Here is a 144,179-nt window from a genome sequence, read left to right on the forward strand (position 1 = left end):
TATAGGGTGTTGATGCCATTAGACCACCCCCCTTCTCATTACAGAGATGCACATCACCTAATATGCTTAATTGGTAGTAGGCTTTCGAGCCTATACAGCTTGGAGTAAGACAACATGCATAAAGAGGATGATGTGGTCAAAATACTCATTTGCCTAATAATTCTGCACTCCCTGTACAGTTCTATCAATCTTATCATAGACTTTGTGATTCAAATTTAAGATGAATAAGTGAAATTACAGTATGAAGATCATGACGAAACCGGAGGAAGATGAAGAGAAAAAGATGCCTAAGAGATATTAGATTAGTTCCTAAATGTATTTAATTGGTATTCAATCACAGTTTACCATATCAAATAGTATACTGGGCACTCACACTATAGGTAGAACCGTAAATAGAATGGCAACTGTCTTATTAATTAAATTAATGGATTTATTAGTAGCTTGCCGTTAATAATGATAAAATACAATAATGAAATACAATACAATACAATATACTGGGCTAATTAAAGGTCAATGGGATACATTGGTATAAAATACACATTAATCTGCAAATATCTAAAAAGTAAATAGATTATAATTACACAATAATATAGAATAAATGATCAAGAATCAGGAAGTTTGTATAACAATAAGCTGGGGGTCTTGGATCAAACGCGTTTCGGGGCTTCACATTGATCACTGAGGAAGGGGCAATGTGAAGCCCCGAAACGCGTTTGATCCAAGACCCCCAGCTTATTGTTATACGAACTCTTGTTGCACCCAGCATTGAAATTCTCCTAGGTTGACGCTAAAAAACCGGAACATCTTCTAAGAGGACCTGCCACGCTGATTCATTAGGAGCTCGAACCTCCCAAAGCTAGAGAACGAGCATATCTCTATCCTGTGATCGCACATTAGAGCAGCGTGGAAGCAGGCAAACCTAGGCTTGGAGGACATCGGCTCTTTAAACATACGGAGCGATGCCCAGAGCCCTTTAAAACCGGTGGCGGGGATAACCTAAGAAGAAGCATTGGCTGACACAGAGAACCGGAATTACAGCAGTGAAACCCATACCTGCAATCATCGAACAGTGAGTAGAAGCGGGACGCCGCATTAAACTCTCACTGTAGCATAACATTGCTCTACACTGTAGCATTGGACTTTGGATTTTCGGAGACTTTGTCCCAGTATTTATTCATTATTTCCTTGGCCAGAATTAGACCTTTTTTAGGAAATATCATCAGATACTACTGCAGCCGCTTATTATCAATTTCCTGATTCTTGATCATTTATTCTATATTATTGTGTAATTATAATCTATTTACTTTTTAGATATTTGCAGATTAATGTGTATTTTATACCAATGTATCCCATTGACCTTTAATTAGCCCAGTATATTGTATTGTATTGTATTTCATTATTGTATTTTATCATTATTAACGGCAAGCTACTAATAAATCCATTAAAGGGATTCTGTCACCTCCCCTCAGCCAAAAAACGATTTAAAAGCAGCCATGCAGCACAGCTTACCTGGATTAGGCTGTGCTCTTTTATCTTGAAATCCGTCCAGCAGTTACTTCAAAAAACGACTTTGATCAATAAGGAAATGCGTCCTGAAGGTGCCCAGAGGGGCGTTTTTTTCTTCTTAGAGAGCCCAGTACCGCCCCTCTTACAGTGCCCAGCCCGCCTTCCTTGTATTTTCTAACCGCCGCCCCCAGCCTGCCACAGCCTCCCCTCCCTCTCCTCCCCCTCCCTCACGCCGAACGAAGTCTCGCACAGGCGCAGTACCCACTGAGGGCTGCGCCTGTGCGATCATCAGGAGACTGAGGGCGGCAGCTTCATCTTCATCACTGGGCATGCGCCGAGCCCAGTGACGTCCGATGCTCGCTCTTCCCTCAGTCAGCAGGGAAGAGCGAGCATCGGACGTCACTGGGCTCGGCGCATGCCCAGTGACGAGGATGAAGCTGCCGCCCTCAGTCTCCTGATGATCGCACAGGCGCAGCCCTCAGTGGGTACTGCGCCTGTGCGAGACTTCGTTCGGCGTGAGGGAGGGGGAGGAGAGGGAGGGGAGGCTGTGGCAGGCTGGGGGCGGCGGTTAGAAAGTACTAGGAAGGCGGGCTGGGCACTGAAAGAGGGGCGGTACTGGGCTCACTAGGAAGAAAAAAACGCCCCTCTGGGCACCTTCAGGACGCATTTCCTTATTGATCAAAGTCGTTTTTTGAAGTAACTGCTGGACGGATTTCAAGATAAAACAGCACAGCCTAATCCAGGTAAGCTGTGCTGCATGGCTGCTTTTAAATCGTTTTTTGGCTGAGGGGAGGTGACAGAATCCCTTTAATTAAATTAATAAGACAGTTGCCATTCTATTTACGGTTCTACCTATAGTGTGAGTGCCCAGTATACTATTTGACATTGTTTTACTTGTAAAGGAGGGGCGAATCCTTTTTACTGTGAGCACCTCCCTCTGTGACTTCACTCACTCCTGTGCGTCTCATTAACAGTACAGTTTACCATATGTTCAGCAAATATTGTTGTTGAGAAAGCAAATATATCGAGGCTCACCCGTATCCAGTCTATGATTAAGGTGCTCTGTTTTTTGATTCACCTTATCATCAGAAATGAACAGATAATTGTATATAGTAAAAACAGGCACTCACCAAATGACATAAATGGTATAATATGCTATTTATTAGATATAATTATATGAAATGTAATTTTAAATATTTTGGATACACTCAATATTTGTATAAATAGATGATACTCGTAATAAGAACAGAATATATTCAGATTAAAATCAAGGTACCCTGTAGACCCCTAGCTAGTAATTATATAAAATGGGCAATTAATAATTTGACCTAGTGATGAAAACAGCTTCTAAATATGCTTAAAGGGTGCCAGTTAATAAATATATATATAAATTGATACAATAGTGCAAGTTAGTAAATGTATTGATATCAAAACCTGTGAAATATAAATTGATACAATGATGATATGGTGAAATAAAACAATGTGGTCAAATATGAAAAGTCTTGATAAAACACATATAATAGTGCTCAAAAAATGTGTTGTGCTCCCAAGAATATTGGTCAAAAAAGTATGTTACTCCACCAACTATAGTTCAATCATTTAGTCCCAAAAATGTGATCCAAGTACTCTCAAGGAATGTCCCAGAAAAAAGGAAAAAAGGGAAAAACTGTGTCCCAAATCGTGTAATCACAAACTGGTATCAATACTAGGATAGTAGGATAGAAAATGCCGGTTATATTTAAGTTCAAAGGTATTTTTGTAATAGGGCTGGCGTCTGGGGCGTCCCCCTGATGCACTGCCTCTTACCTCCCCGAACGTTCTGTGGTCGGCTAATATGGCTCTGAGATGTCCAGTAGATTTCAGACTTCAGGCTGTGTTGTCCGCAAGCTTCGGCGTCCCACGTGATCCTATTACAGCCCTATTACAAAAATACCTTTGAACTTAAATATAAGCAGCATTTTCTATCCTACTATCCTAGTATTGATACCTTTGATACCAGTTTGTGATTACACGATTTGGGACACATTTTTTCCCTTTTTCCTTTTTTCTGGGACATTCCTTGAGAGTACTTGGATCACATTTTTGGGACTAAATGATTGAACTATAGTTGGTGGAGTAACATACTTTTTTGACCAATATTCTTGGGAGCACAACACATTTTTTGAGCACTATTATATGTGTTTTATCAAGACTTTTCATATTTGACCACATTGTTTTATTTCACCATATCATCATTGTATCAATTTATATTTCACAGGTTTTGATATCGATACATTTACTAACTTGCACTATTGTATCAATTTATATATATATTTATTAACTGGCACCCTTTAAGCATATTTAGAAGCTGTTTTCATCACTAGGTTAAATGATCAATTGCCCTTTTTTATATAATTACTAGCTAGGGGTCTACAGGGTACCTTGATTTTAATCTGAATATATTCTGTTCTTATTAAGAGTATCATCTATTTATACAAATATTCACTGTATCCAAAATATTTTTTAATTTCATATAATTATATCTAATAAATAGCATATTATACCATTTATGTCATTTGGTGAGTGCCTGTTTTTACTATATAAAAATATTGTGGTTGTGTTGTCAAATAAATAATTGATGGACAATTAATTTATAAGGAAGAAAAGAATGAAGAGTCCAAGATAATTGTAAAATTTGATGTTGTGGGTTCAAAAAGATTGTCTCACCCCCAAGAGGGGAAATGTTAAATAATATGTGATATAATATTAATTGGTATTTAATATAAAGGATGTATCACACTACACACTAACACCATCTATAGTGATACACAAGGGTGATGGGAGGTCTGTATGGGAATGTCAAGACCTATATTTGAAGTCTCCATATATGACCATGTATAAGCCTGTATGCCTGTATCTATGGTATAAATGACTGACCGGGACAGATGGGGGGGGGGGGGGTGTTATCACTCCCATGTCTGTTGGGGGTTGTTATTTGCTGGCTAGAGATGAAGACATATGGAGCCTAAAGATTCCTAACCTTCAACAATGATACTTCTAGGACATTAAGACTTTTCCTAACCTATTTCTGTAAGTAATCAACTCGTATGAAGACTGAAAATAAATCACATTATTCATTTTTTTTATATAACTCTTTTTGAATCCTGGTGATTAGTCCTCCGGATGTCCTTACTCCAGATAACGCATACATTAGATTTGGAGAGGATTACCAAATCAGGTTGATATATTTTTCATACATAAATATTTGACATTTGGAGACATACTACAACGTTGAATAAGGTACACCCCAGGAGCTCAGCATCCCCTTTGAATGGGGTATACACCAATATCTCAGCCTTTCCTTTGAATGGCGCACACCCCAGTATCTGAACCTCCCCTTTTGAATGGGGTACAATCAGTATCTCAGCTTCCCATTTGAATGGGGTACAATCAGTATCTCTGCCTCCTTTTTGAATGGGGTACACCCCTGTATCTCAGCCTCCCCTTTGAATGGGGCACATCCCAGTATCTCAGCCTCCCCTTTGAATAGGGTATACTCAGAATCTCAGCCTCCCCTTTGAATGGGGCAGACCCCAGTATCTCAGCCACCATACCTTACCAATGGTTCCAGCTCTCGATGATCCACCAGACTGAACTCTGCAATGAAGTAGTAGAAGTGTTTGTAGCAGGTGTTGACATGAGCTTCCGCCCCCACACTGAGGATACCATCAAAATGATGGATGTAGACGTGGACAAATACCCGGAATAACCGTGTCAGGATCTTGGTGCAGACTTGCTGGAAGTTCTTTGGGAAAGGAATCCCTGCAATATGGAGACATATTGGTAGTTCAGCAATCTGTCCTGTATCATCCTTCTGCTCTTCCTGTAATGGACAGTAGCTCTGCAGGCACTGACTGTGGAGCCTGTGATAGACTTTATAAACAGCAGCCAATCGGATGAGGACAAGCTGCAGCCTGAGCCAATGATGAGACAGGAGGCGTGTCTCAGAATACCCTAGGCTCCCTTGCTTTCGCCATCCATTGGACACTGCAAGTAGTCCCAGATAGCAGTTCCGCCCTACTGGAGCTACCTACCCTACCGAGGCTGGGCGCAAAATGTATATAGATATAGTGGCCCAGCCGCCTTGGTCTATAGATTTATGTGCACTGTTATCAGACTGCCCCCCAGTCTGTGGTTGAGTGAATTGTAGTAAATAGATATTAACAGGCACTCATTCATCCAAGAATGTTCCAAGGACAATAAATGTCAAAAAGGAATATTTATTAAATCAACATGTAATTAAAGTCATATATGTATTAAAATAAACTAAAATTTCTAAAATTATATTTAAAAATTGGAGAATCACGCAGGTGATAGTGTGTCACTCGGTCTGGCCCAGAAATTGCGAGGTGCAGGTGGTAGGATCTGAGGCAGACAGAGACACACACCGTTAACTGTGTGTACACCAATACAATCCACAAGGGTCCTTGCTGAATACATAAAATAATTTTCTGTTGAAAAATAAATCCCCCCTAAAACAAATAAAACCCACAACTATAAATGCCACTCAAAAACCGTATCTTATAATTTCATTAGACCGTAATAATATATAAATATTCAATTCTTACATGTGATAATAATAATATGGCTACTCAAAGTTCATTCCTGGATCAGCAAACTTGATTAGATAGAAAAGTCATTGTGCATGATTGTATAGATGAATTAAACACGTGATTGTTGATAGGAATGTGCAGTTTCATTCATAAAGCTCAATGTATGATAATGCCACGTGTTCTGCAAAGTGTTAGTCGGGGAGAGCTGTGCTGAAGAAGGGAAAGATAGTGTAGGGAGTGAAATATATATTTTTTTAAGTTAAAAAACTTGTCAGAGACCCAAAAGTCCTATTAATGACTATTGTGTGTAATAGCAGCAATATCTATTTTTAGCGCATCCTGCGCTAAATAGCATGCAATAGTTAGGCTGCTGCAGACAGTGACATTATCTGCGCTACATCCCCTGTGTAACGTGTGCACATCCCAAAAATATCTGTGACATCCAGTGTACTTTTTCCATAGACTGTCCGCTGCAGACAATGACATTACCTGGGGTACATCTCCTGTGTGACATTTCCACATCCCAAATACCTGTGACATTCCCATTAATTTTTTATTAGCCGCTGGTGACAGCATTGACATTATCTGCGGTATTTCTCCTGTGTGACGTTTCCACATCCCAAATACCTTTCGTAATTGTTTTTTTACGCAAACACTTACAAATCCTCCGCTACTGTACGTATGACATACTTTCAAGCATATATAACATTTAATATGAAGAAGGCGAGCAGTAAGGGACGGGGCAGTGGCCGTGATGCTGCTCGCAGAGGCCGTGGCCCTGTGCCTGCTGCCAGAGCACAAGAAAAACAATCATCCACGATACCTAGCTTCATGTCCCAGTTTGCAGGGCGGCGCAGGACAACACTCTCGAAGTCAGACCAGTGCGACCAGGTGGTCGTTTGGATTGCAGCAGATAATGCTTACAGTCGGTTAAGCACCACCCTGTCTTCTACCACGTCTGGTCTCAGTAGCCAAGAGTCTGCTAAACACAATCCTCACCCTGATCCTCCTTCCTCCCACCACGGAGAGTCTTGCCAAACAAGTTATCCCACCCAGGATAGTTCGAGGAGCTATATTCAGCGCCATTCCTTAATTTGGGCCTCTCGACAAGCCCGCTTGAAAAAGGACATGGGATCTAGTGGCCTGATTCCCAAACTCTTGAGCATCCACAGTCACAAATAGATGACAGTGGGGAATGGCAATTACTGTTTCACGAGGTAGATGATGATGATGACGAGACACAGTTGTCAATAAGTCAACGGCAATTAGTGTCTCAAGAGGTTGATGATGAGGATGAGACACAGTTGTCAATAACTGAGGTTGTTGTTAGGTCAACAAGTCAGGAGGATGATCAGAGTGAGGAAGTGGTAGAGGAGGTGGTGGACGATGAAGTCACTGACCCAACCTGGGAAGGTGGCAAGCCAAGCGAGGACAGCAGTACAGAGGGGGAGGGATCCGCAGCACCGCAACAGGCTGGAGGAAGGGGGGTGGGAAAATGGAGAAGGCAGGCCACAGCAAACAGGCCTGCAACTGTTCCCCGGAGAACACCCTTGTGGAAATCTCAGTTGCCATGGGGTAGGTGTTCCACAGTCTGGCGCTTTTTTGAGGAAAATGCGGACAACAAAAGAATCGTATTTGCAATCCATGCCGTACCAAAATGATCCGCCACATGGCATCAAAGCACCATAATAGGTGGGCCGAACGCCTGGGTCCACAATCTGTGTCTGCGGGTCACAGCATAGCACTCTTCCCCTGTGTTATGTGCTGGCCAATCCCGTCTAAGATGCAGGCCCGGATGCCTCCCACCCTGCACTTGGACCTTCACAAGCACCATCAGCAACCACATCTACTTTCGTATCCCAGCGCAGAGTACAAATGTCCTTAGCCCAGGCATTTGAATGCAAGCGCAAATACCCAGCCATCCACCCACAGGCCATAGCACTAAATGCCCAACTTTGCAAATTACTGGCCCTGGAAATGTTGCCATTTAGGCTTGTGAAGACTTATGTCGGCGGCCGCCCCTCGTTACGCAGTCCCCAGCTGTCACTATTTTTCAAGGTGTGCAGTGCCTGCCTTACACCAGCATGTGTCCTGTAACATCACCCATGCCCTAACCAACGCAATTACTGGGAAGGTCCACTTAACCACGGACACATGGACAAGTGCATTCGGCCAGGGACGCTACATTTCCCTGACGGCACACTGGGTGAACGTTGGAGGCTGGGAGTGAATCGTACCCTGGGATGGCACAGGTACTACCGACGCCAAGGATTGCGGGCCCTACTTCCATCAGGGTTTCCGTCAGCACCTACGTTAGTAGCTCCAACTCCCACTTCTTCGCCTCCTCCACTTCCACCTCAGAATTATCCTCTTGCAGCACCAGTCAGTCAGTCATCAATTGGTAGCTGGAAGCAGTGTAGCACTGCTGTGGGGAAGCGGCAACAGGCCGTGCTGAAGCTGATCTGCTTAGGTAACAAACAGCACACCGCCGCAGAGCTGTGGCAGGGGATAAGAGACCAGACTGAGCTGTGGCTCTCGCCACTCAACCTAGAACCAGGCATGGCTGTGTCTGATAATGGCCGTAACTTGGTGGCAGCTTTGGAGCTCGGCAAGCTCACACACATCCCATGCCTTGCCCACATTTTCAACTTTCTCAAAACCTACCCCAATTTGCCTGTGCTACTGGTGAAGGTGCGCCGCATGTGCCCATTTCCTCAAGTCATCGACAGCTTCCGCCAATCTGTCAACACTGCAGCAGCGCTTACAATTGCCAGCTCACTAACTGTTGTGCGACGTGAGCACGCGCTGGAACTCCACGTTCCACATGTTGGCCAGGCTTTGTGAGCAGCAGAAGGCAGTAGTGGAATACCAGCTGCAAGGTGGTGATTGACTTTTCAGTCAGCTCTGGCTCTTCACAAGCGAGGAGTGGGCATGGATGTCTGACCTGTGTGAGGTTTTAAGAAACTTTGAGGAATCAACGCAGATTGTGAGCGGCGATAACGCTATTATCAATGTAACCATCCCACTGCTGTGTCTACTCAAACGCTCGCTGCTCCCAATTAAGCCGGACACTTTGCATGTGGAAGAGGTAGAAATGGTGGAAGACATTACACAGGGTGATAGCCAGACCACCCTCAGTTCGTTTTCTCAGCGTGAATTGGACGACGAAGAGGAGGAGCAGGAGACGGTTGCCTCCAGTACAGAGGGTAGTACCCATGGAAGTTTAATTCCATCTGTTCAGCGTGGGTGGGAGGAAGAGGATGAGGAGATTGAGAGTCATCCTCCTGATGATGACAGCAAAGTCTTGCCTGTTGGTACTCTGGCACACATGGCTGACTTCATGTTAGGCTGCCTGTCCCGTGACCCTCGCGTTATACGCATTTTGGCCAACACCGATTGGTTGTTTACTTTTCTCGACCCCCCGCTACAAAGAGAACTTCTCATCTCTCATTCCTGTGGTGGAGAGGACGAGCAAAATGGTGCAATACCAGAAGGTCCTTGTGGAAAAATTGCTCCAGAAATTTCCAGCTGACAACGCTGGCGGCAGAGTCCGTACTACCTTGGAAAACCGAGGAGGGGAGACGAGAAGAACACAAGCAGTTCCAACAGAGGCAAGACAACACTCTCTAAGGCCTGGGACAGTCTCATGACACCCCACCAGCACCCTCACCCTGATGCGCGGCCTAGTGTCACAAGGAGGCAAAAATTTGGGAACATGGTAAAGGAGTACATAGCAGACAGTGTCAGCATCCTCAATGATCCCTCTGTGCTTTACAACTACTGGGTGTCCAAGCTGGACATGTGGCACAAACTGGCTCTCTACGCCTTGGAGGTGCTGGCCAGTCCTGCTGCCAGCGTTTTGTCTGAGGGGGTATTTAGTAGTCCTGGGGGAATAATAACTGATAAGCGCATCTGCCTGTCAACTGAAAATGCTGACAGGTTGACTCTTATAAAAATGAACAAGGCCTGGATTGACCATGACTTCTCGACTCCACCAGAGGAAAGCAGCTGAACATAAAGGCACTTTACATGTGTTGTTTATAATGTACTGATGACACTGTATTCCCATGCACCTCTTCCACCACAAACAAGGGTATATGGTTCAATCTTCCTTTTCTCGTCCTCCTCCTCTTCCATCATATCAATATGCTTATTAGTCTGCCCTCGCTCCTAATGTTGTAGAGGGTCAGCTCACCTGCAGGCCCTCGCATGTAATGTTTTAGAGGGTGAGCTCACCAGCAGGCCCTCACCTACAATATTTTAGAGGGTCAGTTCACCTGCAGGCCGTCGCATATAATGATTAAGAGGGTCAGCTCACCAGCAGGCCTTCACCTACAATCTTTTAGAGGGTCAGCTCACCAGCAGACCCTCGCATATAATGTTTTAGAGGGTCAGCTCACTAGCAGGCCCTCAACCATAATGTTTTACAGAGTCAGCTCACCAGCAGGCCCTCACCTACAAGTTTTTAGAAGGTGAGCTCACCAGCAGGCCCTCGCATATAGTGTTTTTGACGGTCATCTCACCAGCAGGCCCTCAACCATAATGTTTTACAGGGTCAGCTCACCAGCAGGCCCTCGCCCATAATTTTTTCAATGGTCAGCTGAGCAGCAGGCACTCGCCCATAATTTTTTTGATTCTCAGATAAGCAGCAGGCCCTCGCCAGTAATGTTTTAGAGGGTCACCAGCAGGTCCTTGCTCCTAATATTTTTGAGGGTCAACAGTAGGCTATCAATCATAATTTTTCAAGGGTGTATGATGCCCTCTTTTATGTGTAACAAAGGGTGTATTGAGTGCCAGTTCCTTGTAATTTTTGGCAGCCCTTTCTCTTAGTTCATAGGCTTTATGAGTGTAGGAGTCCCACTACCTGAACAATTGTACCACAATGTGAATGAGGCCCTCTTGCTTGTAATTTTTGGCCGCACTTGCACTTTATATACAAGTAAATATACAGGAAAGAATGTTTCCTAACAATTTTCCCTTTACAATCGATTTTATCTTCGGTTTTGTGCGTATTATTGTCAGTCTGTAAAAGTGGCGTACTACTCGGACAACATCGTTCCCATCAGCGACCTGGGAGTCCAAGATGCATTTAGACATCCTCCACATGCTGTTCCTGAACCATTTTGGTGGTGTTTCCATCAATTTCTGCCTTTTTACTATGACCCAGACGCCCCCCCCTTCAGAGCAGGGATTGCCTGGTTTAATGCTCGGGTTCTCCCATTGACTTCCATTATAGTCGGGTGATTGGTGGAGCACCTGAGCATCCCGAAGTGTTCTGCCTGAGCCTCCGAGCACTATGGTGCTTGATCAACACTAGACCTATACTTTTGTCATCTAAAACATGGTGCCAATATGTATTTATTGATTTTTCAATCCCTTATATTGACTGTTAAAAGGTAGAACTATTCTTAGGGTGTCCTCCTTATTTTTCTCCTTTATTTTTTCCATACAGAAAGATTCCCTTTCCATGGATCTCACCTTATTTAAAGATATACTAATAACTTTTGGGGGTTAGTCTTTTACTAGGAATTGTTCACTCAATTATTGTACCTCCTTCTCAAATTGTTCTTCTGTCGTGCAATTTCTTTTGTCTCCTAAATTGGCTAGTTGGTATGTTGATAAGCCATCTCGGTAAGTGACAGCTAGAGAACAGAATATAATTCACAATACAAATACAATTCACTCAACCACAGACTGGGGGGCAGTCTGATAACAGTGCACCTAAGTCTATAGACCAAGGCGGCTGGGCCACTATATCTATATACATAGTTTTATTTCATTAACCCCCTATAGTGTTGCTCCACAATTTGGTATTATGGACATCTAGAATTGCATCAAGGACAAATGTAAAAAAGTGGAAATGTATACGTTTGAAAAAATGGATCCGATTAATATGCTGAATGGATCTAGATCAAAGGTTGATATATTCAAAGATCTAGAGAACCTGTTACATAAACAACTTAGACAAAAAATGGGAAATTAAATCACTTAACCAATATGTAGAAATGGGAATGATACCCAAGGGCCTAATGCTGGTGAACAATCCGGCACAGGACCTTATAAATGAAGAATTCAATAGAGAATGGAGTACCTTTCTAAATAAACAGTCTACTACATTAGTACAAATGATAATCAAAAGGACAACTCAGATTCTGGAAGAAACAATAAGTCAAATTGGTAAAATCAAAGAGATAGTGGATTCCCACAAAATTATTAATATAATGAATGCCAACAACATATTTGTAAAGGATTAGATAAACAGGAGCAAGAAATCATTAGTAAAATAAAACTAAAAAACTCAGATATAATAATCAACAAGATAATAATAAAGGCAAAGAGGATAGTGAGGAAACACAATCAGAGATTATGGCTGGTAAAGAAACCGATAAAACCAAAAATCAAAATAAAACAAAAACACAATATAATATTCCAGTAACTAATCGATTTGAACCACTCGCCAATCAGCATTTTTTAGAAAAGACACCACCACATCACTGATTAAGAAATTGGCAAACACAACCACAGTCAATGGAGAAAAGACACCAAAGAAAAACTTCACCAGTACACAGGTGCAACTTGAGACACAGACATCACGAGCAGAGATATGTGAGGAACACATCACCGACACGGACACAAAGGTCTACACACACAAGATACACAACACTATTGGAAGGAAACTCACCAATGGGAGAGGAATCAACATCACAAGATACTTCACAGAAACGACAATACAAAAGGACACGTAGAGGGGACGAGGGAGAAACATTCAGAAGACACCGGACAAGTTATTAAATGAAGATGTATTGATTAATCTGAGTAGAATGAATTTAACTGATTTGCAAAATAAACTGTTGAATAAAAGTTTTAAATTTTCACCTACTGTAGGCATGGATACGTGTAATGTGTATATTGGAATAGAGACATTTAAAACAAAACTTTGTTTGAAAAAAATATTATTTCAAAAATCCAATAAAAAAAATAATGTTGATTCTCCCAAATATATACATACAAAAATCCCAAAAGTACCCAAAACAAGAAATTGGGCAGGAAATAGCGACATTTCGAAAATGTGTAGAGTCAGATATTAGGAAATTAGGAAATAGAAATATGAAAAATAATTTTAAACAATTACAGAAATCCGAAAATATTACAATAAGACTTGCGGACGAAGGAGGAGCTATTGTTATTTTAGATTAAGACGACTATGATAGGGAATGTATTAGACAAGTGTCAGATAGGGATACATATAGATCCCTAAGAAGCAATCCAATACAAGACTATCTGAAAGAATTGATTAAATATTGAGAAAAAGGATAAGATAAAGGTATATTACTAGAACAAGAATACACATATATAACGAAAACACAACAGAGAATACCAATATTTCACCGCTTCACAAAAATTCGAGAAACCCACCTGGAAGACCTATCATCTCTGGTATAGGATCCATTTCATCAAACCTATCCCAATATATAGATAGGATGTTACAACCTAATGATCTGTCACTTACCAGTAGGAGGAGCGTCCGGCCGGACACAGACATCGCAGCTCGCAGGTAAGTATGATGCTTCTACAAATTGCTAAGTAACCATGGCAACCGGGACTGCAGTAGCGTCCCGGGTTGCCATGGTTACCGATCGGAGCCCCAGCGATTAAACTGGGACTCCGATTGGTACTCTCCACTGCCACCAATGATAGGGGGGGAGATTTTAATTAGGAGGGGGAGGGAGGGGAGAGGGCCCACTGGCCACCAACGAGTTAACTACAGGGGAGGGAGGGGGGGGGGCTGGCCACCAACGAGTTAACTACAGGGGAGGGAGGGGGGGCCCACTGGCTACCAATGAGTTAACTACAGGGGAGGGAGGGATGGGGGGCCCACTGGCTACCAATGAGTTAACTACAGGGGAGGGAGGGGGGCCCACTAGCTACAAATGAGTTAACTACAGGGGAGGGAGGGGGGGCCCACTGGCTACCAATGAGTTAACTACAGGGGGGGGAGGGAGGGGGGGGCCACTGGCTACCAATGAGTTAACTACAGGGGAGGGAGGGGGGGCCCACTGGCCACCAATGAGTTAACTACAGGGGAGGGAGGGGGGGCCCACTGGCCACCAATGAGTTAACTACAGGGGAGGGAGGGGGCCGGCCGCACTGGCCTCCAATGAGTTAAAAACAGGGGGGGGTCTGCCCCCTGCTACCTGGCAGCACCTGCCAGGCAGCAGGGGGCAGTCATGTACACAGTTTTTTTGTATATTCTAACCTGAAGCGTCCCCATCACCATGGGAACACCTCTGTGTTAGAATATACTGTCGGATCTGAGTTTCACGATCTAGCTAATATCCGACAGTTTATTCTAACATAGAGGCGCTTCAAGTTAAAATATACCATCGGATTGGAGAAAACTCTGATCCGATGCTATAAAAGGGACTCCAGACTTTACATTGAAAGTCAATGGGGACGGATCCGTTTGCAATTGCACCATATTGTGTCAACGTCAAACGGATCCGTCCCCATTGACTTGCATTGTAATTCAGGACGGATCCGTTTGGCTCCCCACTGCCAGGGGGACACCAAAATGACATTTTTTTCATGTCCGTGGATCCTCCAAAAATCAAGGAAAACCCACGGACGAAAAAACTATCACGGACCTACGGACCCCGTTTTTGCGGACCGTGAAAAAATACTGTCGTGTGCATGAGGCCTAAGACCATTAAATATGTATAATAGGAAACAATGTACATGTTTTTTGGAGGGAAGGAAGTTAAATAATTTAATCTGTATAGGAAGCACATCAAAAACACACAAAACACACGTGCGTTTTTTACGTAGATGCGTTTTTTGTGTATAGATGCATTTTTGATATATGACATTTAATAGAGGTCCTCCAATGGGTTTATAACATCCAATATATGGCTAGTACATTTGTTTCATATATAAAACATAAAGCAAAATAAGCTGTAAAGGTCAGCCAGTTGAGGAATAAAATTGTGCCAACCATATATTGTTGAGCCGTTTGGAGTTTTGTATATCTCTCCCCCTAATTGTTTTAGTCTATTGCCATAAAATATGAGGGAGTAAATGGGAACTTCAAATGTAACCTATATGCTCATGTGTATGTTGATTGATATATCTATATGAAAATCCATTCCAGCTTTTAGTAAACTCTAAGAGAGGAATTTGTTCCACCCACATCTTTTGGGTATAAATAACAGGAATATGGGGATTGTGAATAGAAACCACTGAGGAAGGAGCTTGTTGCTCTGAAACGCGTTTGTTACCTTAAGCAATCCAAAAAAGACCTCTGACTGTAGCTAAGACCTGTCCTAGGTTGCTAATACAGCTTATATGTTTATACAGCTAGACATGCCAATAACCTTAATACAGTTCCTACGTTTATGTGTTAAAGACAAAAGCAGAGTTATTTACTGTGACTTCATGTTTGGATGTTATATAACAGTTATATATATTGTGGTCACAGAAGCAGAAAAGATAATATGCCTTTAAGATTCATTATATAATGTGAGGTAAGCTCAATGACACAGCAGAAACAACAGAACGCATAGAGTTAAAATGTTGTGTTTGGGCAGGAGTCTAGACCAATCACAGCCAGCCTCAAACACAGCAGGAGTCTTGGCCAATCACAGCCAGCCTCACAAACAGCAGGTGTCTTGGCCAATCACAGCCAGCCTCACACACAGCTTGAAATCCCGCCTAGCAGGTGCTGCTGGAATCATTATACACCAGAGGAGAGAAGCTGAACAGACATTCACTCCAATAAGAGCTGTGTTTTATGGGAGCAGAGAGGCCAAAATATGTATTTAAAACAGTTATATAATGTTCCTACTGTTAATATAGTGATTAGAACTGTAAACTGAACCTGTTATATCTGTGTTTACTTACAGTTCCACCAATTGCAAACTAGAAATACCATACAATTGCAAACATTCAAATTCCATATTGCAATCCAAATTGCATACGACCATAGCAGATCATACTCAACCAATCTGCAAATAGTTACTGCTAACTGCATACTGCAAATTGCGAGCAAATTCAGCAAGTGAACTATTAGTTAGACCTCAGCTATACCTCTCAGAGATCATAAAGTGCTTAAATAAGTGAGAGTTCAGAAACTGAAGAGAGAAATATAACCACCATTTTATGTTGAATGACAAGATTGAACAGTTGAACCACCATCTTATGCATACCGCCATTAAAAAAAAATAATATCTTTTCAACACGTGTTATGTACATGGACTATCGGAGCGGAGGCCGCAGTGTACCATGACGGATCCGTCTTGAGCACCATTGAAAGTCAATGAAGGACGGATCAGTTTTTTATTGTGCCAGATTGTGTCATAGTTTGGCACAGTTTTGTCAGATGGACACCAAAACGCTGCAAGCAGCGTTTTCGTGTCCGTCTCCAAAGCGGAATGGAGATGGAACGGGGGCAAACGGAGGCAAACGGAGGCAAACTGATGCATTCTGAGAGGATCCTTTTCCATTCAAAATGCATTAGGGCAAAACTGATCCATTTTGGACGCTGAGCCCTGAACGGATCTCACAAACGGAAAGCCAAAACACCAGTGTGAAAGTAGCCTCATAGTAACATAGTAACATAGTACATAAGGCCGAAAAAAGACATTTGTCCATCCAGTTCGGCCTGTTATCCCGCAAGTTGATCCAGAGGAAGACTCCTCTCTAGTAGCTGTAGCCTGTAATATTATTACACTCCAGAAATACATCCAGGCCCCTCCTGAGCTCCTTTATTGTACTCACCATCACCACCTCCTCAGGCAGAGAGTCCATAGTCTCACTGCTCTTACCGTAAAGAGTCCATAGTCTCACTGCTCTTACAGTATAGAGTCCATAGTCTCACTGCTCTTACAGTAAAGAGTCCATAGTCACACTGCTCTTACAGTATAGAGTCCATAGTCTCACTGCTCTTACAGTATAGAGTCCATAGTCTCACTGCTCTTACAGTAAAGAGTCCATAGTCTCACTGCTCTTACAGTAAAGAGTCCATAGTCTCACTGCTCTTACCGTAAAGAGTCCATAGTCTCACTGCTCTTACAGTATAGAGTCCATAGTCTCACTGCTCTTACAGTAAAGAGTCCATAGTCACACTGCTCTTACAGTATAGAGTCCATAGTCTCACTGCTCTTACAGTATAGAGTCCATAGTCTCACCGCTCTTACAGTACAGAGTCCATAGTCTCACTGCTCTTACAGTAAAGAGTCCATAGTCTCACTGCTCTTACAGTAAAGAGTCCATAGTCTCACTGCTCTTACAGTAAAGAGTCCATAGTCTCACTGCTCTTACAGTAAAGAGTCCATAGTCTCACTGCTCTTACAGTACAGAGTCCATAGTCTCACTGCTCTTACAGTAAAGAGTCCATAGTCTCACCGCTCTTACAGTAAAGAGTCCATAGTCTCACTGCTCTTACAGTAAAGAGTCCATAGTCTCACTGCTCTTACAGTAAAGAGTCCATAGTCTCACTGCTCTTACAGTAAAGAGTCCATAGTCTCACTGCTCTTACAGTATAGAGTCCATAGTCTCACTGCTCTTACAGTATAGAGTCCATAGTCTCACCGCTCTTACAGTATAGAGTCCATAGTCTCACTGCTCTTACAGTAAAGAGTCCATAGTCTCACTGCTCTTACAGTATAGAGTCCATAGTCTCACTGCTCTTACAGTACAGAGTCCATAGTCTCACTGCTCTTACAGTATAGAGTCCATAGTCTCACTGCTCTTACAGTAAAGAGTCCATAGTCTCACTGCTCTTACAGTACAGAGTCCATAGTCTCACTGCTCTTACAGTATAGAGTCCATAGTCTCACTGCTCTTACAGTAAAGAGGCCATAGTCTCACTGCTCTAACAGTATAGAGTCCATAGTCTCACTGCTCTTACAGTACAGAGTCCATAGTCTCACTGCTCTTACAGTATAGAGTCCATAGTCTCACTGCTCTTACAGTAAAGAGTCCATAGTCTCACTGCTCTTACAGTACAGAGTCCATAGTCTCACTGCTCTTACAGTAAAGAGTCCATAGTCTCACTGCTCTTACAGTAAAGAGGCCATAGTCTCACTGCTTACAGTAAGAGTCCATAGTCTCACTGCTCTTACAGTAAGAGTCCATAGTCTCACTGCTCTTACAGTATAGAGTCCATAGTCTCACTGCTCTTACAGTAAGAGTCCATAGTCTCACTGCTCTTACAGTAAAGAGTCCATAGTCTCTCACGCTCTTACAGTAAGAGTCCATAGTCTCACTGCTCTTACAGTAAAGAGTCCATAGTCTCACTGCTCTTACAGTAAGAGTCCATAGTCTCACTGCTCTTACAGTAAGAGTCCATAGTCTCACTGCTCTTACAGTATAGAGTCCATAGTCTCACTGCTCTTACAGTAGAGTCCATAGTCTCACTGCTCTTACAGTAAGAGTCCATAGTCTCACTGCTCTTACATAGAGTCCATAGTCTCACTGCTCTTACAGTAAGAGTCCATAGTCTCACTGCTCTTACAGTAAGAGTCCATAGTCTCACTGCTCTTACAGTAAAGAGTCCATAGTCTCACTGCTCTTACAGTAAGAGTCCATAGTCTCACTGCTCTTACAGTAGAGAGCCCATAGTCTCACCGCTCTTACAGTACAGAGTCCATAGTCTCACTGCTCTTACAGTACAGAGTCCATAGTCTCACTGCTCTTACAGTATAAGAGTCCATAGTCTCACTGCTCTTACAGTATAGAGTCCATAGTCTCACGCTCTTACAGTAAAGAGTCCATAGTCTCACTGCTCTTACAGTAAGAGTCCATAGTCTCACTGCTCTTACAGTAAAGAGTCCATAGTCTCACTGCTCTTACAGTAAAGAGTCCATAGTCTCACTGCTCTTACGTAAAGAGTCCATAGTCTCACCGCTCTTACAGTAAAGAGTCCATAGTCTCACTGCTCTTACAGTAAAGAGTCCATAGTCTCACTGCTCTTACAGTATAAGAGTCCATAGTCTCACTGCTCTTACAGTATAGAGTCCATAGTCTCACTGCTCTTACAGTATAGAGTCCATAGTCTCACTGCTCTTACAGTAAAGAGTCCATAGTCTCACTGCTCTTACAGTAAAGAGTCCATAGTCTCACCTGCTCTTAACAGTATAGAGTCCATAGTCTCACTGCTCTTACAGTATCAGAGTCCATAGTCTCACTGCTCTTACAGTAAAGAGTCCATTACAGTAAGAGTCCATAGTCTCACTGCTCTTACAGTATAGAGTCCATAGTCTCACTGCTCTTACAGTATAGAGTCCATAGTCTCACTGCTCTTACAGTATAAGAGTCCATAGTCTCACTGCTCTTACAGTAAAGAGGCCATAGTCTCATGCTCTAACAGTAAAGAGGCCATAGTCTCACCGCTCTTACTGTAAAGAGTCCACTAGTCTCACTGCTCTTACAGTATAGAGTCCATAGTCTCCCTGCTCTTACAGTAAAGAGTCCATAGTCTCACTGCTCTTACAGTACAGAGCCATAGTCTCCCGCTCTTACAGTACTAGAGTCCCTATCTCCTCCTTACAGTATAGAGTCCATAGTCTCACTGCTCTTACAGTATAGAGTCCATAGTCTCACTGCTCTTACAGTATAAGAGTCCATAGTCTCACTGCTCTTACAGTATAGAGGTCCATAGTCTCACTAGCCTTCTCTACAGTAAAGAGTCCATAGTCTCACTGCTCTTACAGTATAGAGTCCATAGTCTCACTGCTCTTACAGTAAAGAGTCCATAGTCTCACTGCTCTTACAGTATAGAGTCCATAGTCTCCCTGCTCTTACAGTACAGAGTCCATAGTCTCACTGCTCTTACAGTATAGAGTCCATAGTCTCCCTGCTCTTACAGTAAAGAGTCCATAGTCTCACTGCTCTTACAGTAAAGAGTCCATAGTCTCACTGCTCTACAGATAAGAGTCCATAGTCTCACTGCTCTTACAGTAAAGAGTCCATAGTCTCACTGCTCTTACAGTAAAGAGTCCATAGTTTCACTGCTCTTACAGTATAGAGTCCATAGTCTCACTGCTCTTACAGATAAGAGTCCATAGTCTCACTGCTCTTACAGTAAAGAGTCCATAGTCTCACTGCTCTTACAGTATAGAGTCCATAGTCTCACCGCTCTTACAGTACAGAGTCCATAGTCTCACTGCTCTTACAGTAGAGTCCAGTCACGTCTCACTGCTCTTACAGTAAAGAGTCCATAGTCTCACTGCTCTTACAGTATAGAGCCCATAGTCTCACCGCTCTTACAGTACAGAGTCCATAGTCTCACTGCTCTTACAGTACAGAGTCCATAGTCTCACTGCTCTTACAGTATAGAGTCCATAGTCTCACTGCTCTTACAGTATAGAGTCCATAGTCTCACTGCTCTTACAGTATACAGTCCATAGTCTCACTGCTCTTACAGTAAAGAGTCCATAGTCTCACTGCTCTTACCGTAAAGAATCCTTTTCTATGTTTGTGTAGAAACCTTCTTTCCTCCAGACGCAGAGGATGTCCCCTCGTCATAGTCACAGTCCTGGGACTAAATAGCTGATGGGAGTGATCTCTGTACTGACCCCTGATATATTTATACATAGTAATTAGATCTCCCCTCAGTCGTCTTATAACCCTAATTTTGATAATCTTTCAGGGTACTGTAGTTGCCCCATTCCAGTTATTACTTTAGATGCCCTCCTCTGGACCTTCTCCAGCTCTGCTATGTCTGCCTTGTTTACAGGAGCCCAGAACTGTACACAGTCCTCCATGTGTGGTCTGACTAGTGATGTGTAAAGTGGTAGGACTATGTTCTCATCACCGCCATCTATGCCCCTTCTGATGCAACCCATTATCTTGTTGGCCTTGGCAGCAGCTGCCTGACACTGGTTTTTGCAGCTTAGTTTGCTGTTTATTAAAATTCCTAGATCTTTTTCCATGTCAGTGTTACCGAGTGTTTTACCATTTAGTATGTACGGGTGACTTGCATTTTTCCTTCCCATGTGCATAACTTTACATTTGTCAGTGTTAAACCCCATCTGCCACTTATCTGCCCAAACCTCCAATCTATCCAGATCCCTCTGTAGTAGCATACTGTCCTCTGTAGTATATATACAGTATACTGTCCTCTGTAGTATATATACAGTATACTGTCCTCTGTAGTATATATACAGTATACTGTCCTCATCAGTGTAAATTACTTTACACAGTTTAGTGTCATCTGCGAAAATTGATACTTTACTGTGCAAGCCTTCTACAAGATCATTAATAAATATATTGAAGAGAATAGGGCCCAATACTGACCCCTGAGGTACCCCACTAGTGACAGTGACCCAATCTGAGTGTGTACCGTTAATAACCACCCTCTGTTTTCTATCACTGAGCCAGTTACTTACCCACATACAGATGTTTTCTCCCAGTCCGAGCATTCTCATTTTATATACTAACCTTTTATGTGGTACAGTGTCAAATATGAAGAAAAGTTTGTAAAGTTAGTAAAAAAGTTATTTCAAGCATTTGGTGTGCTCTTTAAACCTACCTCTCAGAGAGATCATAAAGTGCTTAAATAACTTAAAGTGAGAGTACAGAAACTGAAGAGAGAAATATATCCACCATTTTATGTTGAATGACAAGATTGAACAGTTGAACCACCATCTTATGCATACCGCTATTTTGTGATATCTTTACAACACGTGTTTTGTACATGGACTATCTGCTGCGGAGGCGGCAGTGTTATATATGAAGAAAAGTTGAAGTTAATAAAGAAGTTATTTCAAGCATTTGGTGTGCTCTTTAAACCTACTGTTTCCATAGGACGGCGCTAGAGGAATTACAGAGTAACAGAGTGCTAGAAAAGACTTCATTGTGCTAAAAAAAAAAAAAAAACGATTTACAAGTGCAGGGAAAGGATATTCAAGGTGCAGGGAAAGGATAGGGAAGAATCATTCCACAGCATTTATGTAGAAAAGGGTTCAGTAGGGCAGGTTACAGCCTGGGTATTAGGAGCAATCCTATTACACCTTGCTGCACTGACTGGGGATCCAAATTGTCATTATACAGCTCTGTAATTCCAGCAAACCATTCTTGTTATTAGGGTGCAAGTGCTGTGTGATGCCGGCATTAACAGGGTTTATTACAAGGAAATATTTCTAGGTCTTATTTGCCCTTGTGTGGTGCAGTTATATGTTCTAAAGCATTTTTTGGCTTGTATTAGTGGGGGAAAAAGGGCTTATTAGCCGTTGTGTGGTGAAGTGCGAAAATTACAGCCCTTTTTGCCATACATTAGTAGCACAATTTTTTTTTTATTTGCTGTTCAGCAGTGCAGTTATATGTTCTAAAGCCTTTTGTGGAGTGTATTAGTGGCAAAAGAAAAATATATTTGCTGTTCAGCGGTGCAGTTAAAGGTTCTAAGGCCCTTTTTGTCGTGTATTTGTCACGACCATGACTCCTTGGGAGCCGCATGCAGTTGCCCGCGGTTTGGGGCATTTAGTTGCGTGCCTCAAGTGCGGTTGCCGCGGACAACAGGTATGCGTGCGGTTGTCCTTGGCAACGTGTGTTTGTGTGCACTTCCCTTGTCTGGTGTGCACGGGGGATATTGTGTGCACTTCCCCTTTGAGTTGGTGTTTTCCCTTCCCTGGTGTTGGAAGGGTTAACTTCCTTCCTAGTGTGTGTGTGCACTGGGTGTGTCTGACTATTGGGTGTGGCTTCTTGGCCCTATAAAGCCTCAGTGGAAGGCAGTAGTCAGAGAGGGTGCTTCAGCCATGCTTGCTGTAGACATCCTCCTGGTTATTTAACAACTGCCAGTGGGGGCCACCCTTCTGGTCATAAAACTATGTTACACGGTGTTATGAAGGTGTGTGTGGGGTTTCCTTATTATTGCAGCTTATGGTCCTGGGTTCCTGTGTGATGTCTGGTGTGTGCTGTGTTCGTTTGTGTTCTGAACAGCAGCACTTGCACATGGGTTCCAGGTTTTGTTGTCTGTGGCAGGTGAGTGTTGTGTTGGTTGCATTTGCCTGTCACTGCCATAAGTTGTTTCTGTTCCCCTTGTAGCTTGGCCACTTTAGACTCTTGTTTCTCCGTGTCCAGGAGGAATGGGCTGTCTACCCAGCTCTCAGTTCAGGGAACGGCGGAGGGTCAGTAGGGATCCGAGGTTCCTGAGCATGGGCCCTCCTACCTTTAAGGGCGGCTCATGCAGCTAGGAGTCAGGGTCAGATTAGGGAAGCGCTAGGAGGTGACCTGCTCCCTAATTCTGTGGTTCTGGCCAAGTAGCAACCTTACCATCACCTGGCACCGCATGGCTGAGGGTTTTCCCCATCCCCAGCCGTGACAGTATGACCAGAAAGGCTCCTCACCTGGTTTCCCTCGAAAGAGGGTGAAGCATGCATCGCCATAGGCTGATGGGGTGCATGCGCGTTCTCCGGAGGGAGAGCGTTATGGGGTTCACCGTTAACGGCACGGTTGGTGGCTTATTCCCCGCCACCTTGCTAACCGTGTCCGTGTTGGTGACCCCTCGTCCCTCTCAGGGTTCCTATCTCTGGTCGTCTGCTGGCAGCATTCCTTTGGTGTTCCGGCGTTGTGCTGGTTGGGGAGTGGCTGCTGGCAGCGACCTGGAGTGGGAGCGTTTACTGAGTCGGACGCAGTGTCCAGTGTCCCTCCTCCAGACTGCTTTGGTGGCTGGCTGCCTGGGACCGAGGTGTCGGTCCAGGTATGTTGGCGGCAGTTCTGGAGAGGGATACGGGTACCTGTCTGGCAGTGCCTCCAATTGTTCTTTCCTTCAGTCTGCTTTGGTGCCTGACGACCTGGGACCGTTGTGTCGGTCCAGGTTTGTTGGCGGCAGTTCTGGAGGGAGACACTGGTGGTTATCAGGCATTGCCCCTCTCCCCCTCCCTGTTGTTTGGTCCCACCAGCCTTCCTTTTCGGTTGGGGGGGGGCTTTGAGGGGTGGGAGTGTCACGACCCTTGGTCATGGTCGTGACTCCTTGGGAGCTGCATGCAGTTGCCCGCGGTTTGGTGTTGTGTCAACCGCAGCTGGGGGCATTTAGTTGTGTGCCTCAAGTGCGGTTGCCGCGGACAACAGGTATGCGTGCGGTTGCCCTTGGCAACGTGTGTTTGTGTGCACTTCCCTTGTCTGGTGTGCACGGGGGATATTGTGTGCACTTCCCCTTTGAGTTGGTGTTTTCCCTTCCCTGGTGTTGGAAGGGTTAACTTCCTTCCTAGTGTGTGTGTGCACTGGGTGTGTCTGACTGTTGGGTGTGGCTTCTTGGCCCTATACAGCCTCAGTGGAAGGCAGTAGTCAGAGAGGGTGCTTCAGCCATGCTTGCTGGAGACAGCCTCCTGGTTATTTACCAACTGCCAGTGGGGGCCACCCTTCTGGTCATAAAACTACAGGGAGTGCAGAATTATTAGGCAAATGAGTATTTTGACCACATCATCCTCTTTATGCATGTTGTCTTACTCCAAGCTGTATAGGCTCGAAAGCCTACTACCAATTAAGCATATTAGGTGATGTGCATCTCTGTAATGAGAAGGGGTGTGGTCTAATGACATCAACACCCTATATCAGGTGTGCATAATTATTAGGCAACTTCCTTTCCTTTGGCAAAATGGGTCAAAAGAAGGACTTGACAGGCTCAGAAAAGTCAAAAATAGTGAGATATCTTGCAGAGGGATGCAGCACTCTTAAAATTGCAAAGCTTCTGAAGCGTGATCATCGAACAATCAAGCGTTTCATTCAAAATAGTCAACAGGGTCGCAAGAAGCGTGTGGAAAAACCAAGGCGCAAAATAACTGCCCATGAACTGAGAAAAGTCAAGCGTGCAGCTGCCAAGATGCCACTTGCCACCAGTTTGGCCGTATTTCAGAGCTGCAACATCACTGGAGTGCCCAAAAGCACAAGGTGTGCAATACTCAGAGACATGGCCAAGGTAAGAAAGGCTGAAAGACGACCACCACTGAACAAGACACACAAGCTGAAACGTCAAGACTGGGCCAAGAAATATCTCAAGACTGATTTTTCTAAGGTTTTATGGACTGATGAAATGAGAGTGAGTCTTGATGGGCCAGATGGATGGGCCCGTGGCTGGATTGGTAAAGGGCAGAGAGCTCCAGTCCGACTCAGACGCCAGCAAGGTGGAGGTGGAGTACTGGTTTGGGCTGGTATCATCAAAGATGAGCTTGTGGGGCCTTTTCGGGTTGAGGATGGAGTCAAGCTCAACTCCCAGTCCTACTGCCAGTTTCTGGAAGACACCTTCTTCAAGCAGTGGTACAGGAAGAAGTCTGCATCCTTCAAGAAAAACATGATTTTCATGCAGGACAATGCTCCATCACACGCGTCCAAGTACTCCACAGCGTGGCTGGCAAGAAAGGGTATAAAAGAAGAAAATCTAATGACATGGCCTCCTTGTTCACCTGATCTGAACCCCATTGAGAACCTGTGGTCCATCATCAAATGTGAGATTTACAAGGAGGGAAAACAGTCCACCTCTCTGAACAGTGTCTGGGAGGCTGTGGTTGCTGCTGCACGCAATGTGGATGGTGAACAGATCAAAACACTGACAGAATCCATGGATGGCAGGCTTTTGAGTGTCCTTGCAAAGAAAGGTGGCTATATTGGTCACTGATTTGTTTTTGTTTTGTTTTTGAATGTCAGAAATGTATATTTGTGAATGTTGAGATGTTATATTGGTTTCACTGGTAAAAATAAATAATTGAAATGGGTATATATTTGTTTTTTGTTAAGTTGCCTAATAATTATGCACAGTAATAGCCACCTGCACACACAGATATCCCTCTAAAATAGCTAAAACTAAAAACAAACTAAAAACTACTTCCAAAAATATTCAGCTTTGATATTAATGAGTTTTTTGGGTTCATTGAGAACATGGTTGTTGTTCAATAATAAAATGAATCCTCAAAAATACAACTTGCCTAATAATTCTGCACTCCCTGTATGTTACACGGTGTTATGAAGGTGTGTGTGGGGTTTCCTTATTATTGCAGCTTGTGGTCCTGGGTTCCTGTGTGATGTCTGGTGTGTGCTGTGTTCGTTTGTGTTCTGAACAGCAGCACTTGCACATGGGTTCCAGGCTTGGCCACTTTAGACTCCTGTTTCTCTGTGTACCTAGCTCTCAGTTCAGGGAACGACGGAGGGTCAGTAGGGATCCGAGGTTCCTGAGCATGGGCCCTCCTACCTTATTAATTTTATTTTATTTTTTTGGTCTGCAAGGTGGGGGGCGGGGGGGGGGGGGGGTATGGCGGGGGGGTTTTGGGGAAGATCCAATTAGTCCGGCTTCTTTTTTGTACGCAATGTATTAGTGCAGAATGTGAAGTCATAATGGAGCATTGAAGTATCTTTTAGAAATGTTGGGGGTTGGCAGGACTCACCGGCATCAGATATTGGTTAATTTTTGACCTATCTAAAATATTGAGTAATACTCGGGTGAGGGTTCAGGGCTCGGGATCTTGGGGGGTCCGGGCATCGGGTGCGACCCGGGATGCGGCTTTTCCTCTTGGACGTGAGTTTTAACTACGGGCAGTGATCTGACACGGGTGTGGTTTGGGTCCCATCATTTGTCTTTTCTTAATGAACTGGAGTCGGTGTATGTTTTTCTCCTTAACTGCCGGAGATTGTTGAGTGACATTTTGACTCGTGTCCTCTTTCCACGAGACACCGTGGTAAACCTATGCGAGCTATGCTTAAACAGGGCATCAATATTTCATCTAACTATACGGGGATGAGGCAGGAAATCCTGTGAGTGGGCTTTATACCACTGGGATAGAAGACTGCTGGACCCCCCTCTGTTTTCCTTCGGTTTTACAGAAGTGTGCGATCAAAGATCGCTGTGAGCCTGCCCCGCACGGTGTATGTGAGCACCAGAGGATTCGCCACACGGGTGCTGATCCTGTCGGTGGTGCCTACTTATGTCTGAGGGAGGCCGTATGAGGTGTGTGTTCGCTGCTTGGTGGGCCGCCCGGGCCTCGGGCTTCTGTTCCCTCCCAGTACAGAGACAATAATATTAAATAAAGATGTCTTTCTTTATCTGCATCGCTAAAGCTCTTGATGCCGGGTGGGCCCTGCTTTCTTCCCAGGTAGTGAGATCTTTATTTGATTTAGCTAATATGCATATAATTATGGGTACCTTCATGAAATTATATTTAACCATGGTTAAAAAACCAGAACTGACGGACTTTTGGATTTTATAGTACTGTAAATGGAATATTGGTATGTATTTTTTGTATGATAATTAAAAAATAAAAGTTTATAAAAAAAATAAAAAAAAGGGCAGCTCATGCAGCTAGGAGTCAGGGTCAGATTAGGGAAGCGCTAGGAGGTGACCTGCTCCCTAATTCTGTGGTTCTGGCCAAGTAGCAACCTTACCATCACCTGGCACTGCACGGTTGAGGGTTTTCCCCATCCCCAGCCGTGACAGTATTAGTGGCAAAAGAAAAAAATATTTTCCGTTCAGCGGTGCAGTTTTATGTTCTAAAGCCCTATTTATCATGTATTAGTGGCAAAAGAAATATATATTTGCTGTTCAGCGGTGCAGTTACATGTTCTAAATCCTTTTGTGGAGTGTATAAGTGGAAAAAGGAAGAAAAAAATTTCCGTTCAGCGGTGCAGTTATATGTTCTAAAGTGTTTTGTAGAGTGTATAAGTGGAAAAAAAACAAGGGCATATTTGCCATTCAGAGGTGCAGTTATATGTTCTAAAGCATTTTTTGGCTTGTATTAGTAGGAAAAAAGGGCTTATTAGCTGCTGTGTGGTAAAGTGCGAAAATTACAGCCCTTTTTGGCGTATATTTGTAGCACAAAAAAAAGTTTTAAAGCCCTTTTTGTCGTCTATTAGCGGCAAAAGAAAAATATATTTGCCGTTAAGCGGTGCAGTTATATGTTCTAAAGCCCTTGTTGTTGTGCATTAGTGGCACATTTTTTTTTTTTTGCTGTTCAGCGGGGGAGTTATATGTTCTAAAGTCCTTTTTGTTGTGTATTAGTGGCAAAAGAAAAATATATTTGCCGTTCAGCGGTGCAGTTATATGTTCTAAATCCTGTTGTGGAATGTATAAGTGGGAAAAGAAAAAAAAAATATTCTGTTCAGTTATATGTTCTAAAGCCCTTTTTGTCGTGTATTAGTGGCAAAAAATATATATATTTTTGTTGTTAACCACTTAAGGACCAGAGGTTTATACCCCCCCTAGTGACCTGGCCCTTTTTTACAAAACGGTTTATTGCTCGGTCATGCAACTTGGCACCCAAATTAATTTTACCTCCTTTTCCTCTCACAAATACATCTTTCTTTTGGTGGTATTTGATTGCTGCTGAGAGTTTTTTTTTTCTGATTAATCAAAATAGACCGCAATTTTCTTTAAAAAAGTGTATTTTTAACTTTTTCTGGTAAAATTGTTAAAATATTATTACATTTCTATACAAGTTTGTGTCAGAATTTATTGTACTACATGTCTTTGATAAAAAAATATCCTATAAGTGTATATATATTGGTTTGCGCAAAAGTTATAGCGTTTACAAACTATGGTACAAAAATGTGAATTTCCGCATTTTGAAGCAGCTCTGACTTCCTGAGCACCTGTCATGTTTCTTGAGGTGCTAGAATGCCAGGATAGTAAAAATACCCCCCAAATGACCCCATTTTGGAATGAAGACATCCCAAAGTATTCGCAGAGGGGCATGGCGACTTCATGTATGATTTCATTATTTTTTTTACAAGTTAGCGGAAAATGACACTTTCTGAGGAAAAAAAATTAATAATAAAGTTTCAATTTCTGCTAACTTCTGGCAAAAATGATAAAAAAATCTCCCATGGACTCACTATTCCCCTCAGTGAATACCTTGGGGTGTCTACTTTCCGAAATTGGGTCATTTGTGGGGTGTGTTTACTGTTCTGGCATTTTGGGCGGGGCTAAATAGTGAGCAACCCTGTAAAGCCTAAAGGTACTTTAGGATTTCACAGGGCATTTTTACGCATTTGGATTCCAAACTACTTCTCACGCTTTAGGGCCCCTAAAATGCCAGGGCAGTATAAATACCCCACAAGTGACCCCATTTTGGAAAGAAGACACCCCAAGGTATTCCGTGAGGGGCATGGCGAGTTCATAGAAGTTTTTTTTTGGCACAAGTTAGCGGAAAATGATTTTATTTTATTTTTTTCTTACAAAGTCTCATATTCCACTAACTTGTGACAAAAAATTTAATCTTACATGAACTCTCCATGCCATGGTATTTATACTGCCCTGGCATTTTAGGGGCCCTAAAGTGTGAGAAGAAGTCTACAATCCAAATGTCTAAAAATGCCCTCCTGAAAGGTACTCCTGAAAGGTACTCATTGGAATTTTGGCCCCTTTGCGCACCTAGGCTGCAAAAAAGTGTCACACATGTGGTATCGCCGTACTCAAGAGAAGTAGGGCAATGTGTTTTGGGGTGTATTTTCACAAATAGCCATCCTGTGTGTGAGAAATATCTCTGTAAATGACAACTTTTTCCATTTTTTTTTATACAAAGTTGTCAATTTATAGAGATATTTCTCTCACCCAGCATGGGTATTTGTAAAAATACACCCCAAAACACATTGCCCTACTTCTTCTGAGTACGGCGATACCACATGTGTGCTACTTTTTTGCAGCCAAGATGCGCAAAGGGGCCCAAATTCCAATGAGTACCTTTAGGATTTGACAGGGCATTTTTACGCACTTGGATTCCGTGAGGGGTACGGTGAGTTCATGTAAGATTTTATTTTTTGTCACAAGTTAGTGGAATATGAGACTTTGTAGGTAAAAAAAATAAAATAACAATTTCCGCTAACTTGTGCCCAAAAAAAAAATCTTCTATGAACTCGCCATGCTCCTCAAAAGTGATCTTTATAGCGCCGCAGCGATTTTAGTGTTTTTGCAGTGATCAGAAAAAAATAATTCTGTCACTGCGGTGGGGCGGACTGAACGCAAGTGTGCGCACAAGATCAGGCCTGATCGGGCGAACACTGCGTTTTTTATAGAGCCTAAGGTGACTCTAATGTACTGATATAGATCTGATTGCGATCAGTCTTGATCACTTACAGATACTATATAGTACTAGTGCTGATTAGCGACAGCGATGACGCTAATCAGCGACTGCGGTGCGGTGGGCTGGGCGCTAACTACCTAACAAGTAGCTAACTAACTGGCGGTGATGAGGGACCCTTAGGCCCCATTCACACGTCCGCAATTCTGTTCCACATTTTGCGGAACGGAATTGCGGACCCATTAATTTCTATGGGGACAGACTTTGTCCCGCTCGGATCCGGAATTGCGGATCTGCACTTCCGGGTCCGCACTTTCGTTCCGCAAAAATATAAAACATGTCCTATTGTTGTCCGCAATATAGTTCTATATAGTTCTGGCGATGTGCAGATCTGCAAAATGTGGAAAGCACATTGCCGGTGTCCGTGTTTTGCGGATCGGATCCGCAAATCACATACAGACGTCTGAATGGAGCCTTACAGGGGGGTGATCAATGACGGGGGTGATCAGGGAGTCTATATGGGGTGATCAGGGGTTAATAAGTGACAGGGGGGGTTAGTGTAGTGTGGTGCTTGGTGCTACTTATTACAGAGCTGCCTGTGTCCTCTGGTGGTCGATCCAAGCAAAAGGGACACCAGAGGACCAGGTAGCAGGTATATCAGACGCTGTTATCAAAACAGCGTCTAATATACCTTTCTGATGTTAAAAAAATCGCATCTACAGCCTGCCAGCGAATGATCATCGCTGGCAGGCTGTAGTTTAACTTCTCAGCTGCGCGTCGCTGTGACCGCGCGTGCCTTCACGCTAAATCTCGGCTCTCACAAGATGACGCCAATAGGCGTCGCTGAGCCTGAGACTGCCGCCGCCCGGACGCCTATTGGCGTTACGTGTGCGGCAAGTGGTTAAGCGGTGCAGTTATATGTTCTAAAGCCCTTTTTGTCGTGTATTAGTGGCAAAAGAAAAATATATTTGCCATTCAGCAGTGCAGTTATATGTTCTAAAGCCCCTTTTTTGCGTGTATTAGTGGCACAAAAAAAGTATTTGCCGTTGTGTGCTGAAGTGAGAAAATTACAGCTCTTTTTGGCGTATATTAGTGGAAAAAAGGACTTATTAGCCGTTGTGTGGTGAAGTGAGAAAATTGCAGACTTTTTTGGTGTTTTTTTATTTTCTTTTTATTTAGTTGATCTAACAGTATGTCAGACAGAGAAGTGCCAGGCCCTGCACAGAGGAGTGACAGAGGCCTAAATGTTTCTGACACAGGTCGCAGCAGAGTAAGGGGCTGTGGCAGCAGGGGTCGTGTCGTGACCAGCAACCCAGCGGTTCTTGAATGGTTGACTCAATCTTTGACTTTGTCGCAAGTGACATCAGACACCCCCAGCAAAGAGTCAGCGGGTTCGTCAGACACAACCCTTAGTTGGCATGGCCCGGGAGCAGGGCCTGTGCCCTCACTTGTCCTCAACCTGCCTCTGTCCTTTTTTTGTTCCCTCAGCCAGAGAAGTATTGTATATACAGTGAGGACGAGCTACTAGAGGACAGTCAGCAGCTACTGGCAAGCCAAGATGTGGAGGAGACATCCGCAGCTTCCTCCGCTAGGCAGGTAAGTAGTGATGAGGAGAGTGGCGTGGGAGCTGGTGTTGTGAGCGGTCAGGCTCCTGACCCAGAGACGGTTGAGAAAGACATCAGTGACATGCAGAGACTACTCAATAATGATGATGTAGCCAATCGCAATTGGGAGCCGGGTGACAAAGGGGCTTCATCATCATCTGCAGAAGAGGGTGGCAGCTTGCCCGTGAGGCAGCGGCAGAGCCAGCAAGTCGCCAGAGTGGTAGGGAGTCAGCAGTGTGAGGTCGGTAGCCAAAAGTGCCCGGGGTAGACCACACACTTCGCAGGAGCCTACCTGCGCGGAAAGTAGTGGTGCATGGGTTAACAGAAGCAGTAGCGGTAGCAGTCAGTCAGTACGTAGTGTTGGGGGTAAAATCGCCTACTCGGCAGTGTGACAGTTTTTTGTTAACATGGCCATATGTAGAATCTGTGGGCAGAAGGTGAAGCGTGGCCATGGTGCCAATGTTGGCACCACGGCCATGCGTCAACATATCCAGTGTCACCAAAAAGTGGCCTGGGAGAACCGTGGCTCCAATGTGGTGGTCCAGCCTGCCAAAGCAACCGCTGCATCACCCAGTGGCATGCACTAGGTTTCAGGCAGTCAAGGCTCTACCACCTCAGCCGAAAGGAGCTGTCTGTCCTTCCCATCTGCTGGTCCTGATGCTCCTGCTCCTCCTGTCAGTCATTCCGTGAGCAATCGATCACCGAAGCGATTGCCAAGAGACAACAGTATGCGTGCACTCATCCAACGGAGCAGAAGCTGAACGTGCTCCTGTCCAAGTTGCTGGTGCTGCAGTCCCTCTCTTTCCAAGTGGTGGACTCTGCAGTCTGCACCTTTCAGAGAACTGATGGCTTGTGTCGAGCCGAGGTGGAGAGTCCCAAGTCGTCATTTATTTGCCAAAAAGGCAGTACCTGCCCTGCACACACATGTAGAACAGAAGGTGGGCCAGTTCTTGAGCTGGTCAGTGTCTGCCAAAGTGCACGGCAGCGCCGATGTGTGGAGCTGTAACTACGGTCAGGGACAATACATGTCCTTTACGGCCCACTGGGTGAATGTGGTTTCTGCACAGCCACAGCAGGAACTTGGCCAGGTGGCGCCGCTTCCGCCTCCACGTTGTGATGCCTTTGTTCCTGCGACAATGTTTTCCTCTGCGTCCTCATCCTCCATCGTGTCCTCAGCCTCCACTGCAGGGACAAGTCACAGTGCCCCTCCAGCATACCACATGTGCAGGGCACATGTGCAGGGCACGGCAGTGTCACGCTGTTCTGCACCTCATTTGCCTGGGCGAACGTAGTCACACAGGGGAGGAACTGCTCCGTGTCTTTCATCAAGAAATGAAATCCTAGCTTTCTCCGCAACAACTCAAAATCTGAACCATGGTGACCGACAACGGGAAGAACATGGTGCCAGCGCTGCGTCAAGGAGGGCTGAGCCATGCGCCCTGCATGGTACACTTGTTCAATCTGGTTGTCAAGCGGTTCCTGAAGTTTTCCACCCATCTGCAAGACATCCTGAAAATGGACAGGAAACTTTGCATGCACTTCAGCCATTCGTAAACCACAAAGCACACCCTCCTTGAGCTGCAGTGGCAGAACGGCATCCCTCAACATAGGCTGATATGCAAAGTTTCCACCCATTGGAATTCCACCCTCCATATGTTGGACCGAATATACGAACAGAGAAACGCCATAAAAGATTTCTTGATGATCCATGCGGATAGGAGTACTCCCCTGTGCAACTTCGATGTCAGCCAGTGGCAGCTCATGCGTGACACCTGCTGTTTGCTCAGGCCCTTTGAGGAGGCCACATTATTTGTCAGCCGCCAGGACTATGGGATGAACAACGTCATTCCACTGCTTCATGTCTTGGAACAGATGCTGGTAAATCTGGCTGGTCAGGGGATGGAGACGTGGCGCCTACATCTCAAGGCCACATGAGCCCTGTGGGGGCTGAACTGGAGGAGAAGGACATTGGAGCACAAGCAATGTGTAGCGAAAGGGGTGGTTTACTCACAAGTGACAGGAGAGGAGGAGCAGGAGCAGCCAGAGGAGCTACAGGGCGATGAGGAAGATAAGGCATAGGACCCAGACACACCGTGGCAGTATGCAGTGGAGATGAAGGCAGTGAGTCCCTCCGATTCACTTGCACAAATGGCCCAATGCATGCTCACCTGCTTGCGTAGTGACAGACGATCTGTCACCATTCGGCAGAGGGATGACTACTGGCTCTCCACCTTGTTGGGGGCCTTTTTTTTACACGCGCTGAGAGGGAGGGTTAACTGAACTACTATAGAGACATCCTATGTAGTCAGTTGGCAGCTGCCTATCTGCTCCATCGTCCATCCTCTCGCAGGTCTGACCAGGGGGGCCCTCTGCGCTCACGTTCCATGGCTGCTGTGTCAGGGTGGGGTGGTAGAAGCAGTACCAGCTCCATCAGCAGCAACTTAAGACTAGAGTCCCTGATAAGCATCTTTCTTCACCCGCCTAGTGAAGAAACTACTCACCAGCAGCAGCTAGACCTGGAGAAGGACATGAACCAGCAGGTGGTGCCATACTTGGACAGCACTCTGCCACCCCACATTGAAGATCCGCTGGACTACTACTGAGCAGTCAAACTGGATTTGTGGCTGCAACTAGCAGAGTTTGCCCTAGAAAGGATGGCCTGCCCGGCCAGTAGTGTGGTATCAGAGCGGGTGTTTAGTGCGGCGGGGGCTATAGTTACCCCAAGAGGAACTCACCTGTCCACCCAAAATGTGGAGATACTGACTTTTGTCAAGATGAATCAGGCGTGGATCAGCCAGGATTTCCACCCACCAATGCCTGATGCATTAAACTAGATCATCCATGGTGTGCCCTGTGAAAGGCCCTCACCAGGCGGCTAGCACTAACATCAGAAGCCGGAATCCACATTCTTTCCTCGGGACCGTATCCCTTCCAGTGCACTAGGTACTGGAGGGAACCCCGCAGAACACGTGAGTCGAGAATCCTAGAGATCTCAAACTCTAAATTGCCATCCACCAGGACAGGAGGAGGTGGCAATGGAGATGGTTCCACAGGTTCCACATATGGTAACCAATGAGGATGTATCAGAGAACATTACAGCAATATGAGGATAAACTCCGCTCTCTTTCTTTAGCTGCGTCCGAAGTGATAACAGCTGAGTGACAATGTTCTTCTTATATTAATTATATCATTCTATTGTATTTGCTCATTATTGTCCTTATTTTCTATATTCACTCTTTGTTTCTTACCCCCTCCTGAATTAACTTGTGTTTTTATTCCTCTTTTTTCATCTTTCTTACTTAACACGTGTCCTAATTTTCCTTTCCGACATTGGTTGACTGGACGGACATTGTTAATCTGCTGTGTAGAAAGATTTTTACCTCACAGGTTTCCTCATAATTTACTCTCTGTGGACATTAGTGACTGCTCTCTCTATATATATAGCTTAATTCTGCCTTTGAATACCTCACCTGAGGAAGATACTTTTGATATATGCACATATATTATATTATTTTACCGGTATTTAATTATCTACCCTTACAGGCCTCACTATAAACTGTGAATTTCTGTTATTACAGTGCCCTCATATAAATATATATATATACAGTACAGACCAAAAGTTTGGACACACCTTCTCATTCAAAGAGTTTTCTTTATTTCCATGACTATGAAAATTGTAGATTCACACTGAAGGCATCAAAACTATGAATTAACACATGTGGAATTATATACATAACAAAAAAGTGTGAAACAACTGAAAATATGTCATATTCCAGGTTCTTCAAAGTAGCCGCCTTTTGCTTTGATTACTGCTTTGCACACTCTTGGCATTCTCTTGATGAGCTTCAGGAGGTAGTCACCTGAAATGGTCTTCACTTCACAGGTGTGCCCTGTCAGGTGTAATAAGTGGGATTTCTTGCCTTATAAATGGGGTTGGGACCATCAGTTGCGTTGTGGAGATGTCAGGTGGATACACAGCTGATAGTCCTACTGAATAGACTGTTAGAATTTGTATTATGGCAAGAAAAAAGCAGCTAAGTAAAGAAAAACGAGTGGCCATCATTACTTTAAGAAATGAAGGTCAGTCCGAAAAATTTAGAAAACTTTGAAAGTGTCCCCAAGTGCAGTCACAAAAACCATCAAGCGCTACAAAGAAACTGGCTCACATCCGGACCGCCCCAGGAAAGGAAGACCAAGAGTCACCTCTGCTGCGGAGGATAAGTCCATCCGAGTCACCAGCCTCAGAAATCGCAGGTTACCAGCAGCTCAGATTAGAGACCAGGTCAATGCCACACAGAGTTCTAGCAGCAGACACATCTCTAGAACAACTGTTAGGAGGAGACTGTGTGAATCAGGCCTTCATGGTAGAAGATCTGCTAGGAAACCACTGCTAAGGACAGGCAACAAGCAGAAGAGACTTGTTTGGGCTAAAGAACACAAGGAATGGACATTAGACCAGTGGAAATCTGTGCTTTGGTCTGATGAGTCCAAATTTGAGATCTTTGGTTCCAACCACCGTGTCTTTGTGTGACGCAGAAAAGGTGAACGGATGGACTCTACATGCCTGGTTCCCACCGTGAAGATGGAGGAGGAGGTGTGATGGTGTGGGGGTGCTTTGCTGGTGACACTGTTGGGGATTTATTCAAAATTGAAGGCATACTGAACCAGCATGGCTACCACAGCATCTTGCCGCGGCATGCTATTCCATCCGGTTTGCGTTTAGTTGGACCATCATTTATTTTACAACAGGACAATGACCCCAAACACACCTCCAGGCTGTGTAAGGGCTATCTGACCATGAAGGAGAGTGATGGGGTGCTGCGCCAGATGACCTGGCCTCCACAGTCACCGGACCTGAACCCAATCCAGATGGTTTGGGGTGAGCTGGACCGCAGAGTGAAGGCAAAAGGGCCAACAAGTGCTAAGCATCTCTGGGAACTCCTTCAAGACTGTTGGAAGACCATTTCAGGTGACTACCTCTGGAAGCTCATCAAGAGAATGCCAAGAGTGTGCAAAGCAGTAATCAAAGCAAAAGGTGGCTACTTTGAAGAACCTAGAATATGACATATTTTCAGTTATTTCACACTTTTCTGTTATGTATATAATTCCACATGTGTTAATTCATAGTTTTGATGCCTTCAGTGCGAATCTACAATTGTCATAGTCATGAAAATAAAGAAAACTCTTTGAATGAGAAGGTGCGTCCAAACTTTTGGTCTGTACTGTATATACTTTACAAATGACGAGACAGCACTTCCAGCTTTAGGTGACAGGGTCAAGACCCCAAAACTTTAATCCCAGCAACGTTTCGGCCTACTCAATAAGGCCTTTATCAAGCTACACAACAGTGCCTACAACTGGGTATATATACCCACAATTCAGTACATACCAAATACAGTTAGTGAATACACATGTTATCAATCTGGTCACATGATCTACAACTGCATCATCACATGACACTCTGTGTCTAGTATACATTCGTATTAAATCCATATAAAAGGTACAAAAGTTATAAAATACATTACAAGTGATCTTACATCAGTGTTATAAAATATACACTCCAGTTCATATATATATATTACAATTTGATGTACAAAATTAGTGTCCCTTGCGTGCAAAGTCCAAAGGGTAAGTACGGTGCAGACGTGCTCGGTGCATCAAGGGTTAAAATTCATTATTCGGGATGCAGCTGCATCATATCAGAAGTTAAAAACAGTGGAGCTTACCGCCAATGGACCCGCCGAGTCAGCCAGCGCTGGCGTCCCTCCCTCTGCACCGTGCATGCGTCGGGCCAGACGTCTCTCACCCACCTCCCGACGCCGCCGCGCACATACGCACACTCCATAAAACGCACCGTCACCCAATGGAGCGCATCGCAAGCGCAGCAGCGGAGGGGGGAGGGCAAGACCATGTGACACGGACGCAGTAGCGCCGCATCAGGGGGCGTGTTTAGTGACCATGGAAACAGGCGGACCGTGACGGATGTGTTCTGGGAGGAGTTACGTGGTGCACAATATGTTCATTGATATCTGCATGGTACTTTACATTGAGTAAGACGTTGGTGTCTATGAATGCCATGGTACTGGCCACAAACCTGGATGCTAGTCGGTATATGAATGGCACACCACGTTTAGGTGCATGCAGATGGGAAGGGTTTGTCCCATCAGAGCTGCACGGTTTTGTCTTGTGGTGTGGTGGAGGGCCGGTGGGGAGGCTATGGTCGCCCATGGTTGTCCAGCCGGGTGTTGACTGGCGCCGCCCCCCCGGCCTCCCCAACACACTAAGGATAAGGATTATATAGTGTCATGTACTTTTGTGCACTGTGTGCCTGTCCGGACACTTCCGCCATTGGCCGCACTGGGATACACATCCCACGTTTCCATGGTCACTAAACACGCCCCCCGATGCGGCGCTACTGCGTCCGTGTCACATGGTCTTGCCCTCCCCCCTCCGCTGCTGCGCTTGCGATGCGCTCCATTGGGTGACGGTGTGTTCCATGGAGTGTGCATATGTGCGCGGTGGCGTCGGGAGGTGGGTGAGAGACGTCTGGCCCGACGCATGCGCGGTGCAGAGGGCGAGACGCCAGCGCTGGCTGACTCGGCGGGTCCATTGGCGGTAAGCTCCACTGTTTTTAACTTCTGATATGATGCAGCTGCATCATGAATAATGAATTTTAACCCTTAATGCACCGAGCACGTCTGCACCGTACTTACCCTTTGGACTTTGCACGCAAGGGACACTAATTTTGTACATCAAATTGTAATATATATATATGAACTGGAGTGTATATTTTATAACACTGATGTAAGATCACTTGTAATGTATTTTATAACTTTTGTACCTTTTATATGGATTTAATACGAATGTATACTAGACACAGAGTGTCATGTGATGATGCAGTTGTAGATCATGTGACCAGACTGATAACATGTGTATTCACTAACTGTATTTGGTATGTACTGAATTGTGGGTATATATACCCAGTTGTAAGCACTGTTGTGTAGCTTGATAAAGGCCTCATTGAGTAGGCCGAAACGTTGCTGGGATTAAAGTTTTGGGGTCTTCACCCTGTCACCTAAAGCTGGAAGTGCTGCCTCGTCATTTGTAAAGTATATATCGTGGAGGAGAAGCCGACCTCTGTGAGGAGTTGCACCCAGTGCACAAGGTCTGACTGCGCTACTGCGATATTTGTGATTTTATATATATAAAGAAACGTTTGGCAGCACCAATTCACACCATATGAGACGGGTGCTATGTCCAGGGAATTCACTGCTTACCCTAGCATACAGTCGGAAAAGGACAGCAACTCCAATAGTACCAAAATGATTATTTATTGGGCCACAGTGGCACAGTGAGGCGACGTTTCGGCTCAAAATCCAGAGCCTTTCTCAAGCATCAAAACACAAGTGAGAGTGCACATTATAAATAGGTGTACATAATTATATTTGCAATTTACAACAAGATAATATGAACTAACTTAATACAAAATATAAATATAAGTGGCACCAATATATATCAGCTGCTTCAAATATCTTTAATCACATTAAATAAAAACAAGGAGGAGCAAGAGGGATCGATGGTGACATACCACAGCGTCAGCGTGTATCCACATCTCCGCAATGGCCACAGTTGGCGTCTAACCCGATGGAATGCGCAGGCGTCGAGATCCGTCCCGGCAAAATCGCGTCATGCTACGCCTAATGTCGACGTCCCACGTCACAACCTGCGCCGCGGAATACACAATGTCCATTGCTTTCCAGTGCGCATGCTCACAGTACTGTGACCGCAGACACGCCATGTTTAGCACTGGACGGGTTGCCCATAGTTGATTAATACATATACTATGTGGCTAACTGGAGGCAAAACAAGGGAACCACGCATCCCTGTCAAGGGGTCATGGTAACCCTACAATGGGCGTGCAATATGCGCCAGATCGGCACCCCCGTATCGATCGTGCAGCAAGTGCCGCCTCAATAACGCCTCCTGAAAATGCCACAAACAGGGTTCTCCTTATAGGTATATATTATATAAATAAAAGGTATGTGGGATCTGTCGGAACACAGCCCGACCCCAACACGCAATTCAATCTAGGTATAACCAAATTATGGACAGAGTCAGATGTGGAACACGGTGTATCTCAATGTGGCAGGACAGCATCGTCATTCCGTTGCTCCTCTTCTTGTATTGACTAATCATCTAGAATATAAGATGAGAAAAATATTTTGAGAAATAAATAAAATTGTAGGTTAGATCTTATAGTGACATTTGTGTTTTATTAATACCTACAACCAAACGAAAGCCGAATAACAGATAGTACATAACATCACAGGGCAAACCACCCCTTCGTGTACAAACCCCTAGATTAAAATCCACATTGAGACCATTAGGTCTCAATGTATTCAACGTGTGTATCCAAAATAGCTCTTTCCTCTTCAATAATAAACTCCTATTACCTCCTCGTCTGGGCAAAGGAATGTGGTCTATAATCCAGCATTTTAGTTGGTGTTCTGTATGGTTCATCTCCACAAAGTGTTTAGGGACGGGTAAATCCCGACGTTTTTTTCTAATAGTGGAGCGGTGATTGTTTAATCTAGTTTTTAGATCAGTAGACGTCTCACCTACATACAGTAGTTTACAGGGGCAACTCAAAACGTAGATCACAAAATTCGAAATGCAAGTGAGATAAAAAGAAATTGAATATCTCACATTGGTCATCGGGTGTATAAAAGTTTTTCCTTTACAAATATGTTTACAATTGACACAACTGAGACACGGGAAACATCCCATGCTCCGTTGTGTCAATGTTGTCTGTGTCAAACCAGGTCCAGGACCTATATCAGCATGAACTAGTTGGTCACGTAAATTTCTGGATCTTTTATAGGAGAACAGTGGAGGAGATTTAAATTCAGGTACTTGGCTAAGGCAACCCCCTAAGAAACCCCAATGTTTGATAATGATACGATTGATCATACCACTATGTTCCGTGTATTTTGTAATGAAGAGGATCCTATTGTGGGGACCCTTCCTCTCCCTTCTTACTAATGTGTCATCTCTATCCATATCTTGGACACGGTCTACTTGGGATAGTAGCAACTCGGGAGGGTAGCCTCTGTGTCGGAATTTTTCAACCATGGTTTCCAGTGATTTCTCCAATACACCAGGGTCAGAGATAATCCTTTTGGCCCTGAGGAACTGGGAAAAAGGGAGGTGCTTTACCATGTTCCGCGGATGGCTACTCTGAAAATGTAAGAGAGTGTTTTTGTCAGTGGGTTTAGTGAATAGCCTAGTTTGTAACCGACCTTCATGATACATGACAGTAGTATCCAGGAATTGGATTTCAGTATTGGAGTATGTAGGAGTAAATTGTAACTCTTCATTAATGCCATTCAGATAACCTTGGAACTCTGTTGAGGGAAGTGTCATATTTAAATATATATGTATATATGCCTTGACATATATACATATATATTAGCCCTTGTCTATGGGCTCCTCCAGGTGGGATCTGTGGATATGCACAGAGATGTATGTAGGCCCCTTGGCGACATGCATCTCTGTGTATATGTATTAATGGAAGTAATGTTTTTGCCCGGTGGGTATGTGTATATTTATGGATGTGCCCCAAACATCCATGAATATGCACGTATATGTGGGCATACCTTATGTTATATAGATATATAGATATGTGTATATATATGTGTATGGATGTGCCCCAAGCATCCATACACATATAGTATAAGACAAAATGTGCCCCCCCCCTCCTCCTGCATCCCTGCAGGGGATGAGGAAGGTCACCAGATGGCTGGACAATCATGTCCAGCCTCTGGTGACCTCAAAAGGCATAGGATCAATAGAGATCCGATGCCTTTTGGTATTTAACTATCCCCAGCTGCTGGGGATAGTTAACATAACAGAGAGAGGGAAACAAACATCCCTCCCTCTGTTATCTGCATACCTCCGGCGCGATAATCATCGCACCGCAAGGTATGCAGAGACACTACAGGCGGAGGATCAAAGGAATCCTCCGCCTGGAAGCGCGCTCTGGGAGGCGTGGGCCGGCGCGGTGACGTCATATCACCGCGCCGGCCCACGTGTTCGGGCCGGCGGCGCGCATGCGCGCCGCGGGACGGGCTGCCTCGGGAGCGAGCGCTGCTGGACTTAAATAGTCCGGCAGCGCTACGCTGAGGTAGTCCGGACCACCACCCCGCAGGAGAGAGGATCATCCCTGGACGAAACGAGCCCCCCTGGATAACGAGCAGAAGGCACTAAGTATCACCCCCATATCTACCCTGCTAATTACCCCCATATCTACCCTGCTAATTACCCCCATATCTACCCTGCTATTCACCCCCATAGCTACCCTGATATTTAACCCTATATCACCCCCATATCTACCCTGCTACCTTCCTATATAATCTACCCTATACCACCAACGACCTATCACCCTCCTATCCACCCTGCCCTCATACCTTCCCCAGTTGTATACCCTCACCCCCTGCACCCATTGTTAAACCCTATAACCCTTACATTGTTTTACCCTAGTCCCTGCCTTGATACCCTTACTGTGCCTACTACCCCTGATTAACCCCTGGTGGTAATCCCCAGTCCCTGTTACCCTATCTGGAATAAACCCCTATATTGTGGTATCCCTGATTAACCCTGTTCACCCCTATTACAGTTTGTGGTTTGCTTACACCCCTGTAAGACCACCATTAACCCTCGTCGTACCCCATAGGGATAGTATAGAACTAGGTGGGTGGGCTGTTAATGTACTTGGATGTGTGAATTGTATAGATAGTTTATGGGTGGAATTGGGAATGTGTAGTGTAGTTTAGGATTTTATTTGTAGTACTGTATATTACACAGTGTGTACGTCTATAGGTATATATATTTATATCCATTGATACATAAATATATATAGATATAACGTATTGTTAGACTTGTATAATTGGAGTGTGTAATAAATATTCCTTATTGTTCATAATACAGTGTATGGTGTTTTTAGTAGTCGTCGCCGTAGTATAGTGTTAGTAAGGCGCTTGCAGTTAGCTTAGAGATTAGTGTAAGGCAAAATATAGTCAAAGCATCGTATTGTTGTTTTTATAAAGGTATAAATAGGCGGAGTCATCAATAGACGGCTCCTCCTATTTATGAATATTAATTATCGATATTTGCATAAATATTGGTGATTAATATTCCCCTTTAACAAACTCCAATAATTCAGAGCAGTTACCAGTCTTTATGAGGAAGATGTCGTCGATGTATCTCCACCACCTCAGAATTTTGTTGCTGTGGTGGGATACATGGACGACATCTTCCTCAAAACACCTCATAAAAATATTGGCGTACGTGGGGGCCACATGGGACCCCATCGCCACACCCCTGATTTGTTTATAGAATATATCCTGGAGCAGAAAATAATTCTGTCTCAGGATAATATTCAAAAGGTCAATCACAAAATCACATGTTTCAGCAGTCAGGGATTCCAACATACGTCTAACCGCTCCGATACCAAGATCATGGTCGATTGACGTATATAAGGACGTCACATCAAATGACGCCAGAATGATGTTCTCTGTAACCCCACATTCAACATTCCTTAATTTGCACAAGAAATCAGTAGTGTCCTGAATATTGGACTCCGCCCCACTAGCATAGTTATGTAGGAGTTTGTCTAAAAAAATAGAGATGTTACTAAAGATAGAGTCTGAACCCGATACTATTGGATGACCTGGAGGGTCGACCAATGATTTATGTACCTTAGCGAGTACATAAAGTACCGGTGTAACCGGATGACTAACAGTACAGAACTCAGCGAGATCACTGTCAATGATGCCAGCTATAACTGCATTGTTTAAGCATTTTTGGATAGCTCTGGCAATCTCAAATTTTGGATCAGTCTGAAGTGCTAGATACACTTCAGTATCGCCCAGCTGGCGTCTGATCTCCGCGATGTACTTGGCGGTATCCAGAACGACAATCCCTCCCCCCTTATCTGCGGGTTTCACAGTAAGGAGGGGGTCATTTCTCAACTGTTCAATCGCCTCAATCTCAAGTCGGGTGAGATTGGGGTTCTTTAACATATTAGTGTTACACGATTGTTTATATTGCAACACTTCAGATTTCACAGCAGTTATATACGCATCAATGGCAGACTCGCCAACCACAGGGGCAAAATTACTCTTAAGATGCAAACCAAGACCTCCCAGCGTAAGCTCGCTCTGCTGGGCTGTGTTGGTTCGCATCCTATCACAAAACCATGCTTTTAGTTTGATCCTGCGAAAAAAAGCAGACAGATCCACATCTAAATCAAATGCATTCAGTGGGGTCGAAGGACAAAAGGTAAGTCCCCTATTCAGGACACTTACTTGTATGGGGGTAAGCATTTTGGTAAGCATTTTGGATGATTAGGCGTAGCATGACGCGATTTTGCCGGGACGGATCTCGACGCCTGCGCATTCCATCGGGTTAGACGCCAACTGTGGCCATTGCGGAGATGTGGATACACGCTGACGCTGTGGTATGTCACCATCGATCCCTCTTGCTCCTCCTTGTTTTTATTTAATGTGATTAAAGATATTTGAAGCAGCTGATATATATTGGTGCCACTTATATTTATATTTTGTATTAAGTTAGTTCATATTATCTTGTTGTAAATTGCAAATATAATTATGTATCACTGGATTTGTCCTTACATGTTGTCACTTTTGCAATTATTATGCATGGATCCATCTATTGATTTGTACACTAATTGTGACTATTGATTATTGTTATTTCTTAATTATGTACACCTATTTATAATGTGCACTCTCACTTGTGTTTTGATGCTTGAGAAAGGCTCTGGATTTTGAGCCGAAACGTCGCCTCACTGTGCCACTGTGGCCCAATAAATAATCATTTTGGTACTATTGGAGTTGCTGTCCTTTTCCGACTATAGATATATATATATATTCTGGTCATGTCTGCCCCAAATCAAGACAAGGATACAGACTTCAGACTTTGTGTCAGTGGACCAAATCCAAAATTTCATTGACCAGTCTGTGTCACGCTCTGTACAGGAGGCAGTGCGCTCAGCTATGTCATCTGTACAAGAGACAATTTCCAGGTTGGTCACTAGGGCGATTGCCTAGTCGGCGCCTCCTAAATCTCCTCAGGCTACACTACAAACTCCATCTGAGGTGTTTTGGTCGGCGACTGACTCCACAACCAATTTGGCAAAAGTTTTTTTTTTTTTAATCACATAAACCTGCCCTCAAACGGCATTTAAGGAATAACGACCATACTGTCAACACACAAACTAAGTCTGCTCATACCGGGAAAGGTCAAGCAATTCATGACGACTCTTGGCTATCGTGCAGTACCCATACTGATGCTTATGCTATGCATCCAAGACCCTCCGTCTGTGAGGACGATACAAATAGACGGGCTCGGACCGCTGTTAAAAGACTTAAACCAGACTCATATATGAAGTCTTCGGACAGGTCTTCTCTAGATCAGTCCGATATTTCAGACAGAGTCCTTAATTTTAGATGGCACAGGGACTCCTTACTTCGACCCCTGCTTAATTAAGCATCCCCGTTCCGGAGAGTGGGTCCCCAATCCACAGGTCCAACTGTTTATTTCCCTATCGATCAAAAAAGGGCTAGATCGTGCCTCTAGAAACAAATTAAGGGCTGAATGCCCGCGACCTACATTACCGGGAAACGAGGCTGCTACTCCCGACATAGATAGTATCCTTATAAAGTACCTGTTAAAATCGGAAAAAAACAACAAGAAGGGGATAGACCACTCGTTTCAAGTGTGTCAAGATAAGCTCCTGGATGTTTTAGGACCTCTTACCAGAATACTTGACTTGACTGAAGAGGCAAAAGTCTCTGGAACTGCTATTGATAGATACCTACCATAAAAGGTTGGTCTCAAAGAGCCATGGTACTATTAGGCAACGGTACTATTAGGCAACGCTAATGCCACTCTCTGTGCAGAACGACGCCATTCAGTGCTGATTCACTTAGACCCGCAACTGTCTCAATTAGCTACCTCAGAACTAAATCTTCCCACAGACGTCTCTCTCTTCGGTGAACCGTTCATAAAATAAATAAATAAATATGTGGGATTATTTTCCTCTCTGGACCGGGCACAGACCAATTTAAAGGAAGTATTTCAGAACAAGGTTTTTACCCATGGCGGAAAAGGAATTAGGAGCCACTTTCCGAGCTGGACATACCAAAATTATAGAAACAGAGGTTCCTACCAACCTATCGGGGACGATCCTGACGTGGCCGAGGACAACGTGGTTTCACACATCCGAGAGAATCTGGCGGTAAGTCCACACTCCCTTCATTCTTCTCTCATACCCCTAGGAGGCAGACTCCGACATTTTACCAATCATTGGGCTTTGATTTCTGCAGACTGCTGGATCCTCAATACGGTCCAGGGCTTCCAAATAGACTTTGTGACCTGTCCAATACAATCACACCTTCCTCATCACATACAATTTTTGACCTAAGATCGACTATTAATAGACCTAGAAATCAAGGAATTATGTTTCAAACAGGCAATAATTAAAGTTCCCTCCCATTCTTCCGGGTTTCTGAGCAACCTGGTTCTGGTCAAGAAGAAAGACGGCGGATTTCGCCCAGTAATAAACGTACGTCTATTGAACAATTTCATACAATACAGACACTTCAAAATGGAAGGGATTCACTTACTTCGCGACCTTTTATAAAAAAAAAAAATATTGGTTGGTAAAAATAGACCTAAGGGATGCCTACCTGACGGTACCAGTCCATCCTTCTTCTCAGCCATTTCTCCAATTTGTTTGAGAAGGTCAGAGATGATAGTTTACCTGCCTCCCATTCTGCCTTTCTTCAGGTTCCCCTCTCGTCAGACGCGAGAGAAGAACTTCTCTGGTAGCTCCAACAAGTTTAAGAGTGGAACGGGAAGACGATCTTCAACTACGTTCCAGACCTTGTCATAGAGTCGGATGCCAGTCTTTCTGCCTGGGGAGCCAGATGCGGATCCAATTCCACAGGAGGCAAATGGTCTCTTTCGGAACCTTTTTTTACACATCAACTGCTTAGAACTTCTAGCCGGGTTCTTTGCTTTCAAGAGCTTTGCAGCCAACAGGTCTCATTGTTGTATACTCCTCCGGATGGACAACAATTCTGCCGTCCAATACATCAACCACCTGAGCGGCACGAGATCAGAAATGCTGGCTAGTATCGCAAAAGAATTTTGCCACTTTTGTCTGATCAGGAATGTTGTCCTCAAGGCGGAGTATCTTCCAGGTTTATCCAAATCCATAGTGGATTGGAATTCACGGTATCTCATAGATGCGAGTGATTGGCATTGAATCCGGCTATTTTCCATATCCTCAATACTCTTTGGGGGCCTCTTCACCTAGATCTATTTGCTTCTCGCCTCAACCGACAATTACCCAGGTTCTTCAGTTGGCGTCCTGAACCCGAAACTTCGGGAGTGGATGCTTTTCTCCATATTTGGCCTCAAGACAAAAACTATGCTTTTCCTCCTTTCGCTTTGATTCCCAGAGTTCTCCTGCAGGTTTCTATTCAAAAATCGACAATTGTTCTCATTACCCCTTGGTGGCTGACCCAGTCGTGGTTTCCCCAAATTTTAGAGATGCTTATAGATTTCTAGAGAATCCTCCCTTATTCTCCAAATCTTTCTTTTGAACCCCTTCGGCGAACAACACCTGCTAATACTGTCACACCAACTGCCTCTAGTAGCCTGGCTCATTTCCGGCCTTCCGAAAGTGTCCCAAAAATTTCTCAATCAACTAAAGATCTCCTTTCTGAAGCCTGGGCTCCGGGTACCAGAAAGGCTTACAGATCAGCCTGGAAAATTTGGGCTGATTGGTGCAGTCAACAGGACTTGGATCCCGTACATGCCTCTCTCATCCACATCTTAAATTTTCTTTGTGCCTCTTTTGAGGCCGGTAAATCATACCGCACCATAAACCTTTACCGTTCGGCTATATCTGCATCTCATGTTCCTATTCAATCCTTACCCATCGTGAAACACCCCCTCGTCTGTAGATTACTTAAGGGTATTCGTTTCAAACGTCCCCCCCTTGCCAAAATACCAATCGACTTGGGATGTTAACTGGACCTTATATAATCTTGGGGAGATAATGACTCTTTATCTCTAAAACTTTTATCTCTCAAACTAACTGTTTTATGATGTCTTATATCTTTTAAGAGACTCGGATATAAAAACCCTGGATATCTCTAACAGATCCTATTCCCCTAACGGCGTACATTTTACTAGACGAAATAAGACCAATGTTCATTCCATCTTCTACCCAGCCTTTCCACACAATGAGCACCTATGTGTGGTCAAATGTCTACATTAGACATTAATGGCTGGGTGTTGAGTTATTTTGAGGACACGCCCAATTTACACTGTTATACAAGCCGTACACTGACTACTTTACATTGTTTCAAAGTGTCAGATCTTCAGTGTTGTCCCAGAAAAAGATAGAATGAAATATTTACATAAATGTGAGGGGTTTACTTACTTATGTGAGATACTGTATAATCCATAAAGTGCTTCAGCATGCAGGTTTCATTTTGAAAAACATTTTCTGGTTCAGTCACCACATGACGAATAATGAATAAAACTAATTCAGTCCTGCATTCTTGCACTTGTAGGGTAGTACAATCAACAAAAAAAGCGGTAAGGCTAAGTACCCAAACTTGACCCAGATAATTTCTCCCTATAAAACATAACTTTTACTGGGCGCCATTAAAACCGCTTTGTGAGCAAACACAAGAGGTTAAAAAACAGCTGTGTCCAGTCCGTGTACCATGCGTGTTTGTGTAATACTTGAATCATAGCTAACAGAGACGTGCACTATCCCTGTAGCGCTTCCTTATCAGTGTTGCCAGTCATTAAATGGTACTATATATCACGGTGTTTACTAGTTTATTCACTAGCAATTGGTATCTCACTGATAATAATGTAACCCTAACACCATACATTGGTTACATATTTGCTTGATGGATACACAGGACCAGAACCAGACACCTAAAAACCTACTAACTGCCCCGACAGCTAAGCTGGCTTCATCAGGGGTATTGGGCAGCAATGAGGAAGATTGTTGCAAACAAAGTATAAATGACCTGATAGGGGCGTGGCCTAGCCTGCATGGCATGAGGAAGCAAGGTTTAAGTGTTCCTCCAAAATCCTGACTAATACCCTTTGAACACCCAGCAAATAAGGGGTTAATCAAGCTTCCACCTACACCACTCAAGACCTGGGGACATACCGCACTATCCGGATCGCTGCAAACCGGGTTTCAGCCTGAGGACGTGGACAGCGCAGGGGTGAGAGCGGGAAGGAGCCGTGTGGAAGGGCTGTGGAGCGATGCTGTGCTGAGCCCTGAAGGAGTGAGAGGAACGCTTTCTGGCGTCTGCGCTGCATCAGGAGTGACCAGCTTGAGGTGCGCTGAGGAAGGGGGCTGAAGTGACACACGTGGCCAGCGGCAGAAGCAGAGAGGGTGCGACGTGGTGTGCGCCATCTTGGTGTGTCGGAACTCTCTTACTTAAGCGGTCGGCCGGAGCAGAGCAGTGGGGAAGTGTGGGTGAGTGCCTCGCCCTTGTCAGCCCTCCCAGTACAAGTCAGTGTGTGACTCTCCCCATAGAAGATCTTATGCCTGGGCACTGTGGTGGCGGCTGGAGGATCCCCTGGATAGATATAGTGCATCTATAGAGTGGGGCTGATATATTTACCTCCCTGCAGAGTGGAGGGGAAGTTGAAAGATGTCTGACTGTCTAATCCACAAATCTCACAGATATCAGGGTGATAAGCCTGCAGAAGTGCCGCAGATAGTCTGCAGAAGTGCCTGACTTGAATTAACCATTTCAGAGTCTGTGGACTGTTTCTATGGGCCGTAAAATCTCCTCTGTGGCTCCATCATCTGTTAAAATATATATGGATGCCATGAGTCAAACAGAGCAAGGCAGCGAGGAGTCTCATGACCCAGTGGCATCTGCTGAAGCGTCACAAATTATGAAAGCCATAGCGGCTTGTCAAGCTGCTCTTACATCAAAAATAGATCATCTCCAGTCTGATCTGAGCTGTTTACGGCATGACTTTGATAAAAATACGTGAAAGAACGTAGGCAGTGGACCAAAGAGTAAGTGACTTGGAAGATGCGTCCAGAGTGGTTGGAAATGACACCAGACAGTTATTGCAGCAGGTTCAGATGCTACAAGCCAGAGCGGAAAATCGCAACAGACGCAACTATATCCGTATCTTGGGCCTACCAGAGCGAGTGGAGGGGTCTTCTCCTGAAACGCCTCTACCACCGAGATCTCCGGCAAGGCCCTTTATTATGAAGATCCTGAACCACAGATATAGAGACGCTATTTTGTTGGCCGCCAGACAGAAGGATAACATCACCTATGAAAATGTCCGCTTGTCATTCTACTCAGACTTTACGGCGGAAGTCCAAAAGAAAAGGAAACAATTTACTGAGGTCCGGGCACGGCTGAGAGATAAAAATGTGACATACACAATGATCTACCCTTCCCGGTTGCGAGTGCAGGATGGAGAAACTGTCCGTTTTTCTAATACTCCTGAAGAAGCAACAGAGTGGATCGACAGGAATTTGACTCCTAGACCTCATCGCTGATGGACTAAACCCTGGCGGGGACAACTTGATAAGTTCACAATTGATTAAATGTCAGATTGCGTTACTGAAAGAAGTGTTAAGGGGGGGTGAGAGTGTTAGATGCCATCAAACTACTGTTATTCCTGTTACATTTTCCAACCTTGAGTGCTGTCTACTGGTAGGATTTTAAACCTATCTATGTATGCTGGGTGGCAAGACCCTGAATAGGCATGCACTGTTATGAGAGGAAGTGTTTGCTTGCTTTTCATCACTAAGATACCTATAGGGTATACATGTTCTAAAGAGTTAGGGTAGGGCTTTCATACCCAAAAAGTTGGCTAGTTTAGGGGCACAGGCTCAACCATGTTTGGTTAGGTTTGGGCAGGGAGGGTTGGGTTGGGAAGGGTTGGGCGGGGGGGGTTGGTGGGGCTGTCTTTATCGAGAGTGTTTTTGAGTGGGTGTGCATGTGTGAGTGATTGTTCCTTCATTAGCCGGAGGCTTTGGTTGCTTTTCTTCTGGTGGGCAAAATGGCGTTAAACTACTTTCCTGGAACATTAGGGGCCTCAACAATAAGATCAAGAGATCTTTAGTGTTTAACCATCTAAAGAAGTATAATCCAGATATTGTGTTACTGCAAGAAACGCATCTTCAAGGGAGGAAAGTTCTCGCTTTGCGACATCCCTGGGTAGGTCCTACGTATCATGCAGTGTACTCAAACCATGCTAGGGGGGTTTCAATTTTAATTGCTAAGAGTCTTCCGTTTCAGATAATCTCTGTACAATTAGATCCTCAGGGCAGATATGTGATTTTGCATGCTAGTGTCAGAGGGTTGCAATATTTAATTGTAGGACTTTATATCCCACCGCCATTCCGCAGAGAAGTCCTAGACCTGATTATAGGTAAGATAGCAATGTTTCCAGTGTTGCCCTGCATTATTATGGGTGGCTATAATGCCACTCTGGATCCAATACGGGACAGATTGAATCCTCAGGCCTCACACAACAATGCACTTTCATGTTGGGCTGATACCTATAATCTGATTGAGGCGTGGTGGAACTTGCATCCTGCAGATACACAATTCTCATGCTACTCGGCTTTCACTGGTTCATTGTCCCGTATAGACTTAGCCTTTATCAGTAAAGATTTATCTCCCTATGTCAGGTCTAGTGACTAACTGCCGAGAGGTGTCTCGGATCATGCCCCCCTCCTTCAGATTTTGTCCCAACCATTGGCTTCAGCAGTTAAACAATGGCGGTTGAACCCCATGTGGTTGGATGATTTGCCAGTGGTGAGTGAATGTCTAGACACCATGGGGAACTATTGGAGGGAAAATGAGGGGATCTATAAATCCCCTAGTGGAATGGGATGCCTTTAAATCAGTGGTGAGGGGAACATTAATTTCTGCAATAGCGACACTCAGGAAAGAATTGAATATCAAACAAACGAAATTAGAGAGGGAACTGATAGACTAGTGAGAGGTTGTACATACTAGATCCTTGTAGTGAGAGCCGGACTGTCTGGCTAGATGCTCAGCGTAGATTTAATTTGCACTTAACTGAGTATACTCAAAAGAAACTCTTAAATCAGAGACAAACCATTTTTTCTGATGGCGATAAATGTGGTACAGCTTTGGCATATCTGGCGAGATCTGAATACCAGCACACGATAGTGGCAGGGAATCCTAAATGAGCAGGGAGTGATGGTGAGGGAGCCTAAAGATGTTTGCCGTCAGTTTGCCTCCTACTATACGAATTTGTATGCCCCCAAAACCACGAAACTCCCCGGGAGAGATTACCAAATTTCTTGCAGGTATTAACATTCCCTCACTTGATAGAGAAGACAGGGATGCCCTGGCGGCAAACATATCGGATGTAGAAATTGAAGCTGTCCATCAACTCATTAGCAACCAAAAAGACCCCGGGCCCTGATGGATTTCCAGCTGAGTGGTATAAGCGATTTTCGAAAGATCTTGTCACTAGAATGGGGAAGCTTTTGAGGGATGCGCTGGAACAAGGTTCACTGCCTCCTTCCTTTTCGGAGGCAACAATTGTAGTAATACATAAGCAGGGAAGGCCGGCTGACCAGTGTAGCTCTTATTGGCCGATCTCACTTCCGAATCTTGACGCTAATTTTTTTTGCCAAAGTTCTGGCACTGAGATTGAGGGAGGTGATTCTCTCTTTAGTGGGTGTCGATCAGTCGGGTTTCATGCCTGGGAAGACTACCGATATCAATCTCAGACATTTGTTCACTAATCTTCAGGTTTAACATGATAATCAAGGTATGAGGGTCCTAGCTTCCTTGGATAACGAAAAAGCTTTTGACTCAGTAGAGTGGGACTTTATATGGGTGGTGTTAGAGCGTATGGGGTTCCCTGCGAAATTTTTACGCTGGCTACAGATGCTTTATAAATCCCCCTCTGCAAGAGTTAGTGTGAATGGGTATACATCGGATCCCTTCCCCTTAGGTAGAGGCACTAGACAAGGCTGCCCTCTCTCCCCCTTATTATTTGCATTAATAATGGAGCCTCTGTCGATACTCATTTCTTCTAACTCAAATATAGAGGGTTGGGAAATTGCAGGAATTACAGAGAAACTTTCACTATATGCCGATGACATGTTGGTATACTTGGCTGATCCAGGGAAGTCCTTAGATACCCTTTTACAGGTTGTGGACCATTTTGTTAGCTTTTCGGGACTTCGTGTAAACTGGGCTAAGTCGAGTCTCTGCCCAATTGATAGATTTGTTCCAACTCACATCTCATTGAATTCTAGGCTTCAGGTTGTTGAGCAATTTACATATCTCGGGATTGTCATTCACAAAGAGGTGACAAAGTTTTATGACCTAAATGTTGTTCCTACAATGCAATATTTTACTAAGAAATTAGAAGCTTGGGAGAACTTGCCTCTGAACCTTATTGGACGTATCAACATTATAAAAATGATTCTCCTCCCAAAGATGCTATACTTATATAGGGCGGCCCCGATGCTACTATAACCCTAACCCAAGAAACATTTCACTACATTGGATAAGGCAATTACTCCTTTTCTATGGAACAAATCTTCTCCCTGAATAGCGAAACGCACCCTTCAGTCAACCTACATACAGGGAGGCCTTGCTTTGCCAAATATGTACATGTACTATGTGGCTGTACAGTTGAGCTACGTGGCCTGGTGGGTGCAGGCAGACTCGGGCAATCCGGCGGTGGTGCTGGAAACAGCATTGATGGGATCCCTTGAAGCACTTACAAATCTGGCATACAGGGGAGGGGCGGGCTCGGTAGAACACTATACCCAATCTATGGCTGCGGTAGTGAAGATCTGGGTCAAATGGAGTCCGGTGAGCATTTCTAGAGAGAATATTCCTAGTTGGTCACCCTATATGCCTCTATGGAAAAATAGAGGCTTGCCGGAATTGCTCTCATTAATAGAGTTCGAATTTTGGCCCCAAAAGGTGGTGCGTTACCTCACCCAATTATACGAGAAGGGCTTGTTTAGGTCTTTTAGTAGTTTGAAGCAAGAATTGAATCTCCCCCAACATAGTCTATTCAGATACTTTCAGCTGAGACATGCCTGTCAAGCACAATTTGGTAGAGAACCTCTAAAACTGGAGTGTGGCCCGATAGAAGCAGTAATCAGTAGGGTTCCTTTGGTCAAACCAGTGTCGGCTCTCTATGCGTCTGTAATGATGCTGCAGGATTCTCCCCTTGATAACTCATTGGTCAAGTGGATAAGAGGATGTACATACTAAGGAAATTGGTCATGCATGGAGGTCTACAGTGGTAAGCGCTAGGGTTTAACAGATTCAAGTTAAGTGGCTTCATAGGATATACTATACCACTGAGAGACTATTCAAAATGGGTAAATTACCAGATCCGCAATGTACAAGGTGTGGGCATAAAAAGGGCTGCCTAATACATATGATATGGCAGTGTCCAGTCATATATAGCTTCTGGGAAAGGATGCATGCCTATATTAACGACAAACTGGGCTTTGCCAATGTCTGTACTCAGCTGACGAGTCTGCTGGGGATAGCTAATGAGGTTGTTCCCACCAAATTCGGCAGGAAACTATACAGGATTCTCTTGTTTTATGCAAGGAAAACCATCCTCCTCAATTGGAAACCCCCTGATAGGTCTACGGTGCAGCAATGGATACAAATAGTCAATGCTGATCTTGAGCTATACAAGTTTATTTATGAACGTCGAGGAACCCCGAATCGTTTTATAAAAATCTGGGATCCCTGGATTAGTGCCCAAACTCTGATGCCTTAGGTGGCTGCGATATCTGGGCTCTGGCTGATGAAGGAGAGTGTGAATGTGTGGGTGTATGCAGTGCTCTATATTATTCCAGGACATATTCTGATGGGTGCTACTCACAATATCTTGCTATTATTTACTGATGTTGTGTGCAATGGGCTAACAGAACACTGTGGTGATTAATCCCATGCTGATCTATGTACTGCTTCTGTGCGATTTGCCTTCCTATGGTGAAGTTAACCCTAACCCTAAAGAACATGCCATGTCTTTGATCATTCAACCCTAGGATGCGCAGGGACATAGTGATCTGCCCACAAATGAATAGATGCTGCGCATGTCCTGCGTGCAGGAGCTTGGTAATTTACCCGAAACATAAATAACTACTGCGCATGTGCTGCGCAAAAGAACGATGTGCAGGGACTTAGTGATCTTAGTACCAGCTATCCTTACAATGCACAGTGTATGTCTTGCATGTCTATGCCATACACTGATGCTTGAAGGCAAACATATCAAAGGGCTAACCAGTGCTGGTCCCTATTAGGGCTCTTTCACACCTGCGTTCTACTTGCTCCGGCCAAAAATCCGGAACACTTGCCGCAAGGCCGGATCCGGAATTAATGCCCATTGAAAGGCATTGATCCGGATCCGGCCTTAAGCTAAACGTCGTTTCGGCGCATTGCCGGATCCGACGTTTAGCTTTTTTAGAGTGGTTACCATGGCTGCCGGGACGCTAAAGTCCTGGCAGCCATGGTAAAGTGTAGTGGGGAGCGGGGGAGCGGTATACTTACCATCCGTGCGGCTCCCGGGGCGCTCCAGAGTGACGTCAGGGCGCCCCACGCGCATGGATGACGTGATCGCATGGCACGTCATCCATGCTCATGGGGCGCTCTGACGTCATTCTGGAGCGCCCCGGGAGCCACGCGGACTGTAAGTATACCGCTCCCCCGCTCCCCGCTCCTACTATGGCAACCAGGACTTTAATAGCGTCCTGGCTGCCATAGTAACACTGAAAGCATTTTGAAGACGGATCCGTCTTCAAATGCTTTCAGTACACTTGCGTTTTTCCGGATCCGGCGTGTAATTCCGGCAAGTGGAGTACACGCCGGATCCGGACAACGCAAGTGTGAAAGAGGCCTTAGTAAGTTGGTAAACTAGTACTCTTAGTTTTGTAGAACATGCGCAGTGCTATCAATGGTCTTCACTGCAGTACTTCACAGTGTAATAATAAAATAAAAAAAGGGATAATACTGCGGAGCGGAGCACCTACGAGGGCCCCAGATGAGTATATAACAACACCAAATCACATATGCTAGTTATTTTACAATGACTCAAACTGCAGAAAAGGACACCAACAAAACATAGGTAAGTATAACAATAAAGACGAATGGTATCATTTGGCACCCAAAGGGAGACACTTTGGAAGTATGCAGACTACTTGTTTGCAACGTGCATTGCTCACTTCTGAAATCATCTGATTACATGTTCAAGTACAATCGTCAGGTGAAGCCCTTATAAGGCCTTTGGGACTCAGACTATCCAGTCCATAGATCCACTTTGTTTTTTCTTCTAATAGGATTCTATCCAAATTACCCTTTTTCACCCCAAGGGACTTTTTACATATACCCCAGAATATTAGACAAAAGCTCTGTGGTAGGTGCAACATAAGTCCATGCGCACCTGGTTGATGTGCATGACGTCATGTGCAGCACCCTTCCAGCACACTGGCATAGGTGGAATGTTAAGGAGGGGTTACAGCTTAGAGCGGAGCGATAGGAGCCTCTAGGGTTGAGTGATCACAGACAAGGCATGTTCATTGAGCTGATAGGACATTACACATGTCAATATGGATTATCAGGTCATTTATACTTTCTTTGCAACGATCTTCCTCATTGCTGCCCAATACCCCTGATGAAGCCAGCATTCTCGCACTCGGAGGGTAGTGAGGCACGGTGACATTTCGCACTTGTAGGGTAGTGAGGCACGGTGACATTTCGCACTTGTAGGGTAGTGAGGCACGGTGACATTCCCGCACTTGTAGGGTAGTGAGGCACGGTGACATTCCCGCACTTGTAGGGTAGTGAGGCACGGTGACATTCCCGCACTCGTAGGGTAGTGAGGCACGGTGACATTCCCGCACTCGTAGGGTAGTGAGGCACGGTGACATTCCCGCACTCGTAGGGTAGTGAGGCACGGTGACTTTCCCACACTTGTAGGGTAGTGAGGCACAGTGACATTCCCGCACTTGTAGGGTAGTGAGGCACGGTGACATTCCCGCACTTGTTGGGTAGTGAGGCACGGTGACATTCCGGCACTTGTAGGGTAGTGAGGCACGGTGACATTCCCGCACTTGTAGGGTAGTGAGGCACGGTGACATTCCCGCACTTGTAGGGTAGTGAGGCACGGTGACATTCCCGCACTTGTAGGGTAGTGAGGCACGGTGACATTCCCGCACTTGTAGGGTAGTGAGGCACGGTGACATTCCCGCACTCGTAGGGTAGTGAGGCACGGTGACATTCCCGCACTCGTAGGGTAGTGAGGCACGGTGACATTCCCGCACTCGTAGGGTAGTGAGGCACGGTGACATTCCCGCACTCGTAGGGTAGTGAGGCACGGTGACATTCCCGCACTCGTAGGGTAGTGAGGCACGGTGACTTTCCCACACTTGTAGGGTAGTGAGGCACGGTGACATTCCCGCACTTGTTGGGTAGTACGGCATGGTGACATTCCCGCACTTGTAGGGTAGTGAGGCACGGTGACTTTCCCGCACTCGTAGGGTAGTGAGGCACGGTGACTTTCCCGCACTCGTAGGGTAGTGAGGCATGGTGACATTCCTTCACTTGTAGGGTAGTGAGGCACGGTGACATTCCTGCACTTGTAGGGTAGTACGGCATGGTGACATTCCCGCATGGTGACATTCCCGCACTTGTAGGGTAGTGAGGCACGGTGACATTCCCGCACTTGTAGGGTAATGAGGCACGGTGACATTCCTGCACTTGTAGGGTAGTGAGGCACGGTGACATTCCCGCACTTGTAGGGTAGTACGGCACAGTGACATTCCCGCACTTGTAGGGTAGTGAGGCACGGTGACATTCCCGCACTTGTAGGGTAGTTCGGCACAGTGACATTCCCGCACTTGTTGGGTAGTGAGGCATAGTGACATTCCCGCACTTGTTGGGTAGTGAGGCATAGTGACATTCCCGCACTTGTAGGGTAGTGAGGCACGGTGACATTCCCGCACTTGTAGGGTAGTACGGCACAGTGACATTCCCGCACTTGTAGGGTAGTGAGGCACCGTGACATTCCCGCACTTGTAGGGTAGTACGGCACAGTGACATTCCCGCACTTGTAGGGTAGTGAGGCACGGTGACATTCCCGCACTTGTAGGGTAGTACGGCACAGTGACATTCCCGCACTTGTTGGGTAGTGAGGCATAGTGACATTCCCGCACTTGTTGGGTAGTGAGGCATAGTGACATTCCCGCACTTGTTGGGTAGTGAGGCATAGTGACATTCCCGCACTCGTAGGGTAGTGAGGCACGGTGACATTCCCGCACTTGTTGGGTAGTGAGGCATAGTGACATTCCCGCACTTGTAGGGTATGCACTCACCGTTCTCTCCCAGCAGATCTGTGTGTTTAGCACAGCAGGAGAGCGCATGAGGGGGAAGTACTGAAAGGAAGACTCCAAGTACAGCTTAAGGACCTTTGATGATGTCATCAATAGGAGGAGCCAGAAGAGCTATATAGTCTGCACTGGTTCAGGGAAAGTTTTATTTTTAGTAAAGATAAGTGTGTGTAGCAGTGCTGTGTGTGTATATGTGTGTAGCAGAGCTGTATGTGTGTGTATATATGTGTGTAGCAGTGCTGTATGTGTGTATAAGAGCTGTATGTGTGTAGCAGAGCTGTATATGTGTGTATGTGTGTAGCAGTGTATATGTGTATAGCAGAGCTGTATACTGTATGTGTGTAGCAGCAGCAGAGCTGTATGTGTGTGTGTATATGTGTGTAGCAGTGCTGTATGTGTGTATATATTTGTGTGTAGCAGAGCTGTATGTGTATGTACATGACTTTAGCAGTGCTGTATGTGTATAGCAGAGCTGTATGTATGTGTGGGAGTGCTGTATGTGTGTGCATGTGTGTAACAGAGCTGTATGTGTGAATCAGGGCTGCATGTGCATAGCAGAGCTGTATGTGTGTGTGTAACAGTGCTGTGTGTTAATGTGTGTAGCAGACTGTGTGTGTATGTGCATAGCAGAGCTGTATCTGTGCAGCAGTGCTGGGTGTGTGTGTGTGTATAAGAGCTGTATGTGTGTGTATATGCGTGTGGGCAGAGCTGTATGTGTGTGTATATGCGTGTGGGCAGAGCTGTATGTGTGTAGCAGAGCTGGATGTATGTGTAGCAGTGTTGTATATGTGTAGTAGTGCTGTATGTGTTTAGCAGAGCTGTATGTATATGTGTAGCAGTGCTGTATGTGCAGCAGTGCTGTATGGGTTTAGCAGTACTGTGTGTGTGTGTGTGTGTAGTAGAGCTGTATGTGTGTAGCAGAGCTGTATGTATGTGTATAGCAGTGCTGTATGTATGTGTGGCAAAGCTGTATGTGTGTAGCAGTGTTGAATATGTGTAGCAGTGCTGTATGTGCAGTAGTGCTGCATGTGTGTGTAGGAGAGCTGTATATGTGTATCAGTACTGTATGTGTGTAGCAGAGCTGTATGTATGTGTGTAGCAAAGCTGTATGTGTGTAACATTACTGTGTGTATAGCAGTGCTGTATGTGTGTAGAAGTGTTGTATGTGTGTGTATGTGTAGCAGTGCTGTATGTAACAGAGCTGTATATATGTGTGTGGCAGTGCTGTATGTGTGGCAGTGCTGTATGTATGTATGTGTGTAGCAATGCTGTATGTAGCAGTGCTGTATATATGTATGTGTGTAGCAGAGCTGTATGTGTATAGCAGAGCTGTATGTATGTGTGTAGCACACTAGCAGTGCTATATGTGTGTAGTAAAGCTGTATGTGTGTAACAGTGCTCTGTGTGTATAGAAGAACTGTGTGTGTAGCAGTGTTGTGTATGTGTAGCAGTGTTATATGTGTATAGCAGTGCTGTATGTGTGTAACAGTGCTGTATATGTATGTATGTAGCAAATCTGTATATGTGTAGCAGTGCCCTATGTGTGTAGCAGAGCTGTATGTATGTTTGTGGGTAGCAGTGCTGTATGTGTGTAGCAGAGCTGTATGTATGTATGTATGTATGTATGTATGTATGTGTGTAGCAGTTTTGTATGTGTAGCAGTGCTATATATTTTGAGAGTAACTAAGGGGCTACAGAAGATTCTTCTGTTGAGTCTGGGTAATAAAATCCAGCTTTCCAATGGTTAGATAAACTCGCTCTGCCAGATCCTGTTCTCCAAGGGTTAGATAAGATCAATCTACCAGACCCTGTTCTCCAAGGGTTAGATAAGATCATTCTACCAGGTCCTGTTCTCTAAGGGTTAGATAAGATCACTCTGCCAGATCATGTTATCCAAGGATTAGATACGTTTATTCTGAGAGAACCTGTTCTCCAAGGGTTAGATAAGATCACTCTGCCAGATCATGTTCTCCAAGGATTAGATAAGATCACTCTGCCAGATCATGTTCTCCAAGGATTAGATAGGATCACTCTGCCAGATCCTTTTCCCCAAGGATTAGGTAAGATCATTCTACCTGCTTTCCAAGGGTTAGATAAGATCAATCTACCAGACCCTGTTCTCCAAGGGTTAGATAAGATCATTCTACCAGGTCCTGTTCTCTAAGGGTTAGATAAGATCACTCTGCCAGATCATGTTATCCAAGGATTAGATACGTTTATTCTGACAGAACCTGTTCTCCAAGGGTTAGATAGGATCACTCTGCCAGATCATGTTCTCCAAGGATTAGATAAGATCACTCTGCCAGATCAGGTTCTCCAAGGATTAGATAGGATCACTCTGCCAGATCCTTTTCCCCAAGGATTAGGTAAGATCATTCTACCTGCTTTCCAAGGGTTAGATAAAATCACTCTACCAGACCCTGTTCTCCAAGGGTTAGATAAGATCATCCTTCCAGGTCCTGTTCTCCAAAGGTTAGATAAAATCATTGTACCAGGTCCTATTCCCCAAGGGTTAGATAAGGTCACTCTACCAGATCCTGTTCTCTAAAGGTTAGATAAGATTGACCCTGTTCTCCAAGGGTTAGATAAGATCATTCTACTAGATCCTGTTCTCCAAGGATTAGATAAGATCATTCTACTAGATCCTGTTCTCCAACGGTTAAGTAAGATCATTCTACCAGATCCTGTTCTCCAAGGGTTAGATAAGATCATTCTACCAGGTCCTGTTCCTCAAGTTTCAGATATGGTCACAGGTTGGGCAATGCCAATGTGACAGTTATGATGTATTCATGCACTATAACTATAACCGAGGTTTATACTAGTTTGACTAGTTTAATGAGTTGGTACGTAACTAGAAGTATAAATAAAGCTGTAATTCTGGCCTACGGGCAGAGAACTGCTCTCAGGCAGGAGAACTCTATGCATCCATGTGTAACAGAACTATATGTGTGTAGTAGTACTGTATGTGTGTAGTAAATCTGTATCTGTGTGTAGCGGTACTGTATGTGTGTAGTAAAGCTGTATCTGTGTGTAGTAGTACTGTATGTGTGTAGTAAAGCTGTATCTGTGTGTAGTAAAGCTGTATCTGTGTGTAGCGGTGCTGTATGTGTGTAATGGAGCTGTGTATGTGTATAGCAGAGCTATATCTGTGTGCAATAGAACTGTATGTGTAGCAGAGCTGTGTGTATAGTAGAGTTCTGTGAGTAGCAGGGCTATATGTGTGTGTACCAGAACGGTGTGTGTCACAAATAATTTAGCAGAACAAGAAGCATGGCCGGACACAGCAGAGCAATGGAGACACATTTATTTGAAGGTCCAAGTAAAAATAGGGGACCACACACACAATGGTCAGCATAGGACACAGTAATGGTTACAGGAGCTGACCAAAACTACCCCCCCCCCCCCCTACTTTCTATAGTTACTTTTTTCCAGATTTTCTGTTGTCTAAACTTGGGGTGCACCTTATAGTCTGCTGCGTCTTATAGTCCAGTGTGTCTTATAGTCTGTTGCGCCTTATAGTCTGCTGCTTGGGTGGGGGTTTAAAAGATTAGGGCCACATGTAGGGAGTTTATAAGATTAGGGCCACATGTAGGGGGTTTATAAGATTAGGGCCACATGTAGGGGGTTTATAAGATTAGGGCCACATGTAGGGGGTTTATAAGATTAGGGCCACATGTAGTTTTTTTTTAGATTAGGGCCACATGTAGGGAGTTTATAAGATTAGGGCCACATGTAGGGGGTTTATAAGATTAGGGCCACATGTAGGGGGTTTATAAGATTAGGGCCACATGTAGGGGGTTTATAAGATTAGGGCCACATGTAGTTTTTTTTTAGATTAGGGCCACATGTAGGGGGTTTATAAGATTAGGGCCACATGTAGGGAGTTTATAAGATTAGGGCCACATGTAGGGGGTTTATAAGATTAGGGCCACATGTAGGGGGTTTATAAGATTAGGGCCACATGTAGTTTTTTTTTTAGATTAGGGCCACATGTAGGGGGTTTATAAGATTAGGGCCACATGTAGGGGGTTCATAATATTAGGGCCACATGTAGTGGGTTTAAGATTAGGACCACATGTAGGGGTTTATAAGATTAGGGCCACATTTAGGGTTTTTATAAGATTAGAGCCACATATAGGGGGTTTATAAGATTAGGGCCACATGTAGGGGTTTATACGATTAGGGCCATGTGTAGGGGGTTTATAAAATTAGGGCCACATGTAGGGCATTTATAAAATTAGATCTAAATGTGGTCACTTATTTTTTTTTATTTCACCTCAGAGCCTCTGCAGCTGTTGGCCAGTGCTTCCAGCACCCCATGAAAAATTCATTGGGGGAGGGGGGTTTAGTTTCCAAAATGAAGTAACTTTTCGGGAATTTCTACTTTAGAGGTGCCTCAGGATCTCTTCAAATGCAACATGGTGCGGAAACCATTCCACCAAAATGTGCCCTCCAAAAGCCATATGGCGCTCCTTCCCTTCTGAGCCCTGTGTGATGCCCATACAGTAGTTTACCACCACACATGGAGTGCTGCCGTATTCAGGAGAAAATTAATGAATAACAAATTTGGGGGGTTTTCCTGTTACCCCTTGTGAAAATGAAAACCAGGGCTAAAGCAGCAGTTTATTAGAAAAAAAGACATTTTTCATTTTAACAGCCAAGTGTGTCTAAATTCTATAAACACCTGTGGGGTCAAGGCACTCACTACAACCTTCAATACATTCCTTGAGGATTGTAGTTTCCAAAATGGGGTCACTTTTAGGGTTTTCCTTTCTAGGCGTACCTCGGGGTCTCTTTGAATGTGACATGGCACCTGAAGACCATTCCAGCAAAATCTGCCCTCCAAAAGCCATAGGGTACTTCTTCCCTTCTGGCCTGGATAAGAATGGCCTGGATAAGTAAAAGCGTTCCAAAGTCATTACCTCATAAAGTGATATATCACATTTGGGTTAGGGTAACCCTAACCTGACAGCATTTCTTCTGCAGCTGATTTACTTCTAGCTAAACCTCTGTTTCTGAGAGGACACCAAGGAAGCCACATCAACTTCACATGAATTGAGAGTGTGCATCTTGAGAGGGCATGTCCCCATAGCCAGAGAAATCTGACGAAAAGGAGATGGATGTAGGGAGAGCAAGGGGGCCTAAACGCACTGATGACAAAACCCCTTTAAACCATCAGAAATTGGCGCTGATGGCTTAGTACTGCTTGTCACCAGCAGCATGCATGAGCTGTTCCCAGTACGTTCAGCTAGTAATGCAAACTGGTCAACCCCTTTAAGGTCAGGACTTGTCAGGTAATACCACAGCATCTCCATAGAGTTAAGGTGAAGGGCTCATCATGGCTTGTGTCAGCTTTGCTGGCCCAGGGCCTGAATGCCTTGTAATCATTAAGGGAATAATAAATAATAAGATATAAAAAAACATTTTACAGAAAAATGTAAGGGCAGCATCCATTACCCCAAGCTGAGGAGACATTGGGTAATGCAACAAAACAATGACCCAGAACACAGAAGTAAATCAACTAAATAATGGTGGGGGGGAATTAAGATGTGTTTTGAAATGCCCAGATCACAGTCCTGGCCTTCACCTATGGAGACGCAGTGGTCTGAAGAGTTTTGACCTTAACCCCGTGGAGATGCTGTTGTCTGAAGAGTCCTGATCTTAACCCTGTGGAGATACTGAGACAAGATCCGAAGAGAGCTGATCTTAACCCTGTGGAGATGCTGCGACACGACCTGAAGAGTCCTGATCTTAACCCTGTGGAGATGCTGCGACACGACCTGAAGAGTCCTGATCTTAACCCTGTGGAGTTGCTGCGACACGACCTGAAGAGTCCTGATCTTAACCCTGTGGAGATGCTGCGACACGACCTGAAGAGTCCTGATCTTAACCCTGTGGAGATACTGAGACAAGATCCGAAGAGAGCTGATCTTAACCCTGTGGAGATGCTGTGACACGACCTGAAGAGTCCTGATCTTAACCCTGTGGAGATGCTGCGACACGACCTGAAGAGTCCTGATCTTAACCCTGTGGAGATGCTGTGACACGACCTGAAGAGTCCTGATCTTAACCCTGTGGAGATGCTGTGACACGACCTGAAGAGTCCTGATCTTAACCCTGTGGAGATGCTGTGACACGACCTGAAGAGTCCTGATCTTAACCCTGTGGAGATGCTGCGACACGACCTGAAGAGTCCTGATCTTAACCCTGTGGAGATGCTGTGACACGACCTGAAGAGTCCTGATCTTAACCCTGTGGAGATGCTGTGACACGACCTGAAGAGTCCTGATCTTAACCCTGTGGAGATGCTGCGACACGACCTGAAGAGTCCTGATCTTAACCCTGTGAAGATGCTGTGACACGACCTGAAGAGAGCTGAGTACATGAGGCACCCCAGAAATAGCGATGAACCTAAATACATTTGCAGGGAGGAATGGTTTAAAATTCCTCAACATTGGGAAAATTGTATCTGAATCTTAGAAAATACTTGGTGGTTGTGATTGCTGCTGAAGGGAGATCTGCAAGTTATCAAATTTGGGGGTTCACTTACTTTTTCTCCCTGCACATTGAATATTTACTCATTATGCGCAATAAGACATGACCCGTAAAAAATGTTTAGGGCGTTATTAGATTGTATTTGTCTACAATTGTGACTTGGATTAATCAGACCACATTTTATTAGTAACAATGTAGAAATCCAGGTCATTTCAAAGGGATCACTTACTTTTTCTTGTTACTTGTATAGCAGTCATTGCACAAGACATGCAGCAATGCACAGAAACAAATGGAAGTGTTGGTTGGAAGGAATAGAAAAAGCCACCAACCTGGTTTTGCTGACTGGCTATTGATGGCCACGTGCTTTGTCCCGCTGTCCTGCCTTATACCTGTGGCACTCCCTATGGGTGGAGGGTAGAACACACTCCTTACTGGCCAATATTACGCTATGCCTCTACATATGACGTTCCAGGGCGCGGCGCACACATAGATAGGACTATGATGGGGAACTGCATATTTTCTTCATAAAGCAGTGAAAGAAGCTGCTGCCTGACGGGATTTCCTGCCCTGCACCAACAGATCGGTGACTTCCAGTAAAGAAACCTCTTGAGAAGCTGAAATTCTGCCTTCGCCATCAACATTAAATTGTAGAGTAGAGGAGTGCACAGTAGATGAGGGGAGAGATCTGCGATCACCGGTTTTATTTTGCAGCTTGTCTTGACTCCTGATATCATTGTGATGGCCACACAGACGCTAGATGTTACTGGACTCCAGGCTCTACCTTCTTGTACATGGAAAGTTCTACTTCTTTTGTCTCATGTTAGTCTACATTGGGGAATGAGTGAGAGCATGTCTGAGGGGACAGGGGGCACACATTTTCACCAATACTTTTTATCTGTTTGGATTTCTAACAACAAAGAAAATAGCTCTTGGGGGCACCTCTCAAAATGACTGTATTTTACCTGGAGCCCCAGATCTGCTTTTCTTACACTGCCCCGCTACTCCTGTCTCCTGTAGAGACAAGCGTAGACCCGACTCACCTGTTCGAGTTGGGAATATGTCTTCGTTGTTAATCAGTGTCTCTATCCAGTCCATTAGCAAGTTCATATAGAGCGGAGCGGACACTTTTGTGGGCTTCTTGTACTTGAGGTCATCCTGCCACCTGTATTCATACCTGAGGCCACCAGACATAATGGGACAACTCCTCTCTGTGCAGAACTCTGACATTGTTCCATAAATCAGATTGATCCTGTTGAAGAAGTCAACAACATGCACAGCTATCCAGTCATTAATGTTCTCCGCCTCGGGAAGCTGCACCACACTCCTAAGATCCAGACCTGATTTCAGGGAGGCCTGAGCCTTTTTATAGAGCTCAAATCGTTGGGTTCCGGGTTCAAACCTCTTCCTGGGACGGAACGTTCTGTCTTTGTTAAAGACCTGGGTGAGGCACAACGCCATGATGTCCAGTCCACACTACGATGCAAGTCACAGACTGGAGGACGGCAGACTATCTACAAGATGAATAAAGGGCAATGTCAGATTTTGGCCTAGATAGTAGATCATCATAAGGGCTCGTGCAACTTGCCAAGTGACATTCAGGGCATTGAATCAGTAATTTACCCCTAAAACCCATTATTATTAAAGAGTTGTGCCAGGTTTTTAAGTATCCCCAATAAACAGGATAGTGAATAACTGATCCTTGGGAATCTGAACACAGGAACCCCCACGATCACGAGAATGGGCGTCTTCCCCGTTCTGATGGAGCAGCAGGTCGTACGTGTGCAGTGCTGCTCCATTCATTCTCTAAGTGAGCACCAGAGACAGCCAAGTGCTGTACTTTATGTCTGATGCTCACATACAAAATGAATGGAGCGGCATTGCACAAGCATGACATACTGATCTATCAAAATGGGGAGCGGGACCCCTGTTCTCACAATCGGTGGGGACTCCAGCAGTTGAATCACCAGCAATCAGCTTGTCATCTTCAATCCTGAGGATAGGCTATAACCTATAATCCTAGCACAACACCTTTAATCACATGTCACCCAGGAAACAGCAGCAGGAAAAGTGTTACCTCCTTATGTCACCATTACCCCCAGATATTACACAGCAGCCTATGTGGACTGGGCAGGTGACATCACAGGAGGAGTTCCTTCAGCCAGTGTTACACTCGTATATTACCATTACCCCCAGATATTACACAGCAGCCTCTGTGGCTGGGCAGGTGACATCACAGGAGGAGTACCTTCAGCCAGTGTTACCCCCTTGTGTCACCATTACCTCCAGATATACCACGGCAGCCTCTGTGGACTGGGCAGGTAACATCACAGGAGGAGTTCCTTCAGCCAGTGTTACACTCGTATATTACCATTACCCCCAGATATTACACAGCAGCCTCTGTGGACTGGGCAGGTGACATCACAGGAGGAGTCCCTTCAGCCAGTGTTACCCTCCTGTGTCACCATTACCCCCAGATATTACACAACAGCCTCTGTGGACTGGGCAGGTGATATCACAGGAGGAGTCCCTTCAGCCAGTGTTACCCTCCTGTGTCACCATTACCACCAGATATTACACAACAGCCTCTGTGGACTGGACAGGTGATATCACAGGAGGAGTCCCTTCAGCCAGTGTTACCCACATGTATTACCATTACCCCCAGATATTACACAACAGCCTCTGTGGACTGGGCAGGTGATATCACAGGAGGAGTCCCTTCAGCCAGTGTTACCCACATGTATTACCATTACCCCCAGATATTACACAACAGCCTCTGTGGACTGGGCAGGTGATATCACAGGAGGAGTCCCTTCAGCCAGTGTTACCCTCCTGTGTCACCATTACCCCCAGATATTACACAACAGCCTCTGTGGACTGGACAGGTGACATCACAGGAGGAGTCCCTTCAGCCAGTGTTACCCTCCTGTGTCACCATTACCCCCAGATATTACACAACAGCCTCTGTGGACTGGGCAGGTGATATCACAGGAGGAGTCCCTTCAGCCAGTGTTACCCTCCTGTGTCACCATTACCACCAGATATTACACAACAGCCTCTGTGGACTGGACAGGTGATATCACAGGAGGAGTCCCTTCAGCCAGTGTTACCCACATGTATTACCATTACCCCCAGATATTACACAACAGCCTCTGTGGACTGGGCAGGTGATATCACAGGAGGAGTCCCTTCAGCCAGTGTTACCCTCCTGTGTCACCATTACCACCAGATATTACACAACAGCCTCTGTGGACTGGGCAGGTGATATCACAGGAGGAGTCCCTTCAGCCAGTGTTACCCTCCTGTGTCACCATTACCACCAGATATTACACAACAGCCTCTGTGGACTGGGCAGGTGATATCACAGGAGGAGTCCCTTCAGCCAGTGTTACCCTCCTGTGTCACCATTACCACCAGATATTACACAACAGCCTCTGTGGACTGGACAGGTGACATCACAGGAGGAGTCCCTTCAGCCAGTGTTACCCACATGTATTACCATTACCCCCAGATATTACACAACAGCCTCTGTGGACTGGGCAGGTGATATCACAGGAGGAGTCCCTTCAGCCAGTGTTACCCTCCTGTGTCACCATTACCACCAGATATTACACAACAGCCTCTGTGGACTGGACAGGTGATATCACAGGAGGAGTCCCTTCAGCCAGTGTTACCCACATGTATTACCATTACCCCCAGATATTACACAACAGCCTCTGTGGACTGGGCAGGTGATATCACAGGAGGAGTCCCTTCAGCCAGTGTTACCCTCCTGTGTCACCATTACCACCAGATATTACACAACAGCCTCTGTGGACTGGGCAGGTGATATCACAGGAGGAGTCCCTTCAGCCAGTGTTACCCTCCTGTGTCACCATTACCACCAGATATTACACAACAGCCTCTGTGGACTGGGCAGGTGATATCACAGGAGGAGTCCCTTCAGCCAGTGTTACCCTCCTATGTCACCATTACCACCAGATATTACACAACAGCCTCTGTGGACTGGACAGGTGACATCACAGGAGGAGTCCCTTCAGCCAGTGTTACCCACATGTATTACCATTACCCCCAGATATTACACAACAGCCTCTGTGGACTGGGCAGGTGATATCACAGGAGGAGTCCCTTCAGCCAGTGTTACCCTCCTGTGTCACCATTACCACCAGATATTACACAACAGCCTCTGTGGACTGGACAGGTGACATCACAGGAGGAGTCCCTTCAGCCAGTGTTACCCACATGTATTACCATTACCCCCAGATATTACACAACAGCCTCTGTGGACTGGGCAGGTGATATCACAGGAGGAGTCCCTTCAGCCAGTGTTACCCACATGTATAACCATTACCCCCAGATATTACACAACAGCCTCTGTGGACTGGGCAGGTGATATCACAGGAGGAGTCCCTTCAGCCAGTGTTACCCTCCTGTGTCACCATTACCACCAGATATTACACAACAGCCTCTGTGGACTGGGCAGGTGATATCACAGGAGGAGTCCCTTCAGCCAGTGTTACCCTCCTGTGTCACCATTACCCCCAGATATTACACAGCAGCCTCTGTGGACTGGGCAGGTGATATCACAGGAGGAGTTCCTTCAGCCAGTGTTACCCTCCTGTGTCACCATTACCACCAGATATTACACAACAGCCTCTGTGGACTGGGCAGGTGATATCACAGGAGGAGTCCCTTCAGCCAGTGTTACCCTCCTGTGTCACCATTACCACCAGATATTACACAACAGCCTCTGTGGACTGGGCAGGTGATATCACAGGAGGAGTCCCTTCAGCCAGTGTTACCCTCCTGTGTCACCATTACCACCAGATATTACACAACAGCCTCTGTGGACTGGACAGGTGATATCACAGGAGGAGTTCCTTCAGCCAGTGTTACCCTCCTATGTCACCATTACCACCAGATATTACACAACAGCCTCTGTGGACTGGACAGGTGACATCACAGGAGGAGTCCCTTCAGCCAGTGTTACCCACATGTATTACCATTACCCCCAGATATTACACAACAGCCTCTGTGGACTGGGCAGGTGATATCACAGGAGGAGTCCCTTCAGCCAGTGTTGCCCTCCTGTGTCACCATTACCACCAGATATTACACAACAGCCTCTGTGGACTGGACAGGTGACATCACAGGAGGAGTCCCTTCAGCCAGTGTTACCCACATGTATTACCATTACCCCCAGATATTACACAACAGCCTCTGTGGACTGGGCAGGTGATATCACAGGAGGAGTCCCTTCAGCCAGTGTTACCCTCCTGTGTCACCATTACCACCAGATATTACACAACAGCCTCTGTGGACTGGGCAGGTGATATCACAGGAGGAGTCCCTTCAGCCAGTGTTACCCTCCTGTGTCACCATTACCCCCAGATATTACACAGCAGCCTCTGTGGACTGGGCAGGTGATATCACAGGAGGAGTTCCTTCAGCCAGTGTTACCCTCCTGTGTCACCATTACCACCAGATATTACACAACAGCCTCTGTGGACTGGGCAGGTGATATCACAGGAGGAGTCCCTTCAGCCAGTGTTACCCTCCTGTGTCACCATTACCACCAGATATTACACAACAGCCTCTGTGGACTGGGCAGGTGATATCACAGGAGGAGTCCCTTCAGCCAGTGTTACCCTCCTGTGTCACCATTACCCCCAGATATTACACAACAGCCTCTGTGGACTGGGCAGGTGATATCACAGGAGGAGTCCCTTCAGCCAGTGTTACCCTCCTGTGTCACCATTACCACCAGATATTACACAACAGCCTCTGTGAACTGGGCAGGTGATATCACAGGAGGAGTCCCTTCAGCCAGTGTTACCCTCCTGTGTCACCATTACCACCAGATATTACACAACAGCCTCTGTGGACTGGGCAGGTGATATCACAGGAGGAGTCCCTTCAGCCAGTGTTACCCTCCTGTGTCACCATTACCACCAGATATTACACAACAGCCTCTGTGAACTGGGCAGGTGATATCACAGGAGGAGTCCCTTCAGCCAGTGTTACCCACATGTATTACCATTACCCCCAGATATTACACAACAGCCTCTGTGGACTGGGCAGGTGATATCACAGGAGGAGTCCCTTCAGCCAGTGTTACCCACATGTATTACCATTACCCCCAGATATTACACAACAGCCTCTGTGGACTGGGCAGGTGATATCACAGGAGGAGTCCCTTCAGCCAGTGTTACCCTCCTGTGTCACCATTACCTTCAGGAGCCTCCTGTGAATGATCAGACCCTTATGACCTTCAGTGGCCTGTCTCCCCTCGCCCAGCCCGAGTACCTAGTAGGCAGATAATGTGATGGCTCCTGAATCCTTTCAGCTCTAGTCAGCAAACAGTTTGGAGAGTTCTGTAGACATAGCTCTGCTCCTCCAGTGATGTCACATCCTGACTCTGTGTCCAAAAGCACAACTGTTCTTGTAATAACTTGTGTGCGTGACTCAGTCGTATCCGCTCTGCACACACAATGCACTGCAAACACCCTGCACCCACCACATACTCTACCCCTGTGGTCTGCAACCTCCAGCACAGCAGAAACGACATCTTCCAACATGCATATAGGCTGCTTGGAACGCTGGGAGTTGTACAGTATTCTCACAGCCAGAGAACCAAAAGTTGCTGAACCCTGTTCTACACTATGGCCCTAATTTATCTTAGATGGCGACCCTGCGCAATACCAGGGGCTGCACCTAATTAATAACAAGGTGTACGCAACTGTGTGTTGTGGTCACATTGTATGCAGTGTTTAGGGGGATGTATTGTGGTTAGTGTGTGCTGTGGTCACAGTGTATGTAGTGGGTGCAGTGTTTAGGGGGATGTATTATGTTTGATGTGTGTTGTGGTCACAGTGTATGCAGTGTTTAGGGGGATGTTTGTGTTGTGGTCACAGTGTATGCAGTGTTTAGGGGGATGTTTGTGTTGTGGTCACAGTGTACGCGGTGTTTAGGGAGATGTATTGTGCTTAATGTGTGTTGTGATCTCAGTGTATGCAGTGTTTAGGGGGATGTATTGTGTTTAGTGTGTGTTGTGGTCTCAGTGTATGCAGTGTTTAGGGGATGTATTGTGTTTAGTGTGTGTTGTGGTCTCAGTGTATGCAGTGTTTAGGGGATGTATTGTGTTTAGTGTGTGCTGTGCTCACACTGTATGCAGTGTTTAGGGGGATGTATTGTGTTTAGTGTGTGTTGTGCTCACACTGTATGCAGTGTTTAGGGGGGTGTATTGTGTTTAGTGTGTTGTGGTCACACTGTATGCAGTGTTTAGGGGGATGTTTGTGTTGTGGTCACAGTGTATGCAGTGTTTAGGGGGATGTATTGTGTTTAGTGTGTGTTGTGGTCACACTGTATGCAGTGTTTAGGGGATGTTTGTGTTGTGGTCACAGTGTACGCGGTGTTTAGGGGGATGTATTGTGTTTAGTGTGTGTTGTGGTCTCTGTATGCAGTATTTAGGGGGGTGTATTGTGTTTAGTGTGTGTTGTGGTCACAGTGTATGCGGTGTTTATGGGGATGTATTGTGTTTAGTGTGTGTTGTGGTCACACTGTATGCAGTGTTTAGGGGGATGTTTGTGTTGTGGTCACAGTGTATGCAGTGTTTAGGGGGATGTATTGTGTTTAGTGTGTGTTGTGGTCTCAGTGTATGCGGTGTTTAGGGGGATGTATTGTTCTTAGTGTGTTGTGGTCACAGTGTATGCAGTGTTTAGGGGGATGTATTGTGTTTAGTGTGTGTTGTGGTCTCAGCGTATGTGGTGTTTAGGAGGATGTATTGTGCTTAGTGTGTGTTGTGGTCTCAGTGTATGCAGTGTTTAGGGGGATGTATTGTGTTTAGTGTGTGCTGTGGTCACAGTGTATGTAGTGGGTGCAGTGTTTAGGGGGGATGTATTATGTTTGATGTGTGTTGTGGTCACACTGTATGCGGTGTTTAGGGGGATGTATTGTTCTTAGTGTGTTGTGGTCACAGTGTATGCAGTGTTTAGGGGGATGTATTGTGTTTAGTGTGTGTTGTGGTCACAGTGTATGTGGTGTTTAGGAGGATGTATTGTGCTTAGTGTGTGTTGTGGTCACCGTGTATGTGGTGTTTAGGGGGATGTATTGTGTTTAGGGGATGTGTGTGTTGTGGTCACAGTGTATGCAGTGTTTAGGGGGATGTATTGTGCTTAGGGTGTGTTGTGGTCACAGTGTATGCAGTGTTTAGGGGAATGTATTGTGTATAGTGTGTGCTGTGGTCACAGTGTATGCGGTGTTTAGGGGGATGTATTCTGTTTAGAGGGATGTGTGTGTTGTGGTCACAGTGTATGCAGTGTTTAGGGGGATGCATTGTGTTTAGTGTGTGTTGTGGTCACAGTGTATGCAGTGTTTAGGGGGATGTATTGTTCTTAGTGTGTTGTGGTCACAGTGTATGCGGTTTTTAGGGGGATGTATTGTGTTTAGTGTGTGTTGTGGTCTCAGCTTATGTGGTGTTTAGGGGGATGTATTGTGTATAGTGTGTGCTGTGGTCACAGTGTATGCGGTGTTTAGGGGGATGTATTCTGTTTAGAGGGATGTGTGGGTTGTGGTCACAGTGTATGCAGTGTTTAGGGGGATGCATTGTGTTTAGTGTGTGTTGTGGTCACAGTGTATGCAGTGTTTAGGGGGATATATTGTGTTTAGTGTGTGTTGTGGTCACATTGTATGCAGTGTTTAGGGGGATGTATTGTGTTTAGTGTGTGCTGTGGTCACAGTGTATGCAGTGTTTAGGGGGATGTATTGTGTTTAGTGTGTGCTGTGGTCACAGTGTATGTAGTGGGTGCAGTGTTTAGGGGGGATGTATTATGTTTGATGTGTGTTGTGGTCACACTGTATGCAGTGTTTAGGGGATATATTGTGTTTAGTGTGTGTTGTGGTCACAGGGTATGTGGTGTTTAGGGGGATGTATTGTGTTTAGTGTGTGCTGTGGTCACAGTGTATGTAGTGGGTGCAGTGTTTAGGGGGGATGTATTATGTTTGATGCGTGTTGTGGTCACACTGTATGCGGTGGGTGCAGTGTTTAGTGTGTGTTGTGGTCACAGGGTATGTGGTGTTTAGGGGGATGTATTGTGTTTAGTGTGTGCTGTGGTCACAGTGTATGTAGTGGGTGCAGTGTTTAGGGGGGATGTATTATGTTTGATGTGTGTTGTGGTCACACTGTATGCAGTGTTTAGGGGATATATTGTGTTTAGTGTGTGTTGTGGTCACAGGGTATGTGGTGTTTAGGGGGATGTATTGTGTTTAGTGTGTGCTGTGGTCACAGTGTATGTAGTGGGTGCAGTGTTTAGGGGGGATGTATTATGTTTGATGCGTGTTGTGGTCACACTGTATGCGGTGGGTGCAGTGTTTAGTGTGTGTTGTGGTCACAGTGTATGCAGTGTTTAGGGGTGTGTATACAGTGGGGCAAAAAAGTATTTAGTCAGCCACCAATTGTGCAAGTTCTCCCACTTAAAAAGATGAGAGAGGCCTGTAATTTTCATTATAGGTACACTTCAGCTATGAGAGACAGAATGGGCGGGGGGGGAGGGGGAGGATTCAGGAAATCACATTGTAGGATTACTAATGAATTAATTGGTAAATTCCTCGGTAAAATAAGTATTTGGTCATGTAACGGCACCGTTTCAGCAGACAAGGGGTTAAAGTCCGTTTAGGCGATATGCCCCTTTCCGAGAGACAGGCACAGCTACTGCAGAACACCAACCTCCCGAACTGGATACAAAATAGCACTCCAAACTGGAACCTCACAAGTAGCTGTCAGTCAGACGAACAGGAAAAGCGTATCCGTCAGCTTACACTCCTGGCAATCAGTCTCCAACAGCATACAGGGAATCCCCCAATAACGAGACAAGGCTCCGTCTTGAGGGTCAAGCAGTGATCTGAAGTGCTGGCACACCCAGCCTGGTTTTTATTACAGTTTTTGCAGATACAGGACAGATACAACATATCCCCACAATGCATCATGGTTTCCTCCCCTCTGTCCCGGAGACGACCGAACACAATCCAATTATCTCTCAGGACAAAGGGGAGATCACCAATACACATGTGGAGACAACAGGACAGGAATCACCACCCAAACACACAATGGCACACCCCCACAGCAAACACAGACATTTAACATATCCCCAGATAGCTCAAGTCTGAGTGCATATCATTAGGTGAATGGCACTCAGAATACACAAATACAATGATATTAGCTATCTGGGTGCCCTCACATAACATACAATTTAACCGAACGCATAATAACATAAAATACAATTCTACAGACAGATTTAAGCTGTGCGGCCGGTCTGTCTTCTCCTTTACAGTTACTATGGGCCATAATCCTGAGGCAAGAGGCTTTTAAACAGTCCTCTCCAAAACCCAGTGGCGAGGTTGGTTTCGCCACAGGTCACCTACAAACAAGCAAGATTTCTGGCTCTCACAGACCTGTAGCTTCTTTAAAAGGCTCCTCTGTCCTCCACTCGTTACCTCTATTAATGGCACCTGTTTGAACTTGTTATCGGTATAAAAGACACCTGTCCACAACCTCAAACAGTCACACTCCAAACTCCACTATGGCCAAAGAGCTTTTTTTGGGTAAAAACTCAACTCGTCGTTGTGACAAACTCCCCTCTTTTGAGTTTGCCACGAGTACTTGGAGAGGACTACTTGCCAGCCTCTTACCATGTGATTACGGTCCCATGTTGAATGCACCGGTTTTATGCAATAGTTGCATAGATATATAAGTTCATGTATTTTGCTGTCTTTTGCTACCATGTGGCTAATGGAGTCTTGCCTCTGTCCTTGGAATGGCTTTGTAAGAAGCATTTCAAGGTCCTGGAGTCTCCAGATGTCAATGCTCCCAGAGAGCCAGTAGTGGGATGAGAAACCCACTGGCAGTAAGCAGCTGACAGCCCAGAACGCGGTACAAGTTTAGGGATAATCCAAGAGGGGTAGTCAATGTCCAATCCGGGTCGAGGCAGGCAGCGAAGGTTCAAGGAGGAAGACAGTCCAGGGGTCAGTAGCCAGGAAGGATCCAAAGAAACAACAAGCTATAGGAGGATCTGCAGAGAGGCTAGGTGTTCACCATAAGGTGGAATAACTCAGCAATGAGCCAGAGCTCAGGCCAGGTCTTTATAGCCAGGGAAGGTAGGAACCACCCTCCCCAGGAACCAATGGCAGGCGAGGAAGGTGGAAGGTGTGTACTGGGAACCTCCCCCAGCAAGGCTCACACCTGACAGCCGGATAATGCAGGAACGCTATGCACCCGGGAATGCGCGCGCAGCCTGCGTACTGCGCATGCGCACACGCCGCACCTCGGGCACCAGGTGTTCTACCGAGCTGAAGGGGAACCCGTGCCCTGCACCGTGCCCGCGGTCCCCGAGTAGGGGTAACACCCCCTGCTTCCTGACAGAGCCCCCCACCAAGGAGCGGCCTCCGGACGCGACCCTAGGAAGGCCTCTCGGGGTGAGCCTGATGGAATGCCCGCACCTTGGCGGCCGCATGGACATTCCCCAAGGGCTCCCAGGAACGCTCCTCGGGACCGTACCCCTTCCAGTGGATGAGATACTCCAGGACCCCACGCCGGCGGCGGGAGTCCAGGATCTCCTGGACTTCGTACTCGTCATCGTTATTCACCTGGATGGGAGGTGGTGGAGCAGGCGCCCGGTCCGGGAACGGGTTGGCATGGTGTGGTTTCAACAAGGACACGTGGAATACCGGGTGGATTCCCAGGGAAGTAGGCAACCGGAGCTTGGCTGCAACATTGTTGACCATACTCACAATCTCAAAGGGACCAAGGTAACGGGGTCCCAGTTTTCGGGAGGGAAAGGACAGCTTGAGGTGCTGTGTGGAAAGCCACACCTTGTCCCCGTCTTTGTACCTGGGGAACTCTGTGCGTCTACGGTCTGCCTGTGTCTTGTGCCGCTGCTGAGCAGCCTGGAGTTGTTGCGTTAGGGTCCGCCTCAGTTCTCGTAGGAGTCGGAGCCGTTGAGCCACTTCAGGCACCGGGACATCAAGAGGGAGATCCGGGAGAGTTGCGGGATGATAGCCATAGTTGGCATAGAATGGTGAGAGCCCGGTGGAGGAATGAAGCTGATTGTTGAAGGAAAATTCCGCGAAGAGGAGATGGCTCACCCAGTCGTCTTGTAGATAGGATGTGTAACAGCAAAGGAACTGTTTGAGGGTTTGGTTGGTCCTTTCGGTCTGCCCATTGGACTGGGGGTGATAGGCAGAAGACAGGCTGCGAGTGATATGAAGGCTACGGCAAAACTGGGTCCAAAAGTGGGAGGTGAATTGTGAGCCCCGGTCTGAGACAATGGAATCAGGGAGCCTGTGCAACCGGAACACGTGTTGGAGGAACAACTTTGAGGTTTATTGGGCCGTCGGGAGACCGGAGGTCGGAATAAAGTGGGACATCTTGGTACATCTGTCCACCACCACCATGATGGTGGTACAGGCTTGTGAAGGCGCTAAGTCCACAATGAAATCCATGGCTATGTTGTGCCATGGAAGGGTTGGCACTGGCAGAGGCTGTAATAACCCAACGGGTTTTGAGGTGGGACGTTTGTAGAGTGCACACACGGAACAAGACTCTATGAAGGAGCGTACGTCGGCTGCCAAAGAGGGCCACCAAAACAGACGTAGGATGCATTCAGTGGTGTTGCGCCTACCTCGGTGGCCTGCTGTGGGGTGGTCATGGTGATGCTGTAGTACAGGCAGTCGCTGGGAGACTGGGACATAGATCCACTGTTGGTGGTAACGAAGCCCCTGCTTCATTGGCAGATGGGCTGCCTCCTCTGGAGCTGGCGAGCTGGCCCGTCGGATCCTCTCGATCAAGGAGTGTTTGGTGGCTAGAAAGTATGCGGCTGGCAGGATCGGTTCCGGAGGTGCAGGATCGGTCTCGGAGGAGCACATACGGGACAAGGCATCAGCCTTTCCATTCTTGGATCCCGGTCGATAGGTAATCTGGAGGCAAAAACGGGAGAAAAAGAGAGCCCATGTGGCTTGTCGAGGACGCAGTCGCTTGGCACTGCGGAGCTATTCGAGGTTGCGATGGTCGGTGTACACCACCACAGGGTTTTCGGCTCCCTGCAGCAAATGTCTCCATTCCTCCAGGGCGTCCTTGATGGCGAGAAGCTCCCTCTCACCCACATCATAGTTGCGTTCGGCCCCGGTGAGTTTGCGGGAATAAAAGGCAACAGGGTGGAGAAGCTGCTTCTCCCCTTGGACCTGGGAGAGAACAGCCCCGATAGCCCCCTCGGAGGCGTCGGTCTCCAGAAAAAACGGGCAAGAGGCGTCCGATTATACCAGTATAGGTGCCTGTGTGAACAGCCTCTTGAGGTGCTGGAATGCCTGTTGGACCTTCGGGGTCCATTCAAACAGGGTGTTGCTCCTGGTCAGTGCAGTGATGGGAGCGCAGATCGCTGAAAAGTTCTGAATGAATCGGCAGTAAAAATTGGCAAAACCAATGAACTGCTGCACCATCCGCCGATTGCGGGGGACAGGCCAATTCTGGACAGCCTGGATCTTCCTGGGGTCCATCTCCACTCGGCCTGGGGATAGGATGTAGCCCAGGAACTCAATGGACGAGACTTCAAAGGTGCTTTTTTCAAGCTTGCCATAGAGACTGTGGGTCCGCAGACGCTGGAGCACCGATTTGACATGCCGTTCGTGTTATGGCAGTGATCTGGAGAAGACAAGGATATCGTCCAGATATACCACAACATGGGTATCCAACAGGTCACGGAAGACGTCATTGATGAAGCACTGAAATGTGGCAGGGGCGTTACAGAGCCCGAAGGGCATGACAAGGTACTCGTAGTGCCCAAACCGTGAGCGGAATGCTGTCTTCCACTCATCCCCCTCTCTGACACAAATCAGATTGTAGGCCCCCCGGAGGTCGATCTTGGTAACGAAACGGGCATCCTTGACTCTGTCCAGCAAGTCGGGAATGAGAGGGAGTGCGTACCGGTTCTTCTTGGTGATGTCGTTCAGGGCCCGGTAATCGACACAGGGCCGGAGACCCCCATCTTTTTTCCCCACGAAGAAGATGCCGGCCCCAACTGGAGAGGTCGAGGGATGGATGAACCCCTTCGCTAGGCTCTCCTCTATGTAGTCCTTCAGGGCCCTGGTCTCGGGTTCGGACAGATTGTACAAGCGCCCGTACGGCAGTGGGGCTCCAGGGAGCAGGTCAATGGGGCAATCATAGGGCCTGTGTGGCGGCAAGGCGTCTGCTCCTTTTTTTTTTTTTTAAATGTCTGCATAGTCCCGATATTTGTTGGGTAGTTTGTGTTCAACGGTGCCCAGAACCGTAGGAGGGCTTGGAGCCGGAGACGTGTGAACAGGAGAACCGGAGGGGGGCGTGAAGGTGATGGAGCCAGAGGTCCAGTTGATCATGGGGTTGTGTCTCCTAAGCCAGGGGATGCCTAGAATGACCGGAAACAAGGGGGAAGGCAAGATGTCCCACACGAACTTCTCGGAATGGTAAAGGCCGATGCGGAGGAACAAGGGATGGGATTCCATGGCGATAGGTCCAGTCTTTAGGGTGCTGCCATCCACCAGATGCAGCTGGGATGGGTTCTTCTTAGGGCGCAACGGGATGCCTAGTTGGGAAGCCAGATCCTTGTCCATAAAACAGCTGCTTGCGCCCAAATTAATGATGGCAGAGAGATCAGGGAAACAGGGATGGTGAGATGAGACGAGTTGTTATACATAGGTAGGTTAATGCATACCGTGGGTGTCTCCCTGTAAAGGGAGCAAAACCTCTCCACCTTGGCGTTGAACCTTGTTGCCATAAGATCCATCTCTGGCATTCCCCACTTTAGCACTATCTGCTTGAATATCTCCGGATGTAAAGACCACTCCACTGAGAGACTGCGGCTCAACCAATCCTCTATCATATTGAGGGAGCCTCAAATGTGGATCGCAGATAAGTGTGAAAGATTCAACTCTGCCTAATCCAGAATCACCCCGATCTCTGATAAGAGGGGAAGTGATCTTGTGCCTCCCTGCTTGTTGATGTAAAGTACCACAGTCATATTATCTGACTGGACTTTCACCGCTTTGCCCCGGATCTGAGGGGTGAAGTGAAGGAGGGCTAGCCGGATAGCTTGAATCTCATGGAGATTGGATGAGAGGAGCCGCTCCTGAGGAGACCAGGATCCGTGAACTGGAGAATCGTCTAGATAAGCGCCCCAGCCTACTTGGGATGCATCTGTTGTCAATATGACCCAGGTTGGCTGGGTCATAGACTTTCCGTCTAAAAGATGGCTCCACCATCTGAGGGAATGCAGATGGTGCGGAGTCGATTATGAAGCCTAAATATCTTACTGAAGTCGACGGGATCACATTCGAAGGAACCACAAAAGGAAGAGGCTTTTAAAAGTCAATCGTCCAGATAAGGAATGATGGTCAGTCCTTGGAGTCTTAGAGCCGCCACCACATAAACTACCACCTTGGTGAAAGTGTGAGGGGTAGAAGAAATGCCAAAGGGAAGGGCAATGAACTGAAGGTGTCTGGTGATACCCGACACCTGGACTGCGATCCTGAGATATTTCCTGAAAGCAGGATGAATCGGGATATGCAAATATGCATCATTGAGGCCCAGGGTTGCCATCACATCTCCAGGATTGAGAACGTGAACCACTGACCTGATGGTTTCCATATGGAACCTTACTTTCCTTACATATCGATTGAAGAATCTCAAATCGATAATCATCCGGAGATCCCCTGACGCCTTGGGAACCAGAAACACTGGTGAGTAAATACCTAAGCCCCGTTCCCCTGCCAGAACCTCCTCCAGAGCCCCCTTGTGGATGTAATCCTGAATGTAAGCCTCCAGAACAGACTGCCTTGCGGCCTGTAGAAGTTTGGTTCTGATGAATCTGTCCGGAGGCAGAGAAAGAAGATTGATTTAGTACCCCTCTGAGATGACATTCAGGACCCAGGGATCCGAAATCTCTCGGATCCAGAGGTCCTTGAAGTGGGAAAGACGACCTCCGATGGGAAGACGAGGCAGGGGAGTGGGGAAGTCTTCTGGCAGGACGGCAGGAGTAACGGGAGTCATCCAAGAGCCTTGAGGAGGCCCGTAGTCAGGAGGTGGATTTTTTTATCCTTGGTTCCTTCATGAGAGCACCTCGAACCTCTTCGCTGCACTCCCCAGACCCTCCGGGCTCTTGACTGCTGGTCAGACCTACCACCACGGTTTTGTCTGCCCCACCCCCAAAAGGACTGTTGGGGAAGACTCTTCCCCTTTTTATCTGACAGGCCTTCCATAATCTTATCCAACTCTTAGCCGAACAAACGGTTGGGCTCAAAAGGAAGGCTACATAAATTATATTTAGAGGAATTGTCAGCAACCCAAGGCTTAAGCCACAAAGCCCTGCGAGCCGCTGACACCAGGGCCATGGTTTTGGCCGCCAACTTCAGCTGTTGTTGCGCTGTATCAGACAGGAAATCCATCGCCAGGCTGACAGCCCTGAAAGCCGCCAGAATGTCGCCCCGAGACACCTTCTGATCCACATCCATCTGGATCTGGTTTAATCGAGACCGGAGGAAGGTAGAAACTTCTGTAGCAGCGATGGCCATAGACACGGAAGCTGCAGCTGCCATATAACCTCTCCTGAGTGTGCTCTCTGCTCTCCTGTCAAGGGGATCCTGCAGACTCGACCCATCGTCCGCAGGAACCAGAATGCGCTTGGACAGTTTGGCAATAGCCATGTCAACCTTGGGAATGGAACCCCACGATTCCACCAAGGGTTTAGACGCGGAAATATGGTTCTGAATCTTTTATAGTTAGAATCTGACCTTTTTCGCATGACATAGAGGAGGGTCTCATCCGCTTTAAAGACACGAAGTGCCCGACTAGCGGGATCAGAGGACTCCCCAGATCAACATCATGGTCCCCCGACCTGATGGACTTAAGTAACTTTTGTGTCTTATAAGGAGGAAAGAAGCATGAAGTAAGCTCCTCCTCATCCGAGGAGGAGGAACCCAAGGAGACTACGGAAGGTATCTCTACTGGAGCTGAAGACTCCATAGGAGTCTGAGTAGGAAGCCTCTCATCCAGCAGGCTTATAACCCCTTTGATGGATCCATCAACATAGGTCTTCACCCACTGATACATATCCTGCATCATAGGTTCGGTGGAAGGTTGGACCCTCGGACGGCAGCCGTCACACTTGGAGTAGGGACAGCTATCCTCCAAAAACGCGCTACATGATAGCACGATAAATGTTTCTGCCTGAAACCCACCTCTGTTATTCGAATCCCGTGGAGACGACATCACTGCGGGAAAAAAAAGGACAAGTAAAACATTTGTAAACAACCAATAAATGTTTCAGGAGAAAAGTAAAAGAAAGGCAGACCGGCGGAAGCTGAAAATGAGGACCAGAAATAAGGCACCAATAAGTGGAGGAACACCAGCTTATAGGACTCTGGGAGCTAGCTTAAAAAGCATGTGCAGCCAGAGCACGACCTGGTGCACAATGCTTCCTTAAATAGGGGAGGGGATGGGCTCAGAACCGAGTCCCCGCACCAGAGGAGAAAACACATATCAGTAAATAAAAAGTTTCCCCCCCAGGAAGGAATACAATAAATCCTCCAACCGGAGGAAAAATTGCGAATTATATATTTAAAAAAAAAAAATCTCAAAAAGGACGCAAAATCACGTCGCAAGGAAAAATTCCGGAAGTGACGCCAGAGATTCCAACATCTCTTCCGGAAGATGGCGGCTCCCAGTGGCCGCAAGGAAGAGGACCGAAGACGCTGAAAAACGCACCGCAGCGAAGCACCACTGTGCAGCGCTGGCAGCAGGTAAGCTGCCGGACAAACCATCTAGTAAAAGTGGAGGCAAAGCCCGCAGATAAGATGAAAAAAAGATTCCCCCTAAGAGAGGGGGAATCGCCGCCTAGTCCACCTGTCCAGAGGACAGAAAAAAACACAATGGGCTGGAGGCGATTCCCTCCTTTATAGGGGAGGTTTAAGGGTTATTTAATTATTACTTGGGCTCATTAAAATTCTGCCAGTCCTACCAGTCCACGGGGGTGGTTAACCCCATCTGTGCTGCTGGTAGAACGTAAGGGAATCTTCATTCTCTATTTATTTACAACTTTAATAGACACAGGGTAAAAGGGGCTATGACAACCACCCGCCAATCCTGTCTTACTATGCCACAGTTGCCATACAGGTCTCGTCCCCTAGAAACTTCTGGAGGCGAATCCACTGTGAGCACAGTAGACACTTAAGATTGGTTGGTGTGCCCATACAGGATACAATCGCGATTGTATGTACAATTGGTAAAATAAAATGATTGATTTTGTGCTGAAAATAAAATTAATTAATTTGCTGCCACCACTATTCGTATTGAATTGGGCAAAGAGGGTTACCCTAACCCAGGATAGCTAATTCTAAAGGGAAGAAGCGGGTATTTGCAAGCCAGCTAACCAATTAACAATTTATAGAAATAAGACAATGCGGTAGTATGTCTCTTCTGAGGACAGAGTTCTTAGCATAGACAAGATAATCAGGTAACAAGGGCAAAACTGGAACGATTAAATTGTTATTTTATTCTAAAAACTACACAAAAAATTTATACATTAAAACTGACAGATAAATATACCTGCCAGTCGAACAGATTGGTTGGATAGAAATAGGTAAGAGGTGGAAGGGAATAGAATGTCTGTAAGTTCAGAATTACCGTGGTAGAGTCAAGTAAAAGATAAAGTCTTTGTAAGGAATAATCCAAGATGGCGGGTGCCCATGTCCAGCAGGCGCTCCTGATGTTAGTCGACGTCAGATGTTAGATGAAGGACCAGGAACTGAGTGGGTCACTGTGTATTACCCACTCTGGAGCTGGGAGTGGCTGTGACACGTACAAGTCCAGCCTTGTGTAATTGGAAGAGGGGCAGTTCTCGCCCTGAGAGGGAGAAAATCTAGCAGAATCTTTGCTTTGCCAGTTTCTCCGTACCCGTATCTCAAATTAAGAAATAGAGTCCATATTTATAATCAGGAAAATTTTACGCATCATCTGATACCAAATATGACTGGAAGGCAATACAAAGTGCCTGAGAACCTCAATATCCCAGGGAGGGTATTTCTGATTTGTTTGCGGATTTCCAGGAAGGTGTGTTAGAAGAACCGAAACAATCTCTGAAGAGATGGTTCCTTTCATATTTCCCTAACCCATGAAATATTAGGAAAATATGGGAAAAATATGAAGTCTATGGATTGGAGGCGACTTTCAGGTCATCTTCCTTCCTGTACCAACCAGCTATGTGATAAGGATCTGTCCTTTTCTTCTAAAGCTCACTGCCCAGGCTAAAGGTGTGAGACCTCCTGCGATGCCAGAGCCACACAGACTGGGAAGATGCACGTTTTATGAGGTTTTGTCATGGTGATATCTGATTGATGATGAATCCTGGCATGGGGACAGGAAGATTCTTTTGGCACGGATGTGCTAAATTTACTCTGATCTCTGAGGTGTGCTAGCAAGGTGAATTACTTCTGGGTTGAAAAAAGATTTTAACTCTTTGTGTGTAGGAGAGGGCTCTTGTGATTTTAAAACCGGACGCATTCGTGATTTCTTCGTATTGCCGAAATTGTGAAGCATCACAGGGGCTGAGTATTATTATATACAGTGTCCTGAAACGCACTGGTAGAAGCTGTAATTGTGTTTCATGAAGATGTGCTTGTGCATGAGTACTCACAAAGTTTGGTAGGACCCCACTGCTGTCTCTAAGAGGAAGGGAGTCAGTGCAGTATAGTGCAGTGTGTTGTCTGAGGTAGAAGAAACATCTCCGCAGCCATTGTGGAGAGTTATCTGAACTCCAGAGCTAGTTCCATGGACCAGCCCCTAGAAGGGATAGATTACAGAAGACCCAGGCAGCCCAGAGAGGGAGGAAGAATAGTGGCGAGGAAGGTAATTGTCGTTTATCAGGCTCTAGCCTCCTCTGCATTTGGTGGAGAGATTACAAGCTGCCAGCAGCTTCTTACCATAACCAGAGACAGAAAGAGTCTCTTAAAGAGACAGTGTGCATGCACCCTAACCATCACCATACAATGGCTGGTTGCCCTGTGGTACTTAAGACACCGTCCTTTATGGAAGGGTGCCTGATCAACAGATGTTTCTAGCTCACTAGTCCCAGTGTAGAATGTGCTGTTCGGTCTGTCTGCCTGTGATTTTGACTGACTTGGTGCTGCACCCTGGTGTCTCTGATCCCCATGGGCCAACAACCAACCCACACACAGACTACACCAACAGGTAGTAGCCATATCCCTGTATAGGGATTAAAGTATGAAAAACAGGGAACAAGAGCAAGCATAGTAACATTGTTTGTAAGGCTGACAAGATACATCTATCCATCCAGTTCAGCCTGTTATCCAGAGGAAGGAAAAAAAAAAAAAAAAAGTGGGTAGAAGCCAATTTTCCTTATTTTAGGGGGTTAAAATTCCTTCCCGACTCCAATCAGAATAACTCCCTGGATCAACGACCCCTCTCTAGTAACTATAAATATTATTACCCTACAGAAATACATCCAGGCCCTTCTTGAACTCTTTTTAACAAATTCACCATCACCACCTCCTCAGACAGAGAGCTCCATAGTCTCACTGCTCTTACAGTAAAGAGTCCATAGTCTCACCGCTCTTACAGTAAAGAGTCCATAGTCTCACTGCTCTTACAGTATAGAGTCCATAGTCTCACTGCTCTTACAGTAAAGAGTCCATAGTCTCACTGCTCTTACAGTATAGAGTCCATAGTCTCACTGCTCTTACAGTAAAGAGTCCATAGTCTCACTGCTCTTACAGTAAAGAGTCCATAGTCTCACTGCTCTTACAGTACAGAGTCCATAGTCTCACTGCTCTTACAGTACAGAGTCCATAGTCTCACTGCTCTTACAGTAAAGAGTCCATAGTCTCACTGCTCTTACAGTATAGAGTCCATAGTCTCACTGCTCTTACAGTAAAGAGTCCATAGTCTCACTGCTCTTACAGTATAGAGCCCATAGTCTCACTGCTCTTACAGTATAGAGTCCATAGTCTCACTGCTCTTACAGTATAGAGTCCATAGTCTCACTGCTCTTACAGTATAGAGTCCATAGTCTCACTGCTCTTACAGTACAGAGTCCATAGTCTCACTGCTCTTACAGTAAAGAGTCCATAGTCTCACTGCTCTTACAGTATAGAGCCCATAGTCTCACTGCTCTTACAGTATAGAGTCCATAGTCTCACTGCTCTTACAGTATAGAGTCCATAGTCTCACTGCTCTTACAGTATAGAGTCCATAGTCTCACTGCTCTTACAGTACAGAGTCCATAGTCTCACTGCTCTTACAGTAAAGAGTCCATAGTCTCACTGCTCTTACAGTAAAGAGTCCATAGTCTCACTGGTCGTTCAGTAAAGAATCCATAGTCTCGCTGGTCTTACAGTAAAGAATCCATAGTCTCGCTGGTCTTACAGTAAGGAATCCATTGTCTCGCTGCTCTTACAGTAGAGTCCATAGTTTCACTGCTCTTACAGTAAAAACTTTTTATATCCACTGTGTATGTATATATATATATATATATATATACATACACACACACACTCACCTAAAGAATTATTAGGAACACCTGTTCTATTTCTCATTAATGCGATTATCTAGTCAACCAATCACATGGCAGTTGCTTCAATGCATGTAGGGTTGTGGTCCTGGTCAAGACAATCTCCTGAACTCCAAACTGAATGTCAGAATGGGAAAGAAAGGTGGGCTACAACAGCAGAAGACCCCACCGGGCACCACTCATCTCCACTACAAATAGAAAAAAAAGAGGCTACAATTTGCACAAGCTCACCAAAATTGGACTGTTGAAGACTGGAAAAATGTTGCCTGGTCTGAGGAGTCTCGATTTCTGTTGAGACATTGAAATGGTAGAGTCCGAATTTGGCGTAAACAGAATAAGAACATGTAGCCATCAGGCCTTGTTACCACTGTGCAGGCTGGTGGTGGTGGTGTAATGGTGTGGGGGGATGTTTTCTGGGCACAATTTAGGCCCCTTAGTGCCAATTGGCCATCGTTTAAATGCCACGGGCTACCTGAGCATTGTTTCTGACCATGTCCATCCCTTCATGACCACCATGTGCCCATCCTCTGATGGCTACTTCCAGCAGGATAATGCACCATGTCACAAAGCTCAAATCATTTCAAATTGGTTTCTTGAACATGACAATGAGTTCACTGTACTAAAATGGCCCCCACAGTCACCAGATCTCAACCCAATAGAGCATCTTTGGTATGTGGTGGAATGGGAGCTTCGTGCCCTGGATGTGCATCCCTCAAATCTCCATCAACTGCAAGATGCTATCCTATCAATATTGGCCAACATTTCCAAAGAATGCTATCAGCACCTTGTTGAATCAATGCCACGTAGAATTAAGGCAGTTCTGAAGGCAAAAGGGGGTCCAACACCGTATTAGTATGGTGGTCCTAATAATTCTTTAGGTGAATGTGTATACCGTACAGACCACAAGTTTGGACACACCTTCTCATTCAAAGAGTTTTCTTTATTTTCATGACTATAAAAATTGTAGATTCACACTGAAGGCATCAAAACTATGAATTAACACATGTGGAATTATATACATAACAAAAAAGTGTGAAACTAAAAATATGTCATATTCTAGGTTCTTCAAAGTAGCCACCTTTTGCTTTGATTACTGATTTGCACACCTGACACCTGAAATGGTCTTCCAACAGTCTTGAAGGAGTTCCCAGAGATGCTTAGCACTTGTTGGCCCTTTTGCCTTTAATCTGCGATCCAGCTCACCCCAAACCATCTCGATTGGGTTCAGGTCCGGTGACTGTGGAGGCCAGGTCATCTGGCGCAGCACCCCATCACTCTCCTTCATGGTCAAATAGCCCTTACACAGCCTGGAGGTGTGTTGTCATGTCGAAAAATAAATGATGGTCCAACTAAAACGCAAACCGGATGGAATAGCATGCCGCTGCAAGATGCTGTGGTAGCCATGCTGGTTCAGTATGCCTTCAATTTTGAATAAATCCCCAACAGTGTCACCAGCAAAGCACCCCCACACCATCACACCTCCTCCTCCATGCTTCACGGTGGGAACCAGGCATGTAGAGTCCATCCGTTCACCTTTTCTGCGTCACACAAAGACACGGTGGTTGGAACCAAAGATCTCAAATTTGGACTCATCAGACCAAAGCACAGATTTCCACTGGTCTAATGTCCATTCCTTGTGTTCTTTAGCCCAAACAAGTCTCTTCTGCTTGTTGCCTGTCCTTAGCAGTGGTTTCCTAGCAGATCTTCTACCATGAAGGCCTGATTCACACAGTCTCCTCTTAACAGTTGTTCTAGAGATGTGTCTGCTGCTAGAACTCTGGGTGGCATTGACCTGGTCTCTAATCTGAGCTGCTGTTAACCTGCGATTTCTGAGGCTGGTGACTCGGATGAACTTATCCTCCGCAGCAGAGGTGACTCTTGGTCTTCCTTTCCTGGGGCAGTCCGCATGTGAGCCAGTTTCTTTGTAGCGCTTGATGGTTTTTGTGACTGCACCTGGGGACACTTTCAAAGTTTTCCCAATTTTTCGGACTGACTGACCTACATTTCTTAAAATAATGATGGCCACTTGTTTTTCTTTACTTAGCTGCTTTTTGTCTTGTCATAATACAAATTCTAACAGTCTTTTCAGTAGGACTATCAGCTGTGTATCCACCTGACTTCTCCACAATGCAACTGATGGTCCCAACCCCATTTATAAGGCAAGAAATCCAACTTATTAAACCTGACAGGGCACACCTGTGAAGTGAAAACCATTTCAGGTGACTACCTCTTGAAGCTCATGAAGGGAACGCGTTTCGGGGCTTAAAGTTGCCCCTTCCTCAGTAGCTGCTACTGAGGAAGGGGCAACCTTAAACCCTGTATGCGTCTTGCTCTAACAGGACTCCGAACCTCGTACCACACCGCTCAACACCACGATAAGGTTAAAGTATAAGGAATCCGTGACGGCCTACAGCAGAGACCGGGCTGAGACCAAACTTTTACCTACTTGGGATTTCAACAACCTGACCGCTCAAAAAAGTCTGTAGGTAATTTATAAAACGCGACCCAGCAGAGCGACGGTGTGCAGCGAAGTGGTGAGGAGAACTTTTCCAGTAAGACTATCTTTTTCATCGAATATTTGCTGACAGGAGACTTAACAAGACTTGAATGCTATTCGCCCAGTGAGACGCTACTGGTTGAATCTAGAGTGGGACGCCGCTATACCTGTTTGTTGTGGGACTATCGCGCCACGGTGCCTTTAACCGCCTAACGCAGATGTGCGGTCCGGAGGCGGCATCGCTGCGCAGACTGACGCATATACGCGTCATCTCGCGAGACGCGATATGCCGGCCCGCGCATGCGCAGTTCGGGCCGGCATTTCGTCAAGGAGTAATTCGTCAAGCGCAGGATCCGCTTCAAGAGCAGCAGAGTAGGGCTGGTGCTGTCGGATTACGTGGTGAGGCATACACCAGCAGCGCAGCCCTCCCTGGACCTAGTACCAGCACTGCCGTAGAACATGGTGAAGTAGCGAGCACCAGAAGGGCAGTTGAAGCTGGTACGGTGGCACGAGCAGTAGTGACCCCGTCGCAGCCACCGCAAAGACGTGCCCGTAGAGCCCCTAGAATCCCAGAGGTGTTGGCAAACCCTGATTGGCAGTCCCAACTTCAGCCGCACCTGTAGTTTTCCCTTTCACTGCCCAGTCTGGAGTTCAAGTTGAGACAGCTCAGATCGGTTCGGCCCTGGGATTTTTTGAGCTGTTCTTGACTGCGGAGCTCTTAGACATAGTTGTGGCCGAAACAAACAAATATGCCACACAATTTATAACCGCCAACCCGGGAAGCTATTATGCCCAGCCTTTCCAGTGGAAACAAGTCCAAGTTTCCGAAATTAAAACTTTTCTGGGCCTCCTCCTCAACATGGGTCTAACTAAAAAGCATGAATTGCGGTCATATTGGTCCACGAACCCAATTCATCACATGCCCATGTTCTCTGCTGCTATGTCCAGGGCACGTTTTGAGGCCATCCTGCGTTTCCTGCACTTTAGTGATAACAGCACCTCCCGTCCCAGAGGCCACCCTGCTTTTGACCGGCTCCACAAAATTCGGCCCCTCATAGACCATTTCAACCTGAAATTTGCAGATTTGTATACCCCAGAGCAAAACATCTGCGTAGACGAGTCCCTGATACATTTTACCGGGCGCCTTGGCTTCAAACAATACATCCCAAGCAAGCGCGCCCGGTATGGGGTCAAATTGTATAAGCTCTGTGAAAGGGCCACAGGCTATACCCACAAATTTCGGATCTATGAGGGAAAAGATCAGACCCTGGAGCCGGTCGGTTGCCCTGACTACCTGGGGAGCAGTGGGAAGACAGTTTGGGACTTGGTGTCACCCTTATTCGGCAAGGGGTACCATCTTTATGTGGACAATTTTTACACAAGTGTGGCCCTCTTTAGGCATTTGTTTCTAGAACGGATTGGCGCCCGTGGTACCGCGCGAACTATTCGCGCGGGCTTCCCCCAACGGCTCGTTAGCACCCGTCTTGCAAGGGGGCAGAGGGCCGCACTGTGTAACGAAGAACTGCTCGCGGTGAAATGGAGAGACAAGCGTGACGTTTACATGCTCTCCTCCATTCACGCAGACACGACAATACAAATTGAGCGAGCAACCCGTGTCATTGAAAAGCCCCTCTCAGTCCACGACTATAACCTTCACATGGGAGGGGTGGACTTCAATGACCAGATGTTGTCTCCGTATTTAGTTTCCCGCAGAACCAGACGCTGGTATAAGAAGGTGTCTGTATATTTAATTCAATTGGCTCTGTATAATAGTTTTGTTCTCTACAGTAAGGCTGGGAGAACTGGATCCTTCCTCAAATTTCAGGAAGAGATCATCGAGAACCTCCTGTATCCAGGAGGTTCCGTGGCCCCATCCACCAGTGTAGTTAGCCGTCTACACGAGCGACATTTCCCCAATGTCGTTCCTGGTACCTCAACCCAACCGTCACCCCGAAAAAGATGTCGTGTCTGTAGCAGGAGTGGAATAAGGCGTGACACCCGCTATTTCTGTCCTGACTGTCCGGACCACCCTGCCCTATGCTTTGGAGAGTGTTTCCGGAAGTACCACTCACAGGTACACTATTAGCATAGGGATCATCTCACCAGGACAGGCACACAGGGCTATTAGGGCCCATTCACACACAGCTGCTGCAAACCTCTCCTTTCACCTGGGACAAAGTGCATATTGTACTTCGCCACATCTTTGGGCGATTTGCGCTTTGCACATTGACCCATGGGGAAGGAGAAGTTTGTTCTATAAAGGTAAAAAAAAAAAAAAAGCACCAGTAAGCAAAAAGGTTAATGTTCAGTTAAAAAAGTTAAAGTTTATATATTCTGTTCCAAAGTTAATAAAATTATTGGGTTGCGGCCTGTTTTTTTTTTTTTTTACCTTCCAGGTGGACCAACCGATCGACCAGCTGCAGCACTGATGTGAATTCTGACAGAAGCATTGCGCTGCTGTCAGATTACATGCAAGTCGGTGTATGCGGCGCTGCAAGACGAGATTTCTCCTCTGCAGTAACAGATACGTTTGCCGAGGCATACGAGCTGAGGAGGAGGCGGCGTTCCTATGCTTTGGCAAACACTTTGTATGTAAAAAAAAAAAAATCCCGGCAATGATTTATTCATCCACATCGATTGATGTGAATGGAGAAATCTGGTTTGCCAGGGCATACGAGCTAAGTGGGTATGGATGTTGGGCGGAGCTCCTATGTCCTGGCAGACGCCTTTCCCCTCCATTTTTTTATTTTGGTAGAGATTTTTTCATCCACATTGATCGATGCGAATGAAGAAATCTGTGCTGTTCATGTTTTCTTTCAGCCCAGAGGCTGAACGGAAAAAAAATCTCATTACCTGTATGCTCAATATAAGGAGAATAGCAGAAACTCCTAATGCTGGCCATACATGTAATGATTGCGGAGACCCTCAAATGCCAGGGCAGTACAAACACCCCACAACTGACCCCATTTTGGAAAGAAGACACCCCAAGGTATTCGCTGAGGGGCATATTGAGTCCATGAAAGATTTAAATTTTTGTCCTAAGTTAGCGGAAAGTGAGACTTTGTGAGAAAAAACAAAAAAAAAATCAATTTCCGCTAACTTATGGCAAAAAATTTTTTTCCTATAAACTCGCCAGGCCCCTCATTGAATACCTTGGGGTGTCTTCTTTCCAAAGTGGGGTCACATGTGGGGTATTTATACTGCCCTGGCTTTTTAGGGGCCCTAAAGCGTGAGAAGAAGCCTGGGATCCAAATGTCTAAAAATGCCCTCCTAAAAGGAATTTGGGCCGCTTTGCGCATCTAGGCTGCAAAAAAGTGTCACACATGTGGTATCGCCGTACTCAGGAGAAGTTGGGGAATGTGTTTTGGGGGGTCATTTTACATATACCCATGCTGGGTGAGAAAAATATCTTGGTCAAATGCCAACTTTGTATAAAAAAATGGGAAAAGTTGTCTTTTGCCAAGATATTTCTCTCACCCAGCATGGGTATATGTAAAATGACACCCCAAAACACATTCCCCAACTTCTCCTGAGTACGGCGATACCAGATGTGTCACACTTTTTTGCAGCCAAGGTGGGCAAAGGGGCACATATTGCAAAGTGCACCTTTCGGATTTCACCGGTCATTTTTTACAGATTTTGATTGCAAAGTACTTCTCACACATATGGGCCCCTAAATTGCCAGGGCAGTATAACTACCCCACAAGTGACCCCATTTTGGAAAGAAGACACCCCAAGGTATTCCGTGAGGGGCATGGCGAGTTCCTAGAATTTTTTATTTTTTGTCGCAAGTTAGTGGAATATGAGACTTTGTAAGGAAAAAAGAGAAAAAAAAAAATAAAATCATCATTTTCCGCTAACTTGTGACAAAAAAAAAAAAAAGATTCTAGGAACTCACCGTGCCCCTCACGGAATTCCTTGGGGTGTCTTCTTTCCAAAATGGGGTCACTTGTGGGGTAGTTATACTGCCCTGGCAATTTAGGGGCCCAAATGTGTGAGAAGTACTTTGCAATCAAAATGTGTAAAAAATTGCCTGCGAAATCTGAAAGGTGCACTTTGGAATATGTGCCCCTTTGCCCACCTTGGCAGCAAAAAAGTGTGACACATCTGGTATCGCCGTACTCAGGAGAAGTTGGGGAATGTGTTTTGGGGTGCCATTTTACATATACCCATGCTGGGTGAGAAAAATATCTTGGTCAAATGCCAACTTTGTATAAAAAAATGGGAAAAGTTGTCTTTTGCCAAGATATTTCTCTCACCCAGCATGGGTATATGTAAAATGACACCCCAAAACACATTCCTCAAGTTCTCCTGAGTACGGCGACACCAGATGTGTGACACTTTTTTGCAGCCAAGGTGGGCAAAGGGACCCACATTCCAAAGTGCACCTTTCGGATTTCACCGGTCATTTTTTACAGATTTTTACTTCTCACACATTTGGGCCCCTAAATTGCCAGGGCAGTATAACTACGCCACAAGTGACCCCATTTTGGAAAGAAGACACCCCAAGGTATTCTGTGAGGGGCATGGCGAGTTCCTAGAATTTTTTATTTTTTGTCGCAAGTTAGTGGAATATGAGACTTTGTAAGAAAAAAATAAAATAAAAAATAATCATCATTTTCCGCTAACTTGTGACAAAAAATAAAAGGTTCTATGAACTCGCTATGCCCATCAGCGAATACCTTAGGGTGTCTACTTTCCGAAATGGGGTCATTTGTGGGGTGTTTCTACTGTTTGGGCATTGTAGAACCTCAGGAAACATGACAGGTGCTCAGAAAGTAAGAGCTGCTTCAAAAAGCGGAAATTCACATTTTTGTACCATAGTTTGTAAACGCTATAACTTTTACTCAAACCATTTTTTTTTGTCCAAACATTTTTTTTTTATCAAAAGACATGTAGAACAATAAATTTAGCGAAAAATTTATATATGGATGTCGTTTTTTTTGCAAAATTTTACAGCTGAAAGTGAAAAATTTCATTTTTTTGCAAAAAAATCGTTACATTTTGATTAATAACAAAGAAAGTAAAAATGTCAGCAGCAATAAAATACCACCAAATGAAAGCTCTATTAGTGAGAAGAAAAGGAGGTAAAATTCATTTGGGTGGTAAGTTGCATGACCGAGCGATAAACGGTGAAAGTAGTGTAGTGCCGAAGTGTAAAAAGTGCTCTGGTCATGAAGGGGGTTTCACCTAGCGGGGCTGAAGTGGTTAATTGTTACTTTGGAGCTTCAGAACTTTATCAGTGAGTTTGGGAATAACTTGCAACAGTGACATTTGGAGTTTTCCCAGTGAACATTCAGCGTCAACGCTATATATGCGTTTTTTTGTGTGAATAATTTGTGTTTTAGCGATCGACTGTACCATTTTATTGCCGTTTTATTTCAGGAATATGCCATACAAAGTTATTAGTACTTATCTAGATTCAGAGTGCTAGTTATAGTGAGGAAGTGCTGTTTAGTATAATAGGAGGGCCATAGTCTCTCTTTTTATTGTCCTTTTTTATTGTCTTATACATAATAAATATCTGTATGATCCCTATATCCTGAGAGTGCCCAGTTCATTTATCACAAGTTATATTATTATATGTTATGAAGACAACATTTATCCCGTATATTATATATATATATATATATATATATATATATATATATATATATATATATATATATATATATATATATATATACAAACATACAAACCGGATTCCATAAAAGTTGGGACACTATACAAATCGTGAGTAAATACTGAATGCAATGATGTGGAGGCGCCAACTTCTAATATTTTATTCAGAATAGAACATAAATCACGGAACAAAAGTTTAAACTGAGAAAATGGACCATTTTAAGGGAAAAATATGTTGAATCAGAATTTCATGGTGTCAACAAATCCCCAAAAAGTTGGGACAAGGCCATTTTCCCCGCTGTGTGGCATCTCCCCTTCTTCTTACAACACTCAGCAGACGTCTGGGGACCGAGACCAGTTTCTCAGGGTTAGAAATAGGAATGCTCTCCCATTCTTGTCTAATACAGGCCTCTAACTGCTCCATCGTCTTGGGCCTTCTTTGTTGCACCTTCCTCTTTATGATGCGCCAAATGTTCTCTATAGGTGACAGATCTGGACTGCAGACCGGCCATTTCAGTCCCCGGATCCTTCTCCTACGCAGCCATGATGTTGTGATTGATGCAGAATGTGGTCTGGCATTATCTTGGTGAAAAATGCAGGGTCTTCCCTGAAAGAGATGACGTCTGGATGGGAGCAGATGTTGTTCTAGAACCTGAATATATGTTTCTGCATTGATGGTGCCAGACATGCAAGCTGCCCATGCCACCCCATACCATCAGAGATGCAGGCTTCTGACCTGAGCGTTGATAACAACTTGGGTTGTCCTTGTCCTCTTTGGTCCGGATGACATGGCGTCCCAGATTTCCAAAAAGAACTTCCAATCGTGACTCGTCTGACCACAGAACAGTCTTCCATTTTGCCACACTCCATTGTAAATGATCCCTGGCCCAGTGAAAACGCCTGAGCTTGTGGATCTTGCTTAGAAATGGCTTCTTCTTTGCACTGTAGAGTTCCAGCTGGCAGCGGCGGATGGCGCGGTGGATTGTGGTCACTGACAATGGTTTCTGGAAGGATTCCTGAGCCCATTCTGGGATTTCCTTTACAGTAGCATTCCTGTTTGTGGTGCAGCGTCGTGTAAGGGCCCGGAGATCACGGGCATCCAGGATGGTTTACGGCCTTGACCCTTACGCACAGAGATTGTTCCCGATTCTCTGAGTCTTCGGATGATGTTCTGCACAGTTGATGATGATAGATGCAAAGTCTTTGCAATGTTTCGCTGGGTAACACCTTTCTGATATTGCTTCACTAATCTTTCTGCGCAACATTGTGGGAATTGGTGATCCTCTCCCCATCTTGGCTTCTGAGAGACACTGCCGCTCTGAGAAGCTCTTTATACCCAATCATGTTGCCAATTGACCTAATTAGTGGTAATTGGTCTTCCAGCTCTTCGTTATGCTCAAATTTACTTTTTCCAGCCTCTTATTGCGACTTGTCCCAACTTTTTGGGGATTTGTTGACACCGTGAAAATTTGAATCAACGTATTTTTCCTTTAAAATGATACATTTACTCGGATTAAACGTTTGATCCGTCATCTACGTTCTATTACAGATAAAATATTGACATTTGCCATCTCCACATCATTGCATTCAGCTTTTATTCACAATTTGTTTAGTGTCCCAACTTTTTTGGAATCCGGTTTGTATTTCTCATTAGGAGAATATTTGTCTCTAAAAGAGTGTCTGTAAAGATGAGTATTTTGTAACAATTAATCACATCTTACACAGCAGTGCCACCTAGGTATGAGTAGGTGACATTACAACAGTAACAAAAATGCATTCTGGGTAAGGTTATGATGTCACAATTTTTATCAATGGTCACGCCCATCCGACAATGAATGGAAAGTTCCAAACTAGGATGGTGTGTCTAACTGATAGTTTGTGGTCATAAACCACACAAAGGAGAAACACATTAGAGGAGAAAGAGAAGACAAAGTTGAGCTCTCTAGAGGGGTCTATTAAGATGAAAGCCATGGTGAGATGCGCTATGATGGACCACCCAGCTTTCCTAGGAACAGAAGTGAGATTCCTACTAGAACTTGGTAAGAGACACAGAAAATGATATTTCATTTTATTAAGACTAATTGGATGATGTGGGTGAAATTATACCATCTAGATTGGCGAATAAATAATTAATTGATCATCTCCATATTGAGATGTGGTCTTAGGATATTGTGAGGCTTCATTTTACCTGCAGAAGAATCAAGACTCATAATCTAGCAAAGCATTAAACAATTGCTTAGATATATATATATATTGATAGAATATTCTTCGCCAAGCTAAGTGATGGATTCCCACAGGAAAGACTTGTTTCAAGTCCTTCCCATTTAAGATATGGTCTAGCAAAGATCCTAGATTCCTGTTATATGTCTTAATGGTCTTACCAAAGTTATACGTGTGAATATAGTCCCGGATGGGGCGGAAGGATACAGTTATCTCTTCTAAGTTATATCCTTGGATGGATTTGCCCATTCTGGAAGTCATGTGACGTGTAGTTGGTTAGAGGGGGCAGAATGTATGTAACATTCCATACTGATGTCTAGGAATACACATGCCCATCCTGATATCATGAGGTTTCCTCTGAACAGAAGTGATGTATATAAATTATGTTCCTATTTGATATCCTAACCTGATAATAGCTTGGTTATAACGTGACAAGTTGTTTCCACTCACATGTATTGTTAAGCTTGTAATGTTTTATATTGACGGTATATATACTTATTTGCATGTATCATTGTGTTTATTTACTTATATATGTTTATAACCTTGTAACCAATAAACCTGTGTATTATTGTATAATGCAGAACTACATGTTTATCATTAACGTCATCTCACGTCAAAAAGAACGTATTTATCTGAGGAAATAGTCGGACTCAGATGTGAATTGTATCAATTAGGTTGTCTACAATTCACCAGGTCGTGATTTTAAGAATATATGACAAATTTTATAATTTTTTTTATGGTTAATTATTTTTATAACCATAATTAATAATTCTTAATTGAATTATTACCCCCCCCCCCCCCGACAATACTTGTATGAAATTGGTCATTTTAGGGCACCTCCTAATCGCAGGTTGTGTGGTGGCTACAGGTGCTGGAGATCTCATCTTACTCTGTATGAACGGTTCGCTGCCCTCTCCCTTTCCTCAGCCCCTAGAGCTTTCTCTATCCCTTTCCTCAGCCTCTAGGCCCCCAGAGCTTCCCCTCTCCCTTTCAGCCTCTAGGCTCCAGAGCCTCCCTGGTCCCTTTTCTCATCCCCTAGAGCCTCCCCTATCCCTTTCCTCAGCCCCTAGATCCTCCCATCTCCTCAGCCTCTAGGCCCCCAGAGCATCCCCTCTTCTTTTCCTCAGCCCCTAGAGCCTCCCCCCTCCCCAGCCTCTAGAGCAGTGATGGTGAACCTATAGCACGGGTGCCAGAGGCGGCACTCGGAGCCCTCTCTGTGGGCACAGGTATTCAGGAAAAAGTCTATGGTGTACCAATAAGCCTTAGACTTTTCCTGCAATTCATCAGCGAAGGGCACACTATGAACGGCACATTCAGAGCACTGAATGTAGGCAGTTATTATAGCTAAATGATAAAGTACATGGAAGATACACTAGATTGGTATTCAGGTTAAATTGCCGTGTTAGCACTTTGTGATAAATAAGTGGGTTTAGGTTGCAGTTTGGGCACTCTGTCTCTAAAAGGTTCGCCATCACTGCTCTAGAGTCTCCCTCTTCTCAGCCCTTAGAGCCTCCCCTCTACCTTTCCTCGGCCTTTAGGCCCCCAGAGCCTCCCCTCAGCCTCTAGGGGCTCAGAGCCTCCCCTCTCCCTTTCCTCGGCCTCTAGGCCCCCAGAGCCTCCTCTCTACCTTTCCTCGGCCTCTAGAGCCTCCTCTCTACCTTTCCTCGGCCTCTAGGCCCCCAGAGCCTCCTCTCTACCTTTCCTCGGCCTCTAGAGCCTCCTCTCTACCTTTCCTCGGCCTCTAGGCCCCCAGAGCCTCCTCTCTACCTTTCCTCGGCCTCTAGAGCCTCCTCTCTACCTTTCCTCGGCCTCTAGGCCCCCAGAGCCTCCTCTCTACCTTTCCTCGGCCTCTAGAGCCTCCTCTCTACCTTTCCTCGGCCTCTAGGCCCCCAGAGCCTCCTCTCTACCTTTCCTCGGCCTCTAGAGCCTCCTCTCTACCTTTCCTCGGCCTCTAGGCCCCCAGAGCCTCCTCTCAGCCTCTAGACCCCCAAAGCCTCCCCTCCCTCACCCCCTAGGCTCCAGAGCCTCCCCTCTCCCTTTGCGGCAGTGTCTTGTCATGCATGGGACAAGTTTATACACCGTGTGCTCATGTTTCTTGAGGTGCCAGGATGAGGACATTCCTGTCACCGCCAGTTCTGTGAGGTCTGGCAGACGTTCTTCTCTGCCTCTTGTATGACGTTCTTTGTTTTGGTTTCACTTTGTCATCTCCTTTCCTTCTGCCAGGTGTCACTTATTTAGACTAATCGTCTTCCTTTATATTCCCTCCCATACTGCCTCACTTTGCAGTTTATACTATGTCCTGGATGAAGTGTTCACTGCTGGAGGCTGCTGCTGTTTGCTCAGATAGTATTTTCCTTTATTGTGTTTCCTTGCTGGCTAGATTCTAGGTGACCCTGACTCTGTCTGTATTAAGTGCAGGGAGCCGGTGGTCGTGTCCCCTCACTATTATAGGGTTTTCAGGTGTCACACAATCTTAGGTACGTGGGCATGCAATCGTCTACCATTGAGATCCTTGCATGTGCATATCAGTCAGGGAGAGCTCTTAGGGTTTTACAGAGCTCGCCTATATGCTCCTTAGTTTGGGATCAAGCCAGTCGGTCGTTTATTTATGGTTACAAATTGCAGCTTTCTCCATGGTTTCCCCACCAGATTTTGTATATTCGAGGACCGGTGCTGCCCCTCCTCATGCCACATATGTACCCTGAGGAGTTGTATAATGCTACACCTATATGGGTGGGAGGGTTGTGTAATGCGATTATTACTCACTGAGAGAAGGCTGCACACACAAGAACATCACACACACCACGTAATAACCTTACTATCAGCCATGTAATAACCACCATGGTCAGCAGCTCTGAGAAGAGACGCCATCATGGGACAAGTTACATACAAAAAGTGGCGCCCCCAGTGGGCAGTCTGCTCGGCTATAAGTCCACTCTGCTCTGCTCCAGGGCAGACACCACTGCCATGTACTTGAAGTCACTGGGACTGTGGTTGAAGATCTCCACCAGATGAAACTGATCCCCGGCGTAGAAAAGTTGAACCTGATTGGCCAGACACTGCGCTTCTTGGACATTCTGCAAGAACAAACAACTCCCATCATCTTATGCCAATGAGAGAATGCAGCGGAGCGCTCCTGAAACAGGATATGAGGAGGTCCCTGTTCTGGATCCAATAGCCTCAGCCTAGGGTTAGTCAGACATGCTGCCTAGAAATAGAGGGGTTGCCCAGCGGGTGTCAGGGGGCTTTCTGTCAGCCAGTGGAGGGTATATTAGGGGGCATGCTGTCAGCTAGCGAGGGTTGTCAAGGGCGTTGACAGCCACAGGTAGGAGATGGAGGGGTGTTAGGGTTGTTCTTCCCAGCCAGGTGTAGGAGGTGGCAGGGGGTGAGGGGGCATTCTGTCAGCCAGTAGTGGTGGGACGATAGGAGGTGTTCTGTCAGCCAGTAGCGGTGAGTTTTTACCAGGTATTTGGGGTCACGCTCAGCCGTCATTAATACGATTCCTTTGTTGGCTCGAAGCTCGCTGTAGTGATGCAGGATCAGATGACTTGGTGCAGAGTCGCCCTTTGTCTGCAAGACAAACCCCCTAAAAATAGTTTACCTGGGAAAGGGGCATCTGGTCACATGATCAGTCTCTACAAACACGCAGCAGTGCCCATCGTTACATACAGCCCTGATATAATGGCGCCCCCAGATCCAGAAATACAGAGCGGTGACCCAATATTATGGTGTGCCCTCCCCAGATCCTGAAATACAGAGCGGTGTCCTGATATAATGGTGTGCCCTCCACCCCCCAGATCCTGAAATACAGAGCGGTGACCTGATATAATGGTGTGCCCTCCCCCCAGATCCTGAAATACAGAGCGGTGTCCTGATATAATGGTGTGCCCTCCACCCAGATCCTGAAATACAGAGCGGTGACCTGATATAATGGTGTGCCCTCCACCCAGATCCTGAAATACAGAGCGGTGACCTGATATAATGGTGTGCCCTCCACCCCCCAGATCCTGAAATACAGAACGGTGACCTGATATAATAGTGTGCCCTCCCCCCAGATCCTGAAATACAGAGCGGTGACCTGATATAATGGTGTGCCCTCCACCCCCCAGATCCTGAAATACAGAGCGGTGACCTGATATAATGGTGTGCCCTCCCCCCAGATCCTGAAATAGAGCATTGTCCTGATATAATGGTGTGCCCTCCCCCCAGATCCTGAAATACAGAGCGGTGTCCTGATATAATGGTGTGCCCCCCCCCAGATCCTGAAATACAGAACGGTGACCTGATATAATGATGTGCCCCCCACCCCCCAGATCCTGAAATACAGAGCGGTGTCCTGATATAATGGTGTGCCCTCCCCCCAGATCCTGAAATACAGAGCGGTGTCCTGATATAATGGTGTGCCCTCCCCCCAGATCCTGAAATACAGAGCGGTGACCTGATATAATGGTGTGCCCTCCCCCCAGATCCTGAAATACAGAGCGGTGTCCTGATATAATGGTGTGCCCTCCCCCCAGATCCTGAAATACAGAGCGGTGACCTGATATAATGGTGTGCCCTCCCCCCAGATCCTGAAATAGAGCTTTGTCCTGATATAATGGTGTGCCCTCCCCCCAGATCCTGAAATACAGAGCGGTGTCCTGATATAATGGTGTGCCCCCCCCCAGATCCTGAAATACAGAACGGTGACCTGATATAATGATGTGCCCCCCACCCCCCAGATCCTGAAATACAGAGCGGTGTCCTGATATAATGGTGTGCCCTCCCCCCAGATCCTGAAATACAGAGCGGTGTCCTGATATAATGGTGTGCCCTCCACCCCTCAGATCCTGAAATACAGAGCGGTGACCTGATATAATGGTGTGCCCTCCACCCAGATCCTGAAATACAGAGCGGTGACCTGATATAATGGTGTGCCCTCCACCCCTCAGATCCTGAAATACAGAGCGGTGACCTGATATAATGGTGTGCCCTCCACCCCTCAGATCCTGAAATACAGAGCGGTGACCTGATATAATGGTGTGCCCTCCACCCCCCAGATCCTGAAATACAGAGCGGTGACCTGATATAATGGTGTGCCCTCCCCCCAGATCCTGAAATACAGAACGGTGACCTGATATAATGGTGTGCCCTCCACCCCCCAGATCCTGAAATACAGAGCGGTGACCTGATATAATGGTGTGCCCTCCACCCCTCAGATCCTGAAATACAGAGCGGTGACCTGATATAATGGTGTGCCCTCCACCCCCCAGATCCTGAAATACAGAGCGGTGACCTGATATAATGGTGTGCCCTCCCCCCAGATCCTGAAATACAGAGCGGTGACCTGATATAATGGTGTGCCCTCCCCCAGATCCTGTAATACAGAGCGGTGTCCTGATATAATGGTGTGCCCTCCCCCCAGATCCTGTAATACAGAACGGTGACCTGATATAATGGTGTGCCCTCCACCCCCCAGATCCTGAAATACAGAGCGGTGACCTGATATAATGGTGTGCCCTCCCCAGATCCTGAAATACAGAGCGGTGACCTGATATAATGGTGTGCCCTCCCCCCAGATCCTGAAATACAGAGCGGTGTCCTGATATAATGGTGTGCCCTCCCCCCCGATCCTGAAATACAGAGCGGTGACCTGATATAATGGTGTGCCCTCCACCCCCCAGATCCTGAAATACAGAGCGGTGTCCTGATATAATGGTGTGCCCTCCCCCCAGATCCTGAAATACAGAGCGGTGACCTGATATAATGGTGTGCCCTCCCCCCAGATCCTGAAATACAGAGCGGTGACCTGATATAATGGTGTGCCCTCCACCCAGATCCTGAAATACAGAGCGGTGACCTGATATAATGGTGTGCCCTCCACCCAGATCCTGAAATACAGAGCGGTGACCTGATATAATGGTGTGCCCTCCACCCCCCAGATCCTGAAATACAGAGCGGTGACCTGATATAATGGTGTGCCCTCCCCCCAGATCCTGAAATACAAAGCGGTGACCTGATATAATGGTGTGCCCTCCCCCCAGATCCTGAAATACAGAGCGGTGTCCTGATATAATGGTGTGCCCTCCCCAGATCCTGAAATACAGAGCGGTGTCCTGATATAATGGTGTGCCCTCCCCCCCAGATCCTGAAATACAGAGCGGTGTCCTGATATAATGGTGTGCCCTCCCCCCAGATCCTGAAATACAGAACGGTGACCTGATATAATGGTGTGCCCTCCCCCCCAGATCCTGAAATACAGAGCGGTGACCTGATATAATGGTGTGCCCTCCCCAGATCCTGAAATACAGAGCGGTGTCCTGATATAATGGTGTGCCCTCCACCCCCCAGATCCTGAAATACAGAACGGTGTCCTGATATAATGGTGTGCCCTCCCCCCAGATCCTGAAATACAGAGCGGTGACCTGATATAATGGTGTGCCCTCCACCCCCCAGATCCTGAAATACAGAGCGGTGACCTGATATAATGGTGTGCCCACCCCCCAGATCCTGAAATACAGAGCGGTGACCTGATATAATGGTGTGCCCTCCCCCCAGATCCTGAAATACAGAGCGGTGTCCTGATATAATGGTGTGCCCTCCCCCCAGATCCTGAAATACAGAGCGGTGACCTGATATAATGGTGTGCCCTCCCCCCAGATCCTGAAATACAGAGCGGTGTCCTGATATAATGGTGTGCCCTCCCCCCAGATCCTGAAATACAGAGCGGTGACCTGATATAATGGTGTGCCCTCCCCCCAGATCCTGAAATACAGAGCGGTGTCCTGATATAATGGTGTGCCCTCCCCCCCAGATCCTGAAATACAGAGCGGTGACCTGATATAATGGTGTGCCCTCCACCCCCAGATACTGAAATACAGAGCGGTGTCCTGATATAATGGTGTGCCCTCCCCCCAGATCCTGAAATACAGAGCGGTGTCCTGATATAATGGTGTGCCTTCCCCCCAGATCCTGAAATACAGAGCGGTGTCCTGATATAATGGTGTGCCCTCCACCCCCCAGATCCTGAAATACAGAGCGGTGACCTGATATAATGGTGTGCCCTCCACCCCCCAGATCCTGAAATACAGAGCGGTGTCCTGATATAATGGTGTGCCATCCCCCCAGATCCTGAAATACAGAACGGTGACCTGATATAATGGTGTGCCCACCCCCCAGATCCTGAAATACAGAGCGGTGACCTGATATAATGGTGTGCCCTCCCCCCAGATCCTGAAATACAGAGCGGTGACCTGATATAATGGTGTGCCCTCCCCCCAGATCCTGAAATACAAAGCGGTGACCTGATATAATGGTGTGCCCTCCACCCCCCAGATCCTGAAATACAGAGCGGTGTCCTGATATAATGGTGTGCCATCCCCCCAGATCCTGAAATACAGAACGGTGACCTGATATAATGGTGTGCCCTCCACCCAGATCCTGAAATACAGAGCGGTGACCTGATATAATGGTGTGCCCTCCCCCCAGATCCTGAAATACAGAGCGGTGACCTGATATAATGGTGTGCCCTCCCCCCAGATCCTGAAATACAAAGCGGTGACCTGATATAATGGTGTGCCCTCCACCCAGATACTGAAATACAGAGCGGTGTCCTGATATAATGGTGTGCCCTCCACCCCCCAGATCCTGAAATACAGAGCGGTGTCCTGATATAATGGTGTGCCATCCCCCCAGATCCTGAAATACAGAACGGTGACCTGATATAATGGTGTGCCCTCCCCCCAGATCCTGAAATACAGAGCGGTGTCCTGATATAATGGTGTGCCCTCCACCCCCCAGATCCTGAAATACAGAGCGGTGACCTGATATAATGGTGTGCCCTCCCCCCAGATCCTGAAATACAGAGCGGTGACCTGATATAATGGTGTGCCCTCCCCCCAGATCCTGAAATACAAAGCGGTGACCTGATATAATGGTGTGCCCTCCACCCCCCAGATCCTGAAATACAGAGCGGTGTCCTGATATAATGGTGTGCCCTCCCCCCAGATCCTGAAATACAGAGCGGTGACCTGATATAATGGTGTGCCCTCCCCCCAGATCCTGAAATACAGAGCGGTGACCTGATATAATGGTGTGCCCTCCCCCCAGATCCTGAAATACAGAGCGGTGACCTGATATAATGGTGTGCCCTCCCCCCAGATCCTGAAATACAGAGCGGTGACCTGATATAATGGTGTGCCCTCCCCCCAGATCCTGAAATACAGAGCGGTGACCTGATATAATGGTGTGCCCTCCCCCCAGATCCTGAAATACAGAGCGGTGACCTGATATAATTGTGTGCCCTCCACCCAGATCCTGAAATACAGAGCGGTGACCTGATATAATGGTGTGCCCTCCACCCCTCAGATCCTGAAATACAGAGCGGTGTCCTGATATAATGGTGTGCCCTCCACCCAGATCCTGAAATACAGAGCGGTGACCTGATATAATGGTGTGCCCTCCACCCCCCAGATCCTGAAATACAGAGCGGTGACCTGATATAATGGTGTGCCCTCCACCCAGATCCTGAAGTACAGAACGGTGACCTGATATAATGATGTGCCCTCCACCCCCCAGATCCTGAAATACAGAACGGTGACCTGATATAATGATGTGCCCCCCACCCCCCAGACAGGGCCGTCTTTAATATTGATTGGACCCTGGGCAAAAATTTACTTGGGCCCCCTGGATCCCGCCTTCCCACACCCCAGCATGCAATCACGCCTCCACCACAACACACACACAAAAAATCCACACATCTGGTAGAGTCCAGTGATATAAATCCTTCCAGTTCTGAAGACTCCAGCGGCTCAGGATCAGTGCTCTGGGCAGCCGGGCTCAGGCTGGAAGTGGGCACCGCTCTGCAGGAAGGAGACCAGGGCTCGGCTCACCCTAGTGTTACAGTGCACCCCAGCACCCCACAGTATGCAGTATAGCACCCTGTAGTATACAGCACCCCACAGTATGCAGTATAGCACCCTATAGTATACAGCACCACACAGTATGCAGTTTAGCACCCCACACTATACAGAACCCCACAGTATATAGTAGAGCAGTATAGCAGCCCACAGTATACAGCACCTCACAGTATACAACACCTCACTGTATACAGCACCCCAAACTATACACGATACAGCCCCCCACACTATACAGTACAGCAGTATAGCACTCCCCCCCCACTATACAGCCCCCCCCCCCACACTATACAGGCCCACCACACAGTATACAGGCCCCCACACAGTATACAGGCCCCCACACAGTATACAGGCCCCCACACAGTATACAGGCCCCCACACAGTATACAGGCCACCACACAGTATACAGGCCACCACACAATATATAGCCCACCACACAATATATAGCCCACCACACAATATACAGCACCCCACTATACAGTAGTTTACAGTATATTAACATAACAGCCCCTGTCACCTTTTTCTGATGTAATCTTTACACAAAAAAGCTCCACAGTTAACACAGTTAAACACTCAGTAGGACCTGTGATGACCTCATAGCCATGTGACCAGTAATTGCTAGGTTACTGGTCACATGGTAATGATGTCATTAAGGTCCTAGAGCAAAACTCATTAAGGTCCTAGAATTAAGATCATTAACACAGTACGATCATGATGCCTGTGTAGCCGACAGCCTGACACCCGGGGCAGTAGCTAGCAGGGCTCAAGAGGCAGCTGCCTTGGGCCCCCCAGGAGCAACTGGGCCCTGGGCAGCTGCCCCTTTTGCCCCTTGGTAAAGACGGCCCTGCCCCCAGATCCTGAAATACAGAGCGGTGACCTGATATAAATGATGTGCCCCCACCCCTCAGATCCTGAAATACAGAGCGGTGACCTGATATAATGGTGTGCCCTCCACCCAGATCCTGAAGTACAGAACGGTGACCTGATATAATGATGTGCCCTCCCCCCAGATCCTGAAATACAGAGCGGTGACCTGATATAATGGTGTGCCCTCCCCCCAGATCCTGAAATACAGAGCGGTGACCTGATATAATGGTGTGCCCTCCCCCCAGATCCTGAAATACAGAGCGGTGACCTGATATAATGGTGTGCCCTCCCCCCAGATCCTGAAATACAGAGCGGTGACCTGATATAATGGTGTGCCCTCCCCCCAGATCCTGAAATACAGAGCGGTGTCCTGATATAATGGTGTGCCCTCCACCCCCCAGATCCTGAAATACAGAGCGGTGACCTGATATAATGGTGTGCCCTCCACCCCCCAGATCCTGAAATACAGAGCGGTGTCCTGATATAATGGTGTGCCCTCCCCCCAGATCCTGAAATACAGAGCGGTGACCTGATATAATGGTGTGCCCTCCCCCCAGATCCTGAAATACAGAGCGGTGACCTGATATAATGGTGTGCCCTCCACCCCCCAGATCCTGAAATACAGAGCGGTGTCCTGATATAATGGTGTGCCCTCCACCCAGATCCTGAAATACAGAACGGTGTCCTGATATAATGGTGTGCCCTCCACCACCCAGATCCTGAAATACAGAGCGGTGTCCTGATATAATGGTGTGCCCTCCCCCCAGATCCTGAAATACAGAGCGGTGTCCTGATATAATGGTGTGCCCTCCACCCAGATCCTGAAATACAGAACGGTGTCCTGATATAATGGTGTGCCCTCCCCCCAGATCCTGAAATACAGAGCGGTGTCCTGATATAATGATGTGCCCTCCCCCCAGATCCTGAAATACAGAGCGGTGACCTGATATAATGGTGTGCCCTCCCCCCAGATCCTGAAATACAGAGCGGTGTCCTGATATAATGGTGTGCCCTCCTCCCCCCAGATCCTGAAATACAGAGCGGTGACCTGATATAATGGTGTGCCCTCCCCCCAGATCCTGAAATACAGAGCGGTGACCTGATATAATGGTGTGCCCTCCTCCCCCCAGATCCTGAAATACAGAGCGGTGACCTGATATAATGGTGTGCCCTCCCCAGATCCTGAAATACAGAGCGGTGTCCTGATATAATGGTGTGCCCTCCCCCAGATCCTGAAATACAGAGCGGTGACCTGATATAATGGTGTGCCCTCCACCCAGATCCTGAAATACAGAGCGGTGACCTGATATAATGGTGTGCCCTCCCCCCAGATCCTGAAATACAGAGCGGTGTCCTGATATAATGATGTGCCCTCCACCCAGATCCTGAAATACAGAGCGGTGTCCTGATATAATGGTGTGCCTTCCACCCCCCAGATCCTGAAATACAGAGCGGTGACCTGATATAATGGTGTGCCCTCCACCCAGATCCTGAAATACAGAGCGGTGACCTGATATAATGGTGTGCCCTCCACCCCCCAGATCCTGAAATACAGAACGGTGACCTGATATAATGGTGTGCCCTCCCCCCAGATCCTGAAATACAGAGCGGTGTCCTGATATAATGGTGTGCCCTCCACCCAGATCCTGAAATACAGAGCGGTGACCTGATATAATGGTGTAACCCCCCCCCCCCAGATCCTGAAATACAGAGCGGTGACCTGATATAATGGTGTGTGTGTGTCCCGATCCTGAAATAGAGGGGTGACCTGATATAATGGTGTGCCCTCCCCCCAGATCCTGAAATACAGAACGGTGACCTGATATAATGGTGTGCCCTCCACCCCCCAGATCCTGAAATACAGAACGGTGACCTGATATAATGGTGTGCCCTCCACCCCCCAGATCCTGAAATACAGAACGGTGACCTGATATAATGGTGTGCCCTCCCCCCAGATCCTGAAATACAGAACGGTGACCTGATATAATGGTGTGCCCTCCCCCCAGATCCTGAAGTACAGAGCGGTGTCCTGATATAATGGTGTGCCCTCCCCCCAGATCCTGAAATACAGAACGGTGACCTGATATAATGGTGTGCCCTCCACCCCCCAGATCCTGAAATACAGAACGGTGACCTGATATAATGGTGTGCCCTCCACCCCCCAGATCCTGAAATACAGAACGGTGACCTGATATAATGGTGTGCCCTCCACCCCCCAGATCCTGAAATACAGAGCGGTGACCTGATATAATGGTGTGCCCTCCACCCCCCAGATCCTGAAATACAGAGCGGTGACCTGATATAATGGTGTGCCCTCCACCCCCCAGATCCTGAAATACAGAGCGGTGACCTGATATAATGGTGTGCCCACCCCCCAGATCCTGAAATACAGAGCGGTGACCTGATATAATGGTGTGCCCTCCCCCCAGATCCTGAAATACAGAGCGGTGTCCTGATATAATGGTGTGCCCTCCACCCCCCAGATCCTGAAATACAGAGCGGTGTCCTGATATAATGGTGTGCCCTCCACCCCCCAGATCCTGAAATACAGAGCGGTGTCCTGATATAATGGTGTGCCCTCCCCCCAGATCCTGAAATACAGAGCGGTGTCCTGATATAATGGTGTGCCCTCCACCCAGATCCTGAAATACAGAGCGGTGACCTGATATAATGGTGTGCCCTCCCCCCAGATCCTGAAATACAGAGCGGTGACCTGATATAATGGTGTGCCCTCCCCCCAGATCCTGAAATACAGAGCGGTGACCTGATATAATGGTGTGCCCTCCCCCCAGATCCTGAAATACAGAGCGGTGACCTGATATAATGGTGTGCCCTCCACCCCCCAGATCCTGAAATACAGAACGGTGACCTGATATAATGGTGTGCCCTCCACCCCCCAGATCCTGAAATACAGAGCGGTGACCTGATATAATGGTGTGCCCTCCACCCCCCAGATCCTGAAATACAGAGCGGTGTCCTGATATAATGGTGTGCCCTCCCCCCAGATCCTGAAATACAGAGCGGTGACCTGATATAATGGTGTGCCCTCCACCCCTCAGATCCTGAAATACAGAGCGGTGTCCTGATATAATGGTGTGCCCCCCCCCCAGATCCTGAAATACAGAACGGTGTCCTGATATAATGGTGTGCCCTCCACCCAGATCCTGAAATACAGAGCGGTGACCTGATATAATGGTGTGCCCTCCACCCAGATCCTGAAATACAGAGCGGTGACCTGATATAATGGTGTGCCCTCCACCCCCCAGATCCTGAAATACAGAACGGTGACCTGATATAATGGTGTGCCCTCCCCCCAGATCCTGAAATACAGAGCGGTGTCCTGATATAATGGTGTGCCCTCCACCCAGATCCTGAAATACAGAGCGGTGACCTGATATAATGGTGTGCCCTCCCCCCAGATCCTGAAATACAGAGCGGTGTCCTGATATAATGGTGTGCCCTCCCCCCAGATCCTGAAATACAGAGCGGTGTCCTGATATAATGGTGTAACCCCCCCCCCCCAGATCCTGAAATACAGAGCGGTGACCTGATATAATGGTGTGTGTGTGTCCCGATCCTGAAATAGAGGGGTGACCTGATATAATGGTGTGCCCTCCCCCCAGATCCTGAAATACAGAACGGTGACCTGATATAATGGTGTGCCCTCCACCCAGATCCTGAAATACAGAACGGTGACCTGATATAATGGTGTGCCCTCCCCCCAGATCCTGAAATACAGAACGGTGACCTGATATAATGGTGTGCCCTCCACCCCCCAGATCCTGAAATACAGAGCGGTGACCTGATATAATGGTGTGCCCTCCACCCCCCAGATCCTGAAATACAGAACGGTGACCTGATATAATGGTGTGCCCTCCCCCCAGATCCTGAAATACAGAACGGTGACCTGATATAATGGTGTGCCCTCCACCCCCCAGATCCTGAAATACAGAGCGGTGACCTGATATAATGGTGTGCCCTCCACCCCCCAGATCCTGAAATACAGAGCGGTGACCTGATATAATGGTGTGCCCTCCACCCCCCAGATCCTGAAATACAGAGCGGTGACCTGATATAATGGTGTGCCCACCCCCCAGATCCTGAAATACAGAGCGGTGACCTGATATAATGGTGTGCCCTCCCCCCAGATCCTGAAATACAGAGCGGTGTCCTGATATAATGGTGTGCCCTCCACCCCCCAGATCCTGAAATACAGAGCGGTGTCCTGATATAATGGTGTGCCCTCCACCCCCCAGATCCTGAAATACAGAGCGGTGTCCTGATATAATGGTGTGCCCTCCCCCCAGATCCTGAAATACAGAGCGGTGTCCTGATATAATGGTGTGCCCTCCACCCAGATCCTGAAATACAGAGCGGTGACCTGATATAATGGTGTGCCCTCCCCCCAGATCCTGAAATACAGAGCGGTGACCTGATATAATGGTGTGCCCTCCCCCCAGATCCTGAAATACAGAGCGGTGACCTGATATAATGGTGTGCCCTCCCCCCAGATCCTGAAATACAGAGCGGTGACCTGATATAATGGTGTGCCCTCCACCCCCCAGATCCTGAAATACAGAACGGTGACCTGATATAATGGTGTGCCCTCCACCCCCCAGATCCTGAAATACAGAGCGGTGACCTGATATAATGGTGTGCCCTCCACCCCCCAGATCCTGAAATACAGAGCGGTGACCTGATATAATGGTGTGCCCTCCACCCCCCAGATCCTGAAATACAGAGCGGTGTCCTGATATAATGGTGTGCCCTCCCCCCAGATCCTGAAATACAGAGCGGTGACCTGATATAATGGTGTGCCCTCCACCCCTCAGATCCTGAAATACAGAGCGGTGTCCTGATATAATGGTGTGCCCTCCCCCCAGATCCTGAAATACAGAGCGGTGTCCTGATATAATGGTGTGCCCTCCCCCCAGATCCTGAAATACAGAGCGGTGACCTGATATAATGGTGTGCCCTCCCCCCAGATCCTGAAATACAGAGCGGTGTCCTGATATAATGGTGTGCCCTCCACCCCCCAGATCCTGAAATACAGAACGGTGACCTGATATAATGGTGTGCCCCCCCCCCAGATCCTGAAATACAGAGGGGTGACCTGATATAATGGTGTGCCATCCGGATCCTGAGATACAGAGCGGTGACCTGATATAATGGCGCCCCCGAATCCTCACATACAGAGCAGCGGCCCCAATATAATGCCGCACTGTGACCTTACCTGGATGTTTATCAGTGTAGTGAAGTGAAGCTCTGCCCCTGACCACTGTCCGACATAAAACTCGTATCCCTCCTTCCTGGGCAGCGAATAAAGAAACTGCAAGAAAAGTGAATGAATGAGACGCGGGAGATGCGGAAATAACCAAGGCCTCTGCACAAGGACATGCCCCCAATGACACAGCAGCTGCACCCGCAGGATGGCGACTCTACTCACAGAGGGGCAGCACTGAGAACGTCTGCAGATCAGGTCAAAGGCTTCTCCCTGAAAAGAAGACAAAGGAAGAGTCAGCGGGGATCATTTATTAAGGAGCCTAATTTATGATTGAGGAGGGAAAAGGGGGTGCGTCTAGTCAGAAAACAGGCGCCTATTTGGTAGTCCTCGCACCTCCCGGAAATTCTACTCCAGGTGACAAATGGAATAAAAAAATAAAAAGGTTTGTGGTTAATGTTAACCACAAAACAGGCAGTGACTCCACACACTACGCCCCCCCCCCTCCCCCACAAAGTGCCCTCCATATACACTATACCCCACCCAGTGCCCTCCAGACACACTACGCTGCACCCCACACACTGTACCCTCCACACACACTATGCCCCACCCAGTGCCCTCCACCCCCCACACACAGTGCCCTCCAGATACACTACGCTCCACCCCACACACAGTGCCCTCCACACACACTACGCTCCACCCCACACACAGTGCCCTCCACACACACTACGCTGCACCCCACACACAGTGCCCTCCACACACACTACGCTGCACCCCACACACAGTGCCCTCCACACACACTACGCTGCACCCCACACACAGTGCCCTCCACACACACTACGCTGCACCCCACACACAGTGCCCTCCACACACACTACGCTGCACCCCACACACAGTGCCCTCCACACACACTACGCTGCACCCCACACACAGTGCCCTCCACACACACTACGCTGCACCCCAACACACAGTGCCCTCCACACACACTACGCTGCACCCCACACACAGTGCCCTCCACACACACTACGCTGCACCCCACACACAGTGCCCTCCACACACACTACGCTGCACCCCACACACAGTGCCCTCCACACACACTACGCTGCACCCCACACACAGTGCCCTCCACACACACTACGCTGCACCCCACACACAGTGCCCTCCACACACACTACGCTGCACCCCACACACAGTGCCCTCCACACACACTACGCTGCACCCCACACTCAGTGCCCTCCACACACACTACGCTGCACCCCACACACAGTGCCCTCCACACACACACTACGCTGCACCCCACACACAGTGCCCTCCAGCTACACTATGCTCCACCCCACACACAGTGCCTTCCACATGCACTACGCGCCCCACCCACACAGTGCCCTCCACCCCCCACACACACAGTTCCCTCCACACACACTACGCTGCACCCCACACACAGTGCCGTCCATACACACTATGCCGCACCCCTGTACAGGGATCTTCATTCTACTGCAGGGGAGCCACCAGACCACTTCTTGGAGTAGTCTCTGTTCAGTAGAGTACTGACCCAAAGGAGGAGTCAAGAGACACTGGCACAGAACACTGAGGGATGTGGCGGGGTTTAGTGTCAGGCTGATTCTGGAGAACAGGCAGAGGTCAGGACGGGCAGCTCCGGATGATTACAGAGAAACAGGCAGAGGTCAGGGCGGGCAGGTCAGGATGATTACAGAGAAACAGGCAGAGGTCAGGGCGGGCAGGTCAGGATGATTACAGAGAAACAGGCAGAGGTCAGGGCGGGCAGCTCAGGATGATTACAGAGAAACAGGCAGAGGTCAGGACGGGCAGCTCAGGATGATTACAGAGAAACAGGCAGACGTCAGGGCGGGCAGCTCAGGATGATTACAGAGAAACAGGCAGACGTCAGGGCGGGCAGCTCAGGATGATTACAGAGAAACAGGCAGAGGTCAGGGCGGGCAGGTCAGGATGATTACAGAGAAACAGGCAGAGGTCAGGGCGGGCAGCTCAGGATGATTACAGAGAAACAGGCAGAGGTCAGGGCGGGCAGCTCAGGATGATTACAGAGAAACAGGCAGAGGTCAGGACGGGCAGCTCAGGATGATTACAGAGAAACAGGCAGAGGTCAGGACGGGCAGCTCAGGATGATTACAGAGAAACAGGCAGAGGTCAGGGCGGGCAGCTCAGGATGATTACAGAGAAACAGGCAGAGGTCAGGGCGGGCAGCTCAGGATGATTACAGAGAAACAGGCAGAGGTCAGGGCGGGCAGGTCAGGATGATTACAGAGAAACAGGCAGAGGTCAGGGCGGGCAGGTCAGGATGATTACAGAGAAACAGGCAGAGGTCAGGGCGGGCAGGTCAGGATGATTACAGAGAAACAGGCAGAGGTCAGGGCGGGCAGGTCAGGATGATTACAGAGAAACAGGCAGAGGTCAGGGCGGGCAGGTCAGGATGATTACAGAGAAACAGGCAGAGGTCAGGGCGGGCAGGTCAGGATGATTACAGAGAAACAGGCAGAGGTCAGGGCGGGCAGGTCAGGATGATTACAGAGAAACAGGCAGAGGTCAGGGCGGGCAGGTCAGGATGATTACAGAGAAACAGGCAGAGGTCAGGGCGGGCAGCTCAGGATGATTACAGAGAAACAGGCAGAGGTCAGGATGATTACAGAGAAACAGGCAGAGGTCAGGATGATTACAGAGAAACAGGCAGAGGTCAGGATGATTACAGAGAAACAGGCAGAGGTCAGGATGATTACAGAGAAACAGGCAGAGGTCAGGATGATTACAGAGAAACAGGCAGAGGTCAGGATGATTACAGAGAAACAGGCAGAGGTCAGGATGATTACAGAGAAACAGGCAGAGGTCAGGGCGGGCAGCTCAGGATGATTACAGAGAAACAGGCAGAGGTCAGGGCGGGCAGCTCAGATACTTAAGGTTCAAAATCTGTAAACTAGCAGAAGTCGGTACATGAGAAGACAAGTTATATGGCACCTTTTGCAGGACACTACAATACTAGAATTTATTGCTCAGGCACCCTCCCACTGAGGAAGGTGCCGTAAAGGCATTTTTTTTCAATTGGTCTTTATTAAAGATTGTCAACAGTGAGAGCATGGGTGTGTCTGACGCGAGATGCTAAGCTCCACCCTTGCGAACTGTTGTGGAGCTAGCAGGCCATGCAGTGATGTTGGAGACGCCGGGTGCCTGGATGCAGTAAGGACTGGGAGTGAGGGAGGCAGATGACCAGTGTTGCTCAGCCGATTCAAATCACACCCTGAGCAGCAAAATTGAGTCAAAATATTAAATTTATAAAAAAAAATTACCAAATTTACAAAAAAGTGAAACATTTGCAATTTTCAAAATTTCACATTTCTCTGCTTTTAAAACAGATAGTGATACCTCCTAACATAGCTATTACTTTACATTCCCCATATGTCTACTTCATGTTGGGATCATTTTGTAAATGACATGTTCTTGTTTTGGGACGTTAGAAAGCTTAGAAGTTTAGACGCAAATCTTGTAATTTCTGAAGTCACTTTGTGAGGCTTACATAATAGAAACCACCCATAAATGGCCCCATTTTAGAAATTACACCCCTCAAGGTATTCAAAACTGATTTTAAAAACTTTGATAACCCTTTAAGTGTTCCACAAGAATTAAAGGAAAATGTAGATGAAATTTCAGAATTTTACTTATTGGCAGATTTTTCCATTTTAATCAATTTTTTCCAGTAACAAAGCAAGGATTAACGCAAGGGTTAACAGCCAAACAAAACTCAATATTCATTGCCCTGATTCTGTAGTTTACAGAAACACCCCATATGTGGTGGTAAACTGCTGAACGGCTGCAGAAGGAAAGGAGACTTGAATAGGAGCTTAGATGTACATAGTGGATAAAGGAGGTTGTTTTAAATATCTAGGGATAAATATTTCAAGAAATTTGGAGGAGTATGTCAAACTAAATGTAGTTCCACTTTTAAAGGAATTAAGAAAGAGAACTAGTGTTGGTCGAGAACCAAAGTCCTCGGGTGCTTTGGCCGAACACCTCGGGATGCTCAGGTGTTCTACTGAGCACAATGGAAGTCAATGGGAGAAGCCGAGCATTAAACCAGGCCCCCCCTGCTCTGAAGAGGGGGGGGCGTCTGGTTCACAGGAAAAGGTCAGAAATTGATGGAAACACCTCCGAAATGGTTCTGGATGCATCTTGGACTCCTAGGTCGCTGATGGGAACGATGTTGTCAGAGTAGTACGCCACATTTACAGATTGACAATAAAACGCACAAAACCGAAGATAAAATCCATTTTAGAGGAAACATTCTTTCCTGTATATTTACTTATATATAAAGTGCAAGTGCTGCCAAACATTACAAGGAAGAGGCTCCGATACAACCTGTATATCACATAATGGAGGGCCTCATTCACATTGTGGTACAATTGTTCAGGTAGTGGGACTCCTACACTCATAAAGCCTATACACTAAGTGAAAGGGCGGCCAAACATTACAAGGAACCGGCACTACAATACACCCTTTATCCCACATAAAGGAGGGCATCATACACAGCCTTTAAAAATTATGATTGATGGCCTGCTGGTGACCCTCAAAAGCATTATGGGTGAGGGTCTGCTGGTGAGCTGACCCTGTAAAACATTATATGCAAGGGCCTGCAGGTGAGCTGGCCCTGTAAAAGATTGTAGGTGAAAGCCTGCTGGCGAGTTCACCCTTTAAAAAATTATATGCGAGGGCGTGCAGGTAAGCTGACCCTGTAAAACATTATATGCGAGGGTCTGCTGCCGAGCTGACATCTAAAAAATGTTGTGGGCAAAGGCCTACTGCTGAGAACCATCTAAAAGTTTAGGGGTGAGGGTCTGCTGCTGACCCGCTAAACATTATGGGTGAGGGCCCGCTGCTGAGCTGACCTCTAAAACATTAGGAGCGAGGGCAGACTAATAAGCATGTTGATCTGATGGAAGAGAAGGATGAGAAAGGGGAGATTAAACCATATCCCCTTGTTTGTGGTGGAAGGGGTGCAGGGAATACAGTGTATTCAGTACATTATAAACAACACATGTAAAGTGCCTTTATATTCAGCCGCTTTCCTCTGGTGGAGTCGAGAAGTCACGGTCATTCCAGGCCTTGTTCATTTTTATACGAGTCAACTTGTCAGCATCTCCAGTTGACAGGCGGATACGCTCATCTGTTATTATGCCCCAAGCAGCACTAAATACCCGCTCAGACAAAACGCTGGGGGCAGGTCAGCACCTCCAAGGCGTAGAGCGCCAGTTCGTGCCACGTGTCCAGCTTGGACACCCAGTAGTTGTAAGGCACTGACACGGTCTGCTACGTACTCCTTCACCATCTGCCAAAATGTTTCCCTCCTTGTGACAGTAGGCCCCGCATTAGGGTGAGGGTGCTGGCGGGGTGTCATAAAACTGTTCCAGTAGGAGAGGAAGTTCTGGTCAGGCACAAAATCACTGGTGGAGCAGGGTTAGGGATCAAATCTTTTATTTCATAGATACCATATGTACATAAAACAATGTGTTTCAGAGCTCAAAATGTCCCCTTCATCAGGTTATTAGGTAATAATCTAACCCAATGAACAGATGTGTGTGTGTATAATAGATAAAATCTCCGCCAAAAACGCAGTACCAGGGGCTGCCCCCAAGTGGGAGGGGCTAGCCTCAGGTGTAGTAGGGAGTGCAAATTAAAACAACTTTGTTACAACATTAATCTGACTTCTTGAGTTTGTCCTCCAATTTAATACGATACTAAAAAGATATATTAAATCAAATAAAAAACTCTCCGGTCACATGATAGGGGCGGGCCCGCAGTGAAGTGGCCTGCCGTCGGATCGCTAGCGCATGCACCTTACTGGCCCTCAGTGCTGAAAGACGGGAGTCATGTGATTGCAAACCTTGCGATCACATGACTAGTGGCCATGGGAACAGGGACGCTTATGTGTGAAGTGCAATGTACTCTTGTGAATGTTAGGGAATTATCATGTGATCAGTAACCAGGGAGGTCAGAACGTTTAAGTCAGAAGCACATCGCCCTTGCAAAAAGTTCCGATGTGTTAGGGTGGCCGCTGAAGAGACGTATAAATAAGATTAAAAGATAAGAATTGATAACGATTCAAATAGAAAAATAGCCTACATATATAGATGTATATTTCGTCTACACCAATAAATATTCACCCTATATGTTAGTTTCGGGAGCTCAGGAATAATCTGGTTGAGGATGGGGTCTCTTTAAGATATGCCAATGTTCCTCTAGAGTTGCTTTAATGGACATATGATTTTGATTATAAATGGTGGTAAAAGTTACAACTATATTTATCACTATTACTGGCCCTTTCCTTTTTATGCACTGGAACTTAATAGTCTAAACCCCTACGGTCTTAACAAAGCTTTTGAGAAAAACCTATAAAAGGGGGAATATTTATTGGTGCAGAGTCAGACGAAATATACACACTGGTAAATACGGAAAGACTGTGCTCCCCGGTTAGATTAGACGGTCCTGCAATATACCAATATTCCCCCGTCCCCTCTCTTCCTATGGTCGCTACAGACTTTTACGGCATACTAATAATATATATGTATTTTATGTGTTTATATACATTTATTTATATTTTTATGAGCAAGATGATAAGCATCTTGTCTTATATGTACAAACACGGTTATATTGTATATGTGTGTTTCTAGCGGAAAATCCCTATACATAGTATAGGGTCTTTTTACTATGAGTATCTATACATTGGGTAATTCCCCCCCCAACCCTTATGATTATATATATCTCTACATATGATTTATATATAATGTCCATGTGTAAGAACTATGGTTCAATTATGAATATGCATCTATATATGTAGGCCATTTTTCTATTTGAATCGTTATCAATTCTTATCTTTTAATCTTATTTATACGTCTCTTCAGCGGCCACCCTAACACATCGGAACTTTTTGCGATGTGCTTCTGACTTAAACGTTCTGACCTCCCTGGTTACTGATCACATGATAATTCCCTAACATTCACAAGAGTACATTGCACTTCACACATAAGCGTCCCTGTTCCCATGGCCACTAGTCATGTGATCGCAAGGTTTGCAATCACATGACTCCCGTCTTTCAGAACTGAGGGCCAGTAAGGGTTAGCGCTCTGAAGGCAGGCCACTTCACTGCGGGCCCGCCCCCATCATGTGACCGGAGAGTTTTTTATTTGATTAATATCTCTTTTTTGTATCGTTTTAAATAATAAATTGGAGGACAAACTCTGCAACTCAGAAGAACTCAGATTAATGTTGTAACAAAGTTGTTTTAATATGCACTCACTACTACACCTGGGGCTAGCCCCTCCCACTTGGGGGCAGCCCACAGGTACTGTGGATATATACACACACACACACACACACACACACACACACACACACACACTGTCACGGCTGAGGATGGGGAAAATCCTCAGCCATGCAATGCCAGGTGATGTTAGACTGCTCGGCCAGGAAAACAGGATTAGGGAGCAGGTCACCTCCTGTTGCGTCCCTAATGCTGACCCTGTCTCCTACCTGCATGGGCCGACCTTGATGGTAGGAGGACCCATGCGCAGGAACCTCGGAGCCCTGACTTACCCTCCGTCCGGTCCCTGGGCTAAGGAGCAGGGTAAGACGACCCACTCCTCCTAGGCACGGAGGAGCGGGAGTCTCAATGGCCAAGCTGCTGGAAAAAGGGAAACACATACAGACTTACGGGTATGGCAGGCGAACTAGTAGTTCAACCAACCTGCCACAGCCTTGCTGACTGGATCCCTGAGCACATAGGAATCCAGAACCGTAAGCTGCACAAAATAACCAGGAAAGTCCCAACAAAACAATCACATACAACATGGCATAAACATCATGACAATATCCTTATGACCACAGGGGTGGCTCTCACTGGCAGGTAAATGCACAGGAGGCTGCTCCAGCCAAGCATGACTGAAGCAACCTCCTGAGCCATGCCAAACACCAAGGCTATATAGGCCAAGAAGCCACACCCCACAGTCGGACACACCCAGTGACATCACACACACACTGGGAAGGGTGTTAACCCTTCCAGCACCACAGAAGGGAAACACACATCAAAGGGAAGTGACCAAACTAAGATCACACAGTGGCTGTTACCGCAGGCAACGACATGGGAGTCAGCCCGAAGGCCGGGACAGTGCCACCACATGTACACAATACCACCAAACGTTGCCACGGGCAACCACAGTGAAGGGAATGATGTCAGTGCACACCAAAACAACACAGTGCACACAGACATACAAAAGTGCATATAAACAAGCACACAACTCCCAGGGAACTGCACACATCACTGTTGTCCGCGGCAACCGCACTTGAGGCAAACAACAACATGCCTCAAGCTGCGGTTGAAACAACTACCCAAACCGCGGGCAACTGTATGCGGCTCCCAAGGAGTCACGGCCATAGCCATGGCCGTGACACACACACACCTGTTCATTGCTAGTTTAGATTATTACCTAGAACCTGATGAAGGGGACATTTTGAGCCCTGAAACGCAGTTTTATGTACATATGGGATCTATGACATAAAAGAAGATTTGATTTCTAAAGACCTGCTCCACCAGTGATTTTGCGCCTGACCAGAACTTCCTCTCCTACAAGTATCCTTTGGGGGATTGGGCATCCAATCCCAAAGAAACTCTTTCTGCGGCAGCAAGGGTCTGTAATTTTACAAGTCTACAATAGTGTCGTGCCTATCTTTAGCACAACCCTAAAAGGTGAGCACCTTTGTCCTTCAATCAATTTACATTTGTGTTGGACGTACTATCCCATTGTGCACCCCCTATCCCTCTTTTTCGGCTCTATTCCCCTCGTGACCGAGTTGAATCTAGATACGCCGTGGTTTTAAGAATAAAACTGTCCCAGGCCTTGGAGAGTGTTGCCCTGCCTCTGTTGGAACTGCTGTGTGTTCCCCTTGTCTCCCCTCCTCGGTTGGCCAAGGAACTACGGACTCTCCACCAGAGGAATGAGAAGTTCTCTTGTCCGCCTTAATTGTGAGCAGTGATCGTTTGAGTAGACACAGCAGTGGGACGGTGCCGCTCATAATAGCGTTATCGCCGCTCACCATCTGTGTTGATTCCTCAGTTTCCTAAAACCTCACAGAGGTCAGACATCCATGCCCACTCCTCGCTTGTGAAGAGCGGAAGCTGACTGGAAAGGCGACAACCATGTTGCAGCTGGTATTCCACTACTGTCCACTGCTGCTCACAAAGCCTGGCCAACACGTGGAACATACAGTTCCAGCGCATGCTCATGTCGCACAACAGCCGGTAAGCTGGCAATTTCAAGCGCTGCTGCAGCGTTGATAGACCGTCTGAAGCTGTCAATGACTTGTGGAAATATGCACACACGCGGCGCACCTTCAGCAGTAGTTCAGGCAAATTGGGGTAGGTTTTTAGAAACCGCTGAACCACTAGGTTGAACATGTGGGCTAGGCATGAGGTGTGTTAGCTTGCGAAGCTCCAAAGCAGCCAAATTACAGCCATTATCAGACACAGCCATGCCTGGTTCTAGGTTGAGTGGCGAGAGCCACAGCTCAGTCTGGTCCCTTAGCCCCTGCCACACCTCTGCAGTGGTGTGATAAATCAGTTTAAAAACAGCCTGTTGACGCTTCGCCACTGCAGAGCTACACTGCTTCCAGCTACCGGCTGACTGGTGCTGCAAGATTATAATTCAGAGGTGGAAGTGGAGGAGGAGAAGTGGAGGTTGAAGCCACTAACGTAGAAACCCTGATGGAAGCAGGGCCCGCAATCCTGGCAGTGGGTAGCACCTGTGCCATCCCAGGGTACGACTCGCTCCCGGCCTCCACAACGTTCACCCAGTGTGCCGTCAGTGAAATGTAGCATCCCTGGCCAAATGCACTTGTCCATGTGTCAGTGGTTAAGTGGACCTTCCCAATAACTGCATTGGTCAGGGCACGGGTGATGTTATGGGACACATGCTGGTGTAAGGCTGGGACTGCACACCGTGAAAAATATTGGCGGCTGGGGACAGAGTACCACGGGATAGCCGCCGCCATCAGGCTGTAGAAGGCCTCTGTGTCCACAAGCCTAAATGGCAACATTTCCAGGGCCAGCAATTTGGAAAGTTGCGCATTTAGTGCTATGGCCTGTGGGTGGGCGGCTGGGTATTTTGGCTTTCGTTTACAGGCCTGGGGTATGGACATCTGCACGCTGCGCTGGGACACAGAAGTGGATGTGCTAGCTGATGGTGCTTGCGAAGGTCCAGGTGCAGGGCGGGAGGCATCTGGGCCTGCTTCTTGGACAGGGGATTGGCCAGCACGTAACACAGGAGAAGAGGAGGCAGTGGTGTGACCCGCAGACACTGGTTGTGGACCCAGGTGTTTGGCCCACATATTAGGGTGCTTTGATGCCATGTGGCGGATCATGCTGGTGGTGAGGTTGCTAGTGTTCACGCTCTTTTTGGTATGGCATAGGTTGCAAATCACAATTCTTTTATTGTCTGCACTTTCCTCAAAAAAGTACCAGACTGCGAAACACCTACCCCTTGGCAAGGGAGTGTGTCGGATAACAGTTGCGGGCCTGTTTGGTGTGGCCCGCCTTCTCCCTTTTGCCACCCCACTGCCTCTTCCAGCCTGTTGGGCTGCTGCGGATCCCTCCCCCTCTGTGCTGCTGTCCTCACTCGGCTTAACCAACTGGAAGCATTATCTGCTGCATCCCAACCGTCCACCTGGTCGCACTGGTCTGACTTCGAGAGTGGTGTCCTGCGCCGCCCTGCAAACAGACATGAAGCTCGGTATCGTGATGAGTGCGTTTCTTGTGCTCTGGCAGCAGGCAGTTTCACCGCGCCCAGGGCCACGGCCTCTGTGTGCACCATCAGCAGCAAGGCCACTGCCCCGTCTCTTACTGCTCGTCTTCTGCATATTAAATGGTATATATGCTTGTAAGTATGTCACACGTACAGTAGCGCAGGTTTTGTAAGTGTATGCGCAAATAACGTACACAGAATGTCACTGATATTTAGGATGCGCACACGTTATACAGGAGATGTAGCGCAGGTAATGTCACTGTCACCAGCGGCTAACGTTATACAGGAGATGTAGCGCAGATAATGTCACTGTCACCACCAGCTAACGTTATACAGGAGATGTAGCGCAGGTAATGTCGCTGTCAGCAGCAGCTAACGTTATACAGGAAATGTAGCGCAGGTAATGTCACTGTCACCAGCGGCTAACGTTATACAGGAGATGTAGCGCAGGTAATGTCGCTGTCACCAGCAGCTAACGTTATACCGGAGATGTAGCGCAGGTAATGTCGCTGTCACCAGCGGCTAACGTTATACAGGAGATGTAGCGCAGGTAATGTCACTGTCACCAGCGGCTAACGTTATACAGGAGATGTAGCGCAGGTAATGTCGCTGTCACCAGCGGCTAACGTTATACAGGAGATGTAGCGCAGGTAATGTCACTGTCACCAGCAGCTAACGTTATACAGGAGATGTAGCGCAGGTAATGTCGCTGTCACCAGCGGCTAACGTTATACAGGAGATGTAGCGCAGGTAATGTCACTGTCACCAGCAGCTAACGTTATACAGGAGATGTAGCGCAGGTAATGTCGCTGTCACCAGCGGCTAACGTTATACAGGAGATGTAGCGCAGGTAATGTCACTGTCACCAGCGGCTAACGTTATACAGGAGATGTAGCGCAGGTAATGTCACTGTCACCAGCGGCTAACGTTATACAGGAGATGTAGCGCAGGTAATGTCACTGTCACCAGCGCCTAACGTTATACAGGAGATGTAGCGCAGATAATGTCACTGTCACCAGCGGCTAACGTTATACAGGAGATGTAGCGCAGGTAATGTCGCTGTCAGCAGCGGCTAACGTTATACAGGAGATGTAGCGCAGGTAATGTCGCTGTCACCAGCGGCTAACGTTATACAGGAGATGTAGCGCAGGTAATGTCGCTGTCACCAGCAGCTAACGTTATACCGGAGATGTAGCGCAGGTAATGTCGCTGTCAGCAGCGGCTAACGTTATACAGGAGATGTAGCGCAGGTAATGTCGCTGTCACCAGCAGCTAACGTTATACAGGAGATGAAGCGCAGGTAATGTCACTGTCACCAGCAGCTAACGTTATACAGGAGATGTAGCGCAAGTAATGTCGCTGTCACCAGCGGCTAACGTTATACAGGAGATGTAGCGCAGGTAATGTCGCTGTCACCAGCGGCTAACGTTATACAGGAGATGTAGCGCAGGTAATGTCACTGTCACCAGCGGCTAACGTTATACAGGAGATGTAGCGCAGGTAATGTCACTGTCACCAGCGGCTAACGTTATACAGGAGATGTAGCGCAGGTAATGTCGCTGTCACCAGCAGCTAACGTTATACAGGAGATTTAGCGCAGGTAATGTCACTGTCAGCAGCAGCTAACGTTATACAGGAGATGAAGCGCAGGTAATGTCACTGTCACCAGCAGCTAACGTTATACAGGAGATGTAGCGCAGGTAATGTCGCTGTCTGCAGCGGCTAACGTTATACAGGAGATGAAGCGCAGGTAATGTCGCTGTCACCAGCAGCTAACGTTATACAGGAGATGTAGCGCAGGTAATGTCACTGTCACCAGCAGCTAACGTTATACAGGAGATGTAGCGCAGGTAATGTCGCTGTCACCAGCAGCTAACGTTATACAGGAGATGTAGCGCAGGTAATGTCGCTGTCACCAGCAGCTAACGTTATACAGGAGATGTAGCGCAGGTAATGTCACTGTCACCAGCAGCTAACGTTATACAGGAGATGTAGCGCAGGTAATGTCGCTGTCACCAGCAGCTAACGTTATACAGGAGATGTAGCGCAGGTAATGTCACTGTCACCAGCAGCTAACGTTATACAGGAGATGTAGCCCAGGTAATGTCACTGTCACCAGCGGCTAACGTTATACAGGAGATGTAGCGCAGGTAATGTCGCTGTCACCAGCAGCTAACGTTATACAGGAGATGTAGCGCAGGTAATGTCACTGTCACCAGCAGCTAACGTTATACAGGAGATGTAGCGCAGGTAATGTCACTGTCACCAGCGGCTAACGTTATACAGGAGATGTAGCGCAGGTAATGTCGCTGTCGCCAGCGGCTAACGTTATACCGGAGATGTAGCGCAGGTAATGTCGCTGTCACCAGCAGCTAACGTTATACAGGAGATGTAGCGCAGGTAATGTCGCTGTCACCAGCAGCTAACGTTATACAGGAGATGTAGCGCAGGTAATGTCGCTGTCAGCAGCAGCTAACGTTATACAGGAGATGTAGCGCAGGTAATGTCGCTGTCACCAGCGGCTAACGTTATACAGGAGATGTAGCGCAGGTAATGTCGCTGTCACCAGCGGCTAACGTTATACAGGAGATGTAGCGCAGGTAATGTCGCTGTCACCAGCGGCTAACGTTATACAGGAGATGTAGCGCAGGTAATGTCGCTGTCAGCAGCGGCTAACGTTATACCGGAGATGTAGCGCAGGTAATGTCGCTGTCACCAGCGGCTAACGTTATACAGGAGATGTAGCGCAGGTAATGTCACTGTCACCAGTGGCTAACGTTATACAGGAAATGTAGCGCAGGTAATGTCGCTGTCACCAGCAGCTAACGTTATACAGGAGATGAAGTGCAGGTAATGTTGCTGTCTGCAGCGGCTAACGTTATACCGGAGATGTAGCGCAGGTAATGTCGCTGTCACCAGCGGCTAACGTTATACAGGAGATGTAGCGCAGGTAATGTCGCTGTCACCAGCAGCTAACGTTATACAGGAGATGTAGCGCAGGTAATGTCACTGTCACCAGTGGCTAACGTTATACAGGAAATGTAGCGCAGGTAATGTCGCTGTCACCAGCAGCTAACGTTATACAGGAGATGAAGTGCAGGTAATGTTGCTGTCTGCAGCGGCTAACGTTATACCGGAGATGTAGCGCAGGTAATGTCGCTGTCACCAGCGGCTAACGTTATACAGGAGATGTAGCGCAGGTAATGTCGCTGTCACCAGCAGCTAACGTTATACAGGAGATGTAGCGCAGGTAATGTCACTGTCACCAGCGGCTAACGTTATACAGGAGATGTAGCGCAGGTAATGTCGCTGTCTGCAGCGGCTAACGTTATACAGGAGATGTAGCGCAGGTAATGTCGCTGTCACCAGCAGCTAACGTTATACAGGAGATGAAGTGCAGGTAATGTTGCTGTCTGCAGCGGCTAACGTTATACCGGAGATGTAGCGCAGGTAATGTCGCTGTCACCAGCGGCTAACGTTATACAGGAGATGTAGCGCAGGTAATGTCGCTGTCACCAGCAGCTAACGTTATACAGGAGATGTAGCGCAGGTAATGTCGCTGTCAGCAGCGGCTAACGTTATACAGGAGATGTAGCGCAGGTAATGTCACTGTCTGCAGCGGCCAAAGAATTGCAAGCTATTCAGTGCAGGCTGCGCTAAAAATGTTTATTGCTGCCAGACAACAATAGTCCTTAAAAGGACTTTTGGGTCTATAACAAGTAGAAAAACTAAAATATTCCTTACTACAATGAATCATAAATCAGAGCGGGAATACCCGCGCTGGTGAGATAATAGGAATGGTGTCAATAAAAGATGTCAGTCAGTCCGTTTTATGGTGCTTATAAATTGTCTATAGTTGTTTTCTTTACCTGTCCGGACAGGGGGCAGTAGGTGGAAAGATCTTCTATCCTCCTCTGCTTGGCTGCAGTGCAGGTCCGGGTGCAAATTACTTCTTGCTCTAACCTTCAAGCGTGGAGTCGCTCCGGCCGGCAGCAGACGCTTGTGCGAGGGAGCTACAGCTCTATTGCTAGGTAACTTCAGCTAGTGACGTCACAGCCCTTGCTACTGATGCTGTAGAGGGACAAAAAGTCTCCAATGCGTTTCTGAGCCTAGCGGGATCCTTCGTCCGGGATAGTGTCTCCTCACTAACTTTAGGTATTTATAGGCATCTGGTTTCTATGGCAACGCCTGTTTGTTAGGTCAATCTACTTTGTGTGATCTTTTGGATTTTAACCCCTGCATGTCAGGTTCCTAATGAAGGGGATGAAGTTATTTCAATTAAGCTTAATGAGCATACTGGTATGCATAGCTTGTCAAGCACGCTTGGTCAACCTTTTTCATGTATTCATTTGGAAATATTATGTGTGCCTCATTGCTGTTTTTTCATATATTCATCCTGAAAAGCAAAGAGTTCAATATTCTGGTTTAGACCATTTGGTGCAAGGCTATGGAGTCTGAAGATCCATTTGTTTCACTGCGGGACATTTGTTTGATAGTCGCCCCCCTTTTGTTCATGACCACTTTCTCTAGCCCTTCAAAACAGGATCCTTGAAATTTTCCTGCATGATGTTGTAAGTAGTGGCGTGACAGTGGGGGGCCGTCAAATTTTTTATTTATATTTCGGATGTGTTCCTTAATTCTGGTTTTCAGCTCCCGCTTTGTCCTTCCTACATACATTTTTTGGCAGGGGCAGATAATGCGGTATATGACTCCCTTTGTGTTTCATGTAATATGCCGATTGATTTTATACGTGCAGTGGTTCGCCTTTATTTCCAATAGTGCGTTTTTGGTATGCTGTCCGTTTTTTTTTTACAATTTACACACATTTTACATGGGAAGAAGCCTTTCTTGAAGACATCCTTAATGACTGTCTTATTATTAGGTTTTACTGTAGGGGCTATGAGGTTTGATAAATTAGGGGCCCGCTTGAATATAAAGGTGGGGTATGTGGGAATTTGGTCACCAATCGTTTTATCCTGCTTTAGGATATCCCAATGTTTCTTTATATTCCCTTTAAAGGTACGGGAACCGTCACTGTATCTATAATGGTGTCAGAGTTCCCCGTGTCAGCTGCCCTGTTTGTACATGCTACTTTCTGTCTATTAGGAGTGTGTTCCGATCCAGTTCTCTCACTTGTTCGATAACAGGTTCCAGTTGTTCAATCTGATATCCTTTCTCGGTAAATCTTTGGTTTAGCAGATCCGTTTCTTCATTAAAATGTGTTACGTGGGTGCAGTTTCTGCGGGCTCTGATGTACTGGCTCCGCAGAATGTTTGTCAGCCATGTTGATAGGTGGCAACTGTCCAGAGGGATGAAACTGCTGGAGTCCGTGGGATTATGGATTTTTTTGTCTGCATCTGTCCATTTTCTATAAATATGGTTAGATCCAGGAAATTCATTTGTCGTTTATCCCAACCAATGTTTCCCCTCCTTTCCATGTAAAAACAATGTCATCAATAAAACGCTTCCAGAGGGCCAGACTCGCACCGATCCCTAGCCACGGGTGCATGATTAGCTCCTCCCACAGGCCCATATAGAGGTTAGCGAAGCTCGTTGCGAATCTGGTCCCCATCGCGGTCCCCCACGTCTGTAGGAAAAAGTCATTTCTGTATTTAAAATTGTTATGTCAGAATAAAAGTGATAAAATCTATTTTATTGGGGATTGTTTCTTCCGACATCTTTGTATCTTTCCTTATAAGATGTTCCGTAGCGTATCTCCCTTTTTTGTTTTCGATGATGGTATAGAGGGAGGTTACGTCCAAGGTTCCCAGTATGTATCCGTCCTGCCATTCTACCTCCTTCAGTATTGATAAAATGTGTTTAGTATCCCCAATGTATGCTGGCAAGTCTTGTACATGTTTCTGTAAGACCGTCTATTGCTGAAATGATAAGTCCACCTGGAGGATTGGTTTTGTTTTTATGGACCTTTGGTAAGTAATAAAACAGGTATTTTAGGGTTTTGGTTGTCCATGTATGAAGCTTCTTCTGTTGAAAGGATCCCCATCCCTTTCCCTTTTTTGACCAAGCTATTGAGTTTCTTTTTGTATAGTGTAGTAGGGTTGGCGGGGAGTTTCCTGTATGTTTTATGATCCATGAGAAGCCGTCAGGATTCTGTGTGAAATGCTTCCTTATCTAGGATCACAATCCCCCCTCCCTTCTCCGCTGGTCTGAGAACAATATTGTTGTTATCCTGCAAATTTTTTATTGCTATTTTCTTGAAGTTAGATTTTCGCTTCAGTCCGGTATGGAGAGAGGTGACCACATCTTCTTGTTTTGGTGTCTTGGTGGTTTCCCTTGTTCTATTAGTAGGGTCACTAGTCTCAATGTTGGGGCAATTTTCTTTTAATTTAGTGGCTAGTTGTTCAGGTTCATTTACCCTGTGCTTTTTCATAAAGTATTTCTTGCGGCCTACCGTATTTTTCGCCCCATAAGACATACCCCTACCCCCCCCCCCCCTAAAATGGGAGGGGGGGAAATGACCCTGCGTCTTATAGGGCAATCGCTGACATTTTTTACATCGCAGGCTGCGATGTACGAGCGAGCTGGGAGGAGGAGCTGCGGGCCGGCAATAGCAGCGGGGCGGTCACTGTACTCCGGCCCCTCCGCTCCAGTGCTGCACTATACAAATATAAAAGGTCTCATTCAATCAAAAGTGATTAAACATGCCCCCCCCCCCCACTTTTAATATTACCGTACACCCTAACAGCTTCTGTAACATGCAGGCAGGCGGCAGCGTAACTCCCTGATGTCATCCACAGATCCCCCCCTGTAAGTACGTCATCCACAGATCCCCCCCTGTAAGTACGTCATCCACAGATCCCCCCTGTAACAGTGCCATCCACAGATCCCCCCTGTAACAGTGCCATCCACAGATCCCCCCGTAACAGTGCCATCCACAGATCCCCCCCGTAACAGTGCCATCCACAGATCCCCCCCGTAACAGTGCCATCCACAGATCCCCCCCCGTAACAGTGCCATCCACAGATCCCCCCCGTAACAGTGCCATCCACAGATCCCCCCCGTAACAGTGCCATCCACAGATCCCCCCCTGTAAGTACGTCATCCACAGATCCCCCCTGTAACAGTGCCAGCCACAGATCCCCCCTGTAACAGTGCCAGCCACAGATCCCCCCTGTAACAGTGCCAGCCACAGATCCCCCCTGTAACAGTGCCAGCCACAGATCCCCCCTGTAACAGTGCCAGCCACAGATCCCCCCTGTAACAGTGCCAGCCACAGATCCCCCCTGTAACAGTGCCAGCCACAGATCCCCCCTGTAACAGTGCCAGCCACAGATCCCCCCTGTAACAGTGCCAGCCACAGATCCCCCCTGTAACAGTGCCAGCCACAGATCCCCCCTGTAACAGTGCCAGCCACAGATCCCCCCTGTAACAGTGCCAGCCACAGATCCCCCCTGTAACAGTGCCAGCCACAGATCCCCCCCTGTAACAGTGCCAGCCACAGATCCCCCCTGTAACCAGTGCCAGCCACAGATCCCCCCTGTAACAGTGCCAGCCACAGATCCCCCCTGTAACAGTGCCAGCCACAGATCCCCCCTGTAACAGTGCCAGCCACAGATCCCCCCTGTAACAGTGCCAGCCACAGATCCCCCCTGTAACAGTGCCAGCCACAGATCCCCCCTGTAACAGTGCCAGCCACAGATCCCCCCTGTAACAGTGCCAGCCCACAGATCCCCCTGTAACAGTGCCACCACAGATCCCCCCTGTAACAGTGCCAGCCACAGATCCCCCCTGTAACAGTGCCAGCCACAGATCCCCCCTGTAACAGTGCCAGCCCACAGATCCCCCCTGTAACAGTGCCAGCCACAGATCCCCCTGTAACAGTGCCAGCCACAGATCCCCCCTGTAACAGTGCCACCACAGATCCCCCCTGTAACAGTGCCAGCCACAGATCCCCCCTGTAACAGTGCCAGCCACAGATCCCCCCTGTAACAGTGCCAGCCACAGATCCCCCCTGTAACAGGCCAGCCACAGATCCCCCTGTAACAGTGCCAGCCACAGATCCCCCCTGTAACAGTGCCAGCCACAGATCCCCCCTGTAACAGTGCCAGCCACAGATCCCCCCTGTAACAGTGCCAGCCACAGATCCCCCCTGTAACAGTGCCAGCCACAGATCCCCCCTGTAACAGTGCCAGCCACAGATCCCCCCTGTAACAGTGCCAGCCACAGATCCCCCCCTGTAACAGTGCCAGCCACAGATCCCCCCTGTAACAGTGCCAGCCACAGATCCCCCCTGTAACAGTGCCAGCCACAGATCCCCCCTGTAACAGTGCCAGCCACAGATCCCCCCTGTAACAGTGCCATCCACAGATCCCCCCCTGTAACAGTGCCATCCACAGATCCCCCCCTGTAACAGTGCCATCCACAGATCCCCCCTGTAACAGTGCCAGCCACAGATCCCCCCCTGTAACAGTGCCAGCCACAGATTCCCCCTGTAACAGTGCCAGCCACAGATTCCCCCTGTAACAGTTCCAGCCACAGATCCCCCCTGTAACAGTGCCAGCCACAGATCCCCCCTGTAACAGTGCCAGCCACAGATCCCCCCTGTAACAGTGCCAGCCACAGATCCCCCCTGTAACAGTGCCACCACAGATCCCCCCTGTAACAGTGCCCAGCCACAGATCCCCCTGTAACAGTGCCAGCCACAGATCCCCCCTGTAACAGTGCCAGCCACAGATCCCCCCTGTAACAGTGCCAGCCACAGATCCCCCCTGTAACAGTGCCAGCCACAGATCCCCCCTGTAACAGTGCCAGCCACAGATCCCCCCTGTAACAGTGCCAGCCACAGATCCCCCCTGTAACAGTGCCAGCCACAGATCCCCCCTGTAACAGTGCCACCCACAGATCCCCCCTGTAACAGTGCCACCCACAGATCCCCCCTGTAACAGTGCCACCCACAGATCCCCCCTGTAACAGTGCCACCCACAGATCCCCCCTGTAACAGTGCCACCCACAGATCCCCCCTGTAACAGTGCCACCCACAGATCCCCCCTGTAACAGTGCCACCCACAGATCCCTTTGGCCCCTTTCACACAGGCCAGGGCTGTGGAGTCGGTAGATAAATGCTCCGACTCCTCAGTTTTTTGTACTTCCGACTCCCCGACTCCTCTGTATTTAATATGCGAATGTATTTTATACATTCCTTGAAGGAAAGAAAGAAGTTCTTCTAAGCTCTTCTAGCACAGAGAGGTAGTTGGGCAGAAGCTGCTGCCTTCTCCTTTGTGTGCTGATCTTCTGCTGAAGACAGGGCAGTGGGAGGATCCAAGAAGGGACATTTATTTTAAAACATGATTTCCCTAGAAGAATCCCATAGTCATGTTTAAAGTTTAAGATAACATTCTGAGTTTACACGTTTTATAGCCTTAGGCCCTATGCACACGGCCGTTGTTCACAGCCGTGTGCGGGCCGTGGAACCGCGGCCTGGATCCCTCCTGAGAGCAGGAGCGCACGGCGTCACTGGTTGCTATGACGCCGTGCGCTCCCTGCTGCCGGCGCAATACAGTAATACACTGGTATAGATCATACCAGTGTGTCACTGTATTGCGGCGGCGGCAGCAGGGATCGCACGGCGTCATAGCAACCAGTGACGCCGTGCGCTCCTGCTCTCAGGAGGGATCCAGGCCGCGGTTCCACGGCTGTGAAACACGGCCGTGTGCATGGGGCCTTAGCTGAATGACAGCAGTTTTTCCAATGGTTTACAGCTTCAGTCTTGAACTATTGACCCTCCATTCCCTTCACTTATACAAGTGTCTCTAGTCCTGCAAAACACATATTTACTTAATCCCTTATCAGTGAGAGGCGAGGTAAACCATGGGCATTGTGTTCCCTGTAACATCAGAACACAACACAATGGAAAGTATATGTATTGCCACTCCTAATTGTGCATTGCGTGCCATATAGTGAAGCATATGAAAAGCATGCTTCTTCACATCACTGAACGCGTCTGTTTTGCGGTTACGTGAGGCACTGCGTGCATTGGCCTTTATTCTTACAGTAGAGAAGTCATTAATTATAACTGTTTATGAATTCGGACATTTAAACTTGCTTTTTTATTTTTTTATTCCAATTTAAATTTAGTAGGAGTCGGAGTCGGTTCATTTTTTGCCGACTCCGACTCCAGGTACCCAAAATTGACTCCGACTCCTCGACTCCGACTCCACAGCCCTGACACAGGCGAGTATTCCGCGCGGGTGCGATGCGTGAGGTGAACGCATTGCACCCGCACTGAATCCGGACCCATTGAAATGAATGGGGTTGCGTGAAAATCGCAAGCATCCGCAAGCAAGTGCGGATGCGGTGCGATTTTCACGCATGGTTTCTAGGTGACAGTCTATTCACTGCCTTATTTTCCCTTATAACATGGTTATAAGGGAAATAATAGCATTCTGAATACACAATGCATAGTAAAATAGCACTGGAGGGGGTTAAAAAATAAATAAAAAAAATTAACTCACCTTCTCCTCTTGATCGCGTAGTTCCCGGTCTCTTTACTTCTTTAATGATGAGCTGTGGGCTAAAGGACCTGTGGTGACGTCAGATCACATGCTCCAATCACATGGTCCATCACCGTGGTGATGGAGCATGTGATCTGACGTCACCACAGGTCCTTTAGCCCACAGCTCATCATTAAAGAAGTAAAGAAGAGACCGGGAACTACGCGATCAAGAGTAGAAGGTGAGTTAATTTTTTTTATTTATTTTTTAACCCCCTCCAGTGCTATTTTACTATGCATTGTGTATTCAGAATGCTATTATTTCCCTTATAACCATGTTATAAGTGTGAAAGAGGCCTTTATGTTTCTTTGGAGTTCTTCTTACTGCCGCACTGTAACGAGTCTGTTTGGCGATATCGCTATTGGTAGTACTAGTCATGTCTTTCGGTGTGTTTTTATGGTGAATAGAATCTCCCATAGATTCCTCCTCCGTTGCTTGTTCTAACATGTCACACCTTTTTTTTGTTATTAGTACAGAGCCATTTTTTTCTGGGATTATATATAGTATTTTTCTGTATTTGTATTTCTGGTAATAATGGGATATGGCGAGTATTGTCTCTTAGTACCCCTTCCATTATCCCTTCGTTTCCACTTTCCTCATATACAGAGATGTTAGTCACAGACCGTGTCATCTATTGTATTAAAGGCTGAGATGAAACTGTCTCCTAGATTTTGGGATCCATCTCAGTCATGCTCCGGGTTAGTGGTAGATCCCTGTGAAATTTCTTCAGTTTTTTATGCATAATCTCTTCTTTTGCTTTAACCGTCCTTTTGACGGACTCTGAGATTTTAACGACTTCATGGCAGTCTTGATGTGGTTTTATTGCCTCAAATAGCTCTAATCTCTTTGCTCTTTTTAATTAATCGAATTTTTCTTTTTTCAATGATAAAGGTTACCGCTTTTTTAGAAAAGGAGTGCAGGAGTTCATCCCACTCCTTTATAGTTGCCGAGTCTCCTAGATCTCCGTTTAGGGCTTTGGAGATTTTTAGCCCTTTTGGGATTGTTGTAAAGATCTCTCTAGTCATGCTACCTCCCATAAATCTCTCATCTTTGTAATTAGGAGTCTCTCCAATGTTTTAACATAGTTAACGGCTTTCATTATTTGATCTTTCGGCTTCTCATGTTTAGTGATTGAATTTGGGTGCTAAAAGAATGTTTGGACTAGTCTAAAGCGTTCCTGCCGGTCTCCCCATAGTGCAGGGGTGGCCAACCTGTGGCTCTTTGCTTCTTTAAGTGCGGCTCTAGCTGGGAAGCAGTCAGGCCGGCTCACTCTCCGCCCCAGGCTCAGATCTCGTTTCCTGACCGGGCACTGTTGCTAATTTGCAGCTCCAGCTCACTCTCCACTACGTCCTGATGCGGAGACACGCACTATGACCTGACGTTGTGCTCATCAGGTCACAGCGTGTCACACCTACAGAGTAGCAGGTGCCTGATCAGGAGAGGGAAGAGATTTTTTTTAATTATAGAACTAATCATGGGAGGTTCTGATCTGAGCATGGGAGGGGGGGGGGGAATCTGAGCATAGGTTGGTCAGGTCTGAGCATGGGGGGGGGGGGAGGATCTGAGCATAGGTTGGTCAGGTCTGAGCATGGGGGGGGGGGGCAGATCTGAGAAGGGGAGATCTGAGCACTGAGGGTCTGACACTGGGAGTCTGATTTGAGTTGTCTGATCCCAGCATTGGGGGTCTGATTTGGAAGTCTGAGGTTTAGGAATCTTATTTTAGGTCAGATGAGGATTGGGTATCTGATTTAGAAGTCTGATCTGAGGTCTGATGAAAAAAAAAATTTTTCCCTTTTTCTCTGCTAATGAAAAATAAGAAAAAAAAATTTTAGCAGACCTCAGATCAGATGAAAAAAATCATTTTTTTTCTCTAATTTTTCTTTGTTAAAACCTAGGTGCATCTGGTAGGGCGAAAAATACGGTGACTCGAGAGTAAATGTATAGCTTGTGGCTCCTTGTAGTCACACTTTGTGTCTGTGAGGTTGGCCACCCCTGCCATAGTGTACTCATTGTGGAGGCTGATGATTGTATGGCGTGGATGTAATTCAAATGCTGAAAAGCCAGCAATAGATGAATATAAAGGGTGTGCTGCGTGGTTATAAAACTCTAATGCAGCGACACCAGCGCTCCCGTCTTATCCCTTCCACACTCCTACCATTGTGTGTGTTCAGAGGGGGATGTGTGGCCGCTGCTGGGTATTGATGAGAGGTCTGCTGTTCTGACCCAGGATGATGTGCTTACAAGTAGGGAAACTCTGAATCATAAATTAGAGACCCTAACCCTAAAATATTCCTATTTCACTCCCTAAACTCTCTCCCTTTTGTTCTCCAGCTCTTCCTCACATAAAACTAAGCCAAACACGCGTCATCGGGTGCTATATAGAACCCGATGATGCGTTCCGGCCAGCCAATCACTGTAGTGCCAGTAACCAACATAGCTACGGCATTACAGTGAGGGCAGCACGTACCCGCACGTTTATTGGCTGTGTGGCAGGGAGGAGACTGGAGCATCGCGCTCGAGCGCACACGGTATTCAGCCGAACACAGTGATGTACCGAGTATCGAGATGCTCGAGTAAAATTAGTGTTTCGGCCGAGCATGCTCGCCCAACACTAAAGAGAACCCATATTTGGAAGAGATTACCATTATCAATGATGGGTTGAATTAATTTGATAAAGATGGTTTTTCTCCCTAAGGTATTGTTAATGTTGCCAAATGCTCCAGTTTGGTTGCCAAATAACGTTTTTAGGAGGAAAGATAGGTTAATGGGAGCGTTTATCTGGAAAGGAGGAACTCTAGTTAAAAAAATATATATATATATTACTTCAGCTACCTGTTAAAGATTGAAGGGGGGGGGTTGTGTCTTTCGAATTGGTATCTATATTTTTTGGTGGCACAATTTGGACGAATGAAGGAGAGAGTCCATCGTTGAGATGGAATTTAGTGAAAACGGGATTTAAGATTAAGCAGTTTAGATTAATGGAGGCTTTAGAATCAGGTACAGTTGCAAGAAAAAGTATGTGAACTCTTTGGAATGATATGAATTTCCGGTGATTGGGCCCACAAGGCAGGTCCAGAGGGTTGCCGACCAGTCCAACCCACCAGAACCGCTGTACCACTGAAGGGAGTGAAGAGGTGCTGGGCACACCCATTATGCTCCACCCCCCATAGATAGTTAGGAATGGTACAGGCGGCTCCGCTCATACATTATATCTGATGTCCTACTCACCGGTATAACTGCAAACACGGTATCTTGCTTGGCAAAGTACTGCGTCCATATCTAGAAGAACATGAAGCAGACAACAGGTTAGACACCTCCTGACAGGGAATTCACAGTCCCCCATGTGGGCGCAGCCCGGGGGGGGGGGGGGGGGGGGGGTTGGGGTTAGTGCACAGCCCTGGGGCAGAGGCCGTCCCCACAGTGCGCAGCCCTTCACATCCCGCACCTGGGCAATGTCTTCAGCGCTCTTGTCCTTCACCATCTCCATGTTCAGCAGAGAGTTCAAGGTCTGAAGAGAAAATCGAGTGTCCACATTTACCACATTTGGCTCACCGTCACTACATAAGGCCGAGTTCACACTTCAGGGAGCGGTGCCTCCATTACACCTCATCTCTCGGCCGCTTCACTGCTGCTTTCGGCTCCCAGTAACTGAAGTGTGAACTCTGCCTAAAGGGATAAATAGTTTCTGCAGGCGCGGCGCCCCCTCTGGGACTGGGGGGCAGTACGTTCAGGCCTCACCTTGTTCTTGGGGGAACTTTCCCTCACTGAACCCAAATTCACCTGGAAGAGAATGAAAATCAGGACAGAGCCCGGGGCTGATGCCCCTCATGGACTGGATTGTGGGGTGCTGTATGCCCCCCATTACTTACCTCAGCCCCTGCCGGCCGATCACTGGATCCCAGCGGCTGTTTTCTCACCTCCTTCCTCTTTTCCATCCGAGCGTCAAACGCTCCAGGGTCCGACCTGCAGGGGAAACGTGAGACGTGAAGGCCCAGGCCGCCCACAGGGGACCAGTGAACCCCAATACCACATTCATATGCGGAAGCAGCCGGAGAATCCAGCCTGCTGTGCCGCACACCACCACTAGGGGTCGCACCGGCGCAGTTCTTCAATCTTCTCCTTGTATTTTCCATAGAACGGATTCTCCTCCATTTCCCGCTCCTTCCTAACCGAGAACGTGCGGAGCTGAGAGGACACAAGTCCTAGGGCCACAGGGCCAGCCACCCGGCTACGCACCGCCAGCAGACCTCGGTATCCCAGCCTCATCTGCACCACAGCTGCCGCCATCACCCCGTCACCTTCCGGACACATCCGGGAGCACTCGTTATCTGGCCTGTGGCGCTTCCGACTCACATGACCTAGGAATGTCACGTGATAACGTGACGTCAGTAAGTCCTTCCCGAGAACGGAGTTTAGTCTTTACCTATAAATACAGTCCTCAGAAAATACTCGTCTAATTATAACATAATATAATTCACATACCGATAACCCCGCCCTTTCCCCCGCCCACTCCTCTGCCCTTTCCTCCTCCCAACCGCCTCACGCTCTATGCACGCAGCGCTCCGTTGTCAGGACGCATGGTCTCCTCCCCGCCGCCTGTTACCTTGGCAACGCATTCGATAGGAAAACCGTTATCCAATCAGAAGGCAGAACATTTTTCAACTGCCCAATAACAAGCGGCGAGTGGGGGATTTAAACTGGTGTTAGGCAGCTGCCTCCTTACAAGCCTGAAGCGAGCGGTGGTGGAAGGTTCCCGAGAGAGCCAGACGCTAAGCAGAGCCTACCGAGAGCCGTGCGCCATGTCTCTGCGGATCACACGGGTGAGTGTCCGGTACACAGCGCCGTCACCGTGCGTGTAGTGGAAGAGCTCCGCTTATCTGGTACCGGCGCAGAGAACAGTGGAAATGTGGTAGGCGTCTCCTGCAGCCCTATGTAACAGTGGATCTGTACCTATACTTTGTCTGTGGGGCCCTGGTAGATGTGGGAGCTCTGGCTGAGCCCCGGGATCGGATCTGCCTGCCCTCCATATTGTGGGGCCCGTCGCCTGGTAGATGTGGGAGCCTCCACCCTCCCTCGGATCTCCCTGCCCTCCATATTGTGGGGCCCGTCGCCTGGTAGATGTGGGAGCCTCCACCCTCCCTCGGATCTCCCTGCCCTCCATATTGTGGGGCCTGTCGCCTGGTAGATGTGGGAGCCTCCACCCTCCCTCGGATCTGCCTGCTCTCCATATTGTGGGGCCTGTCGCCTGGTAGATGTGGGAGCCCCTACCCTCCCTCGGTCTGTGCCCCCTGATCTCCCTGCCCTCCATATTGTGGGGCCCATCGCCTGGTAGATGTGGGATTCCCCTCCCTTGGTCGGTGCCCCTGGATCTCCCTGCCCTCCATATTGTGGGGCCCGTAGCCTGGTAGATGTGGGATTCCCCTCCCTCGGTCGGTGCCCCCGGATCTCCCTGCCCTCCATATTGTGGGGCCCATCGCCTGGTAGATGTGGGATTCCCCTCCCTCGGTCGGTGCCCCCGGATCTCCCTGCCCTCCATATTGTGGGGCCCATCGCCTGGTAGATGTGGGATTCCCCTCCCTCGGTCTGTGCCCCTGGATCTCCCTGCCCTCCATAATGTGGGGCCTGTCGCAGGGGCGTAGCTAGAAATGCATGGGCCCCATAGCAAAAAAAAAATTATGGGCCCCCCCCAGCCCCCACATATCTATCGGGCCTCCCACCACCCCTTCCAGAGCTCCCACCCAAACACCCATCCTAGATCTCCCACCGCCATGAGCATCAAAAAGTCTGAGGGTCTGGAGTTGTCACATCTGCCCCATTCACACGTCCGCAATTCTGTTCTGCATTTTGCGGAACGGAATTGCGGACCCATTGATTTCTATGGGGCCGCACGATGTGCAGACTGGACACGGAGTTGCGGACCCGCACTTCCGGGTCCGCAATTCCGTTCCCGAAAAAAAAAAATAGAACATGTCCTACTCTTGTCCGCATCTGCAGACAAAAGTAGGCATATTCTATGCAGTGTCGGCAATGTGCGGTCCGCAAATTATGGATCGCACATTACCGATGTCAGTGTTCTGCGGATCCACGGGCCCGTGGATTTGCAAAACACTTACGGATGTGTGAATGGGACCTTACCATGCGTCTTCAGTTAAAGTCTGAGTGGACTCAGACTTTTTTCTCTCGTCTAACTTTTACAAGTCAGTCCCATCAGACTCCCAGTACAGACTAGCCTGGTGCCTGCCACAATAGTGCCTCTGCCACCACCAGACCACCAGCCCTGAGCCCGCCCGCAGTGGAACTGGAACCATCTACTGCGAGTACAGCAACCTTCAATAAGGAGCAGAACTTAGGGTAGTTTCACACTAGCGGCAGGATGGATCCGGCAGGCTGTTCAGCCTGTTGGATCCGTCCTGCCGCTATTTCGCCGTGCAGCCGCTCCGTCCTCATTGACTATAATGGGAACGAGGACGGAGCTCCGATGCAGCGCAGCAGTGTGCGGTGAAAGGCTGGCGGCCGAAAAGTACTGCAAGTCCGACTTTTTCGTCCGGTGGCCTCTCACCGTGCAGTGCCGTGCTGCGCAGGAGCTCCGCCCCATCCCCATTATAGTCAATGGGGACGGAGCGGCGGTCCAGCAAAATAGCGGCAGGACGGATCCGACAGGCTGAACAGCTTGCCGGATCCGTCCTGCCGCAAGTGTAAAAGTACCCTTAGTCTGTCATATAAGAGTGTGCCCCCCAAAAGAAGGAAGGGGCGCCCTCCTTATCACAGCTGGCATCTCTTTTTAACTTCAGATCATCAGACTCTCACTAATTACAGCACACACCCCTGTAGTGTCCACCATCAGACAGGGGAGGGAAGAAACCCCAGAACTAGAGTGTCAGTGTGCCCCCCAAGTGGGCGGCCCAGTCTAGTTCTGGGGTTTCTTCCCTCCCCTGTCTGATGGTGGACACTGCAGGCCCGGGGCGCAGGGTGGGTGTGCTGTAATTAGTGAGTCTGATGATCTGAATTCTTAAGTTAAAAAGAGCTGCCTGCATATAAGGAGGGCGCCCCTTGCTTCTCTTGGGGGCCCCACTCTGCAGGCAGCTCTTTTTAACTTAAGAATTTAGATAAAGTTCTGAGATCATAAGTTCTCACTTCCTTAAATTCACTTTAAGTAAATCACTTACTTTTAGAGTCAGACAGCAGCAGGCAGTGGCAGGACTGGAGACCAGTGGGGAGTGTCATTAAAGCGATAGCATAGCGCCGAATCTGACTGGCGCCAGTGCGGCCGGCGGCACCGTCACCCTCCCTAGTCCCTCCACAACAGGTACCCCCCCCCAACCCCCGGCCTGGCCCGGCCCCCTCCACCGCCTGAGTCTGCCTCCTGAGTCCTCCCTCTAGTTACTAGGAGGCGGAGCCGGAGGAAATCTTTCCTGCACTGCGGCGCTGGTGCCAGCCTGGCTCCGCCTCTGCTATGCCCCTGTTCCGGCCCGCCTCTTCTACGCCCCCGTTCCGGCCCCCTTCTCCTTGTGCGGCAGACAGTGCGCCCCGGGCCCCCCTGTTCCAGGCCTACTACAGCTCCTCCTTCCTTGCTTCCCCCCAGCCAGGCCCGAGCCACGGACCGCCCACTGGGCGGTCGGGCCTGGCTGCCTGTGTGTATTAATATAAAAAATTATGCGGTCCGGCCGGGCCCCCAGTGGCGTAGGGCCCCATAGCCACTGCTATGGTTGCTATGGCGATCCCTACGCCACTGGCCTGTCGCCTGGTAGATGTGGGAGCCCCTACCCTCCCTTAGTCTGTACCCTTGGATCGGATCTGCCTGCCCTCCATATTGTGGGGCCTGGTAGATGTGGGATTCCCCTCCCTCGGTCTGTGCCCCTGGATCTCCCTGCCCTCCATAATGTGGGGCCTGTCGCCTGGTAGATGTGGGTGCCCCCACGGATCGCCCTGCCCTGCATATTGTGGGGTGGCCTCTCGCTCAGTCCTGACTCTTCTCTTCCAGAACATGCTGTCTAATGCTGAGAACAACGTGAAGGGCGCTGTGGTGGGAAAGCGGGCGGTAAAACCCGGCCTCCGACCCCGCACCGCCCTTGGGGACATCGGGAACAGGGCTGAAACAAAGGCCCCAGCAAAGAAGGTAAGAGCCGCAGCTGCAGCCTGTGTGGACAGCGCCCTGTGACGCTCGGCTAATACGTCTCTTCTGATTCTCAGGATCTGAAACCAGTCGTCAAAGTGTTGAAGAAAAGCAAGGCCGTGGAGAAGGAGACGGAGCAGAAGGTGGAACATGTCTGCCCCCCAGTCCCGGAGGTAAGGGCCCAAGCCTGACCCCACTGGGATATATATGGTGGAGGAGAGGTGCCATGTTATATATGGGGGGCTTGATCTGGGATGTATATGGTGGAGGAGAGGTGCCACGTTCTGTTGCCATATTCAGACTCTGCAGCTTCAATGCTGGGACATGGGTTACTTTACTTCTGCTAAATCTGTCATGTAGATGGAGCCCAGTCCCATGGAGACATCGGGGTGCCTCCCAGACGAGCTGTGCCAGGCCTTCTCTGACGTCCTTATACAAGTGAAGGACGTGGATGCAGATGATGATGGGAACCCCATGCTGTGCAGTGAATATGTGAAGGACATCTACTCTTATCTCCGGAGCCTGGAGGTAAGGACTGGACTCATCTGTTCTGGAACAGCCTTTCCAGTTCTCTGCCGATAGTGTAGGATGTGTGCAATATATAAACTGGTGCGGTCACTGCAGCTGCTTCAGCCAGGGAATGGTCTTCACCCCTTAAGCTATGTGAAGCAGGGTGTCCTTAGTCTAGTACAGTTTGAGAACGGAATACATGGATGTACAGAAAAGGGATATCTATAGAGGAGTAACATGTATGTAACAGATCACAGCTACATTAACTTGTACACATTCTAGCTAAAGGGACATGGGTTCACATGATTCTCCTTAATCATGGGGCAGGTTTAACATGGCTGCTACCTTCTACATGAAGGTTCTGGGAGCAGATTCACTGCCTTCATCTTGGGCTGTAGATGTATTGCACACTCTTTAGGTACCTGGATTTCCTAGATGTTCAGTGTCTGGTTTCTTCTGTAGGATGCTCAATCGGTGAGGCCGAAATTTCTCCAAGGACAGGAGGTGACTGGTAACATGCGTGCAATACTGGTTGACTGGCTGGTCCAGGTCCAGATGAAGTTCCGTCTGCTGCAGGAAACTATATTCATGACTGTTGGGATAATCGACAGATTCTTGCAGGTGCCTTATCGTAGAACCCTAAACACCAATTGAGTCTGTAAAGGGTTTCACATCTTAAACAATTTCTGCAGGAGAATCCAGTTCCCAAAAATCAGCTGCAGCTTGTTGGGGTGACAGCTATGTTTCTTGCTGCCAAGTATGAAGAGATGTACCCTCCGGAGATTGGAGACTTCACTTTTGTAACAGACCACACTTACACAAAGGCTCAGATCAGGGAGATGGAAATGAACATTCTCCGCACGCTGAAGTTTGCTATTGGGAGACCCCTTCCCCTTCATTTCCTCAGGAGAACCTCTAAGATAGGAGAGGTAAGACATGCTGGCCATGTTGTGGGCAGATTGACTGCCAGGTCCTGTTCTAGTTGCTGGACGGGCTGAGGGAGTCCATGTCCTTCTGTACTTTCTGATGGGTTCCTTGCCCCCTCCAGGTCACTGCTGAACAGCACAGTTTAGCTAAGTATTTGATGGAGCTGGTTATGGTTGACTATGAGATGGTGCACTACCCACCCTCACAGATAGCTGCGGCAGCCTCCTGTCTGTCCCTTAAAGTCTTCAATGCTGGAGAATGGGTAAGTGATTTGAGATTTGAAGTTTGCAGCAGAACACCTGACTACTGTTCTAAGATGTGACTTGTTCTCCTCCTCAGACCCCGACACTACAGCACTACACAGCGTATTCCGAGGAAGCTCTGCTTCCTGTCATGCAGCATATGGCCAAGAACGTAGTAAAGGTCAACAGAGGCCTCACCAAGCATATGGTAAGTTCCACTGCCATGAGAAGCCAAACCTTGAAAGGCTTGTGGAAGAGCAGAGCTCTGTCCTGTCCCTGTTGCCTCAGTTTCAGAGATATTTCCCCGGTCATCTGGGTTTCTGGTACATTCTGTTCTGTGAACATTCAGTTGCATGAAATCTTTTCTTATCTTTCTAGACTAAGGCCTCATGCAAATGACCATGAATGTTTTGCAGTCTGCAAACCACAGATGGCAGCTGTGGACCCATGGACTTCAGTGGGTCTGTATGTTGCAGTGATGCAGCTGGTATTGTGCTTGGTGGCTCTATTCCTTGTGGTCATGTGCTTGAGGCCTAAGTTGAAGTGTGTCCAGGAACAGGTAAGTGTTTTCTTCACCAGGAGCACTGCCCATCACTGGTTGGACCATCCTGTTAAAATTGTCTGCAGTACCAGTCAGGGTTAACCCTAACCCTCTACTACAACAGTGGTCTATTGGGTTAGGGCACACAGCAGAAAACTGACCCTAGATTTCTACTATAGATTTGAAAGAACCCCCCCCCCCCCCCCTTGGTTTAGTAGGGTTGATCATGCTGACAGATGCTCTATAAAGAGGTAACAGTTATGTGGTCCTGTTTGGCAGCCACTTCTAGGACCATGTGATGTAGCCTGGGGTTAGAATCTGCATGAGTCTTAAAGGGCTTCTCCGGGCTTTTAATCTCTGTGCTTGCCATAGCAGCAGTGAGATGGCACGTGTGGCTTCCCTTCCTACAGCTGATCGGTGGGGTGCTGGGTGTCAGCTTCCTGCCAATCTGATATAGGTTATCAATGTTAAATGCCTGGAGAACCCCTTTAATATCTTGCCACAGCGCTAGTGGGATTCAGACTTGGCATGCACTGGAGGTTCTAAAGCCAGGCTAGGCCGTGCCCCATGTATGGCATGTGATCCTGGAAGTGGGTAATGCTCAGGATTGTGGTATGACCTGGGTAACCCTGTAACACTCTGGCAGGTGTGTAAGGCTTTCCCATGTCTGGTTGAGTTTAGCTGCATATGTGAGCATGGCATGCGGTTATCAGATTCCAACCTAGTGTATGAGATGATGGGGGTTGTGATCTAAAAATGCCCTTGTGTGGACTGATTATATTTGAGTCTATAGAAATGTTGGCCCTGGTTTATCCAGACTGGCCTCTGCTGGTCTTGATGGACCTTGTGCTGCTGGAGGAGGAATGTCATCTGTGCAGGCCTGGTCTGTCTGATTAAAC

General features: G+C 47.1%; 3 protein-coding genes across 4 annotated transcripts in view; 1 reads left to right on the forward strand and 2 right to left on the reverse strand.

Annotated features, from left to right (window-relative positions):
• Window positions 1-4,686: 4,686 nt before the first annotated feature.
• Window positions 4,687-71,122, reverse strand: LOC122922836 (MOB kinase activator 3C-like). Of its 2 annotated transcripts, none has more exons than XM_044273589.1 (3): window positions 70,931-71,032; window positions 65,743-66,213; window positions 4,687-5,307 (listed from the first exon to the last, which is right to left on the reverse strand). In XM_044273589.1, exons 2-3 carry the CDS (start codon window positions 66,158-66,160, stop codon window positions 5,087-5,089), a joined length of 639 nt encoding a protein of 212 aa, XP_044129524.1. In that variant the 5' UTR covers window positions 66,161-66,213; window positions 70,931-71,032; the 3' UTR covers window positions 4,687-5,086. The 2 variants fall into 2 exon arrangements, with proteins under 2 accessions (XP_044129524.1, XP_044129523.1); XM_044273588.1 differs by having other exon boundaries at window positions 4,689-5,307; window positions 71,006-71,122.
• Window positions 71,123-99,450: 28,328 nt separating this feature from the next.
• On the reverse strand, window positions 99,451-137,396 carry LOC122922829 (ATP synthase mitochondrial F1 complex assembly factor 1-like). Its single transcript, XM_044273581.1, has 9 exons — window positions 137,044-137,396; window positions 136,817-136,910; window positions 136,686-136,727; window positions 136,393-136,455; window positions 136,176-136,226; window positions 111,848-111,895; window positions 111,635-111,730; window positions 100,103-100,210; window positions 99,451-99,717 (listed from the first exon to the last, which is right to left on the reverse strand). Exons 1-9 carry the CDS (start codon window positions 137,256-137,258, stop codon window positions 99,565-99,567), a joined length of 870 nt encoding a protein of 289 aa, XP_044129516.1. The 5' UTR covers window positions 137,259-137,396; the 3' UTR covers window positions 99,451-99,564.
• A 218-nt stretch (window positions 137,397-137,614) lies between these two features.
• Window positions 137,615-144,179, forward strand: part of LOC122922833 (G2/mitotic-specific cyclin-B1-like) — a 7,376-nt gene continuing 811 nt past the window's right edge. Inside the window, exons 1-8 of the mRNA XM_044273584.1 lie at window positions 137,615-137,767; window positions 140,929-141,063; window positions 141,138-141,233; window positions 141,421-141,588; window positions 142,033-142,191; window positions 142,263-142,499; window positions 142,619-142,759; window positions 142,837-142,947. Of these exons, the coding sequence (XP_044129519.1) occupies window positions 137,747-137,767; window positions 140,929-141,063; window positions 141,138-141,233; window positions 141,421-141,588; window positions 142,033-142,191; window positions 142,263-142,499; window positions 142,619-142,759; window positions 142,837-142,947 (1,068 nt within the window). The 5' untranslated portion in view covers window positions 137,615-137,746. The remainder of the gene's footprint in view (window positions 137,768-140,928; window positions 141,064-141,137; window positions 141,234-141,420; window positions 141,589-142,032; window positions 142,192-142,262; window positions 142,500-142,618; window positions 142,760-142,836; window positions 142,948-144,179) is intronic.

This window comes from Bufo gargarizans, unplaced genomic scaffold (genome assembly GCF_014858855.1).
Source record: "Bufo gargarizans isolate SCDJY-AF-19 unplaced genomic scaffold, ASM1485885v1 fragScaff_scaffold_773_pilon, whole genome shotgun sequence".
Taxonomy (NCBI): domain Eukaryota; kingdom Metazoa; phylum Chordata; class Amphibia; order Anura; family Bufonidae; genus Bufo; species Bufo gargarizans.

Bases quoted from the DNA above. Each gene is read 5' to 3' on its own strand.
- LOC122922836 (XM_044273589.1), bottom strand. From the start codon at position 66,160: ATGGCGTTGTGCCTCACCCAGGTCTTTAACAAAGACAGAACGTTCCGT. The intron at 5,308-65,742 runs GTGAGTCGGGTC...TCCATATTGCAG, and splicing joins CATATTCCCAACTCGAACAG to GGATTCCTTTCCCAAAGAAC.
- LOC122922829 (XM_044273581.1), bottom strand. From the start codon at position 137,258: ATGTGTCCGGAAGGTGACGGGGTGATGGCGGCAGCTGTGGTGCAGATG. The intron at 100,211-111,634 runs GTAAGGTCACAG...TTTGTCTTGCAG, and splicing joins CTACACTGATAAACATCCAG to ACAAAGGGCGACTCTGCACC. The intron at 99,718-100,102 runs GTAAAAACTCAC...TTGTTCTTGCAG, and splicing joins AGCGTGACCCCAAATACCTG to AATGTCCAAGAAGCGCAGTG.